Below are 118392 nucleotides of genomic sequence, written 5' to 3'. Positions count from 1 at the left end.
TACTGGACCAAATTTAACCAAACTTGGCCACAATCTTCACGATTTTTACCATTTATTTTGCATTTTGCCTTATATGATCAAAATTATGATAGATAGATCCTTTAAATCACAAAAATGATCAGCAAGGCAAGATCTACTAACAGGTCAAATTTTGGCCGATACAGTTAGTAGACTGTCGATTGCCCTTAAATGAGGATTTTTTTTTTACCCTCTTTTGTGTTTTGAGCAAAAACTAAGGAAGATCGAGAGAAACTAAACAGACTAAATGATCAGCAATACAAGATCAACAAAACAGATTTTTGTCATGATTTCTATTCTGGTCTACAATGTTGGAGTGTCCTTTGTTGAATATGCACATAGACCAAGGTGAGTGACACAGGCTCTTTAGAGCCTCTAGTTTCAAGCTGTTGCTGAACCATGAAAATGAAGTCACGGACAGTGGACATATGCCAAACTTTGTAGAATAAGGCATCTATATAGAAGGTACGAAGCCTCCAGGACTTCTAATAATTCAATACAAAATGCTAAATAGAATTGACTACTTACAAGAAAAAGAATATGTGTCCATAGGACATCCTGCCTTGTATCATTATCCAATGTCCATGTTTAGTGAACTGTTAACTAGGGGTCAAAATTGTAATTTGTCATAACTTAAAACATCCTCATCATAATAGACAAGTGTACTTAATAGTTTAATGTGATCATAATTTCATGGTAAACTACCTTTACCAGAAACTTTTACTTGATATGAGACAGACAAAAAATAGACTATAAAACATAATGCATCCCTTCTATCATAGGCAGGGTATAAAATTGGTTTACACATGTACGGTATACCCATTGTTGATCAAACGAAGATGGCATTTTTTGGAATTAATAGTGATTCACTCATAGGGTCTTTGCATTGGAAAACACATTTATTCTAAAACCAAGATACGGGTTATGTTCTTCTCGTATATTTTATGATGGTATGATACTAAACCCCTAACGGGAGGGATTGTGCTTGATTTTCATATGATGAAGACATAATCTTTATATCAGTTTAATTAAGGTCGGGAGCTGCCATGTCAGTAACTGCTTGTAGTCCTTTGTTAATTTATGTTGATTATTGTCATTTTGCTTAGTTTCTTCGGTTACCTATTCTAACATCGGAGTCAGACTTCTTTTAAACTGAGTTTTACTGTGCGTATTGCTGTGTGTTTGTATATTGTACATTGGCTAGAGGTAAGGGGGAGGGTTGAGATCTCATAAACCATGTTTAACCCCGCCGCATTTTTGCGCCTGTCCCAAGTCAGGAGCCTCTGGCCTTTGATAGTCTTGTATGTTTTTTTAGTTTTAGTTCACTTATATGTTTCGGAGTTTAGTGTGACGTCCATTTTCTCTGAACTAGAACACATTTTTGTTTAGGGGCCAGCTGAAGCCCGCCTCCAGGTGTGGGATTTTCTCGCTGTGTTGGAAGACCCATTGGTGGCCTTGGGCTGTTTCTGCTCTTTGGTCAGATTGTTGTCTCTTTGACACATTCCCCGTTTCCATTCTCAATTTCATATGATCAAAATCATTATTTGGCCCCTGACATGAAAAAATTGTAAAACTCTTCATTCCTTTTTTAAAAACCTATTCTTTTATTGATAAATGAATAGGAAGATAGAGTCTGTGCACTTCAGTGCAGAAATGTCAGTTGTGCTTTCAAAAGGACTAAATTAACATGTCAAAATTGACATAATTTGATCCAAATTGACAAATTTTACACCTAAATTGAGCAAAATTAAATACGAGCCAAAACCTTACCCAAAACATGTTTTACCCATATCAACATCCTAATAAAGAGACATCTTGCAGCAAAATATCTGTTTTGGTAAGTTGTGGCTCATATCTAAATATTAAGGACAAGATCACAAAAAGAGGCTATTTTTGCCTTTTTCAGTACTGATGACAAGATTTATAACATTTCTTTCTTAAATTGTCCGTTTATAAATTTATAAATTATTGAGAAACAAAGGTTTCAACTCCCTCAGGCAAAGTTATCCTTAAATGAATTTGACTATTACTTTTAGGTCCTTTTGGTTATATAGCTCTTCAACTTGTTTGGTTCTTATACTTCCTTGGCTTTGTTTCCTGATGAAGGCAAATCCAGAAATGCACTATAGATACATAAAATTTGTATTATTTTCATTTTTTTCACAGTTTTTCATTAAATGCAAGAAGTTCAAAGTAAGGGAGCTACCATTTGATATTAGGGGAGGGGGGGCTAGGATGAAAAATGTTGTTCTGCATTTTTATTTCAGTTGTAATCTCTGTACTGCCTTTTTATTTTTCACTCTATTCGGTCCTGCCTTTTTTTTTATTAGTTTATCCCGACTTTTCTTACATAAATTGTCATCCTGCCTTTTTTTTTTGCCAAGTTGCTCATCCTGCCTTTTTTTTACTCAAAACTCCTGTCCTGCCTTTTTTTCAAATTTCATCCTAGCCCCCCACCCATAAAAATCAAATGGTAGCTCCCTAAAGCAAAACTGTTGGACAAGATGTCCTGTGTATTGCTGACAGCCTCCTCCTTATCAAACTTGTTAGCAAAAATAAAATACAAAGGAAACGAAAATAACAAACTTTTATCAAGAAGCTATGTTTCTGAGAAAATGTTTTAAAAATTTCATATACAATATAGGTGCTTCATATATTTATAGATTTTAAGTTTTTAGCAAACAGGATGAGATTACTACTGAAGGAACTGAATGTGTCACACAATATGGCATTACCAGATGAAGCTTGGTACTATATATCACGAAGCTCTGACTTGTAGTAACTGAGAAAAATGTGATAGAAATGAGTTACAGATAGTTAAAGGTAAAACAGTGTACCTCCTTTCTTTTGCAAAAGTACACGAAAATATCTGAAAGACTAATGTCTTGTGAACATCTGAAGGTTTTAAAATAGATTAATGAAATTGATACTGTTTGATTTTTGAATTCAAAAGGCAAACAAAGATGCCTTATCATACTTTCTACTTTCTTTGATCTATTATTAATTCAACATAGACATTTATACAATTTTAATAACAGCTTGTATGATTCACATTACTGACACATTTCATTATAAAACAAATAATCTAACAGTTCTAACCAGTAACAATCTACTCTGTAACAAACTTTAGATAATAAAACTGTATGTGTTTATTTGTGTCTATATCATCGTTTCTTCTTTTTAACTGGCATAATATCTTCATCAGAGTCAGTATCAAATGTAATACCCCTTGATTTTGGAGCTGATTTTTTCGATGGTGCTGGTTTTCTGGAGGAGGAGGAGGCATTGAATGGGTCATCATCTGATAATTCCATCACATCATCATCCTCTGAATCTGCATAACTGAAACCAGAAGTGTATGTTTTATATGTTTTTCCATGAACATAATTAAAATTACTGTAAACAAACTTATTTTTGCGGATACTTTATTTCACGTTTAGCCCTTTCTAGCCCACTTCGCGGCGATTTAATTTCGCAATTTTCAAATTCACTTAATGTACTTGCATAAGGAAAGATCCAAGATTTAAATTTTTGCGACGATTTATACTCAAGTTATTTTTCTACTAGCGAAAGTCACGAAAATAAGTTGGTTTACAGTATGCATACTTACATTTCTATCTATTCATGGCTAAAATATGTTTACAACACAATTTTGGTATTATTTACAAGGTTATTTTTATTCTGTGCAAATAAAAACTATATATCAAAATCCACATTTATCTGAGAACTGTTGTCATTAACCAACAGGTTGCAAACCCATGCCTATCTCTCAAGAATTGTGAAAATCATAACTACATTTTATAAATTTTCCTTTATTGAAATGCTTTTCTGGATTAAGATTCGTCAGAAACACTCAAACCCCAAAATTTGAAAGCCAAGGATTAAGAAATACTTAAACTCTTGCGAAGCAACATGACTAAATGATACCTATAAAGTGCAGTCAAATCCAGCTAAATTACCCATCTGTTGCAGAAATGCCAAATTTGACAATTTTTGTCCTATTTCTTGCCCTTTAAGAGCCAGGAATGCCGATAGTTGAAGCCTACTGTAGTTTGCATAGATAGTGATCCCCAGTAAACACTTGGACCACAAAAGTGCTTAAGTCAAAGAGAAACTGTTCTTGGTATGGCAGTCTAAAGACGGCTATCAAAACCAAAAATCCAGACTCTTTTTATTTTTCCAGATTTTTGGCTTCACCTGGATCTGCAACATGTAGTCATTCCTGAAACGTATTAAATTAAAAACAGGGACAGTAGCTATATTCCTGCCAGTTTACATTGTTTTTGGAAGTTCAAAACCTCTATATGGCCTGGGCCCAATAGAGAAAGGAAGTCCTCCAGAACTGCCCTTTTTCTTCAATCTCAATCGAAATCAATATCTGAAACAGCTAAAAGTATGGAGCCCCATTGGAGCCAAAAAAGCGTATTTTGGGTTGTGGCTGCAATATCACAGCCCCACATGGTAAGGGCTACAAAAGTGAAGAAGTGGTAGATTACTTTTATATACAAACTTTCAAATGATGTTAGCAACATTGTGAAGATGATTACATTGCTATGTAAGTCATACAGAATTTTATGCATAAAAAGTACATCTACGAAACAAAAACTGGTGACTTATTCAATTTCAGATAACTGTATATGTTATTAATGTATAATTTGGGTGATTTTACCCACTTATAAGTAATTGCAAATAATTTTTTTGCCATAATCTTATTTTAATTTTTAAAAAAACAAGAGTTTGTTAAATTTTTTAACAAATACATATATATATCACATTCATTTCTGAATATTTAGCCAGAAACCTCCCTTTATTATATAAATTAAATTGATTAATTAGTTAAAAACAGGAAAACCATTTGGACACTAAAAATTGGACTGAAGTTACCTTGGGATCACAGTAACCTCTAAATGTCAACTATTAAGAAACTGCCCTTGCATTGTATTTCATGGTCCATGACATAGAGACAAAATTTCTAAAAATATTTTAATTATGATCCAATAGCAAAGAGTCAACGATGAACATTAGGAGGAAGATTGACCCCATGACACTTTTGAAGTAAGGGTAATATTAACAATTTTTGGTTGAGGCACCTGGTTGTTTTCTGTTGTTTTAAAGGATTCATTGCTAAGATCAAGTACACTTCAAAGGCCTTTAAAATCCCTCTCTAAAATTGTTTTTCAAGGATTGTTTTATAAACCTACCTTAAAGTCTTATTCCTGGATGATCTAGAGCTCTGAGATGCAAAAGCATTTTTGATACTACTTTGACTTTCAGCTACAACAGGTGCTTTCTTAGATCCTCTTCCCCTTCCTCCTCTTGTTCCTCTGGTACTGGTTTCTCCACCTCCTCTACTTCCTCGTGATCCTCTTGCACCACGTCCACGTCCTCTTCCTCTACCTCTACCTCTTGTACTTGTATCCATTTCATCTTCTCCGTTCGAGTTCTCTGGATTGCTATCATCATCAAATCCAGTATCATCTGCTGGACGTTTTGCTCTTGCCCGCTGAATAGCTTCCTGGGCTTCCTGAACATCTTCTTTCTTCTTTTTTCTTTCATCCCTGTACCTTATCACTTCATCATCAATAGCATCTGTTTCTGCATTTCTTGTTTTGAGATAACCCTGAAATTATAATAGTTAAATGTTCACTTGGACTGACAATATCATTGATTTCTATTTTGTTTGTTTCAGTTTGTTTTCAAGTTGATGTTCCACTTAATTTTAATTATTGTTTTGAGTTGAATTCCATAAAATATTGTAGCGTCCTATATATCAATGAACATGTGGACTGAAATTTGATATCAAGTGGAACATGAAAAGTAGGTCATATCAATTTACTTTCTCCTAAAAACTGACACCATGGAATACAGGTTCAGGCCTCTACATTCACTTTTTTTAGCATTTGTACTTTAGACATGTAGTGACAAAATCTAACTTGTTGGAATGGTATTGAATTGTCCAAAAAATATTATAAAATTAATTATATTTTGAATAAAAAAAAACGTAAAGGGTTCTCACCTACTATTGCTGCTGTCAGTGCAAGAGTGTAATGTCGACTGCCAAAAACTAAGTCTAAGTATCAGTAAAATATGGAAAAAATTATCAACAAGAGTGCACACCCTGAAATGTCTTGCCTGCTTTACCGATCAAGATTGTTGCAATAATGTTGTTGAAAGTCTTACAGAAAAAGGTAATACATCAATACTATGCAATCATTCCATATATCAAATACAATTAACCTATTGCTTATAAGTATCTAAGAAATAGACCTAACCAAGAAAACTAAACTTTGACCAATCAATGAACCATGAAAATGAGGTCAAGGTCAGATGACCTCTGCCAGACAGACAGGTAAACCTTGCAATAATTCCATACACTATATATAGTAACCTTTTACTCATACGTGAGAAATTCATATGACAAAAAAAAAAGTCAAAACTACAGATGTTTGAAGCAGTCGTTGAACCATGAGACTGAGGTCAAGGACAATGGACATATTATCATTGACAAATGAACCATGAAAATAAGGTCAATGTCAGATGAACCCTGCCAGACAGACATGTACACTTTACAATCATTCCATACACCAATGAAAGAACCTTAGTGAGCGCGCTCACATACCCCACGTCCTCACATTGTCATTGGAGAAATAAAATAAGTGTAAGAAAAAAAATTTGTATCAGAAAAAAAAATTGAATCATAATTTCCTGTCAATATGCACATCTACATAGTATGTCCTTATTATCTACACAGTTTCATGAAATTCTGTTGTGTGGTTTGAGAGGAGTTGCGATGACAAAAGGTTGCAGTAGTATATTGGGCAAATAAGTTCAAATGGGCGCAACTCCTGGAAAAAAAATTGAATCTTAATTTCCTGTCGATTACACATCTACGTGGTATGTCCTTATTATCTGAAAAGGTTTCATGAAATTCTGTTGTGTGGTTTGAGAGGAGTTGCGATGACAAAAGGTTGCAGTAGTATATTGGGCAAATAAGTTCAAAGGGGCGTAACTCCTGGAAAAAAAATTGAATCGTAATTTTCTGTCGATATGCACATCTACGTAGTATGTCCTTATTATCTGAAAAGGTTTCATGAAATTCTGTTGTGTGGTTTGAGAGGAGTTGCGATGACAAACTGTTGCAGTAGTACATTAAAGTAAATAAGTTCAAAGGGGCGTAAGTCCTAGAAAAAGAATTGAATCGTAATTTCCTGTCGATATGCACAACTACATAGTATGTCCTTATTATCTAAAAAGGTTTCTTGAAATTCTGTTATGTGGATTGAGAGGAGATGCGATGACAAGAAACATGACTGACGGACTGACGGACTGATGGACTGACAGACGGACAGACAGACAGACGGACGGACGGACGGGTCAAAAACATTATACCCTCCGCAACTCGTTGCGTGGGGTATAATTATAGTTGACCTACTGCTTATAGTATCTGAGATACAGAATTGACCACAAAAACTAAACCTTGATCACTGATCCATGAAATGAGGTCGAAGTTAGGTAAACCATGTCTGACCAGCATATAGACCTTGCAAGGATCCAATATATTAAATATAGTTATCCTATTACTCATAAGTGAGAAATTCACACGACAAAAAAACTGTTTAGTTGTTTTGAAGCAGTTGCTGAGCCATGAAATTGCTGTCAAGGACAATGGAAATATGACATACAGAAACTTCATAACATAATGCATCTATTTACAAGGTATGAAGCATTCAGGTCTTATAAAGCTTTATACAAATTGCTTACTCTATTGCCTGATTATAATCCTTATGTCATGCACTGTGACTTTTGTTGCAGGCAAGACGAAAATAAAGGAGCTTCTGTTCAAGTTTCATAACATTCCATGAAGGTTCAACAAAGTTCTTGATGTCTATAACATTAAATACCAGACTGTATCTAAATGCTAACTGCAAACTATCAATAAAATATTTAAATAAAAGAATAATGTGTCTGAGGACACAAATGCCCTCGCTCAAGCTTTGCAAATTTAAAAAGTCAAAAAGGGGCATAACTCTAGACAGATAAGTGAATCACTGCCCAAATTTGAAGTCTGTCTTCTAGTTTAGGTTCTTAGCATTGTGTATGAGTTTCATAAAATTTGGATGGGGAAAACTTAAGTTAGAGTGCGGAAACTAAAATCGAACTGACAGACGGAAGGAAGGTCAAGGGTAAAACTTAATGACTCTGTTGCCTGTGGCATAAAAAAAAATCAAAGCACTGTAAGCGCTGTAGGCAGTTAACCAAAAACCAAGGCAAACGTAATTATGAAAACTGTGGCAATGTTGCTTCAATTTTTTTTTAAGATTTGAAAGAACAAACATTAAACATTCGTGTATTGTACATTTATGTTCAATAAATGAATTGATTATTAAGTCAAATTAATTAATATTTCATCAAGGTTTTCAAAAGCAACTCATATATCAATGTAAATGACCCCCATCTTCATCCCCAAGTGCATGATGTGACTCCATACCTAGTTTGGAATAAAATGACAGGTGATTATAAAACAGTTGGTCAAACATTCTTGGGCTTTACACTGCTTGAAAGATTTATATGTTTTCTTTAAAATGAGCCATAAATGAAAATTATTATAGGCCCAGAAATAATTTAATAAACAATTAAAGTAAATTCAATAATCTAGACTCATTTTTTGCATCAAATTTTTTTTATAATAAACAAGAAATAATTGTAACAGGATGCCGTTACGAAGTCTCCCAAACAAAGCCCCCATAATTCGTCATTCCCATGGTCTCCTGACATTGGGCAAAGTCCAGTTCATATTGGTTTGGTCTAGTAAAGTGATATGCATATGTGACACCAAGGATATTGACCCTGTATGTCATTCAAATCTTTTTGAAATGATGAACAGGAATAAATATGGTTTAGGTGTGGGTATCTCGACCGTTTACAAGTTCTCAAACAGGAGGGGGTGGGGTGACCCCAGGGACTCCCCCTATATTTCATTTGATTTGTTATATTGTCCCATACATGAATACATATGGTTTAGGGGTGGGGATCTCGACCATTTCCAAGTTCTCAAACAGGAGGGGGCGGGGTGATCCCAGGGACTCCCCCTATATTTCATTTGATTTGTTATATTGTCCCATACATGAATACATATGGTTTAGGGGTGGGGATCTCGACCATTTCCAAGTTCTCAAACAGGAGGGGGCGGGGTGACCCCAAGGACTCCCCCTATATTTCATTTGATTTGTTATTTTGTCCCATACATGAATACATATGGTTTAAGGGTGGGGATCTCGACCATTTCCAAGATCTCAAACAGGAGGCGGTGGGGTGACCCCAGGGACTCCCCAAATATTTCATTTGATTTGTTATATTGTCCAATACATGAATATATATGGTTTAGGGGAGGGGATCTTGACTGTTTACAAGTTCTCAAACAAGAGGGGGTGGGGTGTCCCAATGGACTCCCCCTTTATTTCATTTGATTTGTTTTATTGTCCCATACATGAATACATATGGTTTAGGGGTGGGGATCTCGACCATTTCCAAGTTATCAAACAGGAGGGGGTGGGGTGACCCGAGGAACTCCCCATATATTTCATTTGATTTGTTATATTGTCCCATACATGAATATATATGGTTTAGGGTTGGGGATCTTGACTGTTTACAAGTTCTCACACAGGAGGGGCGGGGGTGTCCCCAGGGACTCCCCCTATATTTCATTTGATTTGTTTTATTGTCCCATACATGAATGTATATGGTTTAGGGGTGGGGATCTCAACCATTTCCAAGTTCTCAAACAGGAGGGGGTGGGGTGACCACAGGGACTCACTCTATATTTCATTTTTGATTTGTTTTATTGTCCCATACATGAATATATATGGTTAAGGGTGGGGATCTTGACCATTTCCAAGTTCTCAAACAGGAGGGGATGGGACGATACTGGGGACTCCCCCAAATTATTTTCATTTGATTTCTTTGATTGTCCCATTCAAGTATATATATATTAGGTGTGGGTATCTCGACCGTTTACAAGTTCTCAAACAGGAGGGGGTGGGGTGACCCCAGGGACTCCCCTATATTTCATTTGATTTGTTATATTGTCCCATACATGAATACATATGGTTTAGGGGTGGGGATCTCGCCTGTTTACAAGTTCTCAAACAGGAGGGGGTGGGGTGACCCCATGGACTCCCCCTATATTTCATTTGATTTGTTTTATTGTCCCATACATGAATATATATGGTTAAGGGGTGGGGATCTCGACCATTTCCAAGTTATCAAACAGGAGGGGGGGGTGTGACCCGAGGAACTCCCCATATATTTCATTTGATTTGTTATATTGACCCATACATGAATATATATGGTTTAGGGGTGGGGATCTTGACCGTTTACAAGTTCTCAAACAGGAGGGGCGGGGGTGTCCCCAGGGATCACCCTGTATTTCATTTGATTTGTTTTATTGTCCCATACATGAATATATATGGTTTAGGGTGGGGATCTTGACCATTTCCAAGTTCTCAAACAGGAGGGGGTGGGACGATACTGGGGACTCCCCCAAATTATTTTCATTTGATTTCTTTGATTGTCCCATTCAAGTATATATATATTAGGTGTGGGTATCTCGACCGTTTACAAGTTCTCAAACAGGAGGGGGTGGGGTGACCCCAGGGACTCCCCTATATTTCATTTGATTTGTTATATTGTCCCATACATGAATACATATGGTTTAGGGGTGGGGATCTCGACTGTTTACAAGTTCTCAAACAGGAGGGGGTGGGGTGACCCCATGGACTCCCCCTATATTTCATTTGATTTGTTTTATTGTCCCATACATGAATATATATGGTTAAGGGGTGGGGATCTCGACCATTTCCAAGTTATCAAACAGGAAGGGGGGGGGGGGGGGGGGGGGGGGGGGGGTGACCCCAGGGACTCCCCATATATTTCATTTGATTTGTTATATTGTCCCATACATGAATATATATGGTTTAGGGGTGGGGATCTCGACCGTTTACAAGTTCTCAAACAGGAGGGGGTGGGGTGACCCCGGGGACTCACTCTATATTTCATTTTTGATTTGTTTTATTGTCCCATACATGAATATATATGGTTTAGGGGTGGGGATCTTGACTATTTCCAAGTTCTCAAACAGGAGGGGATGGAACGATACTGGGGACTCCCCCAAATTATTTTCATTTGATTTCTTTTATTGTCCCATTCAAGTATATATATTGTTTAGGGGTGGGGAACGCGACGGTTTACAAGATAAAAGTACATCTTCAAATTGAAGGGGGTTGGGATGACCCCCAGGGACTCACCCTATATTTTGGTTGATTTTTTGTATTTTCCTGTTCTCATTACTGAAGACTGCATGTGTCTATCACCTACTGAGTCATTTGAAAATTTAAAAATATAAAAATCCCATAGGGTTCTATAGTAAACCCCTCCCTTCTTCAGGCCCCTCCAAATACCCCTAAATAGACCCCAATGCACAAACAAAAGATTAATGGCTCCGCTAGACATGTTAGTCTAATATTTTATGAAGCCCTAAGTAAATCTGACAAACGGTCAAAGTTGTCTTCTTAGACGGTTTGAGTGGATTCGGTCCGACTTGTCTCGGGGACGAGTTGTCCACATTACTTAAAACATCCCATCAACGTCGATTTCCGCATCTTCATGACCTCGTTTCATTCATAAAATAACAACAACCTTATTTGGCAAGATAAGTTAGAAATTACCACCCACTTATATAACTTTATTTCCTCTATCATAGAGATTTGTTGTACATGAACAATATTCCTGCGCATTTTGCCATTTGGGAAATATAAACGACTTGTAATTACCGATTTTCGGCGATGAAATATTTCATACAATTGTTCTTTGACATCGTAGCCAAAAGCACAGGGGATAATAAACTACGTACGGATTTCTATTGAGCACTACTTCCTATGTGCAACTTCAAAAGTTTTGGGTAGTTCGACGATCATTTAAGGTTTTTCTGGTCATATCTTTTGTATTCCAGAAATAAAAGTATTAAAAAAATGTCCAATTAGTTATAAATAACATAATAGCCAGCTAGATAATAACAATGGCACGTATTTCAGCATTTATTGGGTAGAACACAAATCTAGGGTGCTCGCATAAGGCAGCTTAACTGCCTAAAAATCTTTTCAAATTTTGTTTCAGACATTTTCTCTTAAAGAGGTACTAGCTGTCAAATTCATGTTCACTGATTTGACTCAAATTCTCATATTTGATTTATAACAATGTGAAACATTTATCCAAATTATAAAAAGTCTAAAATAAACAATATACCGGGCATGGGCTCGATAATATGTAGCTTCGTTTCGTGTGTATTTTAGTCTAGACGCCATCTAATTAACTGTCGAGCTGACATCCGAAGACCTCCGATTGCCATATATGCGATATAAACATAAATATAGATATAAATAGATAGCAGACTCGTGCATTTGGATTTTTCTAGGTCTGTTTAATTTCATATTATTGATTAAAAATATATGTTAATCATCGTTTTTACCTGTATAAGAATGATTTTTTTTGTGGATCGAATCAGTCAATCAAATGATTTACCTTTGTTTCACTTTCAATGTTGACATTCTTTTCCTTTAAATAATTGAACATGCACAATGCATGCAGTATCCATCTCTAGCTAAGGGGTTAAATTGAAGTACACATGAATACGGATTCAATGAGGTCAAATTATTCACTTGCAAGTGAATAATTCACCACTAATTTTATATTTTTTATATATCTCGTAGCTAGTGCCCCTTTAATCATAAATAAAAATTTGGCCCAAGTTTCAAAAAATTCTATAAATGTTTGATAAGGTTATTGATGTCTAAAATTCGTTTAACCCAAGACTGTATCTTAATGTAAATTGCAGTTCGTAAAACTCCATGAAAGTTTGATGAAGTTATTGATGTCTAAAACAACTTTAACCACATACATAACCTAAGGGTTGATGACAGAATGTAGAATTGCCATGTCTTGTTTTCACAAACATTTTAGGCCTGACAAAAATACAGGTGTATGATAAATAATTTCCCATTCATGTCCAAAGTATCTTATCTTCAATCCCAAAATAAGTTAGATGTAACTACTCAATTAACAAACCTGTGTTTTCTCCAGCTGATATTTGACAAGTTCTGAAATGGCCTCTTTTTCTTCTTTTTCCACGTATTCTGCCACAGCATCACCCATACCTTTTTCTGTGAGTAACTTTAATTGCATGTTCTAAAAAAAAAACAGTGAATTCAGAATTTAATTTGCAAATTTGATACTGTGATTCACTTATAAAAAACAACAATGCAAGATTAACTGACACACTTTTGCTTACTTAAATAGAATATTTCTACCAAAACTTAAATTTAGAGTTTTCATTATGCCTTATTTATTTTCCCCTTATTTTTTTCTTCAAAGGGCACATATGCTAAAGTGTCTTGTCTGCTTAACTGATCATTTAGTAATACTATGGTGACAGTCTTTGAGCTGAAGGTATTACTAAATGTATAAAGAAAACAAAATGCTTATCAGTGAACCCTAAAATAAGGACAAGGTAAAATGATCCTTCTCAGCATGCTTGAACAGACATGCACACATTAGGCTGATTCTGAAGACAAAATAGATCATCGTATACTCATAAAACTAAGAAACTGACAATAGAACTAAAACCTAAGATTGATCGTTGAACCATGGAAAAGATATCATGATCCATATTATCAGTCTAAATGCACTTTTGTTGAACTACTAGTCAAAGAACTGCGAAACTGACTTAAGATGAAAACATGTTTATCAATGAACCATCATAGTAACTGTAAACTGACAATAAGAATGAAAACTCAATGTTGATCATTGAACTATGCTTATCGGATGACTGGTCTTTTTTAATGTCCAGTGGAAAATATTTTATGAATATTCAGGACAAGAACAAATTAAAACTAAAATTCAAAAGTTCAATTCTTCATGAGTTGCTCACTTTGATGAAGGCCTAAAATTTTGGATTATTACTGGGAAAAAGTTAATATTTTGGATAGAAGAATTTTTCCTTGCAATAAGTTACCTACAGACTTCTCAAACAGTTGTTTCAAACTATTTTTTTAATAGTGTGTATATAATAGCCTGACAATCTCCCTACACAGGCCATAATAGTTCTAATTGGACATGGCTGTGTATTTATACATCCTCAACATTTAACAGGACCCACAATCAATATTGGCTTTACTGCTGAATGAATGTTTCTTTGAACATAGAGATAATGTAAGGGGACAGTTTTTACAAATTGTGTAGCACGGTTGGTTGTTATTCAAACCAATATTAAATAGCTTAATTGTTTCATCACATACTATATCGCATTAATATTGCATGATGGTACATATACTGGGATCTTAATCATATTTGGCAGTGAATTAAATAAACATACTGGTGTAATTTACATTATTTATTAAATGATCAACTAATAACTATAATAAATTTCAACATACTGTGTCTGCTTGTGAAAATATATCTTTCACAACATCTTCTACTCTTGATTTCTCTAGGTTTTCCTTTCTAATAGCATACTGTAGTCCCTCATCTGTAAAATAAAACATAAAATATATCATTTAACTAGAGGCTTGCAGAAGCCTGTATTGCCCACTGCATAATATTGAATTATACTACTGTTTTAAAGGAGCATTGTGAAATGGAAAAAAAATGTAGAAATTGGATAGGGAAACTGTCAATAACAAGAAAGGACATGCAGAAATGTCTTACCTGCTTAACTGATCAGAAATATTCAAACCTTGATAACTGATCACTAATCAATGAAATGAGTTCAAGTTCTCATAGGCAATCATACCACATCTTATTTTTATAGGACGGCAGGGTTTGTGGAATTAAACTTGTTTGTCTCCTTGACCTTCAGGATAGAGAATATTTGTTGTAAAATTATAGTACTTTGACCCCCTAAGAAGCTATTGTTAAAAATATTTATTTTAGAAGGTAATATATAAGAGCTAAAATCACTGAGACAAAACAGCCCAATGCTACATTACCATTTTTATCTTCTTTCTTTGTTATAATTTTTTTTCTAGTAAAATGCAGTATATCTTTAGGGTTTGCCACTTTGTCAACAAATTTTTGACCAAATCTGAAAATATTACAAAAATACACTTATTAAATATTGTACCCATTAGTTTACAACTATCTTAGTTTTAATGAAATCCATTCTCAAATCTTGAGACTCAATCCCAACTGTGTTAACGAGATTAATTCAGATGAGTAAGTATAAAATGTTTGTAAAACAGACCAAACATAAGAGCAATCCTCTAAAACTATATTAGGACAAAGTTTTATGGAATATTTTTAGGGTCTATTGTTGATGTTATTACCATAATCAATATAAGAGAGCTGGAAACTGACAATACCATGTACTACATTACTAGAAATTCATTATTGATCATCTACATACACTGAATTACGATTCATAAAATCTTGCAGTAATTCTTATTATTTTTGAAGATACATATATATCAGAATCAAACATTTTTTTGCAACCCTGCATAATTTCATAGAAATATTACACATACAGCAAAAAAAAAAACATTAAACTTGAGTGTTTTTATATTAAAGGCAAAAAATATGACTGATACTAAAATTACACGGAGCTAGGTAAACGAAAGTGCCTGGAAAGATACTTGTAGAATAATTCTAAAACAAATCAAAGACAAAATCAATTCTATTCTACGGGAAGAACAAAGCGGATTTAGACCAAACCGTGCATGTACTGATAACATCCTCATACTGAGAAATATTATAGAACAGGCACTAGAATGGAGATCATCTATATATATAAATTATGTGGACTTTGAGAAAGCATTTGATAGCGTCCATAGAGAGTCACTTTGATACATCAGGAGTATGTATGGAATTCCACAGAAAATAATTAACATCATTATGGATGTGTATGATGGTTTTAGATGTGTAGTCAGGCATGATGGAAAACTATTAGACTAGTTTTACATCACATCTGGGGTAAGACAGGGATGCATAATATCTCCTTTTCTCTTTATATTGGTGGTTGACTGGGTAATGAAGAAAGCAACAACTGAAAATCATGGCATACAGTGGGGGCTAACTACATTTTTGGAGGACATGAACTTTGCTGATGATATCAGCCTCTTTTCTCATACACATGAACATATGCAGCAAAAGACGGATATAAAAGTTACATCGGAGGCATCAAAAGTAGGACTGAAAATAAATGCAAAGAAAACTAAGGTGATGAAGATAGCTACAAAGAACAAAAGCATAATAACAGTGAACGGAAAAGAACTGGAACAAGTAAATTCATTCAACTATCTTGGTAGTAGAGTCAATGCAGAAGGAAATATTGAAGTAGAAGTCAATGTTCGTATTGGTAAAGCAGCTGCTGCATTAAAAAATCTGAACAACATATGGAAAAACAAAAGAATTTCCAGAAAGACTAAGATTAGATTGTATGTGAGCAATGTTAGATCAGTTCTGCTATATGGTTCAGAAACATGGAAAACAACTAAACAATTAGAAAGTTGAATTAGAGGATTTGAAGGACGCTGTTTGAGACGAATTGTTAACATCAGATGGCCAAATGTAATAGCAAACAGTGAACTATCAGAAAGAACAGGTGTGATGAATATAGTAAATGAGATCATGAGAAGGCGGTGGAAATATATTGGATATATATTGAGAATGGATAACATCCGGCATGTGAAAAAAGTGCTGACATGGACACCACAAGGGACGAGAAAGCCTGGAAGACCTAAAGGCACATGGAGAAGAGATAAAACATCAGAGATAAAAAGACATGGTTACACCTGGAATCAGATAGAGAAAATTGCGAAAGATAGAACGAGTTGGAGGTCCCTTGTTGATGCCTTATATGTTCAAGAACATGAAGAGGATTAAGTAAGTAAGGTAAACGAATATATTTGCAACAGTAAAATCAAGTTTTACCAAGACCAAGCTTAAAATACAATACAGTTGTCTCCATTCTAATGTCACATATTAAAATATATTACATTTTAGTAAATATATTGGCTTAAAAATGCCATAAATGAAAAAGTCTGTGAAACTGTTATATTGTCTTTGGCATCTAAACAATGAGACGTCATAGATATACTCTCAATGTCAAACATAAAGACTAGACGAATTTAAATCAGAGGCGGATTTAGAGGGTTTTTCAGGGGGCCCGGGCCCCCCCTTTTGTAAGAAAAATTTGGTTGATTATATAGGGAATCACTGAAGCATGACTAAAACGGGCCCCCTCTTAGGCAGTCAGTGGGCCCCCCTTATGAAAATTTCTGGATCCGCCACTGTAAATTGTATCAGATTTTTTGTTGACGAATCTTATAAATAGTTTGTGTTTTGGTATAAGGAAAACCCCCAGAAATCAATTAAGTTTTTTGCACAATTCATCATGGTATGAAACAATTCTTTGAAGTTTTACTCCTTTTCAATATAAACTTAAGCCATAAGAGCCATTATATTTACCCACCGAAGTATAAAAATAGACAAAGGAGGTCAAGAATATGATACTGTTAGTATGAAGATCTGAAATGGATTGTGATATTAAAACCCAAATATATGTGCCAAACAAACAGGTTGACAAATGGAAAGGACATGACATAATTTCAAGATATAGCAACAATTTTACCTATTACTATTAAACATCTCAAACCCTCCACTGTAATCAATTCTGAGTCGTATAAGTGGTTTCTCTGGTTGTTTTCTGTTCCCTGTGTGTTCCATTTCTAAATCAATAAATATATGAAACAATATATATATATATATCAAGCAAGATTGTAAATCCTTATTAATCATGATAATTGTGAATCAAAAGCTTCGTTTTATTATGCATGCATAAATGAATATAACTTTCAAATATATGTTCTTTTAAAAGTTCAATAGAAACAATTCATTAATTACACTGTTGTTAAGTAAACAAAAGACTGCTTAGTAGTTGGTGTTTTACATTTGTAGTTACTGTGAAGTTGAAAATATGATCTGAACATATTAATTGTCCCCTTCAATTTAAAGAGGAAAGCTCTCTCATTGGCAATCATATCACATCTTTCTTTTGTAATAATCATAAGTTCCTGTTGTTACCACAAACCTTCAACAATCCAATAACGAAGTTATGAAAGTGTTTAAAATGAGTCCCAATCTGCAATGAACTTGATAATGATTATGTTAAACATGTTAAAGGTTGCAATCACAGCACATTATTTTGTCCTTTTAACAAACTTACCTGCTTTTTCTATCAATGATTCCACTTTCTCTGTACAGTAAGCCTCTACTTGTTTGTTAACATTGTGATCTTCAGGGTTTAGACTTGTGTCTGATAACATAATATCCTCCATATAAAATTGTCTTACTGTTTCCAATGGAATCTTTGTCATTTTAAAATCCTTCCCCTTCACTTGAAGCAGTCCTATGTGTTTCTTTGCAGTTTCACCTTCACTAAGTGATGTTGCTATGCTACTACCTGGCTGGCTGACATAAAAATTCTGAATCCCATTCCATTCTGGGTCTATTCTACATTCATGTTCGTGACCCCATATGACAAGGTCAAGAAAGTCATCTAGAAATTGTTCTGGGATATAATTTGTAGCGCCATGTTTTGCCCTGTTTTGGTGAATTACAAACATATTGAACCAATCGTCTTTATCTTCTTTAGGCCTCAGCATAGACACATTTTTATGTAAAAACATTCTGTGGAGTCGCTCATCTCTTATTGAACCCAGACCATACAATGCCATCTTAGTGCTGCCTTTCTGTAGCAACAAAGGACTTATTTCTATTTTCTCTAAGGAAGTTGTCTTTCCAAAATAATTAACAAATCCAGCTGTATGCAATAAATCTAATGCACATAGATTTCCCTGACCAGTAGGATCATCGTGATTACCATGAACAGAAAATACAGGTGTTGCGATATTTAGATTTTGATCTTCATGATTCAGAATTGGAAACTGACAGTGACTAAAATCCACCGATTGGTCACTTAAGAATTCATACTGAATGGGTTTATTGCCCATACAGTATTTCCTTAGCAGCGCTAAACATCCATGTAATATTTTCCTTGAAGGTTTGTTTTCATGAAACAAATCCCCACCCAAAAGTATGAAATCCACATCATTTTTCTTTGCATTGTCTAGTATTTCTTCAAATGCAACTAATGAATCATTTCCACGAATTGCATCTTTTTCACCATACCCTAAATGGATGTCTGTTGCAATTAAAATTTTGAAAGTGTCATCAGTATCTTCACCAGGCATTATTCAAGTAAGTCTACTATTCAATATGTATCTGAAGTAACAAAAATATTAATAATTATGAAATTTGTCACTCTTATACACCTGTATCATAAAAGAACAGCTAACATTCTGATGTCCTCTGCTGATACACATATTATTCAGACAATAAAAGTAAATTTGGGTTTAAATTTAAAAAAGTTAAAACTGTTTTTTTTCTCATTACGGCAAAAGATATAAAATAATTTTCGTTATTGAATATTGAATAAATGGAATCTGGACACCCATTTAAAATAAGAACCATATGTTAATTTCAACTTGCTGGTTTGTAATAAGAATAATTAAGAACCACATGACAATTAAACCACGACAGTAAAGTCATTTTTTTACAGTTTTAATGCACAAGATTAGATAACATCTATAATAAACAAGGATTTAGTTAATTGATTGATTGGTTTTTAACGCCACTTTCAGCACTATTGGGCTATTTCGTGTCGGTCAGTTTTATTGGTGGAGGAAGCCGGAGTGGCCAGAGAGAACCACCGACCTCCGGTATTAAAAAAAAATTTAGTTATAAACTTGTACCTGTAAAATGATCATCAATGTACAGGGTAATTATCGTTCTAGTAATTAACTAACAGTAGGATCTCTTTGACCTTGAGCACCTGTTTAAAGATTCGTTAATACATCCATGAAAATACCAATAAAAATATTTTGTATTATTGAAATCTGAATCCGCAAGAATCCCACAAACGTGTTAGTTTCGCTAGTTATACATATACGATAATACACAGTGACATCCCTACAGCAAGATGTAAGAATTTGAATCATAATTTTTGTTGTTGCTTAACGTAAATTGGAAAATTACCTTGTCAAACTTAATAATTTATAAAATTGGTATCTCCCCTTTTCTTCTATATACTGTATATGGAGACCGTAGAAGTCAGTCAAGTGCAGAAAAGGTTATCACGAAAAGGTCATATGCGATCATATGGGGCACATAAAGCTCGATTAATTATACGTGGAAATACTATGGTTAACATGGTACATGTATGTCCATTCAGAAAATAATATATAGAACTTTTATTCTTTTCGAGATATAAAAAATTAAAGATTCGGAAAATACAAGTACAAATATATGGAATACATGTAAAACTCGCATTGAAAAACTTCAGTAATTTTGATTTAAATTATTTATTTCTTAAAATCCTGTCTTACATATTCTATTTTAAATTGATGTTATATACTGGTCTTTTATCTCCTGTCTAAAGCCCTACGGGGCATTCACATGCACACTTTTGCACATCCATGCTTAGATACACATGAATGCAGACATACATATAGGTGTAAAACTTGCATGTAAACGCAATACCTGACAGGCATGTAAATTATGCATTGACTTAATTTGCATGATCGAACCCCTTGATGCAAAACTATAATTGCACATATATGCAAACTTACGCTTCATGTTTTTTGTACATATGAACACAAAATAATATAAGAATACTATGTTGTTTTATACCCAAGCTACGAAGTAGTGGTAAATAGTTCATCTTTCCATCTGTTTGTCCCTCCGTCCATTCGTCCGTAAGTCACCTTGGTTTCCAGATACTAAATCAAATACTTTAATATCGTAATTAGCAACCTTCCTTGGATATATGATCTCAAATGAGAGTAAGACGTCTGAGCCTGAGGTCATGTGAACTAAAATAGATCGAAAGTAATGCAGGAAGGAGTTCTGGACTGTTACTCTGGAACCTTACACGGTGTTGAAACCAATTTTGTAATATAAGAGGACAATTCCTTATCCATTTCCAGGGGTTTATCTGGGTATTTTGTGAAAAAGGACCCTGGCCAGTTTTGGGAATTCTTTTACATGATTTTCATTGAAATTGGAAAAACAACAAATATACCAGAAGTGAGTTTTAGTGTGTATAGTTCATTAAAAGTTATCTTTTCTTGTGAAAATAAAGTAAGAAACTACATGATTGCTATTTATAATTTTTATTTTCTGTTCTTTTTGTTTTTAAACTTAACAACAAGGCACTCAAGTTTATATTAGTATCAAAATATCGTAGTTCTTAAAGCACATGTGATAAAAATTTGCCACCTTTTTTATCTTCAAAGACAGTAAGTAGTAACATAATAAATAATTCAGGGATAGAAATAAGATGTATTTTAACTGGCTAAATTTTTTTTAATTCACTTGCTCTTCCAGATTTTTTACTGGCCCTTCAAGATTGAGAAGAAATTACCTCTTGCATCTGTAGTTATATGCTTTATACATTATAAAAACATCTCATATCAACATTTTTTAGTGATAAAGAAAAGTAATGTCACATTTTATTGGATTTTGACATGAAAACTAATAAATTGCTTCGCCGAGCACAGCTGGATATGATCGCAGAAGTCCAACCCTGAACAGTTGGGGCAAAAATGGACACAATATTTGCACATGATACAGGTCTGAATTTGGATTGTAATTAAATATTTGACACAGAATAACTGTAGTCAAAGAACTTTGAATTTGTTATATGATTTGAATTTATATTCAATTTTTTGCTTTTGTGCAATACACTATGCTGTTGTGAATTGACCCCCCCCCCCAAAAAAAAAATTAACCCCCCCTTTTTTTTTGCTTTTGTGCAATACACAATGCTGTTGCGAATTGACCCCCCCCCCAAAAAAAAAAATTGTTTACCCCCACCCCCCTTTTTTTGCAAAAAAAAAAAATATTTGAAGAAATTTTCTTTTTAATTTCTGAAATCTGAAATTAGAAAAAAATTGTCCCCCCCCCCCCCCTTTTCCCAAAAAAAATTGTTTTCCCTCAAGATATGGTCATAATCTCAATTCAAATTTCCATTGGAGTTTGCAACCATAATTACCCATTTAAATACATCATAAAAGTCTTAAAATAGAAAATGGCATACATAATCATGGCTAAAATTAATATTCCTTAACCATGTTAATCAGCATTTTTAAATAGTAACTTCTAAAAATAAACTGACAGCTAATCACCTCAAGACAATACAACATTTCTTTATACATAATTTAAAAGCAGTGTAAGGGAGGTAATCCAAACATAACATTGTACTTTTTTTTAATTGTCCATTAACCAGGAAACCCTTGTTTTCCCCCCTTTTTTGCCCCTAATTCCTAAACGGTTTGAGCCATAACCCCCCAAAGCCAATCCTAACCATCCCTTTGTGGTATGGAAACTAGAAAAATGCTTATTTGGGCCCCTTTTTGGCCCTTTATTCCTAAACTGTTAGGGCTATAACCCCCAAAATTAATCCCAACCTTCCTTTTGTGGTTATAAACCTTGTGTTTAAATTTCATAGATTTCTATTTACATTTACTAAAGTTATTGTCCGGAAACCAAATGTCTTCGGATGACGCTGACGTGATACCAATATACGACCGCAAAATTTTTTGCGGTCGTATAAAAATAATTTTGAGTTTCTGTATAAAAATCTCCTGTTTCTTCTTTCTTTTTCATATATCTTTTGGTTTTCAATTCTAGTGTATATATTTCATAGCTGTATTTTGTCACCTGCCTGGATTTTTTTTATTTATTTGTTGAATTTGATCGGCAAACCTGGAATTAGCCTTATCCGCTCCGGGAATCTGATCCGGTATTGTAATTATCTACATTTCCGGTTTATGGCAGCCATTGTTTGTTGATGTTGTTTTTGTCAGTCCGATATGTTTTTACTCAGATTTACACATTTCTTGTCGGCGATTTTTGGCATAAAGATAGCGGTTAAACAAAAGGAACATCGCTATCAAGAATAATAAAGATGAAAATGAATTTTGAAATCGTTTGGGAATTTTGCTCCCAAAATTGGGAAAAATGTAGGGTTTTTGCCATTGGGAATGCTAGAAAAATCAAACATTTTGAGAGTACAATGCCCGCGAGAAAGTTCATAGTAACTATATATAGACTGAAAAAAGTGCAGAAAAATGCATTGTTTTCGAATAATAACACGGCCTAAAAATATAAAAAAACCATTGTGATATCAATTATGAATTAATGAAACTGTATCTTCTTCTGTTAACTCTCCATATTTCACCATGATTGTTCCTCCTCCAAACGCTAATAGATCTCTTCAGTTTCATCAATCCTACTGGCGAAGTAAGCTTTTTCTGTGGATTTTCTGTTGTTTTCAATTTCTTTTTCTTGATGAAAGTCAAAAGTGGACAAAAAAGTTAAATATCTGATTAAAATCATTTTTGTTGCATCAATCAGGCGTTATTACCATGATTACTGGCAACAATTTAGCAAATGACTGATGATATTTTAAAATGAAGGCTTGGTAACTGTTTCTTATAGCTCGCAGTTGATCATAAACATCAGTAATTTTAGAAACTATTATAAGTCCGACGTTGAATTTCCATGAAAACTTAAAAACAAAGAGTTTCTTTTCTCAAAATTTACAATGTGTAGCTCTTGTAGAACTATTTTAGATACATATTCATTAAAATCAGCCATTACAAACATCACCATCAGCTTTTAATTATCATATCCATGTTCTATTAAACGTGTTGTTTTCAATTTTTTACATCACTGGGTCGACACCTCTGCTGGTGGGCTATCAGTACCCGAGGGTATCATCAGCTCAGTAGTCAGTACTTCGGTACTGACATAATTTATAACAAACTTTTCTAAAATTGCCCGTTTATAAATTTTGAAATTATAAAGAAACTAAGGTTTCAACTCCCTCAGGCAAAGTTGACCTTAGATGGATTTGGCTATTTATTTTAGGTATTTTTGTCATATAGCTCTTCAACTGTTTCGGTACTTATACATCCCTTGGATTTCAAATGTTTGGCTTTGAGCGGTCCTGATGAAGGTAAATCCAGAAAAGCGTTTCGGACGCATGAAATTATTAAACGTGTTGTTTTCAATTTTTTTCTATCTTTCTATGAGACAGTGCGTTTATTAATTCGCGGGGTGTTATACATAAATTATCTCTACCCAGAATGCATTGCAAAAAATTTGGCCATTGATTTTTGTTACTATTAAAAGTAATTAATCCCGTTTCAATCACAGTACGGGGGACAATGTAATCGCCTTACTATATAGCGGGTTGCACACTTCCTCTTGTGGACTTCTGGTATAATAAACATTAAACATATTTTATTTCCAATTCAGAGCCCTTGTGGGGCAAACAGATAAGAATCCATGACAAATCGCCCCACTGGCAAATCGCCCCACTTTTTCACCAACTCGCCCCACTCTTGTTTACCAACTCGCCCCACTTATGAAAAAGGGTAAAATTCCATTGAAAATAGGTTGGATAACTTGCCCCACTTATGAAAAGGGTTAAAATCCCGCTGAAATAAGGTCTGCCAACTCGCCCCACTCATGACAAATAGATAAACCACGATTAATTTAGTAATGCCAACTCGTCCCACTTATGAAAAAAGATGCAATCCCGTTGTATATCTATGTTCCTGCCCCACTTATAAATAAAATCAATACCTATAAAAACCTTAGATAAACATGTTTTTGTAGTTCTTTTCTTTTTGTTGAAATAAAGCAGAAAGAAGTGAGTATCAGTATTTCTGCGCATTGAACAGGTCAGGAATAACCACCAATTGGTGGATTATACCTCAATTGACGTATAATCAACCAATTGACATATATTGGTATAGACCAATTGACATATAATGCAAGTTTTTTGTTATAAAATGCTAGTGTGAGATAGGAGCATCATTTTGCAACTTACAACCTATTTTATGACCATTATTGAGTCCTCCGAAAGTTTCAGTTTTGTCAAAGCCTGCTGCATCTCTTGAGAATGCATGTGTACAACAATTCTTTTGTTGAAACATCTATACTATTGACCATGATTGACTTTTAATAATGAAAGTCAAGTATTAACAAAGAGCTCCATTCACCTGTGGAGTTGTACTCATAATCACATGACTGCAGACAGTATTGATGTCCATTGACAGGTGATTAGTGGTAAATTTGCCAATCAAGAATTGACAAGATAACAATAGAAGAAACAGCAAATACAATTATTGATTAAATGCAATATGTTATGTCACTATACTAAACTAGGAATGTTTGACATGTTTTCATACAATAATATGGTTTTAAGAAAACAATGCTCCATTTTGGTTGAATAATTTGCTTTGAAAAACAAAGAATTATACATCAATTGGTCTATACCATTATATGTCAATTGGTGGATTATACGTCAATTGAGGTATAATCCACCAATTGGTGGTTATTCCTGACCTGTTGAATGCCAACTAGCCCCACTTGTGAAAAATAGAAAAGTCCTAATGAATTGAGTCATGCCAACTCGCTCCACTTATGAAAAAGGAAGTAATGCCGTTGAATTTATGTCTGCCAACTCACCCCACTGATAAATAAAAGTATGTACAGAATTAAAGACTACTAACTAGCCCCACTTATGAATAAAAGAATTATTCATCTAGATTTTACCTTTTTTCATTAAGTGGTGCGAGTTGGCAGGAGAAAAATTAACGGGATTTAACCCTTTTCACAAGTGGGGCGAGTTGGTAAACCAGTTTGGGGCGAGTTTTTTAAAAGTGGGGCGATTTGGTGTGGGGCGATTTTCCAGTGGGGCGATTTGTCCTGCTTCCACAGATACATAGTTTTTGTCATGTCCTGATCCAGTAACTATTAATAACCGTAGAGTAGATTGTCTTATGTATGCTGATGATGTCGTAATTTTTTCAGAAACACAGGAAGGTTTGCAAAAGAGAATTAATATGTTACATGAATATTGTTTAGAATGGTGTTTTGATGTTAATCTAAAAAAGACAAAAAGTATAATTTTTAACAAGCCAGGAAAATTCTTAAAATGCTGTTTACATTTTGGAGGTAAAGAGATTGAATGTGCAAAATTATATAGATATCTTGGAATCACATTTACATCTAGTGGTATATTCAAGCAGTGTAAAGATGAATTATACAACAAATCTTTAAAAGCATGTTTTAAGCTACAGAGATGCTTGTCATCATCTAACCCTAGTATTGCCACTTTTTTACATCTTTATGATCATACAGTTAAACCGATACTATTATGTGGCAGTGAAATATGGGGAATGTTTCGTACTGATTCAGCTGCATGTAAAAAAGATAATGATTATATATTGGAAAAAGTTTTTGGTCAGGATTCCTCTGAAAAAGCTCATAACAAATTTATGAAATATATTCTTGGTGTAAACAGAAAGTCCAGTAACATAGCTGTGATGTCAGAGCTTGGTAGATTTCCTATTTATTTTACTATAATTTTATCAATGTTAAAATATTGTCATAGACTGGAAGGTTTGAAAGAAGGATTATTATTTGATGCATTCATATGTTGTAAACAATTACATATTTCTAATGGAAATACATGGTACTCTAGTATAGATTATATTCAGAGAGAGATTGATTTACCAAATTTTGACCAATCAATTGGTTCTTTATGTCAGTATGTTAAAAATAAACTATGTGAAAGTTATTTAACATTTTGGAATAGACTGAAGTATCAAACAATTAACTCTGAAAAAGGGAAGCTTGGTACTTATTTTTCTATAAAAAATTGTTTTAAAAAAGAAAAATATTTAGAACTACAGGATTTTAAAAAAAGACAGTCAATTTGTAAATTAAAAATAAGTGCTCTCTCTTTAAAAATTGAGACAGACAGATATTCAAAAAAATATATAGAAAGATCTGAGCGTCTTTGTTCAAATTGCTCACTTGGTAAAGTTGAAGATGAGCTTCATTTTTTGTTAGAATGTCCTCTTTATGATACTCAAAGGGAAGACTTTTTTCGATACATATCTGACAATTGTTATAATTTAAAAAATTTAAATAAATCTAAATTTTTATGGCTCTTGACTCAAGAAAATGTAACTCTTATGGAAAAACTGGGCTGTTATATTTGTGACTGTTTTGAATTAAGGAGATCAGGTATGCATATTGACACTAAGTCAAGTAAATGATTTGAGAATGAATGCATATAATGTAATTTTATTCTTTTATTCACAATATATATATGTGGTTTTTGGCTCTGATTCTGACCAATGCTAATATACTAAATATATATTTTCAAGTGACTATTATTGTTGTTGTTACCAATTATGTAAATCAATTGTATCTGATTTTATGCCCTTTATGGGCCCTGTAATTTGGGAAATTAAAAATATTCTATTCTATGCTATGATAAATTATAGAATGATGCAAATACTGAAATAGAGATAGCAATAATATAAACTATGTTCTGACACATGATATTATTTGAATATAAATATCCTACAAAATGGTAATTACAACTTTACCTTAGAGCTTACATAGAATTACGGATACCTACAGCTTAATCGTCTATGAATACTAAAGAGGCAAACCGAAAGTACACTAACTTGCTAAAAAATATAACGGCGGGAATGATCTCCCTTTAATCAACCGGATATCCGCTGTAGCCCCTAGCGGAAATCTCCATAGCAATTGTTCACACAATGGAAGATAATTCTCCTGTTTAGGATAAAATTGAAGTTTTCGTGCATTAAACAAACAGTATTGATGCACAAAAAATATCAGAATCGATTCTGAATGAGATTTCAATAATATAAAATAATTTGAGCTAAAATTTTGCGGCTAACAAAGTAAAATTCTTTCGAAACCACAGGATATTAGTAGAGGAAAGCTTCGTGAAGTGCAGTGAGGGAGACTTTTTTTTAGATTAGGCATATTGTGATATACACACAGATTGAAGATGGGAGATAAGAAGAATGATATGGACAGAATTGGTCTGTTCCAGGAAATGGGATATGTCACAATTGGAGACAAATATAAATCAGCCAATCAAAGTATGATATTGTCACAAATACTTGTAACTGTTTAATATCTGCAGGTGTCTCTCTTAATACTGGAGAGTATTTTGTAATATATTTGTCTCACATGTTAAGACATTTTCTTCTCACTGGTTCTTTACTCACATATATTGTAGGTGGCAACTGTATAAAAATGAAATTAACAGACTAAACAGAGTAGTTCTGAGACTCGTACTGTGTATCCATATTAATACCCCTTATCGCTATCACTATTTGTCTGCCGTTACTGGAAATGACAGAAGCTTCAGTAAAATTTTGATGTCACAACAGAAGTGTCACAGATTCTTTCTACCACCATATTTTATTGAAGAAATATTAATAATATAATTCTTTTTAGTCAATAACAGTCATGCTCTTTGCTCATTTAATTTTAACATGGGTAAACATTATATTTGTCAATATCTTTACAAACCAGTTAGCGGTTAGCAGTTTTCTGTCAAATAGAACAGCAGTGAAATACTAGCATTAAAACAGCCTTGGGAGATCATTGCATGAATAAATCAGTTATTTAGTTTTAGGGTTCCTTTTTTGCAATTACTTCATTTTTGTATTGACCACCTGGTAAGGCATATTAATAACAACAAAGGTTTGATGTTGCCTGTAACATCCTACATTGTATATCTCTGACAGTATTGAAGTTCTACATTAAAAAATAGTTGTTATGAAAGAGTGGAATAAAAAGACCTGGTCACCATGAAGAAAATACCAAGATTGGAATCAAAACTTTTGTCTCTTAGCGTTCCTATCTAAGAGTGATGTGGATACACATGTAGTACCTTCTTAAGTCATTTTTTCTATAGTAATTATCGCCCTTACTAGCTTGTCAATACCTAAATGAAATAATTTTTATTAATTTTGCCTTTATTTGGGATGAGTGATCACATTCACATTATTTACATCTGTTAGTTTTTTAGTAAATTAACTTTGAGGTGTTTTATCTCTGAAAATGATTGATGTGTTTAAATTGCTGTCATTTGCAACAGCTCGAATTCTTACATCTTTTTCTGCTGACAAATTCTAAACAATTAGAAATCAACTTGTTGTGGCCTAATGGACATCTGAATTACAATAAGAAAAACAATTTTAGTTCACAATGTAAACAAAATATTTGTTTGTATATTGAATTCTGTTAAATTAACTTATATGTAAAATAAGGAAAATAAAAGATCGGTAATTCTATTGTACTTTTTTTTGTATTTAAAAAAAACTTCCTTACTTACATATTTTACCTTTTTCAACATTTGTTTGTAGTGGCATTCAATGACGCTTCACAAAAAGGCAAACAGATGTTGCCTGGAGGGAGTAAGGAAAGATCAGCATTACAAGCAGGATATTTTACAGATAAATTTGGTAGAGTTTTTGAATCAGAAGGATATTCGGATCCAATCAAACTACGACGGCAGCACAGACTTAGAGAAGCTCAGAAAAATATAGTAAAAAGTGCATTTTTACCAAGTAGTGGTGATAAGAAAATGTATGTACTGTAATTTTAAAGCTTATTTACACAAGGGATGTTAGAATTAATTATTGTTTTTTATAGTTTGCCTGGAAATATCAAGTAAAGTTTTGAAAATGATACTCATCTACATGTATATTTATAGGCCAAGGAAATGAAGGATTTTTTGCTTTAAATAATTTTTATAAACAATAAATTTGACCTCAAATATTTAATAGATGTACCATAATGTCTGGTATTAATCTATGACATATGTTAGATTCCTTCACCAATACAAGTATCTAATATTTGATTCGCTGAGACAGTTTCAAATTCATATAATAATATATATGATTGTCTGAATGTGTATGTAATATTTGAAACAGGTCGTGAGGCTGCCATTTATCAATCAAGTAATTTACTTCATAAAACATTATATAACAGGATTTTAGCAAAATTCCTATAACTGTGATTATCCAAGAAGCTTTGCACTTTTACAATACCGATGGGTAAAATAAAATCAGGTCGTAAATCTACTGGTGAAAATTTGTCAGCTGCATTAAAAGCAATTGTAATTATGTAATGAAAATATTTCATCTACATGTATTCAATTCAAATGATTATGGTTCTGCTTCAACGAGATTGTAACTAAATAGCACAAAATACATACATGTATAGAGGTGATTTTAACAATTAAAACAAATTATTTACACATTCCTAGAATTGACATACATGTACATGTAGCATTTTATATACCTTGAATCCGGCAAGCAATGATTATATGTCTGGTTATAATTTCAGGTCTGGATTAGGAAGTCATTATGGTACATTAAGTGGTCCAATTGGTGCACTGAGTCCGCAGGCTAGACCAGGAAAACCACATAAAACTTCAGGGAAGAATTTTATGACAAATCCAGGAAAGAGGGGAACAGGATTTGGGTAAGAAATTATAAAATGGCTGAAACCTTTGTTGTAAAAAAAAAAAAATTGTGTACCAATGCTAATTTAGTTAACTATTAAGTGAACTAGGTAACAGAATATTGATAAAAAAAAATGTGATATAAGTTAAGCAGCAATCAATCAATCATTCTAATTAGAATGATTATATTAAGTGATTAATAGTATTAATTTTATTCAATTATATTTACATATTGACATTATGTATTATTTATTTATGTATGGTGCTTAAATTAAAATGATTTTCATATCTTTTAAATATTTGTGTCTACAACATGATGATAAGAATAAAAGGAAATGTGGGGTAAAAATTAATGTGACAGCAAACCAACAACACAAAAAGTCCCCTAATGAATGTAGAAGTCAACATAGGGTGTTCAACAAATTCAATACGACAAGTTTGTTTTTTTAACAAACGACTACCCATGAGGGTCTTGCACGGTCGTTAAAATTCAATAGACAATCTGTCTAGCTCTAAATTGATCTGAGTCATGTTTAGCCAATAGAAAATTATGGACCATAAAAAATGTTAACCCACTGTAATTATTCTGAAATCAATGATATTCCATTACCATGTTTGATAAAATTTCAGGTATCTTGGTGTAACACTTGGGAATTATCCAAAGTATCAAAATGAACCTTATGAAGTTCATAAGGATATAACGAAGGTTTGTTACAATCACATTGTAACATTAACTTGCTAACAATACTACATGTTGTGTATTGTAATCTTATCCATGCTTTCCTCTTGTGACATATATGTCTTGTGTTGTGAGAAAATATGTACCAAACAAATGTTGTTTTAAAATTAAGTTCATTTATATAATCTGAAGTTGAAGTTCAACTTTGATCATTTGTTTGGTGCAAGATCACTTTAATTGTATGTCACATTTTGTGTGTCTTTGATTTTGATTAAAAAAAATATGATGCCTGTAATGAATAGAAATATCATGTTTTAACCTAAAGTTCTCTTGTTCTTCTTTTCGTTTTTTTTTTTTTTTTTTGAAAAAGAAAATATAATCTTGTTTTTAAACTTCACGAATTAATATATAACATTAAATGTTATAAAATTAGAAGGCATGTATCAGACAGCCTTGCAGCTGATAAATTTCAGTAGAATAAAGATAAAATGTCAATGAAAAACTTCGATAATTATGTGTCTGAAAACATGAGATTTCTATTGTCACTTTTTATTTAACAATAACTCTTTTAACTGCTTTTGCTTTTGCTGTTGATACTGTGTGTGTTTTCTAGCTATATCGGTATAACTCTTGGAGATTATCCTAAGTACCAAGGTGATTCCTATAGCAGAGCAAGGGAGATAACTAAGGTAATATTTGTTCATGTTATCCTCGAAAGAATGTGCAGAACAAGTGTAATTTATTAAGTATATTACAGCAACTGTTTAAACTTAGTAAAAAAATAAAATAATAGCAAGACTGAACTGTGACCATGCAGGTTTGTAATCTTGCATTATATTTAATCATTGATGCATTCTTAAGAATCTACCCTGAGGTTGTGTATAAAAGTATTAAATGTAGAATATATTAATCAGAAAATTCTTGTTCCATCAAATTATAATGTAATTAATTACAAATCTATTATTTCATAACTGAGGCTCTTCTAATTAAATTTAGTATATCAGATAATTAATTTGATTGATACCCTTAATGCGCTAAGAAAAAAATAACCACTTTTTCTCTGATACTAAATAAAAAAGGATCAATATTAATATTGTAGTTAACAAGAATTTCAATCATAATTTAATTCTGGTCTGTTGCCTTTAAATGTTTTGTGAGAGAAAAAAACACCATCATTTCATTCAAAATAACCATTTGTTTTTTTTTGTAAATTGTTTTGTTATAAATTAGGCCTTTAGTTTGCTCAATTGAATTGATTCACATTTTTCATGCCGGGGCTTTTTATAGGCGACCATACGGTATGGGTTTTTTCATTGTTGAAGGTCATACCGTTGCCTATAAACTTGCTTACATCCACTTTATTTGAATTTTGGTGGATAGTTGTCTCATTGGCAATTATACCACATATCCCTATTTTTATAAAAACTTTAACTGATCTGAAAATAGAAAATGTACCCTAAACTGTTTTGCTTTTAAACCATTTCAACCTCATTCTCCTATGCTAAGTGTGTGTGCTTTTTGGATCTTTCAGATAGCTTCTTCCTGTTTTCCGAAACTTTTAACTACAGGTGTAGTATGCTAAGCACAACAACATGTGCATTCTTGTTTATGATTGTCATCTATTAGTAGGATTTGTAAAAAAGATTTCCATAGTTGTTCTTTGAATTTTTTTACACATTGAAGGTTTCTTAGGGTGTATATAAATTGTACCCTTATTTTTATATGGAAAGTATTTAGATTGAAACAGATTTGAGTAAAGTGGATTTCAGTAAAACTGTTATTAAACATTTCTTGAATACTTCTACTGTGCACCTTTTATTTTAGTTTAAATCCAAATTACTTATGAGGTTTCCAACTTTTCCTGCCTATTAGAGGGGATAAGCATATCGTATCCTTATATTGTCAGGGTTTAAATGAAATTTTAACAGAATCTTTCATTCAAAATACCTTTGTGCACCTCCCATTTTAAGATATTGATAAGAACATAAAATTGATAAAAGGTGACAGAGAACATCGAAACCATGTTCTTGTTTTTACATATTATTGCAAACCAAATGAAACTTTTCCACAGATTCATCTCCTATTGGTCAATCTATCTAAACTGTTGTCAGTTCTATTGTCCCATTGAATATACACAAAAGCTAGTGTTCTCTGTGCAGTTTTTTCACTGGGACCTTTAAATTTCTTCTAAGAGAAATCCATCACTTATTGATTAATTTACCTGAGTAAAAAAAATATCTTCTAAAAGATTGAAATACATGTTTTACACTCACAAAACTGCCTGTGATGTTGTATTTATTCAATATCAATAATATATTTTCAATCTGTTGAATGTAAACTGATTCAAACATTGTTTAAAAGTTGATTTCTGACAAAATCTTCACACAAATAAAAACTGGAAAATGACGATGTTTAAATTACGGTCTTCTTAAATGTATTCTATAACTAAACAAAAAAAAGCAAAAAAATCAATAGGAACAATGCTAAAAAGTTTGTCAGAAATCAACTTTTTATAATTAAATCAGTGTTTATATTGATCTTATTGAAAATATATTATTGATACTAAATAAATACAAGATCACATGCAGTTTTGTGAGTGTAAAACATGTATTTTCATCTATTTAGAAGATATTTTTTTTACTCAGGTAAATTAATCAAATAGTGATGGATTTCTCTTAAAAGAAATTTCAAGGTCCCAGTGAATAGATTGCATAGAACAATAGCTTTTATATTTATTCAATAGGACAATAGAACTGACAAAAGTTTTAATAGATTGACCAATAGGAGATGAAAAGTTTCATTTGGTTCACAATAAAACATAATTTCAAATAATAGATAAAAGGATATTAAAGTATTATAAAAGGCATAGGTTTTAAAACTTTTTTCTATTGATTTAACATTGTTTTTGTGCTATACATTTTCACAGAAAGAACTTGCTGCACATAAAGCTGCATTGAAAGGAGATTCATTTAAACTGAATATGCATCCAAAATCTTACTTTGATTCCAATCCATATCACACAGACAAACCAATGTCAAGAAAAGGATCAGCATCTATTACAAAGAAATTGGATGGTCCAAAATTCAAACCAAGTTCTCCTGGAAAGAGAGTAAGCATATTGATTATTTTAAAGTTTTCACATTAAATACACTAATAATCAACAAAAAGGTAGAGAAATTGATGTGGACAGAAACTATATAAAACATTTTGTATACATGAAAATTACTATTCTGCCTCCAACTACAAATATGGTACCAGGTAATTTCTTTTTTTTTCTGTTTTGTTCAATGAAGGGTTAAATTTTTCTGCTAAAAATTCTTCAGGGTTTATGTTTTGAAGTATATTTTACATCAATATTCTATGTTTTTATTATGACTTCAATATTTTTATCCTTTACGGTAGATAAACAATAAACATGTTCTTTCTATAAGACCATCATTAATATTTTTTTAATGGTAAAAAGCAAAGATATCTAATGTTATGATTTAATTTTGACCAATGAAGAGCTGTGAACAATCAGAAGACAAGTTGAAATAAACGATGGGTTGACAAAAGTATGAATCATTTCATAATTTGGAAATGTGGTATATTTGTATACTGGCATGTTTATCTTAAAACAAACACTCAATATTTATTCATCTTTAATAAAATCATAAAGTTGACTGACCACAAATGGGTTGAGACCACTGCAGATTTGATGGTCAAGAGGGTTGTGAAGGTCTTTCTCTTCATGCGTTTAAACAACCTCTTATTTCGCTATGGTATTAAATGTCACACAAGTTTATTTTTTTTCTTAATATGGAAATTTTTTTTGTAGCCTGCTGGATGTAAAGCTGGAACCTTTGATCCTTACCCATCACACTCAGCTGATCCTTATAAGATGAAAATACACCGACCAGTCAATGTAGTCAACAAGAGTGGAAAAATATTTGTCCCATCACAAGGTCCAAAAACTACACCTTCTGTTTCTATAGTGGATCAAAATGTTATGAGGTAAATAAACAAAAATTATACATAACTTTCCTTTTAAGGACAAGAAGTTTTATTCAATTCTTATATTTTGAACACATTATTTTCAGCCACAGTTGCACAGTAGTGTATTATATCCTTATATTGTAAATTAATTACAGGTACCAGAAATAAGTTATAAATATTTTCAAAAATAACATTTTTAAACTTGTCAGAAAAAAAGTTTTTAAAGCTTATCATTGCTCAGTGCAAATCATTCTCTCAAAAATACTTCTAACCAAAAATAGTCTGAAAATGCCCAAATTACACTTAATTTTCCCTAGTTAGTGAACAAATTGTGTGGCATCTGTTTTCCCAGGTTTGTTTTTGTAGGGTAGCTGTCTCATGGACATAACCCTACAAATCAATTTATACACATAACAAATTATCATTTAACTATAGCTTACTCAACAAACTTCTTAAATGTTGAAACACATTCTTGTATTATCAAACTGAAATTGTAAGGATCATATATACTTTTTGATGTTCACTTTACATCTTTTTCAAAATTTTCATCTCCATTATCTCTTTGTTTTTCAGAACAATCAACATACAGAATTACAGATCAGTATCTTCAATAGTATAAGTTGTATAGCCACCACATTAATTATTTAATTCCACCTTAATGTGCATTTTATGTATTTAGTCTGTTACCAGACACAAACTAAATTCATGAAGATTGAAGAACAGAAAAAACTGTCTTACAATCTCTGGATAGTATTTTGTTATGTTGGGATGAAGGAAATATTTCATTATGTCTGTCAATTAGGATTTATTCATTTTCGTAAATACTATATGTATTTGTGATTCAATGAAAAAGTTACTGTTTCACAGATACTTCATTTTGTTGTTTTATCACATAATTTTGTGATTTGTTTGCACAAAAATGAGCATTTTGAAAAAAGATATTCCATGGAAATTAGTATTTTATAAAAAATAGTTAAATGACAAATAATCTTTGAAAATAAGTATTCCATGGGATAGCAATGAATCCACCATACTTTCATTTAATTCATTCAGCTAAAACTGACTATTTGTTTGGTTTGTTATTACATATATTATTTTGTAATTGTTTTGTTGCAGATAATATGAATTTTATTTGTTTTGTCTATAAAATGAAAAAGACTAAGTTTGTATTAAAATCTGTAATGATTCAAACCAAAGTATGGTCTTTCGTCATGTAATTATCTCCCCTTACTAAGATAGATTTTTCTTAATTGAAGGGCAAGGTTTTGCTTGTCTATTTTGATAAGAAATCCAGTGTAAGAGGTAAAATTTATATGTTGACTTTTTTTACATATAAGTTGATATATAATATGTATTTTTGTTTGTATGTAAACATATGTATAAAGAAAATAATGTGAATGTTATTTTAAATGTGTCAAAGCTATTTCTTTTTAATGTGATACACATATCGTTTGTTCTTTACCTCTCTTAAACCCTTTGTATAATTTTATTTGAAAGCTATCTGTTAAATATTTTACTTTTAAAATTATGCAAGATATTTATATTTATATATATGATGTGAAATACCATTTTTTCCTCCTCAGAATACCACATAGATTGTTCACCCTTTAGACGATAAAATTAGGTGCTACAATTAGATATAAAGTAAATGTCCAAACAGTCAGAAATTGGAAATTTGTACTGTTAGCCTCTTAAATTTTCAAATTGCTATATTAATCTTGCTTAAGGAAGTGCAATCTTAGTTAATTATTATGCTCAAGAATTACCGTATTGCAATTTCTGTATTAAATTGTGGTGCAAAAAAGACATGTAAAATCCATGGTTTGAGACAACAAAATCAACTATAAATCAAAAGTATTAAATATATTTTTTTTGTAGAGTGTTTTATTTTGATTGAAAATAGATATATATTGATTAAATTTTAAATTTTATAATCATGGTAGCAGTGTTCACTTATGTTTAGCAAAGAAATATCTGATGGACATTGAGTAATTTTAGACTCATCCATGTACTTGAATGGATTGCCAGTTTGGTCATTTACTTTATAATATTAGTGTAAACTGCTGAAACACATCATAGAAGAGCACATCTGTTCAGATTATGACTATTTGATTTTAATCGAGGATTATGAGTCTATTAAATGGTATTCTATTTTTACTGTTTGTTTTCTTCTTTTAATTGCCTCATCATGCAAGTCATTGCTTTCACTGACAAAACATAACTGAAAAGAGACTGAGGTAAACTTTAGAGAGATAGCAACCAAACAACCCCAAAAAGACATTTAGAGGTCAACAAAAATATTTTTGGGAAAAATAACCAATTTGATTCACAGATAATGAAAATTGGAACAAGATGTCCTGCCATCAGATATATTGTCAGGTCCTTGCATGAAACATGGTATAATTGATATTACATTTGACGTTGCTTATTTTTTCATCTACATTAAAAATTATAATATAACACAGTGCTGCACATACACAATAGAAGGAATCCAAAAACCTACTGTAAGATTCATGACTAGAGAATTTTGCTAGACATGATAATCATGTGTCCGATGACTCCGCCTGCCAACCAAGATGGCTGACATGGCTAATAAACAGCTGCGCCATGAGCGCATGATACACCCGTCGCTTTTTCAAAGAATAAAGGTCAATAACTTCTCAATGTCATATCAGAAATTTATGAAAAACTAAAGGGAGGTTATCTTAATAGATATAAACCAGTCACCAAAGTTTCATGAAAACTGCTCAAAGCACTCTAAAGATATTGTCAGAAAACTAAAAAATCACCCCTATTTTATAAATAAAATCCCATAACTTGGTAACGTAAAATCTAAATTTATAAAAATCGAAAGGGAGCTCATGTCAATAGATATAAACAATTCACCAAAGTTTCTTGCAAATTAGTGAAAGTGTTTTTGAGTTATTGTCCGAAAACTGGAAAATCCTCCTTTTTTAATGAATAAAACCCCATAACTCGGAAACGTAAATTCTAAAATTTATAAAAAAGAAAGGGAGCTCACGTCAATAGATATAAACACACCAAAGTTTCTTGCAAATTGGTTAAAGCGTTTTTGAGTTATTGTCCGACATGTTGACGACGGACGTATGAAAATAGAACATAGGGGTAAAATGCAAGTTTTGTCTATTATTTTGAAAACCATTATAGAGAAAAACTGACAGAAGCAGAAATGTTCCGAATGTTGAGCTCTACCAATTGTCCATATATGTCATAAACTGTTAACACAGAGATATGTCTCGCCTGTTTGTAATTTTGATAATGCGAATGTTGAAATTAAAATAGCAATCCTTTAACATGTAAGTTATGCAAATATTCAAAGTCAACAAAACCATGACTGAAGATACATGGCTAAACAATCTCCATGGAAATGAGATGTGCCAATGCTAATACAACTGCATACCAAATACTATTAACTTATCATAAGTAGCTCCCTTTAAACAAACTTAATTAAACACAAACATTAACTTGTTAACTATGTAAAAATTTCAAAATCAATGAACCATGATGAGGGGTGAGGGCTATATAATCGCCATGGAAACAAGACTTATAAATGCCAATACATTTGCATACCAAATATCATTGACTTAACATAAGTGGTTCATCTTAAACTGATTGAATCACAAACTAATACATGTAAACTAAGCAAAAGTTCCAAAGTCAATAGACCATGACTGAGGGGGTGGGGCCAAATAATCTCCATGGAAATGAGATGTGCTAATGCTTATTATACATACCAAATATCATTGAACTACCAATAGTGGTTCCCCATAATCTGACCTAATCAATAACTAATACATGTAAACTAAGCAAAAGTTTCAAAGTCAATAGACCATGACTGAGGGGCAGGGCCAAATAATCTCCATGGAAATGAGATGTGCCAATGCTTATACAACTACATACCAAATATCATTGACCTACCAATAGTGGTACACCATAAACTAGACCTAATCACAAACTAATACATAGTTGACGCCAACGCCGTAAACAGCGTACCCATGTCTCGCTTTTTGACTACGTCAAGGCGAGACAAAAACTGTCAGACAACTTATTATAAGGAGTTATTGCCCATAAATGACAAATTATACCATTTTTTTTTTTCATTTTTGCCTATTATCTTAAATACTATAATAAATAGAAACTTTAAATTGCAAAAATTATCAGAAAGACAAGTTCTGCAAATAAGTCTTAACATGGTTGAAATCGTCAGTCGGATCCTTATTAGAGTTATTGCCCTTTGATGATTTTTACCAATTTTTTGCGCTTTTGCCCTATATCTTAAAAATTATAATAGATAGATAGGAACTTAAAGGCAAGATCTACTAACAAGTCAAATTTGGCCGATATAGTAAGTAGACTGTCACTCTTTATAGGAGTGATTGCCCTTAAATGAGGATGTTTTTACCCTCTTTTGTGTTTTGAGCCAAAAATAAACAGAATGTATGATCAGCAATACAAGATCAACAAAACAGAGATTTTTGTCATAAATTCTATTCTTGTCTAGAATGTTGGAGAGTGTCCTTTGATGAATATGCACATAGACTAAGGTGAGCAACACAGGCTCTTTAGAGCCTCTAGTTTAAACTGCTTATCAGTAATGGTGAGCTTTGTTTTTAATTTATGCTGTTTGGAAGTCATCAGATCATTTATTTGTAATGGGAAAATTTATGGACTTGATAATTCTGCTGGACATTACTGATGGACTGTTTGTTGCTCTCTAAATGTCTTTGGAATATTTGTGTCTTGGTTTCTGTCTTGTTGATGTATAGTCTATATCTCTTTTTACACATATAAGCAAGACTGGTCGGTATCATTGATCAGTTTTGTCTGATTGTTTACATTTTCTCTCAGTTATGTCACTCAGAAGTCTGTAGAAACCAATCTGATAGACATAATAAATCTTGCATTGATTCTATATACCAAATATAGGTGACCTTTTTAATAATAAGTAAAATATGATATTGATTTGCTCGCCTGTCAAATACTGAATTAATAAGATATGACCTTGAATAACTCTGGAATTATGCCTTTCATAAAGCGCTTTGTGGATTAAGACAATTATTGTGCTTAGCTCCACCTACTTGCATCAGCATACTATTAACTATTAATAACAGCTATTCTAACTAATGGGCAATAGTATGCTTTTCCCTGAAATAATTTAGTCTTTAAACTCTATGCCAAAATAAAGAATTATAATTGTCAATGAACATTTTTACACAAAGAGTGATAATGTTTGATAGCTAACTCAAAATACAAAATTACTCATATTTTGTGAGACAAGTAGAAATAAAACAACATAATATTTCTTTAAAACTTTTTATTACATTAATAAATTTACAGATAACTATAAAATTCACTCTGACATTTCAATTCATTCATATGGAAGTATCAACTTAAAGAGCATAAAGTTCAAGTAAAATATCCATGTACAAATCCAACAAACTTTCATCGATTAAAATCAACCAAATATATTATCATCAACAGAACATATGAAATCATTCAAGTCTCTTAAGTTACAGAAAATTGACATTTCATTTTTTCCACAGCAAAAAAGTTCTTTCACTGATACCCTATGTATGAAGTAAAGTATAATAAAAGTTCGATATCTGAAAGTTCATAATATGAATAGATGGAAGAGCCTATAAAAAGTTAGTATTTCTATGGATAAAAATGGTTAGTCCTGAAATCACTAAAAGTCATAGATAGAGAATGAATAGTCTTAATCTGTTAATTTTTTTTCTTTGAAGGAAATTTTTTTTCTGCTGTTGTAGGAAAAAGATTATTAAATTTTATGCAAGCTCTGGTACAAAGGAAATATTAAGATATGTTGAATAACCATCAAATCAATATTTATTAGTCAAATAATGTAAGTAAATCAATATACCAAGATACATATTATTCAGTTTGATAAACACAGTCCTCATAATGGTTAAACATGGTTTATAACTATCAAATAATATCACATTTTTTCCTATATCTGTATAAACTAAAAATATATAAACCCAAGTCTTTCATTTTTGGTCTTTTCTAAGAACTATTTCAAATAAATAAAAGGAGATGGTGGGTGTGCCTCAATAAGAGAGTAACCCAACAACAAAATGAAACCATAAGACATCTTGAGGAAAACATACAATTTTAAAAAATAGAAAAATGTGTCAAGTTTTAAATGGTCTGGAGTTTTAAAAATGCCAAATCCATTTAAAAAAACTTTAACAAATCATTAATTTCATCGTCCAGATCATTGTTAAAAAAATTCTGAAATCATTTGATCAAAAGTACATCACTGGAAAACCAGTAATGCAATAGAAAAAAAAATGTATAAGAGCATTGCCTGACAAACTTAGGTGGATGTAAAAAAAAAATCATCATATGGGCAGGTCTACAGTGCATAACAACAATGCATGCCATAATATAAACAAACCAGAAGCTTATAAAAATGACTTTGGTACTGTTTTTTTTCTGAACAAAATATTTTGTCAAATACCTGCACTTAAACCCCCTGAAATAGCACTTAAACTGTTTATGTTATAGCTTATCATGTTCATAAAAGTATTTGTATATTTACAATACTTAATGTACAGATAAAATAGAGAGGAATGACATGCATGGTCAAACATAATCATAAATACATTCACAAAAACTTCATCAGAATTATAAAACAGCAGATCATCATACACACAAGATTCTCACACATTCTCAATCACAAAGCAATACTCATACTAACATATGCATTGTTTACACCAGCACTAATGAGTCTTTAACAAATAAATAAACATGAATCCTTAGATGTACTGATTACTGTATTTCACACTGTGCTTCAGATTTCTCTCTGGACACTTGTCAGATACTTTAAAACATTTATAAAGTAGACTTGTACCAAAACCTTAGACTTAACACACTTCAGATACAACATTCATGTTTAAAATAAAGAACTTGTGAACAACTGCTGCCAATATGTTCTAATATATAATTTTCTATAAGAGTATCATTTTATAAATCATTTTATCAATCATTTAAAGCATTAGTTATTGACTTCTTATTAAATTATGAACTATTACTGAATTCTAATCACTCCTATTTAAATGGTATCAGACAAAAGTTTTAAAAGGCTTAGTGATATGGGTCAATTGTTATATTTCTGGAACAGTGCCAATTGTTATATTTCTGGAACAGAATTTTACTGAAAATAGTGAAGACTCTCAATCTTTATTCAAATAAATGAATTAAATCATCATAAATCACACTGTTGTCTTATGAATACAGCATTCAATTCTTTACATAAGATGGACAAGATGGTAGACTGGTTATATAATCTATTAGCTGTCAGTCACATCCTTATTTAAAATGACATGACAGGCGTATACAAAGGAATTTGAAATACAATATCTACTGAGACACAGATCACTTGTTTAATTTACAGCTTTTCATAAAACAATATTAGCTGTTTATAAGTAGATCATCACAAAGAAGATATGTATTCACAAGTTCCATATATTTTAATCAGTTTCAAGATCGTTTCTTTATTTTTTTCCTGTAACAGTTGAATGATTACTACATTGAAGAAAACAAGAACATTCAAATTCAGAATAAATGAATTTAATTTCATTTCACACAGCCTACTACATAGGGAATTAAGTTTTCTACTTTCTATTTTTACATTATAAGTAGTATTTGTTTTGTTACTTCAGTATGCTGCTAATTAAAAGAAATTAAAAGAAATTAAAAAAAACTAATGCTTCCTCATTATAATTTGAGAATTATAATTAAGTTGTGTCATTAACATTTTTAGGACAGGTCTGTCAACAATGTTATTAAAGTGTCCTCCTAGAATACATAAGAACAGTGCTGCAACTCCAGAAGAACGTCACTTAGTGTGGTTAAGCACAGGCATAACAGCGTATAAAAGTTCAATGAACACATGAGAATTAAAATAATGGACTAATGTTCTGTGTGGGTCAGTTGTGTATCTTGATGGCTTTCTCTGAATAAGGAACCTTAGAACGTTTAGGTGTTTTGTTCACGTGATCTAGACCTAACCATGGCCTAGCTTGCATACTTGCTCCTGAAAAAGACATAAAACATTTCTTAGTTTAATTCTGCCTACCACTTTATATCAACAACAAAATTTCAAGAATAAAAAGTCATAATTTTTGCTTAAATAATTTGGGAATGTGTCCATGGGAATGTGTCCATGGGACACAGATGATGCCCCCGCTTGCATATAACGTTATAAAGGTACATAACTCAAGAACGGTAAAAGTGACGCTACCCAAATTTGAAGTTGATCGGAGTTTTGTGGTAATTATGTATAAGATTCATAACACTTGGTTGAGGCAAACGTAAGGTAGAGAACGGAAATGAAAAATTTAGCAATTTTCCCATTTGTAAATGGGCATAATTCTATAACAGTAAAAGTGACGCCACCAAAATTCAAACTTGATCTGTGTTTTGTGGTAATAAGCATTGTGTATAAGATTCATAACATTTGGTTGAGGCAAACTTTAGAGAACGGAAACCAATTTTGGGACGTACGTACGTACGTACGGACAAGGGTAAAACTTAACTTAAACTAAATTGTTCATGTATTTCAGTAATTTAAATAAGAAGTAAAAATAAATGATGTTAATTAAGCAGGAATTATTAAAGTTAACTGCAAAATATTGAGAGCTTATTCAGATAATAATCATGATTTTTCCATTCGCTGTTTCAAGACTTACCTTGCATTGGATGAGGTTTAAATAGTGAGAGATCTACTTGGACATCATTTTCTTCATCAGAAATATATTCTACCTTTCCCATTACAACAATGGCAAACTTGTACTGAAAAAAATAAATAATTGTTCAGTTATTTATATATTTTCATAAAAAAAAGTACCCAAGCTTGTTGTCTCATGTACATTCTCCCTACATCTTTTTCCATATTTAATATACAATTCAATAACTCTGGTAGTGTGATTATGATCTGCTTCTATGTCATATCATATCAGTTCTGTTTTGTCATAATTTATATACTATTTTATAGTAGAAAAGCGGCCAATCTATATTTAAATCAGATATGGACTGACAAGAAAAAATATTTAGCTCTCATAAAGTCTGTTATAAGTTATAAGTTTTTTTTTTCTTTAATTTTTAAGGTTACAATAAAATGTCAATAAAACAAATAAACTTTCTGGATCAATTTGATAAACTCATCACACTGCTTTTTAAAAGAATATAAAGTAGATCCTTAGTGAACAAGCTCACAATAATCAGAACTATTACATTGTATATAGATATAAGAAGATGTGGTATGAGTGTCAATGAGACAACTCTCCATCCAAGTCAATTTGTAAAAGTAAACCATTATAGGTCAAAGTACGGCCTTCAACATGGAGCCTTGGCTCACACCGAACAGCAAGCTATAAAGGGCCCCAAAAATGACTAGTGTAAAACCATTCAAACAAGAAAACCAACAGTCTAATCTATATAATTGAGCTATAAATCAATACGAATCTCAATCCCCTTATATATTATCCTATGTTACATCTTGGAAACCCTATTCTGCACTTATTTAGATTTAATTTGAGTAACTATGACCTTGAGTATTGATGACTTCAGAATCAATAGGGATCATAATCTGATTATTTGTGACATAATATGAAAGTCTAGTTCTGGGGTTATTATCTGGCAACCCCTTTTCTGCACTAATTTCAGTCTATTTTAGCTATGATCTTGAACTTAGACATAGTGACCTCACAAAAAATAGGGGCCTTCCTCTCATTTTGTGATTAAATATAAAAGTAGGGTATCAATCCTATGTAAGGTTCCAGAGTTATTATCCTGAAATCCCTTTTCTGCACTTATTTCGGTCAATCTTGAGTAACTATGACTTTACCCTAGATGTGGTGACCCCAAAAATCAATAGGGATCTTCCTCTCATTATAACTGACCATATCTCCAAGTGAAATGAAGCATAGTTGGTTGGGAGATGTATTTTCTATGATACATATGTATGAGAAAACAGTCAATTCCAAACTTTATTAAATTGAATAATAGTCAATTGGACAAGACAAAAACAACATGGAGGATACCATCATAATCAGAACAATATCAAAAGGTTTACCATTGGTTTTTCCTGTTTCTTATATTTTATAATAACACAAATTGAGCATTCAGCATCTTTTGAAAGACCTTGTAGTTTAAACTTTACTTTTACCCATCATTTATTGTTTATGTAACTTTTGGTTTTTGTAATGACCCATTGTCCACCTTATCCTTTATTAGTAGGAACAATTTTGTCCTCGACTTAAAGTTTATTAGAATATTTGTTGATTAATAAGTCATCACAATTATGTAGAAAGTATTGGTTCCTTAACATTGATAATTTCTAGACTACCCCTACAAAAATAAAACTTACCTTCTCAAAATCTTTTTCTGATATTTCTAATTTCTTCTGAATTCTTTCTTTAACTGTTGAAAACTTTTCACCCTTCACATATGAAAATAAATATTAGTATGCTATTAATAAAATCAAACTATGAATAGCTTAAAAGCTAAAAACTTCTATAAGATGATCAGTATGATATAGTTAAGGCAATATTGACTTCAAATTTATAAATTAAAACTTTTTAATTGATCTACGTTGTTATGTGTGTTATGATGGAACTTACATACATTTACTTGTATGATTTCAATGAGATCATCTGTAACATAGCTCAACAGTGTTTTACATCTTTGGTTGTTTTTATACTATTTTTGTCGAGCCTTCGACTTTTGTCGAAAAAGCGAGACATAGCGATCCTACATTCCGTCGGCGGCGTCGTCGTTGGCGGTGTCCACAAATATTCACTCTGTGGTTAAAGTTTTTGAAATTTTAATAACTTTCTTAAACTATCCTGGATTTCTACCAAACTTGGACAGAAGCTTGTTTATGATCATAAGATAATATCCAAAAGTAAATTTTGTAAAAAAAAAATTCCATTTTTTCCGTATTTTACTTATAAATGGACTTAGTTTTTCTGCCAGGAAACATTACATTCACTCTGTGGTTAAAGTTTTTGAAATTTTAATAACTTTCTTAAACTATCCTGGATTTCTACCAAACTTGGAAAGAAGCTTGTTTATGATCATAAGATAGTATCCAGAAGTAAATTTTGTAAAAAAAAAAATTTTTTTTTTCAGTATTTTACTTATAAATGGACTTAGTTTTTCTGCCAGTTAACATTACATTCACTCTATGGTTAAAGTTTTTAAAATTTTAACAACTTTCTTAAACTATCTTGGATTTGTACCAAACTTGGAGAGAAGCTTGTTTATGATTAAAAGCTAGTATCTAGAAGGAAATTTTGTTCAAATTTTGTTCCATTTTTTCCGTATTTTACTTATAAATGGACTTAGTTTTTCTTCCAGTTAACATTACATACAGTCTGCAGTTTAAGTTTTTAAAACATTTATTAGATTCATAAACTGTCCTGGATTTTTACCAAACTTGGACAGAAGCTACTTACAATCAAAAGATAGTATAGAGAGGAATATTTTTATTAATTTTTTTCCTCATTTTTGTTGAGCCTGCGATTAACAGCAAAAGTAGGGGAGACACTGGGTTCCGCGGAACCCTTACGAATTTTTTTCTTTATGTGAACATGAAATAACATACCTGTTTAATTTTTAACAGAAATGGTACACCAAATGTAGAATAAACTTCCTGCAAAAAAAAAAAAAAAAAACAGTTATATCATAATATGTGTAACAAACAATAAAAGCAGAGTATATGTCATTTATTTATACCCAGACATCCTTACAATTTGTCAAAACAAGTTGAATTAAGTTTACTATAAGTGATGAAATCTCCACAGAATATTTAACTGAATGGATAATTTAATTGTATAATTATCCAGTTTCAATTAACGGATAATGCATTATTATTCAGTAGCAGATTACGGATATTTATGAAGTAGCGGATAACTTTCAGACACTATATAAATAGTGTGCCAGTGTTAATCCATCATTCTGCTTCTGAAGAAGATTAGTGAAGGACAAGGATTAATACATTATGCATAGATTTTAGCAACATATGCAATGGTCTTAACCAACAAGATATTGATTGCTGAACCCTTTCCCATTTCAGGCTATTTCAATGTTAGTTTCCAAACTAGAGGTACTGACAGTAATTATAAAATATATACACCCTATTTCTTTCTCCCATATGTCTCTAATTACAAAGTATTCAATGACAAAGCCTATTGTTTTCTATAGGAAATCCTTAGATAAATGAAATGTATAACAGCATTTACAGTAGATTCTCTTACTTCTCCTAGAAATCAATCAATAATTTTGAAGAATTTGTTGAACGATGCCTTCTGATAGATGAAGAGACAGACAGACAAGGTCATTGCAGTATACCACCTACTGCAAAAAAATACTTGATTGAAAAGTCATCTAAGTTGAGATTTAATAAGAATTTCATAGAAATCCATTCACTAATCTGTTCATGATGGATGCAAATAGTTGAATGAAAAGATGAACCCAAAATATAAATCCTGTACTTTATATAGTGTTTTAGTAATAAAACATACAATAAAATGCTCCACTGGGGCGCAGCTTGATACGACCGCAGAGGTCAAACCCTGAACAGTTGGGGCAAGTATGGACACAACATTCAAGCTTGATACAGCACTGAATTTGGATTGTAATTAAATATTTGACACAGCATAGGTTTCTGACACAGAATAAATGTGGTCTAAGAACTTAAAATTTTTTAATTTATCTATTCAAACCATATCATTATTTGCTTTTATATATAAATCAGAAATAACCAATTTAAAATGGAAAACCAATGTGTCTTTGGACGACGACGACGACGCCAACGTCATACCAATATATGACCACAAAATTTTTTTGCGGTCGTATAAAAACCCATACCTTATGAAAATGTGCTACTGGAATGAGAGTTTCATTGTCTTTCAGAGTGACTTCATCTTTTGGAATCTCTTCTATACGATATGTCTTTGTAGAACCACTCATATTAATGGCATCTAATAATGTTTCTTCTTTTTGTATGGAGTAAATTTTATTACTGATAACTTCTAACAACCTAGTGAATTAAATAACATTACATTTTAATAAAAAATATTTGAGCAGGTTTGTTAGGTCATCTTTATAAATGTTTGCTGCTATAAATGAAACCCAATATACTGTGGATATATTTTCGTGGGTACCAATTTTCGTGGATGAAGGAAAACTTGCATGTTCGTGGACATTTAATTTCGTGGTTTTGCCGAGGTCTTCATACAAGCCTTTAGAAAATTTGTCATTCGTTGAACATTTAATTTCGTGGTTCACCTATACCCACGAAATCCACGAAAACTGGTATCCAACGAATAATAATGAATCCACAGTAAACATTTCATTAGATCTGTATGCATGTGAACTAGTTATGAATAGTTCAATAAATTTAAATAAACCCATTCGGAACATTGCACTAAGCATTTTCCATTATATCAATAAGGAAACAGATTTTACCACTTTTATCTCTTCTATATAATTTTATTTAATCAACAGGGTTGTGTGTTGGAATCTATATTTATCATTTCATTTTATTATGTGAATCTGGTGAAACTGCCAGATATACAAAGAGGTAGATCAGTTGACCACAAAGATGTGGGACAAATGTCTATATACAAATTTCGGTGTATATATGTCTTTTAATGATGGAATTGAACTCTTATTTTATCTAAAAACATATTAAGGTTCCTCATCTAAAGAGGCTTTGTAACTCTGCTTATAATAATTAGATGATATATACCTCAGTTTGTCTGAGCCATCTGGTTCTAATTCTACTTGTTTCTTTGCTTCATCAAATAGGTCTGTTACTTTACCATTCTTACTAGGATATAAAACTAATTCTTTCTAAAAAATAAAGAAAGATCTTATGCAAAGGTAAATGTATATTTACATACTCTTAATTGTTCAACTGTTCAAAATAAAAAAAGGGGGTAGTCAAGTCTTCACAAAAATATTCAACTCTACCACATTTTTTTTGTCTTTTAAAATTTTAAAATTTCTATTGTCAATGATAAAAGTTTATATATTCAAATATTTATATAATTGAAATTACTTAAAAATAAACACTGTACATATCCTGCAATAATTTCAACACAAAATTTATATAACTTGTAATACTTCATTTTCTAGATCTTTATGCAGTTCCTCGTTTAATCTAATTCTGTAACAATTAAAATCAAATTTTAAATATCTCTTCATCATTTTCTCTGCTTATAATACAGTAGACTCCGGCAAATCGGATACCCAAAATGTCAGCTAAAAATATCCGATTACCCGATATATTCAATTAGACGATGAATGTATATTCATTGAAAATTCTGCAATAATGAGTAGATATAATCCTGAGATGTTACTAACCCTGACAATTGCTAAATATGTGAAAGGGCTGGAGGATTGATGGAGTGATTTTTATCAGTTACATCACCACGATGTTTGTGTAAAAAAATTATCAGCTGATTATGTAATGATTAAATTTGTTTGCAGATTTTAAATCCTTTATTTATTAAAATAAATCAAATGTCCTGAAATATATATGTGAATTATTATCTACCATCCATAGTTTGTCTTTATTTGTTTTGTAAGCAAATTAATATCCATTATTTACATTATCACACAGGTAAACTAATTTTGCTATAAATAGATCTAAGCATGTCTGTGTAGAATCTCCAAACTAAAATCATATTTGTTATAATTTTGTTTCTTTAAATAATCAAATTTAAATTTATGAAAATAATCATGATTGATAAAATATTATTGCATAAAGTTTACGTTTTCTGAAGACTATTTATATTTAGGTCATAGTTCTAGAGGCTTCCTCACAAATTTGTAAACATCCAAAATGGCGTCCATGACATGTGGTTACTTTTGCACATGTGAAAAAAATATATCTGACAAAAGTCAGATTTCTCTTGTCAAAAGGGATTTATATTTATATTGCAATAAATTATTCAGAAGGAGGTACATTCAGTTTAGATTATATTTCTGATTCTGTGAACATTTAGAGTTTAATCAAAATTCTCCAAACAGCAACGTCAACTTGTCAACTGAGTCTTGCATATTTTATAAATAAATTCAAACCATTTGAAGTAAAAGGGCATCTAATTCACATGACAAAGGAAGACAATGATTAAAGACAACAATTTATTAAGAAATAGTTCCTTTTATTTAGTAAAAACAAAATCTTCTTGTCTGCAAGATTGTAAATTCGTAACTTCCGGGTCCATTTCCTGTCAGAAAAACATTGAAAATATCCGATTGTGCATGGTTTTGAACAAAATGACCTGAATATTCTTATCCGATTTGCCGATATATTCTTATATCCGATACTCGATTACACGATAGAATTAACATTAAACATATAGGGAAGGGTTTGGTGTTTTGAAATAATATTACAATAGCCGATATATTCGTTTAGCCGATATCCGATTAGGTGGAGTCTACTGTAGTAGAAAATAAATCTTACCTCTTCTTTTAACTTGCTGGTAACCCATGTACATTTAAACTGTTTCTTGTTCTCTAATTCATTTATTTTTATATTTAACTGCAAAGAAAGAAAATATATGATATAATAATACTGTTGACAGATGCGCCATTTGCTAACAATGAAAGGAAAAACTGAGCTCCAAATGTCTGTTATTTGTTATGCAGCTTCAGTGAACTTTCCACATAAAACCCTTGCGCAATGTTCGCATTGTTTTATGCCAACATTAAGAAATTCAGGTCAGAACATTGAATGGATAAGTTAATCTCAGTTGTAGGTTTACAAAATCCCAGGAGAAGTTTACGGAAAAAAAAGTTACCTTCAAAGCTTTTAATACATGTATCAACATAATTTCAGATCATTTCAGAAAATAAAATGTGGTATCAAAACTTGCAACACTGAAATTGCTGAAATGGCCACCATCAGCTTTTAATCAATAAAAGCTTAAGGTTTTCAACAATGAGCTCCATAAGATAAAACTTGTGTTTTCTTCAAACAAATACAAATCTATCATTTTATTTTTAAATGCCCCATCAATTAACAGTTCTATCATTTCTGTATAGGTGATTGTGACAAACTGGTATGGACTTAAAATGTATATTATTTAGTAAATTTAAAGTGGAATACTGAAACACAATTTAGAAGGTAGTAGAAATAATTAAACTCCTAAATTTGACCTTAAATGAAGTTTTTGTAACAAGAAGAATGTAGAAAGGAATGAAGAGAAGAATGTGACCTTAACTTGGTATACAGGACCTTACAATGCTATATTTAACTAAGGGCCTCTTTACAAAATTACCTTCTTTACCCTCAATATATTTCTAAGAAATTTAGATATTCAACATTTTTTCTAATAATAATTTCACATTTTTGAAAAATGTATGGAGACAAACCTGACATAAGCCTGAAATGATTGTGTGAGGGAAACCTAGATAATAAAACAGGATAAACTAGGGACTGTACATATCCTGCAATAATTTCAACACAAAATTTATATAACTTGTAATACTTCATTTTCTAGATCTTTATGCAGTTCCTCGTTTAATCTAATTCTGTAACAATTAAAATCAAATTTTAAATATCTCTTCATCATTTTCTCTGCTTATAATACAGTAGACTCCGGCAAATCGGATACCCATCTCTGTGGGCCCCGCTGTAAATAACAGTTGTCAACTGAAACCAAAGTTTTTGACCTTGACCTTTGACCTAGGAAGTTGTACAAGCATTATGACACACCCTCTGGTGTTGGTTAATATACATGTCTAGTATAAAGTATAAAATTATAACGGTTCTCTAGATATAGAGCGGACACAATTTGTTACAGACGGACGGACAGACTGATCACTATAGGGCGACCCTCCACTAGACGAGGCCCTAATTAAATAGAAGCTGATAAAAACTAATACCTTTGTCAACTTTAATCTAATGATGACACTTGTCGTATATAAATTGCAGTGGGGCAGTACTAGTGAATAGTCTGTCGTTTCTGGCTTAGGTTTATCATACAATTATTTCCCATAGACCTATTGTCAATCACAAATTTTAGTAAAATAATTAATCAGGCCATGATTTACATATTTATCATAGACACAATGTCTACATTATTCAAATCTTTTATTTGGCACACTTACTTGCTGATAATATAATTTTCTAGGTTGCCGTGGTTTAGCATATAATAACAGATCTTTTAGGTTTCCTTCATATGTACATCTAATAGGATTACCAGGTCCTTCCCGATAACTGTAAATACAAAAATACATGTGTCACAAACCACCTCCTTTACAATAGAAATCACCAGTAAACAAATTTTGTTGCAAGGAGTCAATTCTAGTTAAATTTTGAAAAAACCGATGGCTGTAATTATCAAAATTGCTCAGTCAGAATTGTAATAAACATCAGGTAAAGTTTTCATAAAACTTTCATCTGAAAAATTTTCCTCAACAGCTATCAATTCTCAGACAATTCAACCAAGTGATCACATGATTGAAATTGAACAGGTAAGTACAGAAAATTTAACAAGCATTCTGAGAGTATTGCAGGGCAATACATAGTCCCCTACCTGTTAAGAATTAATTGTACTGGAACAAAATGCTAACTTGATCTATAGCTTGTCATGGTGTAAACTATATAACAAATATTAAGTCAATATCTTCAAGCATGACGAAAAAAAGTGCGGAAAACTAATAATTTAAGTGAATTTTCTAAGTCCAAGGACCGTAACTCTGCAAAAAAAATCATCAAACCGAAACAAAATTCAAACTTGGTCTGTAACTTGTCATGATAAAACTATATACCAATTATCAAATCAATATCTTCAAGCATGACGAAAAAAAGTGCGGAAAACTGATTATTTGAGTGAATTTTCTAAGTCCAAGGACCATAACTCTGCACAAAATCATCAGACCGGAACAAAATTCGAACTTGATCTGTAACTTGTCATGATAAAACAATGCACCAATTATTAAATCAATATCTTCAAGAATGACGAAAAAAAGAGCGGAAAACTGAATATTTGAGTGAATTTTCCAAGTCCAAGGACCATAACTCTGCACAAAATTATCAGACCGGAACAAAATTCGAATTTGATCTGTAACTTGTCATGATAAAACAATATACCAAATATCAAATCAATATCTTCAAGCATGAAGAAAAAAAGTGTGGAAAACTGATTTGCCGGACTGACAAACGGACAGACAGACAGACGGACGGAGTGCAAACCTAAAGTCCCCTTCGACTTCGTCGGTAGGGGACTAAAAATCAATAGTGCTACTCTCTGTCCAATGAAAAAGTGTTTAAATGTGATAGAGGTGGATAACGCAGCACTTAAACGGCCTGGTTAGAACACTTTGTTGTACAATATTTTTGTGCATGTACTGATTCTGTCATTGCAGCCAAATTATCTGTTTTATCAATACACAATATGATAGGGGCAAGGCATTCATGATTTTCTGAAAAATTTCATCGAGTGTTTGTGTAGTATGTTAAACATTGAAATAGGAGATTTTACCATAGAACATCTTCACAATTATGAATATAAAGCTAAATTTGGCCTTTATTTTTACACAACTGTTTGCTAAATAATTAATTCATTATACATCTTGGGGTAAAAAGAAATCATGAATTAATGTGTCATTATTTGATATTCAGATGCAGTCCAACATTTTCTAGTTGCATGCAAATTTAAAACCAATAAAAAAAAATACCCAATTTATGTATTTCTCAATATAAAGAAGCTTCAACCATACCTCTGAGGTTTGAAAAACTGTAGTAAATAAGGATCCGTTTGTAAATATGTTGCTACAGCATTGGCCATCTGTTCATAGTTCATTCTAAGAGACAGATCTAATGAGAATCCTGGATCATTTGGGATTGCTTTATCACAGAATATCACTTCTACTCTATAGTACAAGTCTCTAAAAAATAGTAACTGTAATATGAGTTTATAGTGAAAATGTTTAAATATTGAAATACTTATGACAAACAATATATTGCATTACATATTCAAAATATATAAACAAAAAACAGATGTACTGTGTAAGTTAATATCCCCACTATTACACTAGTATTAGTTGAACAGGGAGTTGATGAGCTATGGATGTTTAAATGTATAAGCTCTTTTTATAGTTCCTAGAATAATGCAATTTACTAAATAATTTTCATGGGAGAACAGATAGAGGTAAAGCAGTATAACCCTCACCCTCTTTCTCGGTGTGGGGTATAAATATGTGCCTACAATTATGCTATTGCACCTACTATAAAATGTGACATTGAATTTCCTCCAGTTATTTTTTCTAACATACTTCGGAAGTTTTAAAATTTTGCAGTTATATTGAACAAATGCATGTTGTTGCACAGTGCGTTTCAATATATCAGATGTATCTTAATTTAGCAACAGATTAACTTCACAAGTTCTTGTAGCAAAAATACAAATGTCATAAATATTTCTATTAAAAACAATTGTACAACACTTACTTGAAATAATCCCTAGCAGTAGGAAGGTCATACTGATGTATGTCCATCCCATCTTTTTGAAAGACAATAATATCACCATCCATAAGCTCTTCTAAAGATTTTTCTATAGGTAAATCATGACTTTCTATCCTCTCTACCATATTTGGTTTTACTTCCTGTAAAAAACACTATCTAAATACCAGCACAATCAAAAACATTAATTTTACAAATACCTTGAAATACGGCCTATTATCAAACACATCTAGATAACCATGTGACCACAGAAATTCAATCTTGAATGCCAAGTATATAAACTTTTAGAAATTTCAGTATTAAATTTCAGCAAACTGTAAAAATATTGTCAAATAAGAACAACATAATTCATAGAAGGTCAGACTGATTATTTTAGGTTCCAAAACCCCTGTTAATTTTTAACTTAAATGAATTAATTTAAATCTTCTGTTTTAAGTTTCAAAGAATACTATGAAACTCAGTTTTAGAGGCTGAATATACTATTATACATGATAATGCTGTGTTTCTAAAAATTTTCTTCCAAGTTGCAGTAAAAAACACAATTTCTTTTTCATAGTTTGTTTTTGTTTTTAGTTTCATTTATTATACACTAAAATAAAATGCTCCGCAGGGCGCAGCTTGATACGACCGCAGAGGTCGAACCCTGAACAGTTGGGGCAAGTATGGACACAACATTCAAGCTTGATACAACTCTGAATTTGGATTGTGATTAAATATTTCACACAGCATAGGTTTCTGACACAGAATGAATGTAGTCTAAGAACTAAATTTTAAATAGGACATTCACCTATTATGGTCCAATATCCAAAATCTAAATACATGGTTAGATTCAGCATATCAAAGAACCCCAAGAATTCAATTTTTGATGAAATCAAACAAAGTTTAATTTTGGACCCTTTTGACCCTCAATGTGGACAAAGTTGATAATGGGGCCCAAAAACCAAAAATCTAAATACATGGTTAGATTCAGCATATCAAAGAACCCCATATATTCAATTTTTGTTGAAATCAAACAAAGTTTAATTTTGGACCCCGATTTGGACCAACTTGAAAACTGGGCCCATAATCAAAAATCTCAATACATGTTTAGATTCAGCATATCAAAGAACCCTAAGAATTCCATTTTTGTTAAAATCAAACTAAGTTTAATTTTGGACCCTTTGGACCTTAATCTAGACCAATTTGAAAACGGAACCAAAAATTAAAAATCTAAATACACGGTTAGATTCGGCATATCAAAGAACCCCAATAATTCAATTTTTGATGAAATCAAACAAAGTTTAATTTTGGACCCTTTGGACCTCAATGTGGACCAATTTAAAAACAGGGCGCAAAATCAAAAAACTTAATACACGGTTAGAATCAGCATATTAAAGAACCCCAAGAATTCAAGAAAAAAAACCCATTGAAATTGGTCAAGAAATAACAATTTTAAACGAAGTATCTTCTTTTGCACAATACTGTGCAATTGAATATTTCTTGCTATTGCGCAATACTGTACATTTGACAATTTCTTGCTATTGCGCAATATTGTGCTATTGGATATTTCTTGCTATTGCACAATACTGTGCAATTGAAGATTTCTTGCTATTGCGCAATACTGTGCAATTGAAGATTTCTTGCTATTAATTGTGCAATACTGTGCAATTGAAAATTTCTTGCTATTGCACAATACTTATTATATAATAATTTACACATCCTGTTTGGTGTGTATCTCCTACCATATCATTATTATTTGCTTTTAAATATAAAACAGAAATAACCAACTTAAAATGGAAAATTTTAAAAGATAAAAAAAGAAAAAAAAGGAAACCCCCCCCCCCAATTTTTTGAACCCCCTTATGATTCATCACCCCCAAACTCAATCCCAGCCTTCCCTTTGTGGTATGGTACCTTGCAGTACAATTTCAGAGAGATCCATACACTTGAACACAAGTTATTGTCTGGAAACTAGAAAAATGCTTATTTTTGGCCCCTTTTTGGCCCCTTATTCCTAAATGTTTTGGGCAATTACCCCCAAACTCAATTCCAGCTTTCCCTTTGTGATATGGAACCTTGTAGTACAATTTCAGAAAGATCCATACACTTACACACAAGTTTTTATCATGAAACTAGAAAAAAGCTTGTTTTTTGCCCCTTTTTTGGCCCCTAATTCCTAATATTTTGAGGCAATTACCCCCAAAATCAATCCCAGCATTCCCTGTGTGATATGGAACCTTGTGGTATAATTTCAGAGAGATCCATACACTTGAACACAAGTTATTGTCTGGAAACTAGAAAAATGCTTATTTTTGGCCCCCTTTTGGCCCCTTATTCCTAAACGTTTTGGGCAATTACCCCCAAACTCAATTCCAGCTTTCCCTTTGTGATATGGAACCTTGTAGTACAATTTCAGAAAGATCCATACACTTACACACAAGTTATTGTCATGAAACTAGAAAAATGCTTGTTTCTTGCCCCTTTTTTGGCCCCTAATTCCTAATATTTTGAGGCAATTACCCCCAAAATCAATCCCAGCATTCCCTGTGTGATATGGAACCTTGTGGTACAATGTCAGAGAGATCCATACACTAACACACACGTTATGTCTGGAAGTTACAAAAATGCTTATTTTTGGCCCCTTTTTGGCCCCTAATTCCTTAACTGTTGGTACCATAACCCCCAAAATCAATCCCAACCTTCCTTTTGTGGTATTGAACCTTATGGTAAAATTTCATAGAGATCCATTCACTTAAACTAAAGTTAGAGTGCGAAAACCAATGTGTCTTCGGACGACGGCGACGAAGACACCGACGCCAACGTCATACCAATATACGACCACAAAAATTTTTTGCTGTCGTATAAAAATGGTTCAATAGTCAAAACATCCATAAAATATGATGTGTGAAGCTCTAATGAATATAGATATTTGTTGTGTATACATTTATTGTTTAAGTGAATAAATCAGTGTTAGTATTTAGTATGTATCAGACAAGTTACCTCAAACAGCAACAGTGGTGTACCAATTGGAAAGCCTGCTCTCCTACATAAATCTGGTAACAACTCCGCTGTAATAAACAACTTAAGTTGAATTGTGATCTGTATCTATTTGAGTAATTTCATTAAATATGCAACAATTCATTCATTATCTACAACTTTAATATGCATAATGAGCTAGGACAAGTATCAAGAACTTACCTCCCTATCAATTATACTTTAGTAAAATAATTATTCCAACCTTTTAGAAAAATTTTATCTCAATAACTTGTAGTGTTTTAAACAAATACTTTTGAATTCTTGTTGGTAATTTGACAATAGAAAGGGCAAGGAGCTCAATAATCAAACTTTGTCTGCATTTCTTAACAAATAGACAAAAAAAATATTTTAAAGGCAATTTTGAAAGAAATATGAAAAACAAATTAACAGATGCCAGCTATATACTAATACAACCACAAATGTTTGTGACTGTACAAAAACTAAAGGCTCTGTTTAAATGCAGACATTTACAAATTTGTTCACAAAAATATCTGTTCAAAAGCAAATTTGTGTCTTTAATCATTTAGGTAATCTAATCTATGTCATTTTAAGCAATTGCCAAATTTTCCTTGAACCGTCTTTATGGCTCTCTTTGGTTGTCTAACTTAAAGTTAGTGATTGTTCAGGCTACAAATGGAAAGGTTTGTTGGAAGACATAACCTGCTATTTATTGATATCTCCTATATATATATATATACCATTAAAACATTTATAGTGGCTAACAATGAATATACAATTGTACTAAAGTCAATCCAAAGGACTGTTTGACTTTACTGAAGAATGCAAGTTATTTTAGCTAAATATTAAATGACTACAACTAGTCAAGACAAAGAACAGCAATAAAAGTAGTATTACTTGTAAACATGGTTACTTCCCAATATATCTTTGAAAAGTTTCATTTACATGCAACTCATATACCTTTTACTCTTAATATTTATCAATTCTAACTTGAAATTTAAAGTCAGAAAACATGTTTGTTACCTGTTATATAACAGATAAAAAATCAACTAGGCTAATAAATAACAGATAAGATAAAATATCACAGAAAAAAGAAAAGATTCGGAGCTGTACATAATTGTTAACACTAATTTGTAAAGTACCTGTTTTAGCTGTTATTGGAACATATGTATGTCCACAAAAGGATATCGTTTTCCTCTTTGGATCGTACAGTTTAAGAAATATCAGAACATCACCTGAAGATTAAAAGATAATTTCAATAAACCATGAGTTTGTGCATCATATTTCTAGAATTTAAATCATCATAAAAATGTTGTGTGTTGTATGCATTGACAATTTTTCTTATATGCATAATTCATTTATACAACATGATCCATTATATATTTTCATATGCATAATTCATTAATAAAACACTATCCATTAGATATGTTTTATATGCATAATTCATTTATTCAACATGATCCATTAGATATTTTTATATGCATAATTCATTTATACAACAATATCCATTTGATATGTTTTATATGCATAAATCATTTAAACAACATGATCCATTAGATATTTTTATATGCATAATTCATTTATACAACAATATCCATTAGATATCTTTTATATGCATAAATCATTTAAACATGATTCATTAAATATTTTTATATGCATAATTCATTTATACAACACTATCCTTTAGATATTTTTTATATGCATAACTCAGTTTTACAACATGATCCATTAGATATGTTTTATATGCTTTATACAGCATGATCCATAAAATATGTTTTATATGCATATTACAACAGTGTATGCACTTGTATAAAAAACCATAATAAGTTGTCAAATTAAATATTATGCAACTACAAGCATAGTTTGTTAATTTTTCATTGATTTAACATTTCCTACAGCTTTCTGATTTTTTTTCCAAAGTCGCTTTGGCTATACATACTATCTTTATCAAACTGTGGCAGTTCTTTTAAACCACTTTCAGGGTTCAATGTTTCTACAAATACTGTCCATGGATTTTCATTATCAGCAACATCAAGAACCTGTAATACAAGCATACAGACATAAATACATTTTATGTCATCATCAGTAGCTTTAGTACACTTTTGTTGTTATCAATGTTAAGCTATGTGATAATTAAAGTTCTTTTTGTACAAAGCAATATTTCCATATCATTCAATAACCCCTATTATATAAATATGACAATAAAAATGTTGAATTTTTGCTTTTCTTAATATGCAAATCTTTTTTTCTTCATTCATTCTTTTTTATCTTTTTAAAATCACAATGCACAAGTACAATTCGCAACTATTTTTCAATGATAAAAATAGACTAAACACACAATGTATAATCATTGCTGGAATTTCACTTACAGATTTATTAAGATTAGCTTCTAAATCCAGTAAAGTAGGTCGGTAGGTTTGATTCTGACGAAATTGGAATGGCCAAGGCCGTATCTGTGTAACCGGGTATTTCTGTAAATAATAACGTAAAACCAATATTAATTTTTGTAGGATGGCTTTGTTCTAATAATATTGTATATCACATAGTCAAAAGATCTAAAATTGAATCTACTCAATAAATTCTAATAAAACATATCTTAAAGATGTTGCATTCATCCACCAAATATAATAAAGCCACTTGAAGAAAATACCTTGACGTCCAATGTAGGTCATAAAAGTTCTAAACAAAATGTCAAATTATAAGATAAAAAAGTTCTGGAACACAAAGTTGTATAGAACAAGAAAAATTTGGGATAAAACAATATGTCTCCCTTCCTCAAAATGCTAAACACCACGAAATATAATAATTATCACACCACAAAATGCTGGTAAAGCTTTTACGCAAGTCTGATTTATTTAAATACACAAGTCTGATTGCTGAATCAAAGAATGTTGATTAATGCAAGTTATCCCCTGTTTGCAATTCTGATGACACACAATGCTATACCTTAAAACTTACCATATTATCTGCTAACATGTGCATAAATTCTAAAACTGTGGCTGACTTTTTAACTTTAAAGTTTCTGAAATAGACCAAATAGTCTAGTCATACTTAAATACATATTTACATAACATTTTAGATTCTGCCATTTTTAACACTTTGCTATAAAAATAATTGCAGGATTGCAAAACTTAATATAAATTCTTATACATATAACAATAATTAATCATTTCATCATAAACTGTTTGCTATCTTGTCAGCTTTAACAAATTTAAATCTTTCTAAAGGTTTGGTTACTTCACACATAATTATTACTAAATATATAACAATTCCAATATTTTCAAAAGCAAACTTACCTGAAGTTAATTTTATCACCATCAAAGAGATCATTTCCCTGATGTCCATTAAAATTATCATCAGTCACAACCTGAATGTTCATATATAAATGTGCTTCTGTTCGCTCTTTCCTCTTCTGTGCTTCTAGTCTCCTATAATAAAAAAAAAACTTGAGATAAAATAATATGTACATATGGCGTAAGAAAAAACAGCACATTATAATTATGAATTATAATTATAACTTGTTGTGCCAAACCTGAAACGGACATTAAACGTGGGTTTGCCATTTTAACATAATTCAGAAAAAAATTGAAGTTTTTGCGATCTTTTTGACCTGACCTTTTTCCTTGAACAGCCACATTTCCCGTCACTAAAGTGACATGGTGAATAAGTACTATGAAAACAAACCTACTTTAATATCTTCTCATTACAATCAAGGTTAATTAGTTGTCTGAGAGTTGAAATTTACCTGTTCAGGTGACAGGTAAACTAATATGTACCGGAGTGACATTGATCGGTCTATTTAAAGTTATTTTCATAAATTTTAGCGGTTTGCATTTAATTAATTTAGTCAAAAAGATTTAGATTATCAAAAATACTTATATAAATATGATTTGATTAAAAATTTAAAAAGACAGTTATAAAGGTTTTAAGCGAAAAATTGTAAGAACCATGTTGTTTAAACTAGTACACACATGTGCACAGGTGTGAGATTTAATTATGCATCAGAATTCTTCAAAAATGCTAAAATTATCCTTGATACCTTTATCTAACATTTATTTTCTTGAAGAAATATCGTTGAAAGAGCTACTTGAACTCAATCGTGCCTTGTAAATGACACGGATGTTACGTTTCCGTCTGTGGTCCGTGTTTTAACATTGTTAAGTCAACATCCAGTATAAGAAAATGTGCCTTCTAAAAACAAAAGTAAAGTTTTTGACAACGTAATTTTGCCCAAATAAAGATTCTAAGGCAGATATTAGTACGCTATATGACACTTCGAATGATGCACTGTCAATCTAACAGTTTATGTCAGTACATCGAATTTGTATCAAAAGTCAAGTTTAAAATCGTTTTTATGTCAATCATTGTTTATATGATGCCCAACTGATAACCATGATTTCCTTTTGTTACTTAGTCTTAAGGGATTAAAATCGAAATAAGACAAAAAAAATGTCCGGCTGGCACAAATATTTATTGGAAACCCTGCATAAAACAACACAATGCAGATACGTTTCTTATTGTACAATTAGTGAGAATCAGAATATCAAAACAACCACTTAAACTATAGTAACTGATAGACTACACAAATAGAATGTTGAATAAAATGCTTTGTTGAGCACAGCTGGATACGACCGCAGAGGTCCAACCCTAACCAGTTGGGGTGAAAATGGACACAATATTCGCGCTTGATACAGGTCTGAATTTGTATTGTAATTGAATATTTGACACATAATAGGTTTCTGACACTGAATAACTGTAGTCAAAGAACTAAGAATTGGTTATATGATTTGAATTTATATTCAATTTTTTGCTTTTATGCAATACACTATGCTGTTGCGAATTGACCCCCCCCCCCCCCCAACAAAAAACAAAAAAAAATGTACCCCCCTTATTTTTTGCTTTTGTGAAATACACTATGCTGTTGCGTATTGACCCCCGACCCCCCCCCCCCCCTCTTTTTTTTGCAAATTTAAAAAAAAAAAAATTCTGAAATCTGAAAGAAAAAAAAAAAATGCCCCCCACAAGTTGTCCATTAACCAGGAAACCCTTGTTTTCCCCCTTTTTTGCCCCTAATTCCTAAACAGTTTGAGCCATAACCCCCCAAAGCCAATCCTAACCATCCCTTTGTGGTATGGAAACTTGTGGTATAATTTCAGAGAACAAGTTATAGTCTGGAAGTTACATAAATGCTTATTTTTGGCCCCTTTTTGGCCCCTAATTCCTTAACTGTTGGTACCATAACCCCCAAAATCAATCCCAACCTTTCTTTTGTGGTATTGAACCTTATGGTAAAATTTCATAGAGAGCCATTTACTTAAACTAAAATTATTGTGCGAAATCCAATGCGTCTTCGGACGACGACGCCAATGTCAAAAATTTTTGCGGTCATATAATAACAACAGTAGTTCATCTACAGAAAGCACTAGCCTGTCAACTCTTAAGGTTGCGAGTTCAAACCCTGCTCTTGGCGAGGTGTGTTAGACTCAGACCTTAATTGATGAGGATTGCCAGTTGTCCTGCAGAAGGTTCTCACTTTAAAGATTATTCCTAAAATGATTGATCATTACAGTTTCAATTCTCAATTCACTAATAACATTTCAACTCTGCCATAGATGTCATATTTCCACTATGTCAATTTGAATAATGACCAGTATTGTCATGTTACTTTAAACTTATAAAGTTGATGTGACTTTGGAATCATTTAACTGGAGATGCTTACCATTTTGACGCACATGCTCATAATCCATTTAGAATTCATGCCATTCTGTTTATTTTCACTCCAATGTTTGCATACTTAATTCCCAAATTATGAGATATTTAAACTTCGGTATATGTGTACTATATTTATATCTTTTACTGAAATGTTAATTTATATATATCTATTACTGAAATGTTTACGTCTATTACTGAAATGTTGACATCTATTTACTGAAATGTTTACATCTATAACTGAAATGTTTATATCTATTACTGAAATGTTTATATCTATTACTGAAATGTTTATAAATGAAATGTTCAAATAACACAATGCAGGCAAGGCTCTGCTAGAACATCAATAACTTAACATCATGAAGGCTCAGCTAGAACATCAATAACTTAACATCATGAAGGTTCAGCAACAATTGTCTTTGGTGAACAAAAGCCAAATGATTGTGGCTAAAAAACAATATTTATATTCAGAAGGTATGTCTGAAAGTAAAACTGCTGTATCAAACATTTAGCACAGCAGATATAACCACTACTTTCACATTTATATCCCACCTGTGCAAAGGTCAACCAATCATTCATAGAAAGGTAACTGATAGAAGGTGTTATCAATGTTTAAATACCTTTCTTCAGCTAATCTTTCAACCAATGATTCAGGAATGTCTTTTTCATTCACGCTTACAAGTAAATCATCTGGAAAAAAGCAAAAGTTCACCATTACAAGGGAATAACTATTCATACAAAATAATATGTATATACACAATATATTGGCATCAAAACTTTTGTTCTACACTAAAACAACATTTGCATGCATTATACTATCTAAACAGGAAGTAGGTGTCTTAACTGATCCAGAGACCGTTCTTTAGAAAAGTGCACCAAAAAATTTGTTTTCATTCAGCATGTTGGAAATCTCAAAGTATGGGCAAACAGGAAGTAGATACAAAAAACTCTCACAAGTTACAATTCATTACTGTCAAACTACTGATGAAATCATTCTGTTCTGTAGTTCATGAGAAAAGTATGACAAAAATAAGTTTTTTCATTTATCATAATATCAGCAAACATAAAGTAAGTGTCTGACAGATGGATCAATACTGTGGATTCCTTTTATTTTCGTGGGTACCAATTTTTGTGCATTCAGATAAATAAGTATTTTCCGGGATATTTGATTTCACGTTTTTCAAAAATTCTGCAGAAATAACTCTGACATCAAAGAAACATAATTGACATAATTGTGAAAATTCATGGTCAAATTAATGCCTGCCAGTCTGTCTATTTACTTACTCATACAGGATTCTCTTATATACACCAACATATATGCATTTGTACAATGTTTTACATTCATTTCTTCATCCTGACCACCAAAATTGTTATCTATTCCTTCAGACTTTGTACACCGTGAAACTACATCATCATCAAATTTGCACCACTGAAAATAAAATAAATTCTAAAATATTCTAAAACTGACCACAAATGTTAATTATATCATTCTGGTCAACATGAGTTTGTCCTAACATTCCCTTTATAGGAGTCATTAGAGTTACATCACTAATAACTTTCAACAAAATAATGAATGTTCAATGTCCCTTTGCTATCAGTTTTGTTTTAGGTGACATTATAATAACAGATCTAACCACTAATCTATACATTCAATAGAAAACAGCTAAAACCAAAAAAGGCAAAAAATACAGATCTAAAAGTGCTCACAGCTAATGAAAGCTAGTTCAAAGCAAATTTAAACCAATAAATATAACATGCTTTCCAGGACTAAAACTGATTAAGTAATGTTAGCATATTTTCCATTTAATGGCAGGATTATGAAAATCCAATCAAGTTTTTAAATGAAACCAATACTGTTGAAATGTAAATATTATACCTCAATTACACATTTGTCAGAGCTTTACAATAAAACCTATTTGGCTATGTTTTTACTAACAATACAAGTTTAGATTCAAATAAAAGTTGCCAGAAACTAATTGTTTTGGACAAAGCAGCAGCATTAGACTCTGCAATGTTTTACCAGGAGCATAAATAATCAGTTTTATCCTCTTAATCAACAGTGATAGCAAATTATCAATTCCTAGAAGCACAACATTAAAATTTGATTGATGCAATAAAATGGCATAGAGTGGACACTGCTATTTTCAATAATGACTTCCTAAAAGCTTTGCACAGGCTATTTCATAAATAATTTGAGAATAGACATTTATGCACATTTAAGAAGTTTTGAGAGATGAGTTAGTTGTATTTGCTTTATATTTGATCACATACCTTGCCATCTCCTTTAGGATTAATATATACAACATAATGCCCCCCATGGTTGTCACCACTATGTACAAGCACTGCATGTAATACATAATTGGCAGGTGTTTTCTCTTTCTTATTTTGGTATTTATCTAGACACAGTCTCTCTGGAAATTCAAATCTGAAAATATACAATTATTAAATAAGTTTGATGTTGAGATTGGGAGGTATACAGTTAGTTATATAAGAAGAAAGATATGTACTTGCTGCAATATGCAAAGTGTTGAAGTTGAGTACCATTTTGCTTTAGTGTGTCCTGCATAGAGATTAGTAAGGCTGCATTTCTAACCAAAATACTATTGTTATGGCCAAATATGACAAAATTAAGGCATTTGTATAAACACAAAATATAGATCATTAGTTCAAAAAAATATGTAATTCACATCTAATTAGTTGTTTAGAATGTTGTTCTCCGACGTTTAGTATGTGACACAATGTCAATATGTTTGTGTTGCTATAGCATGTAACTTCTTCTTAGCCATAAGAATTTATTCATTTAATGACTGAAAACTTCTATGCAGTCTCACATATCATACTTTTACAGTTAGATAATAGAACACCTAGATCTAAACACTTAACTTACTGAACAACTAACATCCAAAATCCTTATTCTTAAATTGCCAAATACTTAAAACTTTTTCAAGGAACCGATAGAAGCTGGCATTGCTTGAACTGTAGAATTTGAATTCAATTTTTATGTCTCCACAATTCCCTGCAAAAAGATTCTTCATTGTAAAGTTTCTGAAAACTTAACTCGAACAAGGTACTGCAATTCTATATGTTGAATCAAATTAATTTTAATATCATTCATGAGTAACAAGCTACCTTACTATGAAATAAATAGAAGAATGCCTGCATCAAGAAATTGATATGTGAAAATAACACCATCATGACATAAATTATAGAAAGCTGTTTTCAAGCACTGAATATTTTACCACAAAATAATGTACATGTACAGATGGAAAATGTTTCAATTTCTAACTAAATATTCAATATCCACATCTTACTTGACATCTATACCTTCCAATACATTATCATTCAAATTATAAAATCTCTGTACACAAACATAAACCTTACTTTTCATTAATTTTAACATAGGCATCTGCCATTGGATCGTACATAAATCGGAGAAGATGAAGATGAAGAATTGGTGGAAAGCTTACAAAGATAACACCTTTCTCAGCTTCCTGCAAAATAAAGAATAAACACAGGTAAAAATGGTATAAGAAGAGTCTATGTTTCATTTTTAACTAAATATATATAAAAGATGAAAGCTATAGGTATAAATGGAAAATACTAGACATTACAATGTATGAACATCCAACAATTCATTATCAATCAATTATTGAAGGTTAAGTTAACAACTAACATGAAAGTTAAACATTATTCAATAAAAATGCAGTACATAGAAAATATGATTGTTTTGTTCCAAGATTATAAAATATCATAAATTTATACAGTCAAACCTGCCTTAACAGTCACCTTGTTTCAGCGGTCACCTGTCTCTAACAAAACGTTCAAACCCTCCCTAATGTTTTCTTCATGTAATTTATATTATTTCAGCGGTCAGCGTTCATCTTATTTTCAAACGAAATCCTCATTTTAACTTTCAACAACGGTCATTTTAATGTTTTTAACTACCAAAAATCTGTATGACGAAAACTATAAGTTGTCAAATCGATGTCAAAATGAAAATCCAAATCTGTTAGCAACCAAGATTGCGCAATAGAAGGTAAATTTTGAATTCGCCTTGTTCCCCTCTTTCTAGTTTCCATAGAAAACAGTATCAGGGACTTATTTCTCCAAGAATATTAACATATTTTGAATTTTTCTTAAAATTTACAGTGCCGGGATCCGCCATTTTTTATTTCACTGCTTGCAAGTACGATAACACTAAAACAATTTGACCTGGTCTTGGCCTCGGGCGATGTCGTAATCAGATTTTTGAGGAACCTCATTTCAAAGGTCACCTCTCTTGAGCGGTCACTATTGATACTTCCCAAGAGTGACAGCTTAAAACAGGTTTGACTGTATGTGAAGTTTCGCAACAGGAATTGTGTGCAAGTAAAATGCATGCTAAATAGGGCATTTACAAGATTTAAAATTGACTGCCAATTCTAAACTAGATGAGACAAATGTAGCTATTAACAGATATTTGTTACATTTAAGGAATAACAGAACTTTATTAGAAGCAAGTTTTTGTCAATGTCAAATCCTCAACTGATGGTGGCAACTCTTTTAATACAATACTGTTATTTCTATTCTAATACATTCGGCTATAGTAATGCATCCGTTGAGTTTAAAAAAGGGTATACCATCTTACCTGAAGGCCATAATCCCCAGCATCATATTTGTTATCACCCTCCAGAGATTCTTGTTTCACGTAGTCATCAAATGATTCATAAACTGAAATTTGGAATGAAACATTTCATTACAGATTAACATGATCTTCTTGCCTCTTTTGCTTCAAAAACAGAACCTTGATGTTTTTCAAATAGAGGATATTTCTTAAGAGTTACACTTATATGTCATCCATTTTGATTTAGCTTCTTGCGCTTCTTCCGACACTTGTCACTACTGTTTAAAAGAAATGTACCAAAAAGGCATTTCCATACTCAATATTATTGAACATCTAATCTTGCTGACATTTTGTTTTAGCCTTTGAAGAGTTTTCATCTGATGTCTTTATATACTTGTCACTACAGCTTAAAGGAATTGTACAGATCAGGAATACTCAGAATTGTCTACAAATAAGGATACCCAACCTGCCTCTGACATTTGTAAACATTAACATTAAATGGTTATTTAACTTAATATGTGGTACTGAACATCAAGCTAGAGTCCAGTTTTATTAGTGACACACTTTCTATTGTCTGTCTACTTCATCATGTGTTATTGATGTTTGCTATTTTGACAGCTTATGAAATGTTAGAATTTTCAAATTATATTAGTATTAAGTGAGTTGTCTAATAAATCATAAAATTTTGCAATTCCTTCTATATGATTATTTTAATATTGAAATATTAAAATGTCATATTGTATTCATGCTTTCCTTACCATTCTTTTTTCCTTTGACATTTAGCTGAATATCATAAAATGCCTCTTCCTTCTGAGAGCAATATTCAACATGCTTACATCTGATGTAAGACTAAAACAAAATATAAACATTTATAAATCTTAAAAATCTGTGTCTACTTTCACGTGTTGTACCAGATAAGGAAAAATGAAACTGGACATATGTGCCATTAAGCACAGAATTAAATGAGATTTTTAACCTCCTTTGATTACAGAAACAGATTCTATTACTGAATTCAGGCTTGTATAGTCTGCGGTTTTATTCTCCAAAATTGAACCTGCCAGACAGGGGAGCGGACTATAGAGTATTATAAGCAAGATATAAGAGAAAAATTCCAATTTTGCGAGGTTTGTTTACATTCCCCCATGTTTGTTATTGAAATTGTAGAGGGCGCTCTTATCATTTTCAAAACTAATAATTTACCTAATCCATATTAATATGCAATTTTTATTCAATATCAAATATAAACTGATAAATTACAAAATTAAATGCTTCATTACAAATTTCTCGTTTCTTTTCACTGCATTGCATAAAATAAACTGGAATCTGCTTGAATTTAACGGAAAGAAAAAAGTGTATGAGTCAGCCGGGAACCAGCTTATGCACTACAAAATGTAATCGGTTATTTGTTCCGTTTTGGTGTTTCATACTGATGCATGTATTTTGTTTTAGCTTAAGATCCTTCAAACATTTATGTGATGGATATGTTAAACATTATTTTACATAAGGATGGAACTGTTTTACTTTCAAAGTCATATTCTAGTGATATCTTTTAAGTACAGATTTTCTGTACACTCTCACCATATTTATTTCATTTACACGTGCAATTTCGAACTTCCAGTTTAAACAAACACAAAGTTTCTCAATTGGGTTTTCTTGTGATTTTGACTTATTTTAAAGTGTTCTAGGATCATTTACCAGCATTTTCAACTTCAATTTGGGGGTGCGGACAATGTATCAGTGCGAACTATACAAGGCTGAATATGGTATAAATAAATTTGCATTAAAATCATTTCAAGCCAATGAAATTGTTAAAACATATGGCATATTCATTTCAAGAAAAAAGTAATTATAATCACTTAAATTGTGCAAAGTATCAGTAACAGATTGTATATATGGAATGAAAAACACTAAATAAAAGATACAGAAATGGAATGGTCTTGGTCTTTGTATGTGCAGCATCATATTCCTTTTTAAAATAACAATGCATGGATGCCAATTCATCTACAAATCTTTCATGAATCTTTCTTCTAAAACAGAACTCTTAGGAAACAATTTTTGTTTAACATTTAAGCATTATTTATTTATTTTTAATCAGCCTCTTTCATTAAACATATGAATGTATCATCAACATACATGAACACTGTAGTAGTATACTAACCAACATCTTGCCCTCAAAAAGCCGTGGTATTGTTCCATCCACCACTGTATCCTTCATTTTACTTTCCATATTTTCCAATAACTGGAAGAAAAATTCATAAATTTTTTTCTTCAAAAATGACTGCACTATTGTACTTTCTTACTTATAGAAATGATGAGGCTGTTTCCTTGTAAAAATAATGATGTTTTGTAAAAAGTTATGAGCATTTCATTACAAAACACATTTTGTCTCAAATTCCAACCAAATTAATTTATTTCTACATGTTATTTATTCCCTAAAGAAAAGTTATAATCACTTCATTACAGAACACATTTTGGTAGCCAAATTCCAAACAATTTATTTATTTAACTGTACTCTTAGTATTGCTACAGTTATCATAATATATGAATTATTTTTTAAATCCTTGGAGACCTTCCAGTGACTATAAAAATGTTGAACAGCAATTATACAACTACTCTTTGATTTGATACAAGGTAATTTTTCATTCAAATTGTTGTATAATTCATAACAACTCCAATTCCTTTTTTCACAATTCCACTTTTAATTGCTCTCAAGCTGTAGTATTGCCTACATCCTGAAAATTAATAAATAAAACATGAAAATTTAAAGAGGGCTGTAACAGTATGAATACGGTTCATTAAGTATTAAAATTTAAGACAAATGCTGTACTTACCACTCTACACAATTCTTGTACATCATGCTGCATAAATGTGTCAAAAGTTTCCCACCTAAAATACACATGTATAGACATAATCATCAAGCGATTGATTAAAATTCTTCTAATGCCATTTCTAACTTAATTATTAAACTGATTTTCCGTCTCTTAAACATTTTAAAATCCACAACTAATACATGATAAAAATTCACTTTAAGCTATTGTCTATTCAGATAAAATATTAAGTTTCAGAGACAATGTTAATTAAGTACATTGAAATGACTAACCCATGCAGACAAATTTGATATTCTGATAAAATAAACGAGTGAGCAACATAATATCATTGATGACCATAGGTCACATGTAGGCCTAGGCTAGTTTAAATTTCCATTACTCAATGAATGATCTTTAGCTTTCCAAAAAGTTTTTATGCTTTTTTTCTTCTGAAATCATGACTGTTCAATATACAACAAGCTTACCCAAATGACTTAGTGAGTTTCTTTGTTCCTACAGGTTTATCACCAAACTGCAGCTCATAGAATACTCTCTGTAAGGACAATGGAACACTCTTCTCTGGGTCATCACTCTCTGTTGGCATCAAATAGGTGGCCTTAAATAAATATATTTAACTGGTAAACAACATGCATGAAAATGCAGTGATCAAACCTGAAGATTAGGGACTTATTTGGCAAAAACTCACATAAAAATTCTGGATTGGCACAGGTTTTGTTTAGTAAAGAGCTGTGCCATGAGCATATGATATGCCCGTCGCCAAGTGGAAAGTTTTCAACAATTTTTCAAATAATAAAGTTCTATAACTCCGCAATGTAATTTCAGAAATTTATAATAAAATAAAATGCTCCACAGGGCGCAGCTTGATACGACCGCAGAGGTCGAACCCTGAACAGTTGGGGCAAGTATGGACACAACATTAAAGCTTGATACAGCTTTGCATTTGGATTGTGATTAAATATTTGACACAGCATAGGTTTCTGACACAGAATGAATGTGGTCTAAGAACTTAAAAATTTTAAATTGGACATTCACGGTTCACCTATTATGGTCCAATATCCAAAATCTAAATACATGGTTAGATTCAGCATATCAAAGAACCCCAAGAATTCAATTTTTGATGAAATCAAACAAAGTTTAATTTTGGACCATTTGGACCTCAATGTGGACCAATTTAAAAACGGGGCCCAAAATCCCAAAACTAAATACACGGTTAGATTCAGCATATTAAAGAACCCCAAGAATTCAAGAATAAAACCCCATTGAAATTGGTCAAGAAATAAGCAATTTATACGAAGTATCTTCTTTTGCACAATACTGTGCAATTAAATATTTCTTGCTATTGCGCAATACTGTACAATTGACAATTTCTTGCTATTGCGCAATATTGTGCTATTGGATATTTCTTGCTATTGCGCAATACTGTGCAATTGAAGATTTCTTGCTATTGTGCAATACTGTGCAATTGAAAATTTCTTGCTATTGCACAATACTTATTATATAATTATTTACACATCCTGTTTGGTGTGTATCTCCTACCATATCATTATTATTTGCTTTTAAATATAAATCAGAAATAACCAACTTAAAATGGAAAATTTTAAAAGAAAAAAAAAAGGAAAAAAAAAAAAAAATCCCCCCCCAATTTTTTGAACCCCCTTATGATTCATCACCCCCAAACTCAATCCCAGCCTTCCCTTTGTGGTATGGTACCTTGCAGTATAATTTCAGAGAGATCCATACACTTGAACACAAGTTATTGTCTGGAAACTAGAAAAATGTGTTTTTTGGCCCCTTTTTGGCCCCAAATTCCCAAACGTTTAGGGCAATTACCCCCAAACTCAAACCCAGCTTTCCCTTTGTGATATGGAACCTTGTAGTACAATTTCAGAAAGATTCATACACTTACACACAAGTTATTGTCCTGAAACTAGAAAAATGCTTGTTTTTTGCCCCTTTTTGGCCCCTAATTCCTAAAATATTGAGGCAATTACCCCCATCATCAATCCCAGCCTTCCCTTTGTGGTATGGTACCTTGTAGTACAATTTCAGAGAGATCCATACACTTGAACACAAGTTATTGTCTGGAAACTAGAAAAATTCGTAAAGGTTCCGCGGAACCCAGTGTCTCGCCTACTTTTGCTGTTAATCGCAGGCTCAACAAAAATGAGGAAAAAAATCAATAAAAATATTCCTTTAGATGCTATCTTTTGATTGTAAGAAGCTTCTGTCAAAGTTTGGTATAAATCCAGGATAGTTTATGAATCTAATAAATGTTTTAAAAACTTTAACTGCAGACTGTATTTAATGTTAACTGGAAGAAAAACTAAGTCCATTTATAAGTAAAATACGGATAAACAGGTACAAATTTTAACAAAATTTCCTTCTAGATACTAGCTTTTGATCATAAACAAGCTTCTGTCCAAATTTGGTACAAATCCAGGATAGTTGAAGAAAGTTATTAAAATTTTAAAAACTTTAACCACAGAGTGAATGTATTGTTTCCTGGCAGAAAAACTAAGTCCATTTATAAGTAAAATACGAAAAAAAATGAAATTTTTTTTTAACAAATTTACTTCTGGATACTATCTTATGATCATAAACAAGCTTCTGTCCAAGTTTGGTACAAATCCAGGATAGTTTAAGAAAGTTATTAAAATTTTAAAAACTTTAACCACAGAGTGAATGTATTGTTTCCTGGCAGAAAAACTAAGTCCATTTATAAGTAAAATACGGAAAAAATGAAATTTTTTTTTTAACAAATTTACTTCTGGATACTATCTTATGATCATAAACAAGCTTCTGTCCAAGTTTGGTACAAATCCAGGATAGTTTAAGAAAGTTATTAAAATTTTAAAAACTTTAACCACAGAGTGAATGTAATGTTTCCTGGCAGAAAAACTAAGTCCATTTACAAGTAAAATACGGAAAAACAGGAATTTCATTTTTACCAAATTTACTTCTGGATACTATCTTATGATCATAAAAAAGCTTCTGTCCAAGTTTGGTAGAAATCCAGGATAGTTTAAGAAAGGTATTAAAATTTCAAAAACTTTAACCACAGAGTGAATATTTGTGGACGCCGACGAAATGTAGGATCGCTATGTCTCGCTTTTTCGACTAAAGTCGAAGGCTCGACAAAAATGCTTATTTATGGCCCCTTTTTGGCCCCCAATTCCTAAACGTTTCGGCAATTACCCCCAAATTCAATTCCAGCTTTCCCTTTGTGATATGGAACCTTGTAGTACAATTTCAGAAAGATCCATAGACTTACACACAAGTTATTGTCATGAAACTAGAAAAATGCTTGTTTTTTGCCCCTTTTTTGGCCCCTAATTCCTAAAATTTTGAGGCAATTACCCCAAAAATCAATCCCAGCATTCCTTTTGTGATATGGAACCTTGTGGTACAATGTCAGAGAGATCCATACTCTAACACACAAGTTATGTCTGGAAGTTACAAGAATGCTTATTTTTGGCCCCTAATTCCTTTACTGTTGGTACCATAACCCCCAAAATCAATCCCAACCTTCCTTTTGTGGTATTAAACCTTGTGGTAAAATTTCATAGAGATACATTCACTTAAACTAAAGTTAGAGTGCGAAAAACCAATGTGTCTTCGGACGACGACGCCAACGTCATACCAATATACGACCACAAAAATTTTTTTGCGGTCGTATAACAAAAGGGAGCTTATTTCAATAGATATAAACAAGTCACTAAAGTTTCATCATAACTGAAGTTTTTGAGTTATTGTCCCAAATACTGGAAAATCCCCCCTTTTTTATAAATAAAGTCCCAATATTCCAAAACGTAAAATCAGAAATTTTTAAAAATCAAAAAGGAAATTACGTCAATATATATAAATAATTCACCAAAGTTTCATGAAAATTGTTCAAAGCATTTTTGAGTTGTAGTCAGAAAACTCCCCCATTTTTCATGAATAAAATCCACTAACTCGAAAACGTAAAATTTAAAATTTATAAAAACCGAAAGCGAGCTTACGTCAATAGATATAAACAGTTCACCAAAGTTTAATGAAAATTGGTGAAAGCTTTTTTTGAATTATTGTCCGACATGTTGACGACGGACGGACAATGGTATACCATAATACGTCCCGTAAACAGGCGTATAAAGACAATCAAAATATTGTTCATATTAACCTTTCCTATACATTTTATCCAAACTCCTCAAGTACTGTAAGGGTGAGAGCTCTTTCAAAGCAGATTGAAAACCACACCATAATAAGACAAGTTATACAGAAGACTTTTCTTCAAAGGAAGACTGAAATTTTAGAAAAAGTATAATACACAAAACACATTTATAATTTTTCTTTGTCCAAAAGCTGAAACATATAGTTCAGGATACAAAGAAAGGATAATAAATGGAAGGAAGTTACCTTTCTTAGTTTGTTAGTAAAATAAAGTGTCTGCAACAGAGAATTCATGTAACATGTTGCTCCTTGATTCTTCAATCCAACAAAACCAGTATGCTTCTTTGAGTCCCAACTGGAATAAGACAAAAAAGCTCAATGAAAATAATCAATTTCCTTCATATTCATGAAAATCTTAATAAGTTATTCCCTGGAGGTTATTTTTATAACAGAAAGATTTTAATAATTCCTACTTCTTTTCAGGGAATATCAAATTTACCTTTGAGTGATGAGTAATGAATCAAGGTCATATGACAGGTGTCTGTTATGTAAATACAGCATAAGTGTTAAAATATAATTTACCTGACTCCATGAGGTGCATCAGCTTTCACATATACTTCTATTGTAATTTTGTCATCCTTCACAAAACCTTTGGCTGGATCCATTAATTCCTGTTTTAAAATTTTGCAAATAAGTAATGCAAGATTTATAAGATGTAAATTGTAAACTGCTCAATATTATTTGGATACAAAGTCATACTAGAATTTTGTGTTGTATGTTACATTTTTTTAAACATAATTTAATTTGAATTAACTGTATAGAAATTCTGTATCATTAAAGGCTTGATTCTTAACCTTCATTTTTTCATGTCTAAGAACTCTCATTTATTTAAAAAATAAAATTATTTTGATTTTGAAATAAGGGCTGTTCAATTAAAACATACTTGGGACCCAGGAATAGCACTTTGGATGCATGAAATTTACAAAGTGTTGTTTTCATATTTTTTTGAAAGAGAGTAACCACTCATACACACAATTTTGGACATTGTAAACTTCTACAACATAACTTTTAACACCCACCAATAGTGGCAAACTCAAGTTGCCATGAATGTTTTTTTGGAGCTAACCTAACATTAATTTTGCATTGAAACAATTCAAAATTCAAATTCAAATGATAAATGTTAAAATATTTACATATAGCATATTAAGCTTTTTTCTTGTTTTTTTTTTTTTTATTTTATCTTTTATACATCAAGTGGGCCATATATCATATAACTTATGGGAAAAGCCCGAAAATAAGCATAATATACTATGATGTCATGAAAATTAACAAAGAATGTTTTGAAGAAAAAAAAGATAAAATATTCATTTCATTTTCTGTGTAATTAAGAATAAAGCAATTGCATTTCTAATTATCAAACTCTGTATGTATGTAGTGTGAATACAACAGTGATTCATAAAAATGGCTTAAAATAAATTTTGTATCATAGTAAAAAAAAACAAAAAACTTTTTTTTTATTAGTTTATAGATCATTGTAATATAGCAAATAAGTCAAGTCACTTTGGGCTAAATAGTAGTCATCTCCCTTACTGTTAACTAACAAATTTTCAGAAGCAATTTATTTTCTCCAATACAAAATAATGTCAATATAAATGGTCACAAATTGTTGAATTTAGATATTCCCCTATAGGAATACCTCAACACAATTGGAATATAAGTAACAAAAATGTGAAATTGTTTAGAAATAGCTGAATGTGGAAAAAGTATTCACGAAAAATAAGTTGATTTACAGTACATAGACATTAGCTTTGTTTCAGTCCATAAAACTCTCTATGATATATATATATATATCTATCTGACACTGAGTTTGTAATATTTTGTTTCAAAATGATATTTAGTGAAAGTAATATTTAACACTTTCTGCCAGAGGGCTTTAGACTGAGTGTTGATATCAGTCGAGGGATGATAACAGGTCAGATGTGGAAAAAGGAATGTCTTAATCTATTTATCACTTGAGAAACAAAACTGTCTAAATAAATTGCCGTAGCCATTACTTACATTCCATGAAACAAAATGACTGTATCCCCAATCATTCTCTTTACTATAGAATAAATGCTGGATTTCTACAACAACAAATATTAAAGTTTTTTTTTACACAAAAACATGTCTCCATACTTTCCTCTTATCAAAGTTCAGACATGGAGTTAACTATTGTAAAATGTGATAAATCAATTTACAAATACACAAAACAAATTAAAATGTAATCAATTACATTGCATTGTTTTTATCATAATCATGAAAACTGGGAGTCAATGGCAAACTAATTATAAATATTATTTTCTCGTTTGAATTGTTTTGCATTTGTCATTTCGAGGCCTTTTATAGCTGACTATGCGGTATGGGTTTTACTCATTGTTGAAGGCTGTACGGTGACCAATAGTTGTCAATTTCTGTGTCATTTGGTCTCTTGTGGAGAGTTGACTCATTGGCAAGCATACCACATCTTCTTATTTTTATATTAACTTACTTCTTGTAAAAGGCTCTGCATCATTGTGTGTAACAATTTTAATAGCTGCTGTTGCATTACATGACCATGACCTAAAAAAATATTTATACATAATAAATGTGATTTGTTAAAGTAGAAGCTAGAATATCAACTGTTTCATTAATCACAGAAATACATCATCATTTCAAATTGGAGTTTTATATGCTGTCTTTGCTACAGAAGTATCTGATTTATGTTAAACATTATCTAAACTTGAACACGAATATGAGCCCATACGACACCATGCCCTGCTTGAACTATCCTATTTCCACATTGATGTGAAGTCAACTTCATGGTTAACTATATTACTCTAAAACTCAAGTTTTATACAGATAGACAGACAGACAAAAAGACCAGAAGACATAGTAAAAATATAAATGGAAATCATAATTCCAAATAGGACACATTCATTCCACTGTTAAATAAAATAAAGATTCTTACGTTGAATCAGATTCCCCATTGCATTGCAGAAACAAACCAAGGGTCTTTTGGTTGTGTCTCTCAGGGTTCTGGCTCCAGCGAGGCATTGCAAGGACTTTCCTGTAAAGATGACATGTAATGTATGAACTTATGATATTGCAGCTTTTTGTATAAAGCAATCTGTTGCAGATATTTAAACATATTTTTTGTAGTAATAAATGCAGGGGAAAAAATTATAAATCATTGTTTAAATTTATAAATATCATTTGATATTTCAATTTCATAAAAAAAAAAAAACACATTCGTTTCTCTATTATTATTATACATTTTCCTAAGATTTTTTTCCAATTTCAACATGTTCAGGGGTAAGAACAATTGAATAGTTCTTATTTTATATTATGCAGAAGTTTGATCTGCAAAATAAATATAAATATAAGAATTCTTACCAAGGAAGATTTCTAACCATACATGATGGACTCAAAATGCTATCTTTCAGTTTGCTTATATTTTCAATTGTATAGGTAAATGTTGTTTCAGCTCTACTTTCATCTGAAAATATACAAGATTACATTTTCATCATGTTCATAGGACCTAAAATCAAAGAGTTTGGGAGCTCTGAGGGAAAAGACAGCCATTGTTTCTATTTTTTTTGGGTATCTTTTGATAGTCTTCTTACATAGAACATAAATGTAACAAGCATTCTGAGAGTATTGCATGGCAATACATAGTCCCCTACCGGGTAAAAATTCATTATACAGGAACAAAAAGCTAACTTGTTCTATAACTTGTCATGGTGTAAACAATTAGAAAATATCAAGTCAATATCTTCAAGCAGGACTAAAAACAGTGTGGAAAACTGATTAAATGAGTGAATTTTACAAGTCCAAGGACCATAACTCTGCACAAAATTATCAGACTGAAACAAAATTTCGAAATTGATCTGTATAACTTGTCATGATAAAACTATAAACCAATTATCAATCAATATCTTCAAGCATGATGAAAAAAAGTGTGAAAACACTATAACATTAGATATAATTAATAGTTCTCGAAGATTAGATATGATGTAATACAGTGTATATCTACTTTCAAATTATAATCAAATATAATTAATAGTTCCAAATATTTTTTCTTTTCTTTTGTCACATTTTCAAATTATAATCAAATATAACTAATAGTTCCAAATATTTTTTCTTTTCTTTTGTCACAAACTAATATAGATTTGTAACTTTTCTATAAAATGAAACTAATATAAAATAGTAACTTATCTATAAAATGAAAGTAATATAGATTTTTAACTTTTCTATAAAATGTCAACAATTTTTATCTAAACAATGTAATGTAATATATACATTAATAAAAATAGATTATTATCTAATTTAAGGATTTCACTTCATAATTTTTTTTATATATATATATATATAGCATTCAGAAAATTAGTTTATACAAATTGAAAATAACATACAAACCTGCCAAAAATTTTTCAAATAATTTACCAAAGAATGTCTTTTAAAAAATGAGTTATCTCCCTTTGTACAGAAATATGGTTTAACATAGTACTCTAACATTAGATATGGTCCAGAGTTATGGTCCATAACTCTGGACTAAATCATCAGACCGGAACAAAATTCGAACTTGATCTATAACTTGTCATGGAAAAACTATATACCAAATATCAAATCAATATCTTCAAGAACGAAAAAAAAAGTGTGGAAAGCTGATTTACCGGACTGACGGACGGACAGACAGACGGACAGATTGCAAACCTAAAGTCCCCTTCCACTTCGTCGGTAGGGGACTAATAAATTAGTTTAGTAATAATCTTAATTAAAGCATCTTGTTTATCATGTTTATAGTAGGTACAGTTAAGCAAGCCATTGTGAAATATTTTGAATTTCAATATGGTGGACGAGGTCAGATTATTTAGTCTTTGTGAAGGCAACTTTATTTATAATCACAAATAACTAACTTGATAAAATGCAACTATTAACTAAAATGACAACAAGAGTGCACATGCTGAAATGTCTCATCTGCTTTACTTGATTAAATTAAATTTCATACCATACACCAAATAAAATTGGCCTATTGCATATACTCAGATACTGTAATCCAAAGGGCCAGAAAAACAGACCTGATTGCCAAAATTGAACATTGACTAAATTAATGAACCATGAAAAGGTCAAGGTCTGATGAACCTTACGAGACAACAACAAATATAGTTGACCAATGACTTACAGTATTTGATAAATGGACAAAACCATGAAAATTTGCCAGACAGACATGTCTACCTAACAATCATTCCATGGTATATACCAAATAAAGTGGCCCTATAGCTTATAGTATCATAGATATAGCCCAAACAGGAAAGACTTAAAACATTGTCCAAAGAATCCAAAAAAAAAGGTCAAGGTCAGATGAAACCAGCAGGGATGGGGTAATTGAAAATGTAATGGTAATTAAGTGTAATGCATTACAATTTTTCATGTAATTGAATGTAATGTGTAATTGAGCATTTTTTTAATTACATGTAATGGTAATTTAATTACAATGAAAAAAGCGTGTAATGCTAAATTACTTTTGAATTACATTTCAATTACATGTACTTTTATGGCGTTAATGATAAGAAATTATGGTAATATAGTATTTAATTGACATACAGAAATGTTTGCTTAATAGTCTTATAACTTTAAAACATGTGAGAATCATATATTAGTGTTGTTCAGTTTTTAAGAAAGATCTTTATCTAAATAGATTGATAACATGTATATATACATTCCATCAATACATGTATTTATGTTCAAACAAATGTGTAACTCTTTCTTAGACAGTTCATCTAGAATTACTGCACAAAATCATTTTGTCGAATTAGTATACACAAAAGGATTATAGAAATAAAAATTATCAGCTGTATAAACAAACAGCAATTAATCAGATTAAAATGTGTAATAAAACAGCCTAGGGACAATGCCACTATTACATGTATTTTATCTAATTAGCAAAATAGTGCTGATATTTAGACATTACACACTGTTTGTACTAAAAATAGTTTCAATATTGTGACAAGCATACTTTTGAATATTTGTAAAGTAAAAAAACATGAAGACATTTTTAATTTATTCATAATTTTTTTTATTTATATCATGTTGAACAAGAAATGATTGTAACAGGATGCTGTTACGAAGTCTCCCAAACGAAGCTCCCATAATTCGTAATTCCCAGGGTCGCCTGACATTGGGCAACGTCCAGTGAAAATTGGTTTGGTCCAGTTAAGTTATATGCATTAGTGATGCCTGGGGACTAACCTTGTATATCATTCAAATCATCTTGGCATGACAAACCAGAATATATATGGTTTAGGGGTGGGGATCTCGACCATTTACAAGATACTAGAACATTGGGGGTGGGGAGGAACCCCTGGGGACTGGCCCTATACGTCATTCAAATGTTCATTACATGACGAACAGGAATATATATGGTTTAGGGGTGGGGACCTTGACCACTTAGAAGATATTAGAACTTTCTTAAATGGCAGGGGGTGGGGGTGACCCCTGGGGACTAACCCTGTATTTCATTTGATGTGCTTTATCATGACAAACCAGAATATATATGGTTTAGGGGTGGGGATCTCAACCATTTACAAGATATTAGAACTTTCTAAAATGGCAGGGGGTCGGGATGACCCCTGGGGACTAACCCTGTATATCATTCAAACCATCTTAGCATGACAAACCAGAATATATATGGTTTAGGGGTGGGGATCTTGACCACTTACAAGATATTAGAACTTTCTTAAATGGCAGGGGGTGGTGGTGACCCCTGGGGACTAACCCTGTATTTCATTTGATGTGCTTTATCATGACAAACCAGAATATATATGGTTTAGGGGTGGGGATCTCGACCATTTACAAGATATTAGAACTTTCAAAAATGGCAGGGGGTCGGGATGACCCCTGGGGACTAACCCTGTATATCATTCAAACCATCTTAGCATGACAAACCAGAATATATATGGTTTAGGGGTGGGGATCTTGACCACTTAGAAGATATTAGAACTTTCTTAAATGGCAGGGGGTGGGGGTGACCCCTGGGGACTAACCCTGTATTTCATTTAATGGGCTTTATCATTTAGAACATTTTCAATTAAAAAGATTGTGTCTATCACAAACGGTTTTCAATTTATAATCATTTGAAAATTTTAAAAAATAAAATCCCATAGGGTTCTATAGTAAAACCCTCTTTTCTTTTTGCCCCTCAAAGTACCCCTTTATAAACCCCATTGCACAAACAAAACCCTGATTGCACCACTAGACATGTTAGTCTAACATATTGTGAAACCCTAAGTTAATCTGACAAGCGGTTTTGGAGAACAGGTGCGGACAAGTTCAAATTTAAAAGCGGCGGAAGAAGAAGAAGAAGAAGAAGAAGAAGAAGAAGAATAATAATAATAATAAGAACTGAGCAAAAACAATAAGTCTTCCCAAACTTCGTTTGGGAGACTTAATTAAATGACTTCATTTCTGAGTTGTCAAAATACCCCTTAATTTATTGGCAAGTTGATAGGAACACATTCCCTCTTCCATCAACACATCTTATGATCTAGCAATATTGGTCATATCAGCTCTTGTCCAAACAAAGTATTCGGACCAGAGAGATGTAGACTAAATGACAAAACATTAAAACTTCTTATGATGATCAAATGCAATGCTAAAACTATGTTGTAAGCTTACATGAATATTTTACACATGCTATATATACATGATATATATTGTAAACAATGTTTAAAAAAATATGATAAAATGTAATGTGTAATTTAATTAATTACTTTAGTAAAGTAATTGTAATTTAATTAATTACATTTCAAAAACTGTGTAATGGTAATTAGTGTAATTGATCATTTTTGCAATGTAATGTGTAATTTAATTAATTACATTCCAATGTAATTGACCCCAAGTCTGGAACCAGTCAGATGGACAAATACACCTTACATTCATTCCATACACCAAATACAGCTAATCTTTTGCTTATAGTATCTGAGAAACAGACCAAACCAAAATAAACTGCTTCGCTGAGCGCAGCTGGATACGCCCCCCCCCCTTTAAAAGTCTTAAAATAGAAAATGACATACATAATCATGGCTAAAAAATATTCCTTAATCAGCATTTTTATATAGTAACATTTAAAAAAAAATTTGCGGTCGTATAAAAATAAATTGACAGCTAATCACCTCAAGACAATACAACATTTCTTTATACATAATTTAAAAGCAGTGTAAGGGAGGTAATCCAAACATAACATTGTACTGTTTTTTAATTGTCCATTTACCAGGAAACCCTTGTTTTTCCCCTTTTTTTGCTCCTAATTCCTAAATGGTTTGAGCCATAACCCCCCAAAGCCAATCCTAACTATCCCTTTGCGGTATGGAAACTTGTGGTATAATTTCAGAGAGATCCATAAACCTTTCCACAAGTTATTCTCTGGAAACTAGAAAGATGCTTATTTGGGCCCCTTTTTGGCCCCTAATTCCTAAACTGTTAGGGCTATATCCCCCAAAATCAATCCCAACCTTCCTTTTGTGGTTATAAACCTTGTGTTTAAGTGTCATAGATTTCAATTTACATTTACTAAAGTTGTTGTCCGGAAACCAAATGTCTTCGAACGACGCTGACAACGACATGATACCAATATACGACAAATTTTGCGGTCGTGTAAAAATGTGTCTTCCAATTTCTTTTATATACGTCTATTCCAGGTAAAGATGTACATAATTTGGAAGCAAAAATTTGCCACCAGAAGTGAAAATCATATATTGTTTTTCTGCCTTTTACCTGTATTGGACTGGGCCGAAAAGCAATATAATATTTACTCATGATTTATGTCAACAGGGGGAGGTCAACAGTATAACACATGCTGATTTATCTGTATAATGACTATTTGCTCATTTCATTTAATAAATATAAATATTACATGAGGAACAAAGTTGCATTCATACAAATATTCAATGAGGTACGAAATGGTAAGGGTACAAAATGATACTTTAATGCATGACAAGAAAACAACGCCACCTATGTCACAATTACAGTCCGTTAACTTTTTGCTTTGCACAAGTAGCACATGAAGATAGTTCTGTGTTTCGTGAAGAAACTTCATTAATATTTATGTATTTTAGACAAATACTGATTTCATAATCATACACGATTTCTGCGAATAATTGTAATACTAATGAGTACAGGATATCCGTTTTTCTAGGAAGCGTGGAATTCCCAACATGATGTCACTAGCTGGGTATATTTGGAATATTTCGTAAATACAGATTTTTCATGATTGTAAAAGAAACATATATATAGTGAAAGGGAGAGCTCAAGATACGATAATTTCACAAGAAACAGAAGGGAAATGTGTAGCACAATGTTTAAAGTCAATCTGTTAATCTCCTTCTCATCAAATCAGTAGGAAATTTTGAGTTGTTTCTAACTATAAAATACAAAATGGTTTACGTGAGAGACTTGGAAAGTAGAATGTCTAGCCAACCCTATAGGGAATTGGTGGATTAAAGCTGTCTTTTCCCAATAAAACTGCTTTTGCCATAATCATAAGGATAAACATAGTTACAATAACTTATCATCCATGAGGACCTCATATAGCAGTTGTTTTTATAGGTGAAGTGCATGCAAAATTTTGATTCAATCATTTGATTTGTATTCTTTGAAATTTTGTCAGAGGCAAGAATTTTGATGCATGTCAATGCTGATTAGTGATAAATACCATTACCTATGTTGAAGTTAAGAATATTTATGGTCCAAGGTGTTGGAAAGGAAGGCAGTTTTCATAAAATTGGCAGAAACACAGTATTGTGAGTCCCTATACAAATATAAAACATAAAACAACACAGATCTTTGACAAGTTTCTGACATTTACGATTATGGTTACCTTCTTCCATATCTTCCTCCTGGTTATTAGCTCCCTTTTCATTGTCTATGTCTCCATTTACTGGAATCATGTTGGCATCCTCTCCCCTCTCCTGGTCCTCCTCTGTAAATTAAGAAAAGAAATATCAGAAAAATAATTACATATAACATGTATAAAAGATTTTACAAAACTTTGCCAGCCTTGTCTGTACCAAAGATTGTTTGACTGGACTTCCACTACTGTAATTCTGAAGTTCTTTTGGTTAAACTGTGCCATGTACAAATGTATGACTGCTTTTCTGTCTGTAAATAATTGTATCATACATTTAAATTTGGACAACAGAAATTCATATCATCAGTATTCATTTAAGTATATTTAAAGAGAATTTTATTGAATAGTCATAGCATATTGAAATAAAGATGCCAAAATCCAAAGGATTAGAAGCGTGGAGATGTGGTGGATGCACACATGACAAAATCATCAAAATGTTTACAGACTGAGACCCTTAGCCTATCATTCCTAATAATTTGGTAAAGTTTGAAGTTAATCATGCAAAGCATACTGGAGTTATTGGACAACACGTGTCCCTATTTTCGACATTTAAAGTCCTATAATTCTGGAATTACAAAAATTTCAATAAGTATAGACCCTAGTTAACATTTAAACAAATTGGATTGTGAAATACACACAAAACCTACAAAGGTTCTCTTCAGTTAATATACAAACATGATATAATCAATAAATATAAATACATGTAGAACCTAATTCTACCATCATTCATAATATAGTCCGTTTGACTTCTATAAATCTTCAAAAAATAATTCTTAAAAATTCATTTTTATAAATAAACATTTTTTTTCTTGATGTATGTTAATGCATGATATATACGAACTCTTACTATGAATATCCTAATTTTGGGCCAATAATAAAAAAAGTTACCCATTAGGTCTCTATGTTACTTCTATTTTTTTTATATAAAATATTTGATGGAGTAAGTATGAATAGTGTAACAGCCTTCCATTCAAAACAAAAACATTATTTTTGAAGATTTATAGAAGTCAAACGGACTATACATCATTAAATATTTCCATACACCAAATATAGTTGACCTACTGCATATAGTATAAGGAAAACAGACCAAAACACAAAAACTTAACATTGAGCAATGAACCGTGAAAATGAGGTCAAGGTCAAATAAAACTTGCCAGACTGACATGAACATCGTAAAATATTTCCATACAGTTGACCTATTGCATACAGTATTAGAAAAACAGACAAAAACACAAAAACTAAACTATGACCACTGAACCATGAAAATGAGGTCAAGGTCAGATGACACCTGTCAGTTGGACATGTACACCTTACTATCATTACATACACCAAATATAGTAGACCTATTGCTTATAGTATCTCAGATATGGACTTGACCACGAAAACTTAACCTTGTTCACTGATCCATGAAATAAGGTCGAGGTCAAGTGAAAACTGTCTGACGGGCATGAGGACCTTGCAAGGTACGCACATACCAAATATAGTTATCCTATTACTTATAATAAGAGAGAATTTAACATTCAAAAAAATCTGAACTTTTTTTACAAGTAGTCACTAAACCATGAAAATGAGGTCAAGGACATTGGACATGTGACTGATGGAAACTTCGTAACATGAGGCATCTATATACAAAGTATGAAGCATCCAGGTCTTCCACCTTCTAAAATATAAAGCTTTTAAAAAGTAAGCTAACGCCGCCGCCGCAGCCACCAGATCACTATCTCTATGTTGAGCTTTCTGTGACAAAAGTCGCAGGCTCGACAAAAACCGGAACTAACAAACAAGCCCAAAAGTTCCAACGGAACTTATCAACCAGTCACAAAGTTCCATTTGGAGAATTGATGCAAAGAACCACATGAGGAGGGAGGTATTCTTCCCTCTCTTGAGGGTACTATGAATACCAAATTTGCATGATAATGTAACTTATTCCGTTTTATGTGAGCTATGAAATACAACTTAAATTTTGCATATTTGTCCCCAAAGAAACCCCTTTCAGTGCGTTGGGTATTCTTGTAAATTAATGATTTGCTCTTATATATACTGATACTCATTCTTCCCCCTCTTTCTACAAAAAGGACGAAATATGGTATATTCAGAACGATGTAACTAGTTGTTCTGTTCCGCCATAACTATTCAACTAGCTACATTGCTCCGGGACTTTTCAACTAGCTACTTTTTTCCAGAACTTTTCGACTGCACTTGGAATAAAACAACTAGTTGGAAACATCGGAACGAAATAACTAGTTGAAAAGTTCCGCCGGAACAAAGTAACTGATGGAACATAGTGGCTGTTACATTGACACACGACAGCACAAAATACTGATTATGTACAGACAATTGACTTCATTATGAAGAATCTTTTCAGCAAAGGCTATCGATAATTAAGATTTATAATCAAAGTTTTCTTTAATATATCACTAAAATAAAGAACTTGACATTCAGTAAAACATGCCTGTATCATTGTGTATATTCATTATGGATTACACATGCGTGCAAGTGCTTCTTTCCTCTTTTTGACAAGTTCCAGATTAGAAGCTTTATTTTGAAAAGTGAATTACTACCAAGCCCAATAAAAGAGAAAAACATTTATTACTCATTTAAAACCACTTTTACAAGTATGATTCCCAAAAACATTGATTTAGTGCCATTTGATAGCTAGAATAAAATTCAACACAATTTGCAACATTTACCATAGTTTCATGATGAAAACGTAGTTGAAAGAAAGAAGAAAACCATAATAAACTCATTAAAAAACATTGTTGTATTTGAATTCTGTAAGAAATGGTAAATTCAGATGCAATATGTCTTTGCCTGTAGTTACTTTTGATGCGAAAAATAACACAACTGGCTGCCATTGATCATATTCACTTCTTCCGTGTATAATCCTCAGAAGAAGGAGTACACCCAAATAAAGAAAGATAACTCAATTTTTATTTTTTTCTAGTATTGTGATACTTATTCAAGATCTGTCTACATACTTCTGACTTAAGGACTTATAAGTTTAGGTCTTTTGAGTTATGGGCAAAGCTAAGAGGGTCTTGGTAGCAGGATGGGTAGGGGGCTTAGGTCATTTTCTGTGTGCTCTATTTTGTATACACATGTTCTCTATTCTGTATATTATACCCAATTTTTTCTCTTTTCTTCATTTAATTGCCCATTTTTTCTATTCTTTATTTTTTAATTTAAAAACATTTCCTCTATTCTGTAGCATATAAAAACCATAAGCTAATTATAAGGACAGGAACATTGACCAATAGAGTCATCATGTAATTCCTATTAGTCCCTGTTTGGAGACATAAACAATCAAATAAAAACATGCAATATGTATGAAGCCTCAAAATCCTAGCTATTGTTCTTTCACAGAAAGGAAGAATAAACATAATCATGATAATATGATAAAGCAAGACATGACATGACAAATCATCACTTAAAGTTAAATAATGGGCAGTGCATAAGAAATTTAAATTGAACATGGTTTCAATTTTGGTAGAGGAAATCAAGAATCAGACTGCTTCTAAAGTTGGCTCCTAGTTTTTCCAAACTGGCGACAAAATATAGCTGCTGGCAATTTTTCTGTCTCCAACTTTTTTGGAGCCAGAGCAGCCCCTGAATCTGACCAAAAAATTCTGGTTTTTCAATAATAAAAGTAGCATGTTGAAATCTTTTTTATGTGTGCCAGACAATGGATCTTACATACTAGTCCACCTTGTCAGACTCTTAGAGTTTTTGCCAGACCTACACATTTTTATATAAATTGAGGCATTTTAACTTGATAAAAAACAGGACTGCAATGAAGTTGTCTAGATGAATAGACAAGTTTGTAATCACGAAGTCAAGGTTTGCTCAACACAATTAACAAACAGGATAAATGTCATATCCCTGACTTTTTCAAGAACTGATAGATCAAAATTGTTTACCAGACAAAGGGTTTGACACGCATGACAATGTAAATCAGACCGGGACATCTTTTGTCAAATGGCTACACATGAAAAAATTTCCAGACCCTTGTCCTTGATACTGTTGCTTTTAATATATAACCTTCATCATTAGCTGTGGCAATAGACCTTATCGCTATTTGTGAATCAGCGACAATTGAACTATAAATGTCATACAACACTCGCTTTTCCTTGTGGCATTGCCATGACAATCTCTATCGTTCAAATTTATGGTAATATCTGTGATGTAAAGCAATGGCACACTAATAGCAATAAGGTGTATGGACCATTGCTCTTATACTTCAGTTGGTAGAGAGTTGGCTTACTGAACAAGATGACCAAGGTATCGTCCATAGGCTGCAACTATATAAATTTCATTTTTGCGAGGATAATCATGCTCTGTTAGATAATTTACAAAGCAATTATAATAGTAGTATTAACTTATCAGCAAGGTGTGGCAATACCTTGGATCAATTAATAAATATTTCATATACACACCAGTTTTAAGATGGTTTTCCATCTCAACATCGTGTTCAACATTTTCATTTGTAAGTGTTTTTCCGTCTTTCACATGGTTCATTGCGGTGTGATTTGAAGTGACCGTTTTGTTGCGATCTCGCCCTGGAGTTGACGGACTTTTTGGCGGAACGGTCACCTTCTGCTTGCTTATAACCCGCCCTATGTCTGCAAAATTATCCCCATTGAAGGGGAATCACAACAGGCATATTCTTTCAGTAAAATTCATGAATGATATGCCGATATTGCGAATGAAAATAAACAAGATGGCGGTAGAAAGTGGGGCAACATGGGATAGCTATTTGTAATTTTCAATTTTGCCTGAAAATAGTTGTTACCATTGTTACTGCTGACTTTTGCGGTCATTTTCTGTCTTCAGTGATTACTGTTTTTATGCATCACAACATAAGATGATAAAGGCGGGTGATTTGTCTTCGACAGTATTTCCGGCGCGTGAATTCGTTACTATTCGGTTATTTTCGTCATAATTGTTTTTATGGCATCTGCGCAAACTCGTTTCTATTTCCGGTACGATTAAAAAAGTTGATTGCCAGCTGAGAAAGAAAGAATGTTATAAATTTGCATTTTTCTATCGAGATTTTAGTTTTTTAAACGTTGTTACTATGGCAAACGAGGAAAAAGATGACGGTAGTTTGTCCCCAGACCATTGGATGAATAGTTTTGAAGAGGAATGTTTAGAGGAACTTGATTCTGAAGCCAATATGGAGGATTGTCTGCGAACTCAACGAGAATACGCACAACAAAAACTTTGGTTACAGTTTCAAAATTCTGCGACCTCAGTGGCACAGCTTTATAAAGGTTAGCGGATGGGAATAAAATAAATGCTTTCAAAGATAAAAAATTCTTCCCGATTACGTAATTAAATTCTAAAAATAGTTCAAAGTCAGCAAAAATCATGAACCCATATATAATAATAATATAATAATAATAAATACTTTATTTAAACTAGGATAACATCAGTTTAATACAATCCTGTGCTATTGATTGTCTTCTAACTTTTAATATCAAACTTTTATATAGAATTATACATTTTGAACTTTAATACAATAATTTTATTGTTAATTAAAGATACCCCCAAGGGCAGTTTAATTACAAACAATTTTAACTGCAATGATTATTGTTGATTCTTGGTGGTTGGTAATAACAAAAAAACACAGAAACCCACACATAATGCAAGCAAGTCAGCATTAATTTATTGGAGGATTATACAATGTATCCCTTGATTCATGTATAATCCACCATCAGACATATAATGAGGCGAGAAAGACAACTCAGTTAATAAGTCAAGTCAATTCGGTCTTTAATACCAACTCAGACAAAGTATGAAAGGACATATTTTTATATTAAAAATGATTTAATGTGTGTCTACGACGAAAAAGACAAATCTTACTGTGTCTGAAGATAAGTCTGACTGTCAATAAGTAATTATGGACCTTTAAAAAACCAACTCAGACATAGTATAAAAGGTACAAATATATGTATAGTAACTTCTTACTATATACATTCTTGGTCTAAATGCTATCAACCACACAATAAATAACTGTTATGACATGTGCTTATATGAGGAGTGAGTTTTTCAAAAGTTATTGTTATGATGATTTAGAAAATTGAAAAGGAAAACTGTAAAAAATGTATCATATTTGTTGCCTTTTAGTTTGCTTGATGTGTTGCAACAGGTCTAATGACAATCAAATTTAGATTAAATCCTTAAATTGCTCCTGTTCTGATATGTCAGAATGGGAGCAATTAAAGGATTTAATTTTAATTGGATTGGTCCAATTAAGTCTGTGTTTCATATGAAAGTAATGTTAAATGCTTCTTTATTAATAAAACAATGTCAAATATTTTTATTATGACTTAAAATATCTTCTTGTGTACAAAATGTACATGTTGAAACATTGAAAACTATCTAAACTCTGAACTCTAATGGAAAAGAGGATTGTTCCATGATTTTCTAACTTGCTACAATTTGTATTTTCCCAATCTGGACGGTTCAAAGGTCAACCTGTCAATCAATTTACTAGTGTGGAAAATCAAAGGCTAACATGCATGTAATTCAGTGGTTGTCATTTGTTGCTGTATATCATATTTGTTTTTCGTTCATTATTTTGTACATAAATCAGGCCGTTAGTTTTCTCATTTGAATTGTTTTACATTTGTCATTTCGTGGCCTTTTATAGCTGACTATGCGGTATGGGTTTTACCAAGGATCCCCAAATTTTTTCACACAATTTCGGTCATTTTGAGATGTCTTAAAAGTTGGTGCCCTTTTTCAAATTATTGATATCGAATGGTCACTACATTCATAGCATCAACAAACTTGTATTGGCTGTTTCATTGCATTTACTTCGTGAATTTTCCTACCATTTTACTCAAAACGTTCAAGAACAGTTTAGGGAGGGCAACAGTTTTGAAATGATTTTAATGACTCAAAATGGTTAATTACTCAGACATCGCAAACGTTTCTTTCGATTTTAGACGAAATTTAAACTAGACGTTTTGCGCTAATTCTAAAGTACGATTGATTCCAGATTCATTTCCGTGATTCGTTTTTGTCTCGCCCTGACTGAGTCAAAAAGCGAGACATAGGTATGCTGTTTCTGGCGGCGGCGTCAACAATGTATTAGTTTGTGATAAGGTCTAGTTCATGGTGAACCACTAGTGGTAGGTCAATGATATTTGGTATGCAGTTGTATTAGCATTGGCACATCTCATTACCATGGAGATTATTTGGCCCGCCCCCTCAGTCAAGGTCTATTGACTTTGAAACTTTGCTTAGTTTACATGTATAAGTTTGTGATTAGGTCAATTTATGGGAAACCACTAATGGTAGGTCAACGATATTTGGTATGCAGTTGTATTAGCATAAGCACATCTCATTATCAGGGAGATTATTTGGCCCCACCCCCTCAGTCAAGGTCTATTTAGTTTACATGTATTAGTTTGTGATTAGGTCAGTTTATGGGGAAGTTCAGTGACCTATAGTTGTTAATTTCTGTGTCATTTGGTCTCTTGTTGAGAGTTTTCTCATTGGCAATCATACCACATCTTCTTATATTTGCAGAAGAAAATGTAGATAAATGAATATACAAACAGAATTTTGTTCCTGGATGTAATTTACAAAAAAAATTGATTTTTAATTTGTTTTAGTTGTAAAAGAATAATTGTCCTGTTATAATTTAAACCATTCCCCCCACCCAGGACCGTCTTCAAATATGAATGGTCATGCTCTATAATCGTGAGAACTTTATTGGGATGGTACATTCTGTATCTAAAGTCAGTTATTCTCTATATAATACATACAAAGGATAACTGGAAATATCGTACAGCACAAAAAACCATAAACGCTGGACGCAACCGATAAAAAACAAACAAACCTCTTCTATAAACAACACATGGTCTATATATATATATATATATACATGTAGGTTACACACAATAAACGGATGACTGAAATGTCTTTTTCAACTTTCCTAATTTGAGAAAAAATAGCTTTCCCCCAAAACTTAGCCAAAAGTGTTAAGCCTTACAATTTACAAGTTGGGGGTGTTTAACTACCTTGACTACCCATGAGTCTTGCATGGTCCATTAAAGTGGAGTTTAGTTTATAAAAAAGGATAATTGGAATTTGGAATAATGTTGAAATCTGGAAACTTGATTAGAAATAATGAAAAACTAACCCAACTGTGCGCATTGGTTAGTTAGTTTTTCACTGATATTTCAGTAAAAACTAACCCCCTTTTCCATGTGTGCATGGCTAACTGTTTTTGTTTGGATTAGTTTTCAATTCATCTGACATACATTTCTTATCTATTTTCCAGAATTCAAAATTGTTCCAGATTCAAATAATTCTTTGTTTATACAGTCTGCACCAAAATCTTTTCCAACATCTAGTCCATAGACCAACATTCCAACATTTTTCTTGTGTGGCTGATCAAAGTTTTGCAAAAAATTACTAGTCCGAATAAATTTTTACTAGTCTGGGGCATCGGACTAGTGGCTTATGGTGCAGACTTTAATTCTTTATATAATAGTTATTGAAGAACTGGTCATTATCATGATATATGGACTGCCCACAGGACAGTCGTATTGACTAAGACAGCGATAATGACTGAGTCGTAGGCGAGGTCATTATCGTTGTCGCAGTCAATACCACTGTCCTACGGGCAGTCCATGTATCACGATAATGACCAGTTCTTCAATAACTATAATGTTAATTTCATTGAGGAACCATGTTTTTAAAAATTCTCATAAATTCAAATTTTTCAAAGCAAACTCGAGTTATTGTACGATTTCTATAGGAAAGAGTGAAGACCAGTCATAGTGATAATTATAAGTCACTGCCATTCATTTAAGTGCAATTTTTCAGTATATGAATAGTATAAATCATGCAATTACTGCCTAGTAAATTGATGCCTTAGTCCTTCAAAGTCTGACAAAGATGTATAGCTAGTAATATGCATACATCCTTGGTCCCTTGCTGTTACCCAAAATAATGTTGATTTTCATCTCACGCAAAAGTGACTTAAGCCCTCAAAATCCTAGCTTAAACCCTGATGAATACAGAATAAAGATTTCTATAATTTTATAATTCTTGTTGCTGAGTTGTTTGTCTCTATCAACATCGGAAAGTAGGGCAAAACGATCATTTGAGTTGTCTGTAGCAGACATGCCTTCCAGTTCAGCCATGTTCCAAACGTCTGAATTGCGATTGCGTTATATTAAAGGGACATCACTCTAAACAGAGAAACCACGCCCCACTGGTCATTAACATGTAAAAGTCCGTTAACGACTTGTTTTCTGGTCCGTTTTTTTCTGTTAAAGACAGATGGAATTTTTTACTAAAATATAAAGAATGTCATGTGGCCCCTTTTTATCCAATAAGAGAAGCTAATTCTTAACCGATATGAAATAAAGTATGATATATATACATTTTTTGTATAGTATGATATATATACATTTTTTGTATAGTATGATATATATACATTTTTTTGTACATGTGTAGTATCAAAATTTCTGCAGAATATTCACAAGATATGTACATTTCTATTTACAGATCGAATTCAAGGTCACTCTTTATGGATTCCATTTCAGAATGCTGCTTCTTCAGTTACTCATTTGTACAAAGGTTTGTATTTTATTGCCTTTAGTTAACAGTTGCCTTAAAGTAATATGAAACAAGTTTCTTGTAATTTTTATGATGTTGTAATTATTGACCCAATGCATGCATACATACTTAACTAAGTTCTGTATGCATGTGTTTAGCGTAACTGGCATGAAGGCCCAAGTGTGCTTTTCTCATCACTTGGCATCTGTCATTAACTTTTACAAAAATCTTCTCCTCTGAAACTACTGGACCAAATTTAATCATCATTGTTTAAAAAATTGTGTCCAATGACCCTGCCTGCCAACCAAGATGGCCGACATGGCTAAGAATAGAACATAGGGGTATAATGCAAGTTTTGTCTATTTTGAAAACCGTTATAACTTACACAAATGTATAAATAGAGAAAATCTAACAATGGGCAAAAATGTTCAGAATGTTGAGCTCTTCCAATTGTATATATACGTCAAAACGGTCAGACACCTTGCAGTTGTATATAGGTATCACGTCGTCGTCGTCCAAAGACACTTGGTTTCCGGACAATAACTTCAGTATTAGTTAATAGAAATCTGTGAAATTTAAACACAAGGTTTATAACCACAAAAGGAAGGTTAGGATTGATTTTGGGGGTTATGGTCCTAACAGTTTGGGAATTAAGGGCCAAAAAGGGGCCCAAATACGCATTTGCTAGTTTCCAGACAATAACTTGTGGAAAGGTGTATGGATCTCTCTGAAATTAGACCACAAGTTTCCATACCACAAAGGGATGGTTAGGATTGGCTTTGGGGTGTTATGGCTCAAACCGTTTAGGAATTAGCGGGGAAAACAAGGGTTTCCTGGTTAATGGACAATTACAAGTACAATGTTATGTTTGGATTACCTCTTTTACACTGCTTTTAAATTAAATATAAAGAAATGTTGTATTGTCTTGAGGTGATTAGCTGTCAATTTATTTTTAGAAGTTACTATTAAAAATGCTGATTAAGGAATATAAATTTTAGCCATGATTATGTATGTCATTTCTGAGACTTTTATGATGTATTTAAATGGGTAATTATGGTTGCAAACTCCATTGGAAATTTGAATTGAGATTATGACCAAAAATTGGGGTGGGGGGGACAATTTTTTCTCATTTCAGATTTCAGAAATTAAAAAAAAAATTTCTTCAAATATTTTTTTTTTTTTGAGGGGGCTGTTCAATTCGCAACAGCATAGTGTATTGCACAAAAGCAAAAAATTGAATATAAATTCAAATCATATAACCAATTCTAAGTTCTTTGACTACAGTTATTCTGTGTCAGAAACCTATTATGTGTCAAATATTTAATTACAATCCAAATTCAGACCTGTATCAAGCGCGAATATTGTGTCCGTTTTTGCCCCAACTGTTCATGGTTGGACCTCTACGCTCGTATCCAGCTGCGCTCGGTGAAGCAATTTACATTTCCCATCTTAAAATAATACAAGTGCTGTCTTTGTCCAACTATGATGGAGACAGAGTGGACGTGACTTAAATGTGTGGCTAGATGGCCAATGCTGTAGGCACAAATTTTGTCTGCCAAGGGGGAGAAAAGGGGATAGATCATAACCCTTGTGTAGCAAAGATGGTGAATTCTGGGCATTTAGAAATCAAGACGATTTTGTCAACTTTCACCAAAATCTCTGTTTGGCCTATTTGGGGTGTAAATGTCAATGCTTTATAGGAAAAGCTAGACAAAAATAATTATATTCTAATTTCTTTCATGTCTATTCATCAACTTAAATCACTTTTTATCTTGAAAGAATGCACTTAATAATGGGGCCAAATATTTTTTACACTTACGATTCATACTTCTTTGTGCAATAATGTTCAATAGTGTTATAGAAAAAAATTTACAATTTCCCAAATAAATAAAGTACAGAAATTTGTAAAGAAAAGAAAGATATTTTTCTAAAGGTTAAAACATTCACTTTCATGTGGGACTATTTAATTGCTTACCTGTACATGTGTATTTTAAATAATTAGAATGAACTGTTTTTTCTTGTTTAACAGATAGTGTTGATTCATTAGAAACATGCGTAGATGTTGGAGTACAACGGGGGAAACAACACAGAACTAAAGACATTATCTCATGGGTAAAAAAAAGGAGGCGACATATTCGCAGGGAAGACCTTATAGCATTCCTTTGTGGGAAGAATCCACCAAATCGCCATCGTACTAAACATAATCATAACAGAACATTAGAACGATCACATTCACCAAGAGTAAATAATGGGGAATCAATCCAGCAAACATCTGAACCAGACCTGCAAGCATTTAGAGAAGCTATTTCTCTACAAGGTAAAATAATCACTTCACAAGAAGAATATTCTTTCATCTATAGATATTAACAATATAATCATTAGTTTAAACCAAGGTTCTCACTAAGGATTTTTTAAAGGTAAGTCCAGGCCTTGCGGTCAGAAAAATTTCGAGTACGATTATTGTACTCAGACTCAAAATTCAACCAATCAAAATACTGGATTTTGTGTTTAGAGCATGGTGAGTCCCACTGTAAGAAGAAGAAATTGTTTTGCTATATTATTTATAACTTCAGTCTCCATGAAAAAAAGAGGAAAATTTCATAAAATTTAGATTATTTTTTAATATTGCCATATTAATATATTATGATATGACTGCATTTTTGATGCATCTCACAAGTTTAGAAATTCAGAGTCCTGACAGATTTTCATGAGTCCAGGACTCATGGACTCACCTATGTGAGAACCCTGTTTAACAGACATTTTTGTGAACCTTTTTTAGTTAGGATTATTATTGCACCTGACACCATAGTGGTAATTATATCCTGATGTCAGACCAGAAATAACAAACAAGTACAAAATCATGTCCATAGTGCACACCTGAAAGAAGTAAGATAAAGGGGTTATCATTTTTTCATGATATCAGAATTTTAACTCGATTTTCTGACAGGAAAGGATATTGTCGATGTATTTTATAACCAAAAACAGATTTAACAGAAAAATTCTCTGTATTTTTAGTAACTAGTAGTTACAGCAAACACTAAAACATAACAAGGTAATCTTGACCCTTCATGTGACAAATGCAACCAAATATCAGTGTAGTAATGGTCAAGATATTATTTCTTCAATTTTTATTGAAACTTTTATTCCTTCCAAAATACAAGAGTGGAATAATCATGCAATGTCAACTCTTTATCTAAATTTAAGAAAGAATTTTAAAAAATGTAGATGCCCAGTGCAAGTAAAGTGGAAACATTATCTGTACGGTTTGAGGAAATCAAATATATTGTAAACTTTAGCTACACCAATGTTTTTCTTCCATATAAAAGTAAGATTCGGTATGATTGTAACTTAAGTAAGACAACCATCCACCAGACACCAAATGAAGTAGATTGTAGCAACTACAGGTCATATGGCCTCAACAAGGCCAAAACCCACACTGTAAAGAAAGCCTTAAAAGGCCCAGAAATAACAAAAAATGTAGAACAATTCAAACAAAATAACAAATGGCCTGATATATGTTCAAAACAGTAATCAAAAACAAATATGATAGATACCACCAATGTCCATGTTCATTTTTATTAAGGGGCCTTGAAGTTGATAGCCAAGTGGTCTAAGCAGTTCATCTACTGTATCACTTGCCTGTCAACACTGAGGTTGTAAGTTTGAATTCTGCACTTGGCAGATGTGTTCGATCCAATCTAGATTGACTAGGATAAACAGTTATCCTGTTGAAGGCTCTGGTTCTCTCCAGGCTCTCCAGCTTTCTCCACCATTAAAAACTACCTGCCACGAATAGTGCTGAAAGTGGTGTTAAACACTAACAATCAATCAATCGTTAATTTCAAACATACAGATGTATAATTTAGATTATCTGTAATCATTATGGCTTTATATAATAATGATGCATTGACCTGACCACATCTTCTTTACTCATCTTTGGGACTTTGCAAACTGATAACCAGTTTTATGAGACTAATGCCTCTAGTTAATATGATGGTTTTCAGATTATAACTTATCCACTATGGACAATGATATGTGATAGCCTGTTATTTTACTGTAAATATATATAATATAATTCTTTCAAATATATACATAGCCTATAACATTCCTTATATATAATTTCAGGTTTGAATGGTGCTATGTCAAACATCAGTGTTGGTTACAAAGGACATAACGGACCATCCAATTCACAACCAATCGCGGGTAGAAATAATAGCTTAGAAGAACTTAATAAATTTATTTTGGATGAATTTGCAAGAAATTATGATTCAAGAAAAAGAACATCTTCACCAGATCATGTAAAAATGGACTCTCCATCAAGAAAGAAAAGTAGAAAGTTTTAAAAACATGTGATGAATTTGTAATTGTTTATATGCATACATTTGCATAGAGAATGCTAAAATGTGACTGTCAAAACAAAATAAAAATATTTACAAAAGAAATTACATTGGACTTGAAACATTGTTTGGTTTGAATTCTGTTGTTTCTATGGAAAATTAAATAGATTGGAATTACTGTTTATATTACAATGGAAGTTTGAACTTAAAGTAAAGATATCCTATTTTGATTTTATTTTAAGATTGGCTGTATATAAAGTATACAGAAAAATAAGTAAGTTTGTGAATTGAAAATTTACATTTTCATAAATTAGTAGAGAGCAATATAGTTTTAATCATATTACATGTTTTCACAAAAATACCAACAATGTATTCCAATTTTGTAAACTACATGTTTGTCTCAGAACTCAATAACTTAAACTGTAGTCATTGTTTTTGGTGTGGTAAGCTAGGGGTAGACATTAATAGGTATTATTTTTCTACCTCTGTTGTCAACATCAAATATTCATAAAAAAAACAAAAAGTCCCTAAATTTTATATGACAGACTACTGATAACTAACAGTAAAACACCCAAAAAATCACATTTAAGGTACAACACAAAGACAACCATTGAATGTTGGATTCTTAGCTTTTGGACAGTCACCATGAAATGTGGCAGAGTTTTATAGTGTACAAGCTCCACTTATTCAAAATATAGTGGCGGATCAAAAAGTAAAATTGTTCATTGTTCAGTGGTTGTTTTCTGAATAGATAATGAATATTTCATGTTATGCATTTTCAAATTGTTAAGGGTATTTCAAAGTAGATGAGACAAACATGTACCTCTTTATTTTAATAAGTTTTGTTATTGAGTATCCATTAATGATCTTGAGTATAGAAATTTTTTCTAAGGTATTTTGCCAGCTGTGATGAAATGCTGATGTTGTTTTTCATTTTGTAAAAAGTATCATTTGTGACTGTGTGAAAAGCTTGTTGCTCAATGTATCAATCTGTTCATAAGAAATTGTAATACAGATTTTCATCAGAATGTGTTCATTATTTTAACTGGTATATCACTAGTCTTTCTAATGAAATTGATATTTATGTCAAAATGAATTTTATATATACAGGAATACAATTTATCAGTTGTTAGACATTTTGGATGTTTGTAGAATGACATCTGTCTCTGTAGTAAGTTTTTATGCCCCCGCCAAAATTGGTTTCCGTTCTCTAACTTGAGTTTGCGTCAACCAAATGTTATGAAATTTATACACAATGCTTATTACCACAAAACACAGATCAAGTTTGAATCTTGGTGGCGTCACTTTTACCGTTCTAGAGTTATACCCCTTTATAAATGGAAAAATTGCAAAATTTAAGTTCCGTTCTCTAACTTAAGTTTGCCTCATTCAAATTTTATGAAACATATACACAATGCTTAATACCACAAAATAAAGATCAAGTTTAAATTTTGGCAGGGTCACTTTAACCATTCTCGAGTTATGCCCCTTTATAAATGGAAAAAAATGCAAAATTTTTAGTTTCAGTTCTCTAACTTAAGTTGCCCACAACCAACTGTTATGAAACTTATACACAATGCTTTTTACCTCAAAACACAGATCAAGTTGAATTTTGGTAGCGTCACTTTAATCGTTCTTGAGTTATGTCCCTTTATAATGTTGTATGCAAGCGGGGGCATCATCTGTGTCGATGGGGACACATTCTCCATTTATGAGTATATAATTTTCTCAGTTTGCAGTAACTTAAAACAAACTGAAAGGCATGATTTTGAACATATAATTAAAATGTATTAGTTATAAAATATCTGAGGCATACTCCTTTTGATTTTATCCCCATCCTTTACATTTATCAATGTTGTAGGCATGATTTAGTGGATAACAATATTATTATATCCTTTAGAATTGTTATGTTTCGTTATTCTGTTCTCACTGTTATCTTTATTGTTGATAGTTTTTTTTTATGTTACTTTTGAAAGAATATCACATAGAAAGAAATATCAAAAGAATGTCATACTTAATTTATTATACAAAATTACATATGAGGTAATTATATTCATTAATTTAAAATCTTGTTTACATAGTCAAACCTCAAGTATATAAAGTACATGTACTAAATGAAAACACATATTTAGTTGCCTTCACTAAACTAATGATAAAACCTAAAAATTATGTTTCTTTGAAGAAACTTTTTTTAACCATGAAGACTGGTGCCATCATAATTGAATGCTTGTACAATAAAGCATGCCACCAGTCATTTTCATACAAACCTATAAATGTTATGCAAAACTGAATAAAAGACAAAATAATGTATGTTGACAAATTTACTGTTATATTTGACATTTAAAATGAAAGAATGCAATTCAACTTTTGATTTAATGTGGTCAGTCCCAATCTTTCTAGTCCTGTTTTAAATGCAGGCTGCTTTGTCTCCTGACATTCTTTAAAAGCCTTCACTGTCCAATCACTGCCTTATAATGTCATTTTATGGTATGAAAGGGCATATTCCATTACATTATTTCTTAAATTGGAATGAAATTCCACACTGTTTTTAAGTATCATAAGTCTAAAATGTTGAGAATTAGGTTTTTAGGGCAAATTCTATTAAATCATTTATAGACTGAATATTAATTTTCCATAATTATTTACAACATAAATAGATGTGCATAATACATTATCATATAAATTGAAATGTTTTGGTAGTATGATTTGTTCATTAACACTTAATTTGGATTTCGAGAAGTAAGTATTGTGTACTCCTAGAATATACCTTGGACTGGGAAGATACTTTACTCAGTTGTGAAACATCACATGAACATATTAAAAATCAGAAAAAAATTATCTCAATATTGAATTTAATTCCCAACTAAAGAAGCCAGGAATTTGAGTATTATATTTTTACTGAAGGCAAATTCCACAGTATTCCTGAATTAAAATTAAATTTTCATTTAAAATTTTACCCAACAAAATATCTTTGCAAACATTTCAATTTATATTTTGACACTTAAATGGTCCTTTATTAAATGTGGTCTGTTTTTAATCATGTTTCCCCAAGTAATGCCCTTCTTGATTTGTCAGTTTTAAGCTGTACTAATATATGGTTATGATTGGTGGCAGGTGGTAGATAAGAGACTATATCATGACCTCTTGGCAAATTGTGTTTCTGTTGTATGAGATGGGTGGCATATTTATATTGTCCATATATTATAATCATTTAAATGTATGTATGTATTATAAAGTTTTTGAATTTTGTAAAAGAATTTATAGTAGATTGATATAGGAAGATTGTCTGGAACACATGTTTGTGCATGTTATTCATATTCTGATTAACATAAAGAAGATATTATTTATAAAGTAGATAGAATTTCATCCCTCAAATTTTAAAGACATGCACGCTCCAAAATTAATAATCCTCCAATCTGTAAAGGGAAACCACATGTTTGTAAACCTTCAACCTCTCCTTGTTTTTAATTTTGAAGAGTTTGTTTTAGTTTAAACATATTTTATTGTTCAAAAAGGACAAACTGACTAGTCATAAGTTTTTTAACTTATAGTATAAATGTTTGTTTCTTGTTTTCTTACAGTACTTACATTACCTGTCTATAGGACAATTTTCTTCTTTTTTCTTTTTTTTTTTATAGACCTGATAAATATAGAATACAAAAGTAAATTTCTGCCAAGGAGTAAAAGTGTTAGTCTATAAAAATGCTTATAATATGGGAAAAGTTTATTATAAGTAGAATGATCATGATTCAATTATCAGTGCCTCAGAGAAACCATTTTAATATCAACAAAAATTGTAAAAAGTAGAAACAAAGTATTTAAAATGTCTAAAATATTTATTTTGGACAAGAGGAATGTATGTAACATATATTTGTGTGTATGTATGTGTGTGTGTATGCTGCACACACTGTGTATAAGTTGTCAACTGCAATTTATAGAATGATGTATAGAATAAATGAGAAAAATACTATTTACTATATTTATAATTTACAACTGAATATCCCTTACTACAGATGTCAAGTTTACATGTTTAACACGTGGGCATTTGTATCAATACTAAACAGACTTGACCCCTGATATTAACTTGGTTCTGGGCTTGTTACTAATTACTTGAGGGTGTGTAGAAATGAAAAGGTCTGCCTGTACGAAAAAGTTTGTCTCTTTTTTATTCCTGAATAGTATTAATGCTACATAGTGCTATACATGTAGTTGCTACACATAAGGATGTTTTCACATTGCATTCCGATAGTGTAGGGTTATTGTTCAAAATTTTGAATTTAAAGAAACAAATACAAAAAAGTGTGTATCTTGCAAAATTTATATTCACCCCAGTATCAACCCTCACTGGACTTTCATTTTATGCCAAAACAAATCATGTTTCAATGGATGTTATACTGAATTTGAGGTAAGGATTTTTTTCTTCAAAAATGTCTGTGCATGTCATACATATGAAGAATATTTTTTTTCTCCAGTTTAGAGGGCCCAAAAGGAAATGTCAATAAGGTCTATGCTGGATGGGAGACTGTCACAATGAATTTTTTTTGTATTAAATTGAAACTGAACCATATGGGTTACAAGACAATGTATTCAGTGAATTGAGTTTGCTGATACATTTGGTCTCTCTAAGCACAGATGATAAGAAATAATGTAGAGTACAAGCCTCACCCAAAAAGATATTCAAACAGGAAGTGTATTTGGGTTTTTTGTCGTATATTGGTATCACGTCGGCGTCAGAGGAAGAAATTTGGTTTCCAGACAATAACTTTAGTTTAAGTGTATGGATCTCTATGAAATTTAACCAAAAGGTTCAATACCACAAAAAGAAGGTTGGGATTGTTTTTTGGGGTGATGGTCCCAATTGTTTAGGAATTAGGGGCCCAAAACAAGCATTTTTCTAGTTTCAGGACAATAACTTGTGTATAAGTATTTTTATTGCTCTGAAATTGTACCACAAGGTTCAATACCACAAGTAGAAGGTTGGGATTCATTTTGGGGGTAATTGCCCAAACAAGGAATTAGAAGAAAAAATATAAATTTGTTATTACTGATGCATATTTGATTGAATGATACCAGAATAATAGTGATATTAATATCGAATATGATGATAGTAACACATATGTCATCATGTACATAAACCAGGTCAATGATAAAGCCTCATTAAAACAGAGTTGCTTGTGTTTTTGTTCAAGTTGAGAAATTTTAGAAATGCAGTAGCAATTCTGCCTAGTCCTAAAAACTGAGTGCCCTTCTGAGTCACATGTCAGAAACATTGTGAAGCTGATTAGGCCCATGTAGGAGATCTATGGTAGACACTTTATTGTGTTGTTAGATAATCCTTATTGGGTCTTAGTTTAACACAGAATAGAAACAATACTCAGCCTCCCTTCATGTATGCTACAGAGGGGACTGTATGGGTACCTGAGGCATTCACATTGCTTGTTTCCATTTGCAAAGACTACTATATGAAAATAAAGAGATTTGATAGTTCACAGAAAAAGTCCCTCACATTTTATGTTTTACTCATTTGTAACAAGTTTTATGTAATTGTTCAGATCTGAAGACATTTAGTAAACTATATTCATATAGCTTTAGATAACTATATATCTAGTGAAATATAACAACATCCCTCAACAAGTAAGTCAATGACCTAAATTTTATGCTTCACTGACATAGTTAATTAATGTATGTGTCCTTGACTTATATACTAGGTGAAGGAGACCCATCAAAAGTAGGTCACTCTGACTTCCAATACATTCTTCGTTGATGTATTGTTTTATATTCAAGTTCACTTCTTAGATACTAGCTAATCTGCATCTTTACCAGTATATATCATGCCGCAAATAGTAGTTCATTTTGAAAATAAAGGTATAAAGAGTGACCCATTTTATGTTGAAAAATTGATTGACTTTAGTATGTTAAGTTGTTTTACTTCCTAGTTCAGATCTTTAAAGGGGCATTAGTTATCAAAATCATGTTCACAGGTTTTACTTAAACTTTCATGTTTGATTAATCATCTATTAAAATATTATGTTATAATGTATCAGCATTTCATGCATATTTAGACTTGATGCCATCAAATTGACCATTGAGATGACCTCTGAATACCGTAAATGTATTTTATGTGGCATTGATTAAATATATTTAATGTAACTTCCTTATTGTTTTAAATATCATTTTGTCTCGCCTTGACAGTGTCAAAAGTGAGACTTAGGTATGCTGTTTCTGGCGGCAGCATCAACAATTTGTTAGAGTTTGTGATTAGGTCAGTTTAAGGGGAATCACTAAAGGTAAATCAATGATAATTGTTATGCAGTGGTGTAATCCTTGGCACTTATCTCAGTTCCATAGAATTCATTTGGCCCTGCCCTTAAGTCAAGATATATTGACATGAAACTTAAGCATAGTTTTTGTCTTGTCTGGGATGAAAGATGTTGATGGCGAGACATTGGTATTGCTTTTCTGGCAACGTTGCCAAGGTCAACAATTTTTATGTTTTCTGCTTAAGTCATTTTGATAAGAACAACTTTTGATAGATCAATGATATTTTGTATGAAGTTGCATTACTATCAGTACATATCAGTTTGACAACTATTTTAAGGCCCTGCCCCCTAGGTCATGGTCCAGTGACTTTGAATTAATTAGCAATTTTCAATGTTTTTAAAAGTTAGTTTAATAGGAACTACTTGTGATAGATCAATGATATTTTCTGTAAAGTTGCATTACTATCAGTTCATATCAGTTTGACGACTATTTCGAGGCCCTGTCCCCTAGATCATGATCAGTGACTTTGAATTAATAAGCAATTTTCAATGTTAAGTTTTCTGCTTTTAAAAGTTAGTTTAATAAGAACTACTTGTGAAAGATCAATGATATGTTCTATAAAGATGCAATACTATCAGTACATATCAGTTTGACGACTATTTCAACTCCCTGTCCTTGTAGGTCATAGTCCAGTGACTTTCAATTCATAACCAATTTCTGCTTAGTTAAGTTTGATAGGAACTTCTTACTATCAGTACATATCAGTTTGACGACTATTTTGAGGCCCAGCCCCCTAAGTCATGGTCCAGTGACTTTGAATTAATAAGCAATTTTCAATGTGAAGTTTTCTGCTTAAGTTAGTTTGATAGGATCTACTTGTGATAGATCATTGATATTTTATATGAAGTTGCATTACTATAAGTATATATCAGTTTGATGACTATTTTGAGGCCCAGCCCCCTAAGACATGGTCCAGTGACTTTGAATTAATAAGCAATTTTCAATGTTAAGTTTTCTGCTTAAGTAAGTTTGATAGGATATACTTGTGATAGATCAATGATATTTTGTATGAAGTTGCATTACTATCAGTACATACCAGTTTGATGACTATTTTCAGGCCCTGGCCCCTAGGAAATGGTCCAGTGACTTTGAATTAATAAACAATTTACAATGTTAAGTTTTCTGCTTAAGTCAGTTTGTTAAGAACTGCTTGTGACAGATCAATGATATTTTGTATAAAGTTACATTACTATCAGTTCATCTCAGTTTGTTGACCATTTCTAGGCCCTCCCAACAAGATCATGGTCCAGCGACTTTGAATTAATAAGCAATGTTGCTGTCCATCAGATTGTCTTTTTCTGAATTTTATGCAGACAGGCAAGACATATCTCTGTGTCAACAGTTTATTGTGATATCATTGTTTTACTATTGTGACATCATTGTGTGCTTCTATTATCAAATCAACAAGAATCAAAAGAAAACTAGTTTCATTGTGTTTGGGGCATATGCTCATTATATTATCCTTGAAATAAATCACAATAAAATTACAACTTTAAAGAAAAACTGGTTATTTTTCAATATTAGGCCACTATACAGACATATAATAATATGCATGTAATGAATACATATTAGTTACAAATAATGATAAAAGATGAAAATTGTTTGAATTATAAACTTTTTGATATATATAGGTTGTTTTAAAGAGACCAGTTTTGACCACAAAACATAATTTTTCCTTTGCTTTTTTTTTGTCCCAATTGAAAAAGGATGTGTTTAGGACTTTAGAATGTTTATTTGTTGAAGGATCTCACATTAAGGAAGCATGATTTACTACAAGTAAACATTTGTAGCTCATTTATATGATGATTGTATACAGATTCTGTATAAAGGATGTTATGAATTTGGTAACCTGTTGAAAAATATGCAATTTCAAAATCATGAAACCTTATTGAAGCCAGATTTAATTTTTGAAAAAATTAATGTTTGACAGGACATTGTATTTTAATACTACCTTATAGTTCAATGGCCAATTTGGACTTTTAAATACAGATAGATTTTATACAATGTTATAAGACAAGATATTTTGTTAACCAAAATATAGTAAATCCAATAAATTTTTATGCTGTCTTTCAGTTTTGTTATGTTTTCAAATTATAATTAAGTCATAATATTTATAATAACAGATTTGGAGATTTCAAGACCTTGATATTTTCAAGGTTAAAGGAATGGTTATGAGGTGTTTTGATAGTGTTACCAAGCTACTTAACTCTTTTGTATAACAAGTAAATAAAAATAACACTTTACAAACTTGGTACATCCGAATAGCTTTATGGATTTACCTTCATCTGGAATGCTCATACCAAAACATTAGAACCAATGGATGTATAGGTATAGATTCTATCACTGAATTGAGTGTTATATGATAAAATTTCTCCACATGAAACTGAAATTTTCAAACTAAGAACACAAGGCTATCCAAGCATTTTAACATTTAAAAATTTAACTATCAAGAGTGGAAAATATGGTATTGCACATCATTTGGTGGTGGAATCTGTTTCTCTATTGATAATTAGATGCTGTGCAGACATACTAAATCCTTCTTTTACAATGATTTGAAAAAGAAGTGTTCTTTCTATGTGAAGGCATGGTTGCCTTTTTCATGACGTCAAAATAGGAGAAAGAGCTGCGCCATGAGCGCATGATACGCCCGTCGCGTCATATCAGAAATTTATAAAACAACTTAAGGGAGGTTAAACTAATAGATATAAACCAGTCACCAAAGTTTCATGAAAACTGCTCAAAACTTTTGAGTTATTGTCCGAAAACTGGAAAATCACCCCTTTTTATACGCCCGTCAATTTTTGACGGGACGTATTATGGTATACAAATGTCCGGTATCCGTCCGTCCGTCCGTCTGTCTGTCCAGCGTAAACATGTCGCAACGTAACTTGAGAATGACTTATCCAAATTTCATTAAACTTAACATAGTTGTTTCTTATGATGGTCAAACGATCTGTATACTTTTTGGTGAAAATAAGATTAAAACTTTTTGAGTTACAGGACTTAGTAACTAAAACAGGTGTGTGTTTTTTTTCACATGTCGCGCCATATCTCAAAAACAATATATGATTATTGCTTAAAACTTTACACACTTCTTAGTTATATTAATTTTAAGATCTGTATACTTTTTGGTGATGATTCAAAATTTTATTTTAGAGATATTGAGTATTTTGTTAAAAAAGGGGGAGGGGTTTTTCACATGTAGCGCCGTATCTCAAAAACAGTTTATGATTATTGCTTAAAACTTTACACACTTCTTAGTTATATTAACCTTAAGATCTGTATACTTTTTGGTTTTGATTCAAAATTTTATTTTTGAGATATTGATTTTTTTTTTTTAAAAGGGGGGTTTTCACATGTCGCGCCATATCTCAAAAACGATTTCTGATTATTGCTTAAAATTTTACACACTTCTTAGTTATATTAACCTAAAGATCTGTATACTTTTCGGTTTTGATTCAAAATTTTATTTTTGAGATATTGATTTTTTTTTTTTTTAAAAGGGGGGTTTTCACATGTCGCGCCGTATCTCAAAAACGATTTATGATTATTGCTTAAAATTTTACACACTTCTTAGTTATATTAATCTAAAGATCTGTATACTTTTTGGTTTTGATTCAAAATTTTATTTTAGAGATATTGAGTTTTTTTGTAAAAAAAAAAAAGGGGGGGGTTTTCGCATGTCACGCCGTATGTCAGATTTATGCTTATTGCATAAAAATTCACACACAAGACGACGGGGGTATCATGCGCTCATGGCGCAGCTGTTTATTTATGAATAAAATCCCACAACATGGAAACGTAAAATTTAAAAATTATAAAAATAGAAAGGGAGCTTACGGCAATAGATATAAACAGTTCACCAAAGTTTCATGAAAACTGCTCAAAGCATTTTTGAGTTATTGTCAGAAAACTGGAAAAATTGGAAACGTAAAATCTAGAATTTATAAAAATTAATAGAGAGCTCACGTCAATAGATATAAACAATTGACCAAAGTTTCAAGCAAATTGGTTAAAGCGTTTTTGAGTTATTGTCCGACATGTTGATGACGGACGGACAACCAGACGGATGAACGGATGGATGGACGGACGGACGGACGGACAACAGTATACCATAATACGTTCCGTAAACTAGCCTATAAAAATCAGAGGAAAGCATGTCCATTTGACAACATAATTGATTTTTGACCATTGAAGAACTGAGATCAATCGAAACACACATTGATTAAAAAAAATCAACAGGATAGGAAAAGGTTAAAAAGCTAAGAATTAAAGAAGTACATACAAACAACAGGAGCTATATGGTACCTAAAAAGAATAGCAAAATTTGACTAAGGTCAATTTTGACCGAGGGAGTTGGAACCTTAGTTTCTTTATAATTTCTAAATTTATCAGTAGGAAATTACAGAAAAAATGTTTTAAATCAAGCCAGAACTGAAGCACTGACTACTGAGCTGATGATACCCTCGGGACTAAATAAGCTGATTTTAGCATCTCGATACTATGTCAAGAAAATCAAGAGAATCACTCAATACCAGAATGAGCTATAAGAACACCAATGAACATTTATATTAAGTGCTCTAGTCAGGAATCATCTGACCTTGACCTCATTGTCATGGATCATTGATAATCGTAAGTTTATGGGATTCTTTTAGTTAAACCTTTATCTTTAAGATTTTCAATATAAAATCAATCCTGGCTAGTAAAGCAGGTGAGACATTTAAGCATGTGGACTCTCGTGTCTTTATGATTCACACCTTCAAATAGGTGGAGGCAAAAATTTCATTTGCTGATGTCCTAATTACTAGAACAGAAAGTAATAGTGAGTTTTGTCAGATTCTTGTAAGCAAAGCATGAACACAGGATCTGTATTTTAATTAGAATGATGAGGTGTACATGTTCTGTCCTATATATCTGTCTAGCAGGGTTTATCTACCCTAGACCTCGTTTTCATAGTTCATAGTGGTCTGAATGTAAGTTTTCTGGATATGTCCATTTCCCAGATACTGTAGGAAGTATTTGGTGTATAGAATGATTGTAAGGTGTACATGTATGTTTCACAGGGTTCATTTGACCTTAATCTGAATTTCATGGATCAGTGGTGATGATAAGTTTCTGTTATAATTGTAGCAACATGTTAATTTTAAATGCTTTCAACATAAAATTATATAATCAGTAAAGCTCGCAAGGCATTTCAGTATTTGCACTCTTTTTGTATCATGTGATTTTTTCAGTATTCTATTATAGAGTAATAGGACAACTATATTTGGTATAAAGAATCATATCGTGGTTAAGTGATCAATATTAAGTTGATTGGTCTGTTTCTCAGATAATATAAGTATTATGTCAGCTATATTTGGTATATGAAATGATTGTCAAGGTCACAGTGCATATATTTAAAAAAAACAAGAATGTGTCCATAGTACATTGATGCCCCACTCGCACTATCATTTTCTATGTTCAGTGGACCGTGAAATTGGGGTCAAAACTCTAATTTGGCATTAAATTAGAAAGATCATATCATAGGGAACATATGTACTAAGTTTCAAGTTGATTGGACTTCAACTTCATCAAAAACTACTTTGACCAAAAACTTTAACCAAAAACTTTAACCTGAAGCGGGATAGACAGACGGACGAACAAACGAACGGACGCACAGACCGAAAAAACATAATGCCCATAAATGGGGCATAATAAATGGGGCATAAAAATGGGGAATGTGTCCATGGGACACAGATGATGCCCCCGCTTGCATATCATATAAAGTTATAAAAGGACATAACTGAAGAATGGTAAAAGTGACTCTACCCAAATTTGTACTTGATCTGAGTTTTGTGGTAATAAGTATTGTGTATAAGTTTCATAACATTTGGTTGAGGCAAACTTAAGATAGAGAACGGAAACAAAAAATTCAGCAATTTTTATATTTGTAAAGGGGCATAACTCTAGAACAGTAAAAGTGACACTACCAACATTCAAACTTGATCTGTATTTTGTAGTAATAAGCATTGTGTATAAGTTTCATAACATTTGGTTGAGTTTAACTTAAGTAAGAGAATGGAAATGAAAATTCAGCAATTTTTCCCATTTGTGAAGGGGCATACCGGGTAACTCTAGAACGGTTAAAGTGACGCCACCAAAAATTAAACTTGATCTGTATTTTGTGGTAATAAGCATTGTGTATAAGTTTCATAAATCATAACATTTGGTTGAGGCAAACTAAAGTTAGAGAACTGAAACGAAAAATTCAGCAATTTTTCCATTTGTAAAGGGACATAACTCTAGAATGGTTTAAGTGACACCACCAAAATTCAAACTTGATCTGTGTTTTGTGATAATAAGCATTGTGTATAAGTTTCATAACATTTGGTTGAGGCAAACTAAAGTTAGAGAATGGAAACGAAAAATTCAGCAATTTTTCCATTTGGTAAGGAGCATAACTCTAGAACGGTTAAAGTGACGCCACCAAAATTCAAACTTGATCTGTATTTTGTGGTAATAAGCATTTTGTATAAGTTTTATAACATTTGGTTGAGGCAAACTAAAGTTAGAGAACAGAAACAAATTTTGGGACGTACAGACGTACGGTCGGATAAGGGTAACACTTAATGCCCCCTCCGCTACAGCGGGGGCATAAAAAAAAATGTGGATTGTGTCCATGCATGGACACAGATGATGCCCCCGCTTGCATATCATAAAAAGATATAAAGCGACATAACTGAAGAACGGTAAAAGTGACTCTACCTAAATTTGTACTTGATCTGAGTTTTGTGGTAATAAGCATTGTGTATAAGTCTCATAACATTTGGTTGAGGTAAACTAAAGTTAGAGAACGGAAACAAATAATTCAGCAATTTTTATGTTTATAAAGGGGCATAACTCAAGAACAGTAAAAGTGACACCACCCAATTTCTAATTATATCTGTATTCAGTGGTAATAAGCATTGTGTATAAGTTTCATAACATTTGGTTGAGGCAAACTAAAGTTAGAGAACGGAAACGGAAAATTCAGCATTTTTTATGTTTATAAAGGGGCATAACTAAAGAACGGTAAAAGTGACACCACCCAATTTCAAAATTGATCTGTATTATGTGGTAATAAGCATTGTTTATAAGTCTCATAACATTTGGTTGAGGCAAACTAAAGTTAGAGAACGGAAACAAATTAAACTGAGTTTTGTGGTAAAAAGCATTATATATACATTTCATTACATTAATTTATGACAAACTCAAGTTAGAGAATGGAAACGAAAAATTCAGCATTTTTTTTCATTTGTAAATGGGCATAACTCTAGAACAGTAATCAAAGTGCTTGTAAGCACTGAATGGTAAAGATTGCTTTAATTTATCAGTAGGAAGTAAAATTGAATATTGCATTGTATAAAGTATTGGTTGTAGTTGGTTCAACTACCATTATGCATAAAGAAAGATAACTCCAATTTTCAAAGAAGACTTTAAAATATTTTTAGAAATGAAGGGTAAAAATTGCTTTAATTTATCAGTGGAAGGTAAAATTAAACATTGCATTGTATAAAGCATTGATTATAGTTGATTCAACTAGAATCATGGACAAAGAAAGATAACTCCAATTTTAAAAATACTTGATATTTAGAAAAAAAAAAATAAAAATTCAGCAATTTTTCCATTTGTAAAGGGCATAACTCTACAACAGTAAAAGTGACGGCACCAAAATTCAAACTTGATCTGTATATTGTGGTAATAAGCATTGTTTATAAGTTTCATAACATTTGGTTGAGGCAAACTTAAGTTAGAGAACGGAAACGAAAAATTTAGCAATTTTTCCATTTGTAAAGGGGAATAACTCTAGAACGGTAAAAGTTGCGCCACCAATATTCAAACTTGATCTGTATTTAGTGGTAATAAGCATTGTGTATAAGTTGCATAACATTTGGTTGAGGCAAACTAAAGTTAGAGAACGGAAATCAACTTTGGGACGTACGTACGGACGGACGGACGGACGGACGGACGGACGTACGTACAGGCGGACATGGGTAAAACTTAATACCTCCTCCGCTATGGTGGGGGCATTAAAACCCAATCCTTTCCCAAAAATTCAGTCTTTGTATAGGCTTTGAGACCATGAAGTTCTGAACAAAAAATCAATATGGGTCTTGTTCTTTTTAAGAGGAATTTTCAAACTCAGTTTGGTAAAGGCTGGTCAAATGGTTGAAAAACAAATTTTCTCCCAATTTCAATTATATGACAATAAACTGCTTCCCCAAGTGCAGCTGGATACAACAACAGAGGTCCAACCCTGAACAGTTGGGGCAAAAATGGACACAATATTCAAGCTTGATACAGGTCTGAATTTGGATTGTAATTAAATATTTGACACATTATAGGTTTCTGACACAGAATAAATGTAGTCAAAGAACTTGAAATTGGTTATATGATTTGAATTGATATCCAATTGAAGATTTCTTGATGTTGTGCAAAACACTGTGCTGTTGCGCAATACTTAGTAAATCTGTAACATTTGAAGAAATTTTCTTTTTGTAAAATGTTGTACAAATTAAGAGACATCCATACACTTAAACACAAGTTATTGTCTGAAAAATAGAAAAATGCTTGTTTTAGACCCTAATTCCTGAACAGTTTGGGCAATTACCCCCCCCCCCCCCCCCCCCCTTAAATGAATCTCAACCTTCTACTTGTGGTATTGAACCTTGTGGTACAATTTCAGAGCAATCAAAATACTTATACACAAGTTATTGTCCTGAAACTAGAAAAATGCTTGTTTTGGGCCCCTTTTTGGTCCCTTATTCCTAAACTGTTGGGACCATCACCCCCAAAAACAATCCCAACCTTCCTTTTGTGGTATTGAACCTTTTGAATAAATTTCAAAGAGATCCATTTACTTAAACTAAAGTTATTGTCTGGAAACCAAATGTCTTCGGACAACGACATGATAGCAATATACGACCCCAAAATTTTTTGGCGATCGTATAAAAACATATATGAAGTCTTGTGGATAATGCCTTAAAAAAATTGTGTGAAGTTTTAAAAACTTAATTGCAAACCATCTAAGTGTCAAATGTAGGTCATAAGAATACAAAAATTATAGATTTTATAGCTATAAATACGTTACCATCATAAATTCTGAGTGTAACCCCAATTGCGTCATAGGTCAGATGGAAAATCCAGACTAAAAATAAACGTACTCTCACTGGTCCGGACATATACCCCTGTTTGCCCATATTCTCCCATTCAATTTCCATCTGCGACATCGGTCACACGTGCAAATTATTACAGATTCAACAGAGAAGTGTTTAGTTGTTTGTAAAGTTTTTTGAATAGCTTAATTGCTTTTCATATATTGTGTATATTATTGGAAATTTATTCCCTTGTTTAGTTTGAATTTCTAAACAAATTATTTGTGTTTTTTTTACTAAAGTAAATTTTATTATGGACTTTAATTTGAATAGTCCTTACGTAAATATTCCTGGTTCGGACTATCTCCTGGATGGGTCACTACCTTTAAGTCCCCCCCCCCAAACTACCAGTACATTGACCGGAGTTTCGACAACGGTGTCTGGTAATGCTACCTATCCGACCCTTTCACAAGGTTTGGCCATGCATTTTGGGGGGTACCTACGTCAACTTCGGTGACATACTTTTATCTAGGCCTGTTAATTCATCGGGTACTATTGGTTCTGTCCCAGGTACAGCTATGGGCTTGAACTTACCAGGTTCTAGACCCCTATTATCCTATTGTGGGTATATGCTTCCCAACTCGGGCACCCAACCTTTCAACCTTTACCCTCATGGTCTCAGCCACCTTGGCCACAGTCTTACCCTTATGGTGGGTTTATGCCAAACCAACCTGGTTTTTGGCATTATAGGGACAATTTCTATGGTCCCCCTTCTGGGGTAGCTACTGCACCACCTTTAGCTCCTGCTCCACCCTTTCCTCACTGATGAGGATGTTGAAAGTTCTTCTTCTCCCAAGGTATCGAAGACGGCCCCTGAGCCTTCTTCTAAGTCAGCTCAACAACCTCCCACCAAGGAGACTGCGGATCCTCCATCCTTGAAGGATCTTAGGGATAAGGTGTATACCTTGATGAGAGATGAAGCACATATCCCTTTTGCCTCTCCTTCCAAGCCGAAGAAACCTTCTTCAACTTTTGAAGCTTCCTGTGGTATTTCTCAGGATACTGTGACTTTTCACAATTCTTTTCCTGAATCTGGCCATATGGCATTTGCTTTACAATTTATTAATGAAGGTATATCTAATTCTGCTAGTGAAAAGGTTGCTAATAACAATATCTCTGGATTTGGAATGTCATCCTTTTCTGATCAGGTTAAGTACAAGGATTTTGATATCTTTGATTCTTCACTGGGTAGACTTGTTCCAAGTTGTGACAAATCTCTGTCATCTTTATAGGGAAAAAAAGCCAGTAGATGGTCTTCGTCTCACTCAACCTGTTTGGTCAAAGACTGAGAATCTCCTTCGTAGTGCTTCTCAAGTTCTTGGCACAGCCGAACATTTTCTAGCTGCAACCGGACATTTGCTTAACAGCGAAGATTCGGTTGTTCCAGCAGAAGTACGATCCTTCTTACTTCAACTGGATAAAGCTCTAGGTTCATCTCAGTTGCTTTTAATGGGTTCTATTGCTAATTGCACCCTATCTAAAAGAGCAGAGTTTCTTGAAAACATTTCTGTTGCTGAGCCTTTGAAAGATTCTTTACTGAAATCTCCACTTACTGACAAGATGTTTGGTTTACCCTTACAGCGGGTTCAAGAGGAACTCAGAAAACACCCTCATCCAGTCAAAGTTAGTGTACAAGTTACTAATGGCAAGAGGTCGGTTAATGCTACATCTAGTTCTACTAGTACTTCTGCTTCAGGTGGTCCTCCTTCTTCTGCTAAGAAAAGGAAGAATAACTACGGCAAACCGCAGAACAAACCCCATAACTCCGGAAAAAGCTCAGGTAAGCCTTCTGGTGGATTTAAGGGTCCCAAGAAACCTGGGTCTAGTACCTAGGTTCTTGCCCCCTCGTACGTTATTGACAGCTTCCCGAGGGGAAAATTTACAACAATTCCTCAAAAATCAATACCAGTAGGGGGGAGGTTAAGTTTTTTTCCTAAATCAGTGGAAGAAAATTACCTCAGACTGTTATGTGCTGTCAATAATTCGAGGGGGATTAACACTTCAGTTCAAGAACCCACCTCCTCTGTCTGCAGTTCCGATAAGTTTGTCTCATACTCAAGACCCAGTCAAGTATCAACTTCTATCAGTAGAAGTGGACACAATGTTACAAAAATCTGCAATAGAGGAGGTGTCGCTCTTAACTCTGTCTCCGGGATTTTATTCCCGTCTTTTTCTGGTTCCAAAGAAGACCCTAGGAATGAGGCCGGTCATAGACCTATCTATTCTGAACAACTTTCTTGTTGTTCCCCATTTCAAAATGGAAACCAACAGATCAATCAGGGCTTCAATCCTTCCAGGAATGTGGACTACTTCTCTGGATCTTTCAGATGCTTATTTCCACATTCCCATTTCCCATACTTACAGGAAATACCTTCGCTTCGTTTGGAACAACAAAGTTTTCCAGTTCAAGGCTCTCCCTTTTGGCCTGTCTACAGCCCCTTTGGCTTTAACCAAAATCATGCAGGCAGCTATAGCTCACCTACATTCCCTGTCTATTCAGATTCATTCCTACCTGGACGATTCCCTTCTCAAGAAATTTTGCCCAATCAAATTGAGGGTTCAGACAGATTTGGTCACCGATTGTTTTCTAAACCCTAGGCTTCCTAATCTCTTGGAAAAAGTCAGAGATAATTCCTTCTCAAGACTTTGTTTTCCTGGGAGAACATTTCCTAACCAATGTAGGCCTAGTTCTCCCACCAGAGGAAAAATTTACAAAACTATGTCAGAAAATACATTTATTCCTGACGGTTCAATCAGTCACAGCACGTCAATTCTTGCAACTTCTGGGTCTATTGAACTCTCTGGCAGATGTAATTCCATTTGGACGACTTCAACTCAGCCTTTATTTCCACATCTTCAATGGTGGTTAGTACGGGAAAATGTAATGAGGGGCCTATGTCTGTCCCCTCAAGTTCCCAGTCTAACATTATTCACAGATGCCTCCACCCTCGGTTGGGGAGCATATCTGGAGGGGCTTACAATCTCGGGGGTCTGGAATCCAGATCTTTTGGAAGAGCATATCAATGTATTGGAAATGAAAGCAGTTCTGCTTACACTGAATCATTTCCAACTGTCTCTAAAGAATCAGTCTGTCATTCTGGCCACGGACAACACAACAGTTGTAGCTTATCTCAAGAATCAGGGAGGAACTCATTCACCTTCTCTTTATCAGATAGCCAGAGACATTCTCCTTCTGTGTTTTCAACTCCAGGTTCATCTAGTGGTGAGACATATTGCGGGGCACCTCAATATTCTAGCCGACACTCTATCCAGATCCCTTGCTCCAGTAAACACGGAGTGAGAACTACTTCAAGTAGTTTTCAAAGCTGTGACTCTTCATTGGGGGTCACCTCAGATAGATCTGTTTGCGACCAGTCTCAATCGCAAACTTCTAACATTAGTGTCTCCGGTTCCATATCCAAAATCTTTTGCGGTAGACGCAATGAGCCTATCTTGGAAAGGAATGTTCGGGTACGCCTTCCCTCCTTTCAGGTTTCTCTCCCCAGTACTTCAGAAAATAGCAGGGGAAAATTGCAAGATCATAGTTATTGCTCCAGCATGGCCGAAACAGTCTTGGTTTCCAGACTTTCTGCGCCTATCATGTGCTTGTCCTCTAGTTCTACATCTGAGACCAGACCTTCTGTCTCAAATCAAGGGCAAAGTTCTTTATCAAAATCCAGAAAAACTTCATCTACACGCCTGGCTTCTCTCAGGGTTAGCCTCAGAAAGAGAGGTTTTTCTGAAGGAGCAACCAAGCATCTCACAAAGTCTGTCAGAGACTCCACTAGCATTGTCTATGATGCAAAATGGTCAATCTTCTCAGATTGGTGTAGTGAGCGGGAAATTGATCCTTTCTAAGTCACTGTACAACAATTAGCAGACTTTCTAGTTTTTCTTTTTGAATCCAAAGGATTATGTCCCTCTACTCTTAAGGGATATAGATCAGCTATTTCAAGAACTATTCATATTTCTGGTGGCCCAGATTTTGGAAACAATGAGCATATTTCTCTTTTGGTTCGTAGTTTTAGTCTTGAAAGACCAAGACAAAAAACTTTAGTTCCTAAGTGGGACCTTGAACTAGTTTTATCCTTTTTAAAACTTCCTCATTTTGAAC

General features: G+C 32.2%; 4 protein-coding genes across 7 annotated transcripts; 2 read left to right on the top strand and 2 right to left on the bottom strand.

Moving 5' to 3' along the window:
* Positions 1 to 2589: 2589 nt before the first annotated feature.
* LOC127707711 (double-strand break repair protein MRE11-like) lies at positions 2590 to 27719 on the bottom strand. Of its 2 annotated transcripts, none has more exons than XM_052212402.1 (8): positions 27600 to 27719; positions 18290 to 19347; positions 17696 to 17792; positions 15057 to 15151; positions 14505 to 14596; positions 13138 to 13257; positions 5220 to 5638; positions 2590 to 3360 (listed from the first exon to the last, which is right to left on the bottom strand). In XM_052212402.1, the coding sequence occupies exons 2-8, from the start codon at positions 19314 to 19316 to the stop codon at positions 3183 to 3185; spliced, it is 2028 nt and encodes a 675-aa protein (XP_052068362.1). In that variant the 5' UTR covers positions 19317 to 19347; positions 27600 to 27719; the 3' UTR covers positions 2590 to 3182. The 2 variants fall into 2 exon arrangements, with proteins under 2 accessions (XP_052068362.1, XP_052068364.1); XM_052212404.1 differs by having other exon boundaries at positions 27612 to 27716.
* Positions 27720 to 27753: 34 nt separating this feature from the next.
* On the top strand, positions 27754 to 37316 carry LOC127707735 (UPF0602 protein C4orf47 homolog). Of its 2 annotated transcripts, none has more exons than XM_052212465.1 (7): positions 27754 to 28127; positions 29403 to 29625; positions 30388 to 30525; positions 31798 to 31873; positions 34111 to 34293; positions 35002 to 35177; positions 35733 to 37316. In XM_052212465.1, the coding sequence occupies exons 1-7, from the start codon at positions 28034 to 28036 to the stop codon at positions 35776 to 35778; spliced, it is 936 nt and encodes a 311-aa protein (XP_052068425.1). In that variant the 5' UTR covers positions 27754 to 28033; the 3' UTR covers positions 35779 to 37316. The 2 variants fall into 2 exon arrangements, with proteins under 2 accessions (XP_052068425.1, XP_052068426.1); XM_052212466.1 differs by lacking the exon at positions 31798 to 31873 and adding an exon at positions 31136 to 31211.
* A 5573-nt stretch (positions 37317 to 42889) lies between these two features.
* Positions 42890 to 89803, bottom strand: LOC127707699 (ubiquitin carboxyl-terminal hydrolase 7-like). 2 transcript variants are annotated; one of them, XM_052212376.1, is made up of 33 exons: positions 89658 to 89803; positions 84839 to 84940; positions 78358 to 78460; positions 77933 to 78031; positions 77474 to 77544; positions 77005 to 77069; positions 75529 to 75617; positions 75193 to 75301; positions 71262 to 71392; positions 70801 to 70855; positions 70128 to 70208; positions 68728 to 68818; positions 67994 to 68076; positions 66748 to 66857; positions 65638 to 65791; positions 64651 to 64795; positions 63987 to 64056; positions 60954 to 61085; positions 60616 to 60679; positions 60027 to 60128; positions 59597 to 59696; positions 58800 to 58892; positions 57664 to 57731; positions 54673 to 54827; positions 53946 to 54113; positions 52332 to 52440; positions 50683 to 50760; positions 48961 to 49064; positions 48078 to 48249; positions 46813 to 46860; positions 45574 to 45645; positions 43895 to 43997; positions 42890 to 43239 (listed from the first exon to the last, which is right to left on the bottom strand). In XM_052212376.1, the coding sequence occupies exons 1-33, from the start codon at positions 89683 to 89685 to the stop codon at positions 43133 to 43135; spliced, it is 3261 nt and encodes a 1086-aa protein (XP_052068336.1). In that variant the 5' UTR covers positions 89686 to 89803; the 3' UTR covers positions 42890 to 43132. The 2 variants fall into 2 exon arrangements, with proteins under 2 accessions (XP_052068336.1, XP_052068335.1); XM_052212375.1 differs by lacking the exon at positions 89658 to 89803 and adding an exon at positions 89302 to 89602.
* Positions 89804 to 89831: 28 nt separating this feature from the next.
* On the top strand, positions 89832 to 102754 carry LOC127707739 (HUWE1-associated protein modifying stress responses-like). The gene is made up of 4 exons (XM_052212472.1): positions 89832 to 90138; positions 94397 to 94468; positions 96477 to 96764; positions 98573 to 102754. The coding sequence occupies exons 1-4, from the start codon at positions 89943 to 89945 to the stop codon at positions 98788 to 98790; spliced, it is 774 nt and encodes a 257-aa protein (XP_052068432.1). The 5' UTR covers positions 89832 to 89942; the 3' UTR covers positions 98791 to 102754.
* Positions 102755 to 118392: the final 15638 nt, after the last annotated feature.

Source organism: Mytilus californianus, unplaced genomic scaffold (assembly GCF_021869535.1).
Source record: "Mytilus californianus isolate M0D057914Y unplaced genomic scaffold, xbMytCali1.0.p SCAF_7, whole genome shotgun sequence".
Lineage (NCBI taxonomy): Eukaryota > Metazoa > Mollusca > Bivalvia > Mytilida > Mytilidae > Mytilus > Mytilus californianus.
This window is presented reverse-complemented; position numbering and strand designations above follow the sequence as displayed.

What these genes read in the sequence shown, in the direction of transcription:
- LOC127707699 (XM_052212375.1), bottom strand. Translation starts at nt 89,383, where the DNA reads ATGAACCATGTGAAAGACGGAAAAACACTTACAAATGAAAATGTTGAA. An exon ending in TATGTTAAAATTAATGAAAA is followed by an intron (nt 65,792 to 66,747) that starts GTAAGGTTTATG and finishes GTATATTTTCAG; the next exon opens with ATTTGAATTTCCAGAGAGAC. An exon ending in TATAAGAGAATCCTGTATGA is followed by an intron (nt 64,057 to 64,650) that starts GTAAGTAAATAG and finishes GCTTTTTTCCAG; the next exon opens with ATGATTTACTTGTAAGCGTG.
- LOC127707735 (XM_052212465.1), top strand. Translation starts at nt 28,034, where the DNA reads ATGGGAGATAAGAAGAATGATATGGACAGAATTGGTCTGTTCCAGGAA. An exon ending in AAGAGGGGAACAGGATTTGG is followed by an intron (nt 30,526 to 31,797) that starts GTAAGAAATTAT and finishes TGTGTTTTCTAG; the next exon opens with CTATATCGGTATAACTCTTG. An exon ending in CAAGTTCTCCTGGAAAGAGA is followed by an intron (nt 34,294 to 35,001) that starts GTAAGCATATTG and finishes TTTTTTTTGTAG; the next exon opens with CCTGCTGGATGTAAAGCTGG.
- LOC127707711 (XM_052212402.1), bottom strand. Translation starts at nt 19,316, where the DNA reads ATGCCTGGTGAAGATACTGATGACACTTTCAAAATTTTAATTGCAACA. An exon ending in AAAGAAAGAAGATAAAAATG is followed by an intron (nt 14,597 to 15,056) that starts GTAATGTAGCAT and finishes TTTATTTTACAG; the next exon opens with ATGAGGGACTACAGTATGCT. An exon ending in ATCAGCTGGAGAAAACACAG is followed by an intron (nt 5,639 to 13,137) that starts GTTTGTTAATTG and finishes TTATAATTTCAG; the next exon opens with GGTTATCTCAAAACAAGAAA.
- LOC127707739 (XM_052212472.1), top strand. Translation starts at nt 89,943, where the DNA reads ATGGCAAACGAGGAAAAAGATGACGGTAGTTTGTCCCCAGACCATTGG. An exon ending in AGTTACTCATTTGTACAAAG is followed by an intron (nt 94,469 to 96,476) that starts GTTTGTATTTTA and finishes CTTGTTTAACAG; the next exon opens with ATAGTGTTGATTCATTAGAA. An exon ending in AGAAGCTATTTCTCTACAAG is followed by an intron (nt 96,765 to 98,572) that starts GTAAAATAATCA and finishes ATATAATTTCAG; the next exon opens with GTTTGAATGGTGCTATGTCA.